Below are 132780 nucleotides of genomic sequence, written 5' to 3' on the forward strand. Positions count from 1 at the left end.
GGAAGAGAAGGCAGAGGAACTGCAGTTGCTCCTACTTGCTTATCAGTGACTTTCATGAAGGAAACGTTCCATGCAGCTCTCCAGATGGAGATCGCATCGGGCGCCCTTGCCTAGTTCAAAAGAGGAAGAAGTCTGGGCTTGCTTGAAATGGATGAAAAGCATACAGAAATGTCCAGGCAGTGAAACGGGAGGAGGACCAGCCTTCTCAGGCTTGCTGCAAACTCAGATTCTCCTGTGTGCTGCCCAGGAAACGCCTTGCAAGGATTTGAAGACATAACTCGCTCCTGGACAGACTTGACCACCTCAAGCTCTAATGAGGAAGATCCAGGCTGCCCGTCTAAGTAGAAGACAGAGGCCTTCACTGGAAATATGTTTATGTGTTTGTGTGTCTCTTTATTTCTTCTTTAGAGATAAAAAGTGTCAAGGGAATGGATCAGATACACACTTTAGGATGTTAATGTTAGAAGGGAAGCCAATAATTTTTTTGTCTAACTCTCTCATTGTAGATAAGAAGATAGAGGCTCAGAGAGGAAAAGGGGCTGGCCCAAGGTCAGAAAGCAAGTATATGGCAGATGCAGATTTGAACCCAGGTCTCCCAATTCCTGGTCCAGTGCTCTAGTGTGGCCTGGATGGAGATGGGTGGTGAAATGGATGGGGAGATTTCTCAGTTAGCCCCAGCACGTTTACTGCTCCTCCCGCCCCCCTGCCCAACACATTCAACTGGCACCTGCCACCAACCCCATCATTCAAAGTACAGACACTACTCATTTTACACACAGAGGTTCAGGATATTTTTGGATCTGACATAGTCCAAACCAGGGCAGAGGCTGTAGCGGGGGAGGAAGCTGAGAAAGGCTGCGGAGTCAGAGGGGAATAGAGGTGGACAGGATCTATGGGTACTGTTTTTCAGCTGCTCAGCCGTGCTGGGCCCTTGATGGCCCGTGGGAGTGGAGCCTTTCCTAAGCTCCATTGTAGGCAAGAGACCAACCCCAACCCCTCCCCCAACCCCTATCCCTTCCTTAGTCTCTGGAGCTGGAACAATCGGGCTTGGCCGTGGCAGCTGGTGCTGATGACCATTTCTTGGCAGAGATGTCCCTCAAAGCTGTGGCCCTAGTCCTCCCCACCACAGAGAGCCAGCAAGGCCTTCAGGAAGTCTCCGGAGGTGTCGCCCTGGCACAGGCAGAGAGCAGAGTGAGTGAAAACAATCCTTCCAGCCTCAATGCCCCCTCCTCCCAAATGCCCATCTGTCTGGACATCTCCCTTGGCTTCTCTCCATGGCCAGCACAGCTGCCACATGTAGGTCAGAAGGATCTACCCAACACATAAATGTGACCACACCCCTTCTGTTTATCCCCAGGAAGATGTGCAAGCTCTTGGCCTGGCTTCAAGGCCCTTTGGGATCTGACCTGTGCAGAGCTCTGCAGCTTCGCCTGTTCCTTTCCCCCAGGAGCACCTCAGTCCTCTCTCCACCTGCCACTCTGCTGTCCAGCATGCCCCTGTGCACCCCCAATCCTGTCTGCCAGCGGGGCCCTCTCCTCTGAGGCAGAGTAAACTCCTGCCTCCCTTGGTTCCCTGGCACTCTGCTGATACCCTCCTCCACAGCCCTTGGCATATTGTGTCAGGTGATTCCTTATTCGAACAAACAATATTGAGCACTGACTGCCAGGCCATTGCTGAAATGGGTGTGAACACCATCATGCTCACCACACATCACAGTGGTCTGGCACACGGTCAGACTGGGGAGGCCAGACTTCCTGACTCACAGGCTCTCCTTTCTGAGGGACTCCTATCATTGTTATGAGACACGGTTTCTGGGATTTTGTCTGTTCTTGTATTTTCTGATATATGATTTTAAAACATAATATAGTATCAAAATGTGCTAACAATTTACTTACATTCCTACTAAGTCTGCAAGAGACAGCCTGTGAGATGCCCATAGTCTTGTTAGCCAAGTAGGGCCAAGCATCAAACTTTAAGATTCTGCCTGATCTCAGAGACCAAAAATGTAAGCTCCATATGTCAAAAAAGTCAGACACAGCTGGGAGCAGTGGCTCACCTCTGTAGTCCTGGCACTTTGGGAGGCTAAGGCAGGTGGATAACTTGAAGTCAGGAGCTAGCAACCAGCCTGGTCAACACGGTGAAACCCTGTCTCTACTAAAAATACAAAAATAAGCTGGGTGAAGTGATGAGCTCCTCCTCCCGAGGAGCTAGAACTACAGACATAACATCACTACGCCCAGCTTAAAGCCAGGAGGAGACTTGCTTGGACCCAGGAGGTGGAGGTTGCATTGAGATGAGATGGCACCACTGCACTCCAGCCTGGGCAACAGAGCAAGACTCTGCCTTAAAAAAAAAAAAAGTCAGACACAAAAGGTCACATATTAGGTGATTCCATTTATATGAAATATTCAGACAAGGCAAATCTACAGAGACACAAAGTAGCTTGCTGGTTGCTTATGGCTGGGGATGGAACTAGATAAACAGATATGAGAGAGCTTAGTGGGATCACAGAAGTGTTTGTAAACTGGCTGCATTATGGGGATGGTGGCACACTCAGTAAATTTATTCAAAACTGTTGAATTGTACCCTTTAAACAGGTAGATTTTAGGATATGTAAGTTTTTTGTTTGTTTGTCACCCAGGCTGGAGTGCAGCGGCATGATCTCAGCTCACTGCAACCTCTGTGTCCCGGGTTCAAGTGATTCTCCTGCCTCAGCCTCCTGAGTAGCTGGGATTACAGGGCACCACACCTGGCTGATTTTTGTATTTTCAGTAGAGACAAGGTTTCACCATGTTGGCCACGCTGGACTCGAACTCCTGACCTCAGGTGATCTACTTGCTTTGGCCTCCCAACATGCTGTGATTACAGGTGTGAGCCACTGTGCCTGGCCATGATATGGAAATTATACTTCCATGACATTGCTTTGAAAAAAGTAAAAAATGGACTTTTTATTTGGAAATCTTTAATCATAAACCTTTAATTCTTCTGGAATTGATTTTGGTATAAACAAGGCAACAGACCGCCTTTCATTTCAATATCCTGGCTGTTCTAAGCAGTAGCCCACTGGGAAAAAGTCCATGGGAATAAAGACTTCTAATCTTACATTAGGGATTTGACACTCACCCCCTTCCCACTAACCTGTAGCCCCTCCCCTTACCTCAATGGCTTGGTGGAGAGACTTGTCGTATTTCTCAATGAATTCCCGCCGGATATTGAGCAGGTCGATCTCACTGCGGGAGACCATGATCCTGGTGAGAGTCTTCTCATCAGTGCCAGCACCCTGGTGGAGCCAGGCAGGAAGGAGACAAGGGCGGGAGGAGAGACAGAGCCCAATCAGGCAAGAAACAAGTGGCGTCCATCTGCCTCTCTCCCTTGTTCCCTCCAAAAAACAGAGCAGATGTTCTGCCTCTCTTCTGCAAATAGTCCTGACCAAAATTCCCCTGTGCCCAGGACTGGCCAGACTGACAGGCAAAAAAGGTGTATATGGGTTGAATAGTGTCCCTTCCAAAACTCATGTCCACCTGGAACCTCAGAACATGATGTAATTTGGAAATAAGGTCTTTGCACATGTAATCAGTTAAGATGAAGTCATACTGAATTAGATTGAAGCCTAAACAAATAACCAATATCTTTATAAGAAGGGAGGGTGTATGTCTTTATAAGACATACCCACAGCAAAGGAACCAGGTGAGGACAGAGACAGAGACTGGAGAGATGCATTCACAGCCAGAAACACCAATGACTTCTGGCAACCATCAGAAGCTAGGAGAGGCAGGGGAAATTTTCTTCCCCAGAGCCTCCAGAAGGAACCAACCCAGGCGAGACCTTGATTTTGGACTTTTGGCCTCCGGGACCATGAGAGAATAAATTTCTGCTGTCTCTCAATTCGTGGAATTTGTTACAGCACCCTAGGAAACTAATACAGTGCCCAAGGAGCAGGCACAGGGCATGGAATGTAATGGGCAGCCAGAGCTACCTCTGCCCCCAGGGAGCTATGAGCACCAGCCTAGGAATCAGAGCTAGGTTCGAGTCCCAGCTCTGTCTCTTAGGAGCTATGTAAATGTGGGCTATGCTTTACCTTGCCTAGGCCTCAGTTTCCTCCTCTATCAAATGAGGATGCTACCACAACGTCACAGGACTGTCACAAGGGTCAAATGTGGTCAGAGAGATGAAGCCCTTGGCACAGGCTTAACACACAGTGAGGACTTAAAGACCGGTTGTCACATTTGGAGACTGTAGGCTGAGGGTCTCAGGTTCCTTCCTACCCTCCTGCCTGTGCAGGCTGTCAGCAGTGAAGACTCCAGTGGCTGACAGGGTGGCCAGCGTGGCCTGGGCTCTTCCAGAAGGGAGGGGCATGCTTGTGACCTTTGACGACTATTTGTCATAGGAGATCCTGTGTCACCTGATAGATTATGAGCTCTGAGAGGGCAGAGACTGGGTCCTACCCAGCCTTGAGGCCCCTGAGTGCATTTCTCAGCCTTGGCTTTTCGGGCTGGATAATTCCTTGTTGCACAAGCTTGTCTTGTGCACTGAGGATGTTCAGCAGCATCCCTGCTCTCTCCCCACCAGATGCTGGTGGCAACACTCTCCAAGTTGTGATGACCAAAAATGTGTCCGGATATTGCCAGATATCCTCTGGTGGGCATGATGGTGGGGGAAATCACTCCCAACTGGGAAATACCATCCTAGAGCCAGACAAGGACGGGTGCAGATAAATGTCAAATGAGAGGAAACAGCGAACAGGAGTCCCGATCTGGGGGATGGTGTACATCTGTTGGTGTGTGTATGTCAGTGCTTGAAGGGAAAGAAACGAGAGCATGTTTTCTTACCTTCATGGATTTGTAAAGTTTGTCGGCAAAGAAGAGAGGCTTGTTCTTGACACTTTGAACTGATAGGAAGAGCAGAGAGATTCGGGGAACGTGGTGAGAGGCTGTGAGCTGAGGCATTGGACTGGCCCCCATCTCCCCACCTCATCTATCCCTGCATGGGTCTGCAGATCACTGTCAATCGCAGGGTCATGCTCAGGCCCCTTCACTCCTCCTCCCCTGCTTCCTCCTCTGGCTCATCCCTAGGTCTGGCTCTTACTTGGTTGCAACTTTCTTTCTTCTAAGGGGCTTACGGCTGACCAAGGTTAGGAGGGGATTCAAAGGTAAATTACTCCTCATGAACCCACGGCATGGGACCTCAAACTTTTAAGCATTCTGAAATCACCCCAAGAAGCTTCTTTAAAACTCAGGGTTTAGGCTCCACCCTAAAGATTCAGATTCTAGAAAGATTTTGAGCAGTGGTTCTCAAAGTGTGGTTTCTGGACCAACAACATTAGCGTCGCTTGAAAACTTGGAAGAAAAGCAGATTCTTGTGCCTCACCCCAGATATGCTGAATCTGAAACTGGAGGTGAAGTGACCAACTTGTCCTAGTTTGCCTGGGACATTCCAGGTTTTATTACATTGGTGCAAAAGTCATTGCAATTTTTGCCATCACTTTCAATGGCAAAACTGCAATGACTTTTGCACCAACCTAATAGCACTGAAAGTCCCGCACCACCTTTCTCTGGTGCAGCCTAGTGTTTGAGAGTTACTATTTAGAGAAATACTGCTCCAAAGAATGACCGTCCATTGGTAAAATGTAAGGAAATCCCTGGGGCTGAGTGTTGCCCCAGGGCCTGAACAATCTTGCAGCATTGGCAGCCCCTGTTCCCTACCCTGACCCCAGATAATGCCTGCCTGGTTTCACCAACCCCGCCCTATCTCAAGGCTTAGAGTTCTCTAGCCCTTCGCAGCTGCTTGACTGCAAGGCTCCAGAGCCCGTGTGAGGGTGGCTCACACCTATAATCCCAGCACTTTGGGGGGCCAAGGCAGGCAGGTCGAGTTTGAGACCATCCTGGCCAATATGGTGAAACTGTGTCTCTACTAAAAATACAAAAATTAGCTGGGCGTGGTGGCGCCACTAATGCCCATAGTCCCAGCTACTTGGGAGGCTGAGGCAGGAGAATTGCTTGAACCCAGGAGGCAGAATTTGCAGTGAGCCGAGATTGCACCATTGCACTCCAGCCTGTGGAGGAACCAGACACCAGTACTAGAGCTGGAATGCTGGAATGACTCTAGATACAATGAGAACAGATGGCAAGAGGCTGGAGTTGCATACCCCAGAGTCAAGCAAGGGACTCTTGTGCAACAGGCTCAGGAACCCTGTGGGAAAGATCACATCAGACATCTCCCACCTCCAGCTCCTTACCTATTTCCCTCCTACCTCCCAAACAAATCCCCAGCTGCTTGGCTGGAACACCAAAGCCCCTGGCCTCCTTTGCTACCACATGGCCCTTGCTCCCCCATTCCCAAAACAAACTGCAAATTCCTGTGTCCCTCTGTCCTTCCTGAAGATGTATTTCCTATCTGCCCTTCACTACATTATCTCTCTAAATCAAATCCCATCCTGCAAGTCTGTACTTGATGTCCACATCCCTAGTCATGACACCACTTCTGGGATGCCTCCCCTGACTTCAGACCCAGGGCTTCATCAATCTGGCTAAGAAGCACACTGGGCAGATATTGGGGGGAACCCTGTAAGAGCCAAGGCAAAGGACCGAAGCCTTAGCATGTTCTCATATAAACACAGAATTAGAAATAAATTAGAGATATAGTTACATAGTTATTCCTATATAAAATCATATATAATCACATAGCTATTCATATGTAATCACAAAAATATATATCTATATAATCATGTAATCTTTAATCTTACTAGTAAGTCTCAGGTCAAGAAGTATGGGACTGAAGTGGCATTGGAAAAGAGGTGACCCTAAGACGTACAAGATGCTCTAAGTAAGTCCTCTGTCACTCTTGCATAAGGGCTGCTGGGGGACGCCTCAGTTGTGTGACAGTGTCAGTGCTGTGAAAGTGCCCGCTGTTTAGCCAGCTAGGGAAGGAGACGTCCAAAATGGCTGAGCCGCCTCCTTCCTCGGGCGAGTTAGGAGAAAACTCTGCTTCTCCAAGCTTTTGCAGCAGGCCTGATGGCTGTTAGGGAAGCCCACCGACATCCGGGGGCTTAATTGTATCTGTGCTGCTGTGCTTCAGCGGGCACGTTCCATGGCTACTTTCATGTTCCACTTCTGCACTTGGTTCCTCTTTTTCTTAGAAGATAAGAATTAGTAATAGTAACATAAATCATAGTGATCTTGCTATTTTTGACAAGTATGAAAAAAGTGCTGATGCCTTAGGTTTTCTCCTTGCCTCACCTTCTTCAAAGTCTTGGGGCCCCTATCTCCAAGACATGTGATTTACCTGACCCTATCACTGACCACCACGACCTCATCCTACCTGCCCTTCCCCTTGTTTTGTACTCAATAAAAGTCAGTGTCCAGGCCCTCGGGGCCACTGCTGGTCTCCATGCTTTGGGTAGCAGTGGACCCCTGGGCACAAACTCTGTTTTCTCTATCTCTGTGTCGTGTATTTCTAATTTCTCGTTTCCACATCAGCGGGGAGGGACTCACTTGATCCTATAGGGCTGGACCCTATAGGCAGAAACTTCTCTCCTCTGTAACCAACCCAACAAGCCTTCCTAAAAACTGAGCCTGTCCATCTGCCACAGGGGACCCTGATGCCTGCCTTGGGGCGGAGGGGTGTGAAATGGTGTGTTGTGGTGTGTGTTTGCACGTGTATGCCTGTTCAAGGTGGGAGGAGAAAGGGAAGAGGGAAATATACGAGGATCGTAGGAATCTGAAAGTGTCTCCAAAGGCTAATCATTCTGGTGTTAAGAATATGAGCTTTGGGCGCAGGCAGCCTCTGGTTTGAGTCCTGGTTCTACTTCTACAAACCTCTCTGAACTCGGTGTCCTCTTTGTAAAGTAAGCTGGTCAGAGCACCTGGTGAGAATGCAACTAAACCTGTGTGCAGCTAACTCTGCACAAGGCTTGGTGGGAAACAGTAAAAGCCAACCCTTGCCCAGTGCGTATTACATGAGTTAATTATACATAAAGCACTTGGAATGGTGCCGGCACCATTCCAAGTGCTTTATGTATAATTAACTCATTTCAGTCTCACAAAATCCACCCTTTGGGCTGGGCACTATTGTTATCTCCATTTTACAAAGGAGGAAGTTGAGACACAGAGGTTTTATGACCTGCCCAAGAACATCCAGGGATTCAACCTGGATTCCATGCTTTTACCCTTTAGGCTATCCTGCTTTCTAGACATTGCTCCCGGGTGGTAAAGGCCCATCACACACTAAGTAACACCACTACCACCACCTCTGCTTCACCCAGTCTAAAACAACTTTCCCCCACATTTTAGTGTCTCTGAAATCAAGATGTGTTTTATAATTGATGGCAATTATGTGAAAATCTTGCACTGACACCTCTTAGTAAGATTTTTGTTTTGTTTTTTGAGACAGAGTCTCACTCTTGTTGCCCAGGCTGGAGTGCGATGGTGTGATCTTGGCTCATGACAACCCCCACCTCCCAGGTTCAAGTGATTCCCCTGCCTCAGCCTCCCAAGTAACTGCGATTACAGGCATGCACAGCTAATTTTTGTATTTTTAGTAGAGACGGGGTTTCTCCAAGTTGGTCAGGCTGGTCTTGAACTCCTGACCTCAGGCGATCTGCCCACTACAGCCTCCCAAAGTGCTGGGATTACAGGTGTGAGCCACTGTGCCTGGCCCAGTAAGATTTTTTGAAAGTGTATTGATGCAATGCGTTTTACAGTAAATGAAACAAGACACCACTAATAATGAATATTAACGAGAAGAACAACTTGAGCCCTAACCCATATCTACTCATCCACATTTATACACAGTGAAATTGATATCCAAAAGGGAAAAACTTTAAAGTCAAGAACTCAAATTATATAAGAATAACCAAAAAGTCAGGTACTAAGAGGAGGTTAGTGTGTGTGTGTCATGTGCATCAAGCAAGCATATGTCTTGTATGTGTGTGCATGTATGGTGTTTATATGTGGTGTGCATGGGTCATGTGTGCATAGTGTGTGAGTGGTGTGTGTGTGTAGGTGTAGTGTCTTGGGGGTGTCATGTATGCATATGCATAATGTGTGTGTGGTGTGCAGCGGTCATGTGCATATGTACCGTGTTTTCTGTATAAGTGTGTGTCACATGAACATGTGTGTACGTACAGTATGCATCTTGTGTATGTTAGAGGTGTGTGTACGGTGTGTGTGTGGTGTGTGGGTGTACACACCTGGTTGTGCAGCATGGTGTGCCCCCTCCCCTGCCTGCCCTAGCCTTCCTGGTCCCTCCCCAGCAACAGCTATTTTCTCACCCTGTCCTGCAGCCTGGAATAGACCTCATGACACTCCCCAACAATCACACATTTGGCAGCACCCCTGGAGGCGAACTGTGTCAGTGTTTACTTTCCAATATTAGCTTAGGAGGCTGCCAGGGTTGTATTCTTCCAGAGAATCTGGTCAAGTTACCAGTGCTCCCAGCCCTTCCCTTAGTCCCTGCCAGTTACCAATGGCCACGAATGTGTCCCTGACATCCCCAGACATCTCCTTCTTGATGGTGTGCTCCACATCATAGTTGGTCATCTTGATGAACTCCTGGAAGACTGGCCACAAGAGAAGCCCCAGAGGTGGGGGTGAGCTTCAGTGCAGGAGGGGGAGGATCACCCCTTCTTGGCCCCACCCAGCACCTCCCACAGGCTATGCCTGAGAAAGGGGAAGGGCAGCAGATATGGCCACAGCCCAGGCCTAAATGCATTGGGCAAGATTATCTTGATAGAGAAGCTGTGACATCAAGGATGCTGTGGGCTCAGAGCCAAATCTGTCCCAAGTCAGTCCCCATGCCTGGCAATGGCCTCAGAGTCTTGGCCAAGTTCTGGGAACCCAGGCTGGGGTAGTAAAAGGAGCAGGGGTCCTAGTCATGATTCTGCCCCAGCTCACTGAGGGACTTTGGGTGATCCCTCCCCTTTTTGGACCCCGTCTTTCTGGTGTCAGCTTGGGATGCAGACACGATGGTAACACTTAGGAAGCATATACACTGAGTCAGGCATTGTGCCAATGCTTAAGTGTGTTGTGTTTTTTGTATCTTCATAACAATCATGTGAGGTAGAACTAAAACCCCAATTCCTACATAAGGAAACTCAGGCGCAGAGATTTGGTAACTTGCCTGAGGTCACCTGGCTCTTGAGTGGGGGACTGAAATCGAGGCAGTCCAGTGCCCAAGTCCATTCTTTTAGCCACTATGCTAAAGCAGCTTAAATACTGAGAAGTGCCAGACAAATGCATGTTAAAATGTAAATGTCTCAGTGCACAGGGCACTTTGTGATCACCAAGCACCAGGGTCACTGCATAGGGGTGTGCCCTGCCATGAGGCAGCCTGTGCTTCAAAGATGTCATTGTGGGTCTTGGGTGGCTGCCACCTCTCGCTGCCTTGCTCCCGGCAGGCATCACCAGTGAATCATGACATGGGGCCCCAGAATCCTTCTCAATACAGCATTATAGGCAGTTACTACCAATCCATCAAAGTTGGAATTCGAGGTAAAATCTAGTTGCTATCCCTAATCCCAGGCATCACACCTGCTTCCGTAAGGAGGAGAAGGAAGGTGAGGTGTAAGAGGTAGAGCCAGGACTAGAACCCAGGGCTCCAGAGTCCCCATCACCCATGATATGCTACTGCTGGGTTAAGGAGGAGGTGGGTGGGCAACTGGCTCCTCTTGCCACAGAGGGCTGAGAGGTTCTCATCAGATTCTGGTATCTTCCTGCTGAGCTGGGAAGGAAGGAGGTCAGGCCTCACCTCTCCGGAGGTGGGGATAGCTCCGGGTGCACAGGATGGTCATGAAACGTGTCTCCAAGGAAGTTTTGTCTCCGCTGGGTGTGTCTGCTATTTCCTGTAGAGCCCCGAACATGAGAAAGCCTTAGTTATTATTCACGTTCATGTCTTTGCCTGGGCTGAGGGCAGTTGGAAGCTGGGCTCACCCAGCCATCGAAGGGGGCCAAGACTGGTCCCCCTTCCATCGGCAAGCACGATGGTTTCTGCATTCCCCTCTCCAGTTCCCAGGGACTCTGTGAACTGACACAGATGGGCTTAGCACTAGGTACTTCCATCCTAGCCTCGGGGCCATAGGACCGGGGCTCCTGGGAGGAGCCGCACAGGCACTGAGCGTCCTGACTGGGAGTTCCCCTTCCATCCCTCAAACTCTGCAAGCCTCTCTGGGAAGTGCCTATGCGGTCAGGTGCAGGGAAGATGGCCTGGCCAGTGTTTCCCCAAGCGGGGTCAAGGGCAAATATACCCAAACACACTGCATATTAGTGTTTCCACACTTGTTTTCTAGCCAGCTACTAGTTCTATTTATACTGATATTAAATTCCCCTTAACTCATTTTAGGTTTAGAAGTGAGTTAATTTAAAGGTAAGTATTAATAGCTGGTGGTTACATAGCACAAATCATGCCAGAGATGATTAGCTGAAGTTTGGGAAACACTTGCCTGGCCTATCTTTTACCCAGGAGGGTCCTGAAGGGGCCCTGAAGGGGAGAGAGAGAAGCCACACAGCAAGTTCCCAAATCACTACTCGATTCTGCCCCGCTTGGCCCAGTAAAGGCAGACTTTACTCAGAGGTCCTTAAAACCCAAATGAAGAACAGACACTCACCAAGATCTCAGCAGCCACCTGAGAGCAGGGAGGGGAGAGAGGAGGGAGAGAAGGGAGGCAAGAATCAGACAAGGCTGGGGAGGCTGGGGAGGCTGGTGCTGGGGCCCTGGGGTGCAGGGTAAGGGGCCTGGCTGGGAGTGGCAGAAGTCCCAAGAGAACTCGGGATGTGATGGGAAGGGGGGCAGGGATAAGAGAAAAATACCTTCCCATGACTTTTTGGGCTGGAGCTCAGAATGGCGCTAGGCCTGGCAATAACTAAAAACGTGTTTACCTGAGGGATAAGAGAAAGACACAGAAACAGGGAGTTCTGCCCTTTGCACCCCATAACCTAGAGCAGATTCCAGACCTCTGTTTCTGGTTCTGAAAGTGGAGAGAAATAATCCCTGCCTCTTCCTCATGCAAATGTGAGCAGTGCAGAGCTCTTCACACCATTCAGCATATTCAGAATTGCAAGGCTATATGTAAAGAGACAAGTCATTTTAGCCTTCAAGTTACAGATGGAAAGGCGGGGGCGGCCTGGAGGGGAGCTGACCTGCCTGGGGGCACACAGCAAACAGTGATGGGAAAGTCATTTTACAAGGGTTACTTTTAATTGCTGCACTATGCAGAGCGCAGAATTCTGTGGTTAGGACGCTATTTTGTTAGGCAAATAGCTGTGACTTGGAAAGCCTGGGAGCAAAATACCCAGGCTTGTGTACCTAGGCTGAGTATCACTTTTGCCTTTTCCCTAGAAACTGCTGACTTTATTCTATTGGATAGACTGAACTCTTAATAAACTTCACTATAGCCTAGGCTCGGGAAACCTTCCTCTTCTTTTCATTATATAATTGGCAATGTCCATTAAAAGTTAAAATGCACATGCCATTTGATCAAGCAATGATATTGCTAGGGATTGGACTTACAGATAGACTTCCATGATGTAACACAAGACTGTTCACTGCAGGATTCTTTTTTCTTTTTGGAGACAGGGTCTTGCTCTATCACCCAGGCTGGAGTACGGTGGCACAATCACCGTCCACTGCAACCTTGACCTCCTGGGCTCAAGCAATCCTCCTGCCTCAGTCTCCTGAGTAGCTGGGACTATAGGTGTGTGCCACCACACCCAGCTATTTTTTGTTGTTGTTGCTTTTTGAGATAGAATCTCACTCTGTCACCCAGACTAGGGGGTAATGGCGGTCTCTGCTCACTGCAACCTACTCCTCCTGGGTTCAAGTGATTCTCCTATCTCAGCCTCCTAAGTAGCTGGGATTACAGGTGCATGCTGCATACCTGGCTAATTTTTGTATTTTTAGTAGAGATGAGGTTTCACTATGATGACCAGGCTGATCTTGAATTCCTGACCTCATGATCCACCCGCCTTGACCTCCCAAAGTGTTGGGATTACAGGCGTGAGCTACTGCACCTGGCACAATTTTTAAAAATTTTTGTAGAGAAGGGGGTCTCACTTTGTTATCCAGTCTAGCCTCAAGCGATCCTCCTGCCTTGGCCTCCCAAAGTGGAGATTACAGGTGTGAGCCACCACATCCGGCCCACTACAGCATTTTTCTTTCTTTCTTTTTTTTTGAGACAGAGTCTAACTCTGCTGCCCAGGCTGGAGTGCAGTGGCATGATCTTGGCTCACTGCAACCTCTGCCTCCTGGGTTCAAGTGATTCTCCTGCCTCAGCCTCCTGAGTAGCTGAGATTACAGGCACATGCCACCATGCCCGGTTAATTTTTTTTTTTGTACTTTTAGTAGAGATGGGATTTCACTGTGTTGGCAAGGCTGGTCTTGAACTCCTGACCGTAGGTGATCTGCCACCTCGGCCTCCCAAAGTGTTGGAATTACAGGCTTGAGCCCCGGTGACAGTCAGCATTTTTCGAAATAGAAAAATACTGTAAACTGTCCTGAGGTAGACTTGTTAAACAGGCTTTGGCTTATCCAATCAATGGAGACAATCCAGGCCATTCTTACAAAGAATGAGATTGATCTACAATGCTGATAAGGAGAGTTTCCATTTAAATTAAGTGAAGAAGTAAAATATAGCATATTTTATGCGTAAATGTTTATTTTCTTGTGTAAATGTTTCTTGAATGTGTAAAGTGTTTCTTTTATCTAGATTAAAAAAAAAAAAACCACTCACTCACTTTCTCTTTTTTTTTTTTTTTTTTGGAGACGGAGTTTCGCTCTTGTTACCCAGGCTGGAGTGCAATGGCATGATCTCGGCTCACTGCAACCTCCGCCTCCTGGGTTCAGGCAATTCTCCTGCCTCAGCCTCCTGAGTAGCTGGGATTACAGGCAGGCACCACCATGCCCAGCTAATTTTCTGCATTTTTAGTAGAGACGGGGTTTCACCATGTTGAACAGGATGGTCTCGATCTCTTGACCTCGTGATCCACCCGCCTCGGCCTCCCAAAGTGCTGGGATTACAGGCATGAGCCACCGTGAGTACTTAAGAAACTGTCAGGCCATGGCTCAAGCCTGTAATCCCAGCACTTTGGGAGGCCGAGGCGGGTGGATCACGAGGTCAAGAGATCGAGACCATCCTGTTCAACATGGTGAAACCCCGTCTCTACTAAAAATGCAGAAAATTAGCTGGGCATGGTGGTGCCTGCCTGTAATCCCAGCTACTCAGGAGGCTGAGGCAGGAGAATTGCCTGAACCCAGGAGGCGGAGGTTGCAGTGAGCCGAGATCATGCCATTGCACTCCAGCCTGGGTAACAAGAGCGAAACTCCGTCTCCAAAAAAAAAAAAAAAAAAAAAAAAAAAGAAAAGAAACTGTCAAGACACTTTGAGGAGGGACTATGCAGGAAAGTTTTGTTTTTTTTTTAAATTTTTCCTGAAATTTTATTTCTTAAATATGCAAATATATTATTTCATTTTAAATTTAAATGTTGAATAAGAGTTATCAGGGCTACTAGGATTATGGGCTGCTTCTGGTTTTTAAAATATTTTTCTCTATTAAAAACAAGCTATGCCAGGCGCAGTAGCTCACATCTATAATCGCAGAACTTTGGGAGGCAAAGGTGGGAGGATCGCTTGAGCCAATGAGACCACCAGCCTGGACAACATGGAGAAACCCTGGCTCTATCAAAAAATTAGTTGAGCATGGTGGGCACATGCCTGTAATCCTGGCTGCTTGGGCGATTGAGGTGGGAAGATAGCTTGAGCCCAGAAGGCGGAGGTTACAGTAAGCCAGATGGCGCCACTGCACTCCAACCTGGGTGACAGAGTGAGACCCTGTCTCAAACAACACAAAAACCTAGTGGAACCCTGAGGACATCATACTAGGTAAAATAAGCCAGTCATAAAAGCGTAAATACTGTATAATTCCACTTACATGAAGTCCTGAGAGTAGTCACATTCACAGAGATAGAAAGAATGGTGGTTGCTAGGGCTGGGGAAAGGGAGAATGGAGAGTGACAATTGAATGGGTCCAGAGTTTCGGTTTTGCACAATGAAAACAGTTTTGGAGATGGCTGCTGGTGATGGCTGCCCAATAATGTGAATGTACTTAATGCCACTGAACTGTATACTTTAAAATGATTGGCCAGGTGCAGTGGTTCACACCTGTAATCCCAGCACTTTGGGAGGCTGAGGCGAGTGGATCACCAGAGGGCAGGAGTTTGAGACCAGCCTGGCCAATGTGATGAAACCCCGTCTCTACTAAAAATACAAAAAAATTAGCTGGGTGTGGTAGTGGGCACCTGTAATCCCGGCTACTCAGGAGGAGACAGGAGAATCGCTTGAACGCGGGAGGCAGAGGTTGCAGTGAGCCAAATTGGATAATTGCATAATTGCACGCCAGCCTGATGAATGAATAATAGAATGTTGTTTGGCAACGAAAAGGGAGTACCAACATGCTACAGCACGGATGACCCTTGAAAACACTGTTAAATGTTTAATGTAGTGTTTTAAGCTAGTGTTTCCTTAAGTGAAGAAGCCAGTCTGAAAGGCCACTCTATTATATCACTCCGTTTACGTGAGGTATTGTGAAGAGGCACATCTGGAGAGACAGACAGGAGATTACAGGGCTGGGGGGTTAGGAGGAAATGAAGAGTGATAGCTAATGTGTACGGAGTTTCTTTTGAGGGTGATGAAATGTTCTAAAACTGTTTGTGGTGATGGTTGCATCAAGTCTGTGAAAACCACTGAATTGTATACTTCAAATGGGTGAATGGTATTGTAGAAGAATTCTGTCTCAATAAAGCTTGTCAATAGTATGGTAGATGAATTCTGTTTCCAGAAAGCTATTATAGTTTTAGAAGTCTGAGTATAGATTATCTAAAAATGACCACGCTTCTTCATTTCATGGTGGGTCTATAATAATTAGTTATTTATAATGCATTGCTCAACTTGGAAGACAGAGTGAAAGGGGAAGCTATTAACAATTACTGTGGGGCCACAGGTGGAAACTGGACACATGTTCAACTGGTTAATAACACACCCAGACTTCTAAGAGCTTGAGGGTGTTCTGGACGCCCAGAGTGAGAGAGCGCAGGGAGGCAGTGTAAAACAGGCAAATACAAACTCGTGTGCCATTATCTAAGGGGAAACTTGACTCTGCCCTATCAAATGCCCTTAATTTTTATATACATTTTGCTCCCACATTTCCATTTCACCTCTGGAAATTCTTTCTAAGAAAGAAAATCATGAATGTGATAAAAGAGTTTGCTACTAGGAAGAAGGCTTGTTAAATAACATGATAGATTCAGATATGGAACAGTATATTGCCACTAAATGATATTGTTGACTTTTAAATGCAACAATATTTACGTAGTATTAATTTTTAACTGTCAGAAATGAAGAATACATTTTTATATATACATAGAGAAACAACTAGATTACTATTACGTTATGGACTCTTTTGGCTTCTCTTTATTTTCTAGTTTCTATAAATGAACGTACTGCTAGTTATAAGAAAATGAGCTTAGGTCTAGCATCCTAAACCTGGAGAAGCAGCCGAGTTGGGCAGGGATCTCGCTCAGGGTTCCTTGGCTATTTCCACCCCGGGGTTCTCTCTCTCCACTTCTCTCCTTTTGCAAAGCAGCTGTCAGCAAGGCCCACCACTGCCCCCTGTTAGAGGCAATTGGAAGCACAGCCTCATTGGCAAACCAGGCACCAAGCAAAAGCATTCCCTGGAAGATCAATTTCAGGGTGGAGAATGGATTTGGGGTGAGACTTGAGATTGTTTTTTTAAACTCTCAGCAGCACATGAGGCTGTTCACAGTAATACTTAATAAACATCTGTTGACTGAGTGAATGAAATGTGGCCTCAGCAAGTCACCCCAGTGTCTGGCTGGGTTCTCAGCCTAGCCCCCATCCATGTGCTAGGGAAGCTACCCACAGTGTAGCTGAAAGGCCATACATTTCATTGTAACCCTGCAGCTTTTGACAGCCATATTCCAAAGCAAGGTTTGGACAACTGGACAACAACAGCTACTTGATTTGGAAGCTGCAGGGGACCTTAACTGAAGTGGCCGGATGTGTCTGACCTCAGAGCGTCCTCCAGGGATTGTGATAGACTGTGACAGAGAAAGGGGGTGTGGGTAGTGCTGACCAAGAAGGATTTGGTTCTGGGGAGGGAGGTCTGGGAAATTCAGGCTTGAGCCAGGGCAATATTGGAGGATATTACTGTAAGTGGAATTAAGCATAGACTCTGGAGTCAGGCAAGCTTGAGTTCAAATCAAACCACCACCACTAAGAAACTATATGTTTGAATAGGTTGAGGAGCTTCATTTTCTTCTAGTAAAAAGGAGGAACATTAAAAAGTATAGAATAATCTTGGTATTGTGCTCAATATATAGTATGCATTCTAATAATTATAATTATAGTTCTGTAACTGTCAGGTTCCAGCTAAGGATTTTTCTAGCTCAGATGCTGTTGTAACATACCACACTTCTGTTATGGGACCTGGGAACAGAGAAGTTGGTTCACCGACTCTCAATCCATCCGTGCACTTTTCAACTCACCAACTATAAAATAAGGGGGCTGGATTCACAGTCTTTGGTGTCTGTGCCCCAAGTCCCCGGACACAGTTTTTGGGGGTGGGAGGATGAGGCAGGCAGAAAAGATGGAGATCTGGACCTGGGTCAGGTTTCTGGGTGTTGGGATCAAGGTGCAGGTCAGTGGGGGACAATGCACTGGCCTCAGTAGGGACTACCCAGACACAGGAACCCTCAGGGAAAGTGAATTTGGGGTTGTCCAACCTCTGAAAGAAGCCATTTCCAGACCTCAAGCTCACTAGGCCCAGGAATGGGGCAGAAGCAGAGCAGCCAAGAGAATCCTAGAGAACCCTATTCCCTGATATTCATTCAACAGATATTTATGGAGTATTGACCGTGTGTTACTTTGGATATACCAGCAAACAAAATGAAGATTCCAGCCCTTGAGGAACTTACTTTCTAGTCCCAGGACACTCCCTCGAATCTCTGTTCCATTTTACTGATAATAAACTGTTAGGCCTCCTTCTCAGCAAGTTCCCAGGCCAGCTCTCTATGGTCAATTCTACTGGGGCCACTGATTTGCTGTGTGACTTTTAGAAGCCATTTGCCCTTTCTGGGCCTCCATTTTCCCACTAACTTGAGGGGTTTGACCTGGGCAATCTGCAGGTCCCTGCCAGCTCTGAGGGTCTTGCTATCTACCTAGAAAATGCCAGTAATACCAGCACCACACTCCTAAACCTAAATTCTACAATCAAACCAACCACACCCCTGCCAGAAGCCTTCTACACTCGCAGACAGGGCCTGGCGTAGACATGCGCAAGCTGGAGCTACTTCTCAGGGATGCCTGGCAGAGTTCACTGGGGTGGCCTGGTGGGTCTTACCTGGGCATCTTCTCGTGCCTGGTCCAGGTTTTCTCCTCCCTCCTCACGATTCCCCTGCAGCAGGAGCAGCAAGAAAGGTCAGTCCCCAAACATTGACCCATCTCTGTCTCTGCACCACCACACACCCTGCTCAGTCATTTCACCTCTCTGAATGCTCTTCCTCATTGGTTATACCAGGACAAAAATCCTGCTTATAGGGTAAGCTGTCGTGGTTACTAACTGAGAATGTGTGCAAGGCACTTGGCACCAATGCCTGGCACACAGTAAGCTTTTGGTAGCCGTGCATGAGGGCCTGCCATTTGGGTTACAGGAATTTACAGAAGTTCCCAGGTAACATCACAGGAGAGGGTCACCCACATGGCTCTGTCCTGTGAGCTGAGGGCCCAAAAAGCCAGGCCAAAGGCCACCCGAGAGGACTGTCTGGAGAAGGTGGCACCAAGCCAGCTTTGACAAGTCAACAGCAGGGGTAGGTGGTGGGACTCTAAGGAGACAAGTGGGGAGACACCTCCTCTCCATTAGGAGTGCACTTCTAACTCCTCTGTACCCTCCACTCAGATGGGCAAGCAGACCTGGGCCCATGAATTCACTCACCGTGGCCAGAGAAATGAGGATCCTCTTGAAGTGGCCGGATGTGTCTGAGCTAATAGCATCCTCCAGGGACTTGTGATAGTCTGAGATAGAGAAAGGGGGTGTGGGTAGCTGCTGGCCAAGAAGAATTTGGTTGGAGGGAGAAAGGTCTGGGAAACGCAGGCTTGAGCCAGGGCAGTATTGGCAGGAGGAGGTGGGAAGGAAGGGGTTTGTAACTGGCCCTTGGGGGCATCCTGCCATCCTCCTGCTGATTTGGTAAGACAATGGGCATTCCCATCAACCCATCACCTCCTCTCCATCCCCTCCCCTCTGTCCTCATTGCACCTTGCCTTTAATATTTAATAGGCTCTTAAGTCACCTCCCTGTTGTCATTTTCTCCTGCACGGCAGTTGCTAGACCCAAAAGCAGAGCTCTGACTATCTTACTCTTGTACTCAAAATTCTACCGTTTTAAAGCTGCTTATAAGAGAAAAAGTTTAAGCTTTTTTTTTTTTTTTTTTTTAGACAGGGTCTCACTCTGTCAGCCAGGCTGCAGTGCATTTGGCATGATCAAGGTTCACTGCAGCCTTGACCTCCTTGGGCTCAGGTGATCCTCCCACCTCAGCCTCCTGAGTAGCTAGGACTATAGGCACATGCCACCACACTTTGCTAATTTTTTTTTTGAGACAGTCTTGTTCTGTCATCCAGGTTAGAGTGCAGTAGGATGCTCTTGGCTCACTGCAACCTCTGCTTCCCAGGTTCAAGCCATCCTCCTGCCTCACCCTCCTCAGTAGCTGGGGGTATAGGCGTATCCCACCACACCTGGCTAATTTTTGTATTTTTTTTTTTTTGAGACCGAGTTTCGCTCTTGTTACCCAGGCTGGAGTGCAATGGCGCAATCTCGGCTCACAGCAACCTCCGCCTCCTGGGTTCAGTCAATTCTCCTGCCTCAGCCTCCTGAGGAGCTGGGATTACAGGCACGCGCCACCATGCCCAGCTAAATTTTTTTTGTATTTTTAGTAGAGACGGGGTTTCACCATGTTGACCAGGATGGTCTTGATATCTTGACCTCGCGATCCACCCACCTTGGCCTCCCAAAGTGTTGGGATTACAGGCGTGAGCCACCGCGCCCGGCCTAATTTTTGTATTTTTAATAGAGATGGGGTCTCACCATGTTAGCCAAGTTGGTCTCAAACTCCTGACCTCAAGTGACCCCCCTGACTCAGCCTCCCAAACTGCCAGTATTACAGGGGTGAGCCACTGTGCCAGCCAATTTTTGTATTTTTTGTAGAGATGGTGTTTTGCCATGTTGCCCAGGCTGGTCTCAAACTCTTAGGCTCAAGCAATCCACCTGCCTCAGCCTCCCAAAGTGCTGGGATTACAGGTGTGCGCCACCACATCTAGCCAATTTAAACGTTTTTGACCAGTACTCAAAATTCTTCAGAATAAAAATATGGAGCTACTTGCTAAAAAATTAAGAATTTCTGGATAGCAATAGCATAGCATGCAACCAAGCTTGGGGCCTTTCTGGCTGTGGCGCCCCGTAGAACTGCATGAACTACACACCCTGAAAGTCACCCTCCCTCTCTTCAGCAGGCTGGAATGCTCTCTCTTCCCACTGCCAGCCAAGCCGTCTTCTACCTCCAGGCCTTTGCTCTTCTGGACACCTCTTTCCCCAGACACGGGATGGGCACACCCAAGGGGCTTATCAAATCCTCAGGGACTGAGGGAGAGGAAACAGGCCAGAGCTGTGGGCAGAGCTGTGGGCTGGAGCTGGAAGCTGGCAGGCCTGGCTCTTCTCCTCTCGGCATCTGGGCCCAGGCCTCCCAAACTTACCCTCCTTATAGGCCTCATTGATGGCCTGGATTTCGGCATTGGTCCGAGTGGCCAGGATTTCAATAAGAGCCTTTTCATCTGTGCCAGCTCCCTAGAATGTCAAGACAAAGACGATCTCAGCCATAGTTCTGACCTCCTGTGCACAGGACCATGGGGCTGGGATGGCTAAAGCTCAGGCCAAGCCTTCCTGAATTTTCTCCTCACCTCCAGTCATGGCCCCCGGGCCTGAGACCTTGGCAAAATCAAGGCTGACTGTGCTAGCCTTTCAGGATTCCCAGACCCTCCCATGGGAACTGCTTTGCCTTCCTTCCCCCGCAAAAGAAAAGATATATAGGCATGTGTGTATAACACCACATATACACATGAACATCTGAATAGAAATATTTACATGTAAGTATTTATCAAGAACAGAAGGCTGGGCATAGTGTTTCACCCCTGTAATCCCAGCACTTTGGGAGGCCAAGGTAGGCAGATCACAAGGTCAGGAGATGGAGACCAGCTTGACTAACATGGTGAAATCCCGTCTCTACTAAAAATACAAAAATTTTGCTGGATGTTGTGGTGTGTGCCTGTAGTCCTAGCTATTTGGGAGGCTGAGGCAGGAGAATCACTTGAACCTGGAAGGTGGAGGCTGCAGTGAGCCGAGATCGCGCCACTGCACTCCAGCCTGGGCGACAGAGTGAGACTCCATCTCAAAAAAAAAGAGAGAGAACAGAAGGACATGTGCATGCCTCCCAGTGTTAACTAGTGGTTGTGGTCTCTGGGTGAGTGAAGGATCACAGATAATTGCTATTTTCTTCTTTTTTGCTCTAGCTATATTTCCCCAAGTCTTCACAGTGAACATGTATTATTTTGTTAGGAGAAAAAAAGTTTTGTGCTTAAGATAAAATGCTACATTTTTTTTCCCTTTTGAGACAGAGTCTTGCTCTGTCACACAGGCTGGAGTGCAGTGGCATGATTACAGCTCACCATAGCCTCAACCTCCCAGAGTCAGGTGATCCTCCTACTTCAGCCTTCCAAGTAGCTGGGGCCACAGGAGCATGCCACTGTGCCTGGCTAAGTTTTGTAATTTTTGTAGAGACAGGGTTTCACCATATTGCTGAAGCTGGTCTAGGACTCCTGGACTCAAGCCCAAAGTTTTAGGAATATAGGCATGAACCACCATGTCTGGCTTACACTTGTTGATACTTGGATTTGAGGAGTGATTTGTAAACTGAGATATTACACGCCCTGGACTAAGGCAGGCTGGGGGCCTGTTATGCAAAGATCTGCACACAGGGAAGTGGGGAGACTATCAGGGAGGAGAGAAGGCAGGCAAGATTGATTGATTGATTGCATGAGTCAATGAATTTAGTTCACTCACTTAAATACTTGTTAGGACATCTATTACATACTAGCCACTGTGCAAGGGGCTGGGGCTATAACCACACACATACACAAAAGGCAAGAGGCAAGCCTGTTCTCTGTCCTCATGGAGGTTACCGCCTAGTGTTCCACCTTCTCAGATCCTAGGACATTCACCCTGATTGACATCTTCCATCGTTTCATTGTGAGAAGCATGTGTGTGGTGAGGAAATCAAGAAAGTTCCGAGACCTAGGGTCTATCCCTAGCCTCCCTCTAATTCACTGACTCTCTGAGACTCTCTGTTTCCCACCTGTAAACTTGAAAAATGGAAAGGATTGAGTTGGGTTAGCTCATTGATCTCTTCTATTTCTGAACCCCATGTCTTTAGATCATTTGCTTTTTTGCTTAGTATTTTTAAAAAACAATCATCTCAATCTTCTTAGCCTAGGCAATTGTTTTATAGGGTCCTCTAGCTCCTGATTGCTGCCTTCTTCTTAATGCTTAAGGGGCCAAAAGCACTAACTGGTTTATTGAGGTTGTCAAGACAGGCTCTAGACTCAGATAGACTGGACTGAACTTCGGCTTTGCTATTTCATAGCTCTATGACCTTGACCAAGCAACTTAACCCCCAAGTCTCAGTTTCCTCATCTGTAAAATGGGAACAAAATAAGAGCCTTGCCTTGTGGCTTGAGGAGGCAACTAATTGAACTAATGTATTTTGCTTGGGACAGTTACCATATGCTTTTCATAAATAGTAGCCACTAGTACAATTAGTACCTTGGGAAGCCAAGCAGTTCTAGCAACTTCTGGGCCAGGACATAATGCTTTCTTGTTAAATGTAGGGTCAGGTCTTCAGAGGTAACAATGCCCTTCATACCTGTGACCTTGATTGACCTGTCCTAGTTTGAAGGGCAGAGGTGACTGTTTCCATTTCCCAGAAGGAGGCACACAGGCTTGGGAAGTGTAAGAAATGGCCCAGTCACACAGTGAGTGAGTGGCAAGGCTGGGCTGGAGGACAGACTCCAACTGCTGCTGCTTTCCTTCGAGACCCACCCTACTTCCTCCAGTGGCCCCACAAGACCCTTCTGACAGCAGTGGGCATGTGACTCAAACGGAATCAACTTAGAGTAAATGCCAAGACTCTTGTTAGAACTCCTGGGAAGAAGGAACTCTCTCTGCTGGAGTTGCTAGCTGGTGGGATGGACATAAGCCACCCTTCTACCATGGGGAGAAAGGCGCCTGAAAGTGAAGTCACAAGAGAGGACAGCAGAGCCAAGACAGGGGTGAGCCAAGAGTCCACAGAACATCATCTGAGTCTCTGGACTCAGATCTAGTCCTGTAGTTTTCAGGTGTAGGAGCCAATATCTCCTTTTGTGTTTATGCCAGTTTGAACTGGGTATGGGAGGAGTTCTACCAAGAAGTTACGGCTAATCTACCTGGGCTTATGAGAATCACCTGTGTCCCTACCAGCACCCACAGACACTGGACCCCATCCCTCTAGTGCCACACTATACCTCCATGGCCTTCTTCAACTGCTTGGCATCATAATGGGCTGGTGGCATCATGAGCCCCAGAATCAGCCTTGCCAGGTCTCCAGAGATCTCAGATTTCAGGTCAGCCATTAAGTCCTGCAAAGGGCAAAGCCACGGCCATGCCAACATTAGCACCGGCCCACACATGACCCGGGACAGGGAGGAGACATGGAAAGAGAAAACAGGGGTTCTATATGAGGAATCATGGGAGTTTGTGTCTGTCTTTGCTTGTGTTGCACTTATTATTTAGATGAAGCCAAAGAGGGTAGGGAAAAGCCAACCAGGGGGAAGACCCACTCTCCCTGATGCAGGAGACAGGAAGGGGAAGGGAGCAGTGCTGAAGGACAGTTTCCACCCAGGGGGAAACGTGTCAGCCTAAGCCAGATGCCACCAATGTGCAATAATCACTGACACTCAGCTGGGGCCTGGAAGCCAGGTTTCTCTGTGCAGAGGAACTGAAAGATGCCCAAAGCACGCTGAAACAACCATAGTCCTGATCTTGGCCCCATGTTGAGCTTCTGAGTCCACTGAGCCATCTCACACACGTGTTGCCCATCATAAGGAACTGGGGGAATGGAAAGATATGTCTGCCCAAACCCAGTGCTGGAGACCCTCTGAGATCACAAGACCACAAAGGGTCCCACTGCCCAACTGTGCAGAACCGATAGTGACAGGCTGAGCTCAATCAGGCGAGGTGTATGCATGTGGCACCCAGAGCCCAGGAGGAGGTCCTTACCCGGCCAAAGTGGGACTTGAAGGTCTGCCGGATCTGCTGCCGCTGGGCGTTGCTGCGGTGTGTGATGATATCGATGATGGTGTCTTCGTCAGTCCCTGAGTCACCAAGGCCACATGCCTCAGAAGAAGTCCTGTGGCTCTCAGCTTTCCCCATATACCACCCACTGATGGCTGATCTTTGTCAGGGCAGAAGCCTGGCTAGGTGGCCATGTGCTCCTGAGTCCCTGCAGTCCCCTTGCTTATGGCTCAGGTCACTGATTTCCCCTGGACTCCCTCTCTTTCCTTTTGATACCCTGAGGAAAAGGGACAGCTGGGAGGTAGAGAGGACTGGGTTGGGAGTCAGCGCCTCTGGGTTCTAGTTCTGGCTCTGGCAATGGCTGTCCACCCTGGGCAAGTCCCCTTCCCTTGATGGGACTTGGTTTCCACATCTGTAGCATGAAGAGGCTGGAGTAGTTACCAAGGGATTCTTCCGACCCTGACAGTCCTATTAGCGACTCTATGGGACTCTAAAAGGACTTTCTCTTCAACTCTCTGGAAGCTGGATCCTGAGTCCCTCTAACCACAGCAGGTTGACTCTGTAAGGCATTAGGATACCACTTCCTGCTTCTCATATTAATGCCATTAACTGCAGACCCAGCATGGGGGTCTTTCATCTTCCACTGCATTTTTACCTCTATCATCCTACAGTGCCAGGAGAGCTTGGCAGGTATTATCATTCCCATGAGACACATGAAAAAGGAGGCCCAGGAGGTGATGGACTTAACCTAAAGCCTCCTGGGAGTTGACGTCAGATAGATGGTGCAAAAAAGGCAAAGAAAGCTAATCCCTAGATGGCCTGTCCCAGGCTCGACTTTCTGAGCAAAGGTCCAGCTGACCTGCACCTGTGGGTGCAGTGCTCTTCCCATTGTTGCTAAACACAGGTCTGAAAGACCTGCCCAGCAGGACACACTTCCACCACAGAATCGGGGCTCTTGGGTTCCAGGGTCCACAGCCCTGATTTTACACATGGGGAAATTCAGACCCAGAATGGCTGAGAGGCTCATCCAGAATTACAGAGTGAGTCAGCAGCAGAGCCAGGGCACCATGCCAATTTTATGACCTGGTACTTTCTTTCATGCCAGGATACTGCTCCCAGGGAACTGGGGGACACCTTGGTCTCTGGGAGGGGCTTCTTCCAAGTTCCTTATGAACCCTATGCTCAGGGAGCCAGGAGGGTGGAAACTTGAGATCAAGCCTTCCTCATCCGGCAGACTCTGGTTTGAAACCTCACTTTGTCCCCTGCCAGCCCACGGCCAAACCTGCCGCACCTGCTGCCCCAGAGACCAACCCCGTTCCCTTCCCATCCCGCGTACCGATTCCCTTCATGGCTTTCCGAAGCGCTTTGGCATCTGCATCGGGGTTGAAGTCATTGGCTGGGCGAACAGTTCCCTTCAGCTGTGAGAAGCAGAAAGAGACTCAGCAGGTGTCTGAAGGCCCCCTGGGAGCCAGGCTGAGAGACAGCATGCAAGGGTGGGAAGCTCTCCCCACGAGCCCAAACCAAGCAGTGTGGGGGAAAGAGGCAGAGGTGAAGCCACAGCAGACAGACCCTGCACTAGAGCTGAGAGAAAGAGAAAGAGAAAGACAGAGGGAGAGAGGGACTCAGGGCTGGAAGCAGGGCAAGTCCTGGTCAAGGGAAATTGGCCAGGCTCCTGCCTCCCACAGGGTCTGACTCAGTCCTAGTGCCCCTTGGCTGCTTATTCCACTGGGGCCTCCCCAGTTCTTCTGAATCCTAGCCTGCCCCCGAGACCCCCTCTGCCTCTTAAAGAGTCACTCCCTGGAAAAGGCAGCAGAAATGTTCTGAAATACTAGAACAGAGTTTCCCAAATTTCAGTCACTCCTGAAGGACTTTCACTTTTCCAAATTAGCATATACATCATTATGCCATCTCTTTTTTTTTTAGACGAAGTTTCGCTCTTGTTACCCAGGCTGGAGTGCAATGGCATGATCTCGGCTCACCGCAACCTCTGCCTCCTGGGTTCAGGCAATTTTCCTGCCTCAGCCTCCTGAGTAGCTGGGATTACAGGCACGCGCCACCATGCCCAGCTAATTCTTTGTATTTTTAGTAGATATGGGGTTTCACCATGTTGACCAGGATGGTCTCGATCTCTTGACCTCGTGATTCACTTGCCTCCACCTCCCAAAGTGCTGGGATTACAGTCGTAAGCCACCGCGCCAGCCTATGCCATCTCTTAATGGTTTTACTTAATTCAGCTTCTTTTCGGTCTTACTTAAATGTATCCATTTTTGAAGTGCATTTAAATTACTTCCGAAGGGTGAGGAATTGTATCTGTTTTATCCTGTTACATATCCCAGGTGCCTACAACAGTATCTGACACATAATAAGCACCCTCAAAAAATAATTGTTAAGTGAATTAATGAGGCTTGGCACAATGGGTCATGCCTGTAATCTCAGCACTTTGGGAGGCCAAGGCAGGAGGATCGCTTGAGCCCAGGAGTTCAAGATCAGCCTGGGCAACATGGTGAAACCCCATCTCTACAAAAATTAGCCAGGTGTGGTGGTGTTCACCTGAAGTCCCAGCTACATGGGAGGCTAAGGCTAAGCATCACCTGAGCCTGGGGAGGTCAAGGCTTCAGTGAACTGTGATTATGCCACTCACTCTACTCTGGCCTGGGTGACAGAGTGAGACCTGTCAAAAAAAAAAAAAAAAAAAGGATGAAAATAATTTATATTACTACCATGAATTAGGAGGTTGATACCATGTATCACAAACTGACAGTTTACCACAAAAATCAATGTAATGAAAACAAAAGAGGTGAAGTATCATGAAATTTAACACGATGCCACTGCTTATCAGAAGCTCTGAACTTAAATTGAGCTCTCTCCTCTCTTTGTGAAAAAGGAAAATCAGTGAGTGTTGCAGAGATGTTGGCACCAAACCAAGACTTTGTCTTTGACATAATCAGAAACGCTGATGAAACTGACAAGGAGAGCTTTTCTCATTCACTACATGGAGTTCCGCATTATTCGACCCCGCCAAACTCAATTCACTTCTCACATCACCTGTGATCATCTGCAAAGATCTCTTGCCTTATCATTTGGGGAACGCTGTCCGAGAACATCAGAGCTCAAGAGCCCTAAGAGATCACCGGGATTGCCATGTTAACCCCTCATTTTAAAGATGGAGACATAGAGGCCCAGAAGGACAGGGCACCTTCCAAAGGTCGCACAGTGAGTAAGTAACAGAGAGCTCCAAGGTCCCACACTTTTTTGTGTGGACCAGGTGTTGCAGTCTCTGAATGGTTTGCCCAAAGTACTTCAGTGAAATCTTTCATTCCTGTCCTTTGAGGACCCCCAGTCTGAGGATGCTCAGGAAGACAACCTGGAATCTTCCAGTGTGCCCAGGGATGCCCATCTGTTCTCAGCTTTCATGTCTCTGAAGCCAACTGTTTGGACCCCAGGTGGGACAGGCCCCTCCATGGAACCAGCCAGGTCTCCATTTCAGCAAGCCCTGTTAGTAGTTAGTGGGCCAGAACCCTTCCCAGCATGTCAGAGGCTAATGCAGAAACCAGGTGCTCCCCTCCACCGAGTCATTACTCCAAGGGAGAAAAAGAAGCTTCAGATGTGAAAATCAACATGTCGGGTTGGCCGCCAGAGGGCAGCTGGGTGCCAACCAGAGCAGCAGGAAGGTGCAAGCAGAGAAGCTGTGGTCAAGAGGTCAAGCAGGAGGAGAAGGTCTGACCTCTACTCGGGCCACTGCACTAAGTTCCCACATCCGATAGGCCACCTGCGCTGCCTCCGGGAAGAACTGGCCAGCAGCACTGGAATGGAGGGTTTTGGGGAGAGGACAGGAGGGAATGTCATCACAGGCAACACTCCACACACCAACACACACACACACACACACACACACACACACCCCAACACATCATATATGCACGTGCACACACCACACACGCATAAGCTTTCTTTCTCTTCAGCCTATGCCTCATCCATTCACCAGAGCCCTCCCTCCATTTCTGAAAACCTTCCATCTCTCTTGAGACCCCTTGTAATGCTGGCTTTTCAGGGCAGCCTTCCTGGCTGCAGGGTCCAAGCAGGATAGGATTTCTCCAATTCTTCAGCCTCCCCTTTCTTCCTTAGAATCTGAGTGGCTTCTATCCAAGTCTCCCCTCTCAAACAGGACGATAAGCAGGCTATGGCCATGTCAGCCCTATATCACTTCCTGCAAAGTGCCTGGACGTATCAGAGCTCAGTAATGTCTGCTGAATTGCATCAGCTCCTGTGGTCCTGAGCAAAGGTTTGCAGGAAATTCTTGCTTCCCTTTCATAACTGGATCTTTGTAGGCCCCAGAAAAAGGATATCAGAGCACCTCCTATTCCCTTTCTAGAACACAAATCTGGTCAAGTAATGGCCCAATGTAATATGCTGGGAAGAGGCCCCCAGGCCCTCCCACCTCTCTGCTTTATTTCTCTCTCTAGTCCTCCATAAATGCATGACCTTGGACATGTAAATGAACCAGGCTGCTCCTTCTCACTCCTAGGCTTTTCTATAGGTGATTTCCTCCACCCAAACGCTGCCCCCAGACCCTCTCTTCACCTGGCTCTTCCCCTTCCTCCTTGGGTCTCATCGTATATCTCCAAAGCGCCTCCCCTTGGTCTGGGCTAGAGTGCCTCTGGGTGCTTTTATATATGCTTTCTACATGATACAGCCAGTTCTTCCAAGCACAGGACTGTTGCCTCCTGGAAACTGGTCTATACACCCTTCTGGGATCTGGCCTTCATCAGGGGCTTCCTCACAGGGCCTGCACCCAGAAGGCACTTAACACAAATATCCTGCATAAATGAGTAGGCAGAGCAGGAATTTGTCTTTTTTCCATTTCACAGGCGATGAAACCAAGAAACGGGTATGAAATAGCAGGGCCTGGATGCTCATATTCTGGTTCCTGGTCCACAACCCCAGACTGACTTTCCACGTTCACAAGAGCAGATACCTCCATATACAGGAGACCATACTCATGCTCAGACTCACAGGCTCCCACTCACAGACCCCCAAGCACAGCAGGTACCAGCAAAGACTGCCTTTCACTTGCAGGACACTCCTGACTCAGAGGAATCCCCAGCTCATCCAATCCACCCATCAGGATTCGAGCCAGGAGAGTCCCCACCTGCTACCCCAAGGCCACGCCCTCCAGCCCTGGGCCAAAAGGTCACTTACTCATCATCTCCCCCACACAGCTTCAACAGAGTCTTCTTGTACTCGCCAGAGGTGTCATTCTGGAGAGAAAGAAAGAAAGGTTACCTCTCACCAAGCCCTGGGCTCCTCTCAGACAAGGAGGTGAAGGTTCTGCTCAGCCTAAAAGAGTGGAGGGCTGAATGAACACTTATTCATAGCTACCCTGGCCCTCCTGTGCTGGTTAATATTGAATAACTGGTTCTCAGCAGGCAGGTTGGGAGAAGCCCTAATTTATAGCATTTGCCAATTTCTGTGGTGTAAATACTTCTAGCAATGGACAATTTCAAGTTACTAATATGACTTCACTACCAATACGTGGAGTTGAGAGGAGATGCTCACTGCTCTTCCAAGACAGTGCCCCAGCCCAGCCCTTCCACGTGAAATATGTATGAAAATGGGGTTCCATGAGCAAAAACACAGGAAATGCCAAAAATCAAACAAATATGTATCACACAGGTGCACATATCAATATAGATGGCACATCCCATATCCCCCTTAGGGCTTCATAATGGACTTCAAAGTATGAAAGGCTGTGAGCATTTCTGAGGTTAAGAAACTGGCTTATTTATCTTTGCTTATTCTGGTTTGTTACAAACTTATTTTCCCACGGAACATTTTGTACATCATAACTTAAAAAATTACCCTTTGGAAACATAATTTGGAGAATACAACTTGGATCTCTTTCTCTGTCACCCCATAAAGCTTTATTTCAATCATACAAAAAAAAAAAAAAAAAAAACCAAAAACCCAAAGGCCAAAAAACAAAAAAACAACGGGAAAACCCCCTAACTTCACATATGTCTTCTGATAAAGCCTCATGGACTGGATGTCCCAGAGGCATCCCAATCACTGGGCCCAGGCCAAAGATCCCCCATTAACCCCCATTTGTGTTCTTCAGTGTCTCTCAGCCTTCTTCCCGGAGACTGTGAACTCTCACTGTGCTTGGGGCAGACCCCTCACCCTTAATTCAGCTTGTGTGTTCTTCTTAACCCAGCCCCTGTCTTCTTCAGTAGCCTTACCTCTCACAAACGCCCCTAACACTTGCTTTTCTATTGAATATCCCTAAATTCCTCAAATGAGCCACAAGGCAGGGGCTCCTGGAATGTCCAAGAGACTCCCACTTCCGAGGACATTTCCTTTTCCTTGGAGTAGTCCCCAGGCCCTCTGTCTTGGCAAAAAGCTCTCTGCTCCATTCTCTGCCCCATGAGCTCTGCTGACCTTGATCATGCTGTAGAGGGACTTCTCATACTTGGTCCGGAAGATCTCCCGAATGTCGAGCATGTCCAGCTCACTACGGGAGACCATGATGCGGATCAGGGTGTTGTCCCGAGTCCCCAGGCCCTGCGAGACAAGTGGGTTTGCAAAACATGGACTTGAGAGGAGGCTGGAGTGCTGATAGCCCCTAGATTAGTTGAAAATCCTATTTCATAATAAAATGTTAAAATTTAAAACAAAAGAAGCAGACACTTCCATTCCCATTGAAGCTCTCTCTGTGCTCCTCTTACTGGTTTTTTTTCTGACAGAATCTCCCTCTGTTGCCCAGGCTGGAGTACAGTGGTATCATCTCAGCTCACTGCAACTTCTGCCTTCCTGGCTCAAGCAATACTCCTCAGCCCCCCGAGCAGCTGGGACTACAGGTACCTGCCACTGTGCCCAACTAATTTTTGTATTTTTAGTAGAGATGGGGTTTTGCCACATTGGCTAGGCTGGTCTTGAACTCCTGGCCTCAAGGAATCTTTCTGACTTGGCCTCCCAAAGTGCTACGATTACAGACATGACCCACCATGCCTGGCCCTCTTACTGTTATAAACCTCTTCTCTCTTCATGTATAATTTTCACACTTGATTTTCCTTATAATTTTATCATAACTTTGTAACACTAAGCAATACACTTAGATTTATACATTTTGGAACTTTGCAAATATACCACCATGCATTTATTTTTTTCCCATGTTTTTCTTTCTTTCTTTCTTTTCCTTCTTTCTTTCTTTCTTTTTTTTTTTTGATGGAGTCTCACTCTGTCACCCAGGCTGGAGTGCAGTGGCATAATCTCGGCTCACTACAACCTCCGCCGCTCAGGTTCAAGCAATTCTCCTGCCTCAGCCTCCCGAGTAGCTGGGACTACAGTTGGGTACCACCACGCCCAGCTTATTTTTGTATTTTTAGTAGAGATGGGGTTTCACCATGTTGGCCAGGATGGTCTCAATCTCTTGACCTCATGGTCCACCTGCCTCAGCCTCCCAAAATACTGGGATTAAAAGCATGAGCCACCACATCTGGCCCTCTCATGCTATTCTTGATGGTCACTGGGTTGTTTCTAGTTTTTTCTAACATAGGCAATACTATTATAAGTATTCTTTTTTTTTTTTTTTTTTTTTAAAGAGACAGGGTCTCACTCTGTTGCCCAGGCTGGAGTATAGTGGTATGATCATATAGTGCACTGTGTTCACAGAAGCCTCAAACCCATGGGCCCTGGGCTCAAGAAATCCTTCTGTCTCAACCTCCCATGTAATTAGGACTACAGGTATGCACCACAGCTCCTGGCTAGTTCTGTCTTTTATTTTTGTAGAGACAAGGGTCTTTTTTTTTTTTTTTTTTTTTGCCAATCAGTTTGACCTTATGAGGTTGCTCAGGTTAGCCTTGAACTGATGACCTCGCCTTCGCAAGTGCCATGACCTCCGGCGGGAGCCACTTTGGACCCCAGAGACAAGGGTCTTACTATGTTGCCCAGGCTGGTCTTGAACTTTGGGTCTCAAGTGATCCTCCCACTTTGGCCTCCTGGAATGCTGGGATTACAGGTGTGAGCCAATGCATGCACTCAACCTTGTTAAGCCATTTGTACAAATGCATGCATACAGGCAAACCTCTCTCTAGGGCTGAACTGCCCAATCTCATTATGGCACATTGGTGGACAGAAAATGGCTGACAATCTACTTTGCCCTTTTGGAATGAACAACCAGGGCCAGGAAGGCCTGAGCTCCTGAGCCTTGAGCCTCTGGCCTCTAGCAGCAAATGGCGGCATTCATTTCCTCCAGTGCAGCACAAACATATCAGTTTCTCTGTGTGTCATATTGTAAAAGCCTGGGAAGCTTTCTCAGAAATACATCCAGAGTGGAACTGTCACAGAGTAAGCAACATGAGTCTCAGCAGGTAAGGCCAAAGTGGTCTTGCCATTGTATATAAACATCCAGTTAACACTTCTTCAAAGTCCAGGCCACCAACCCATCTGGCTGGATGGATCAGGTGCAGGCTGTCCCCCTAAGTCCATCTGTTTACTTGTGACGTCAGGCAGGTACGCAGGTGGAAGGACATGTGACCAGCAGCATTCCTGGCTCTAGAGCTCACTGGGACAGAGCACCTTCACCAGGGTCAGTCCCATGGCCATCTCTGAAGGGCTTTCTTTGGCCAGGGGATCCCAAGGACTTGCCAAAGAGTCCTAACAGTCCTCTCCCCAAACCTTGTTCACCTCAGCCCCGCCACGCACCTTCATAGCCTTGAAGAGCCTTTCAGCAAAATATTCTGGAGTGCTTCGGACACACTTCACTGTGAAGAGGGAGGAAGAAGTACAGTTATCCTGGCTGCCTCAGAAGGGGGATAGGATGGCCTGACTCCCTCTTTGTTTCTGTTCCCTGAGGACCACTTAACTCAATACAGGAAGAACCATGGTTCCTGATAGCTCACAGCCCCAGAGCACCCCGGACCCACCTACTTCTACCACAAACCCAGGGAATAAACAGGAAATAATCTTGTTGAAGTCCATCACAAAGACCCCCTTTATCTTTCTAGTGCTTTTGGTTTTCACAGGGAACTGAGTTGGGGTGGGGGTAGGGCCTGGGGAGAAGGAGGAAAAGGTGTTTGTTTAGAACTGCTGCACTAGAAAGGTATTAGCAGCTGAATTACTGTGAATCCCACTGAATCACAGTGAGTCCCACTGGCTGACTACTTCAAACAGGGATAGCAGGGGATGGCTCTGGGAGGGAAGATAAGGAAGTGCAGTTTCCCCCAAGAAATATAAACACACAACATATCCCTGACTTGGACACACTAACCGCTGGAATACTGGAATTACAAGGGCCTCTGGAGAGGCAATTAAATCAGTCCATCCTTCCTGTTCCTCCCCGCTGCCCACTTAACAGAGGAGGAAACAGGCCCAGCAAGGATAAGTGACTTGCTCCAAGCCAATCTGGGAGATGCCCTGGTTCGAATCTTGGCTCCACACTGACTAGCCAACTCCTCACATTCTCACGTTCTGAGTACCCCCGACTCATTACAAAACTACACCTCAGCAAATGATCGGCCTTGGTGAGACTATTTCCTTATCTGTGAAATAGAGATCATGGCCGTGGCCACTCCTGGGTCTTTTTTAAAGATTACACACTCAGCACGGTGCCTGGCACGCAGTAGACGCTCCACAAAAGTCGACTATTATGATCGTGATTATCCTCAACTCACATTCAGAGCTCCTTGTCCCCCTGCCACGGTGGAGACGGGAGCTGGAGGAAGCAGTATCTGAGGATCAAACCCCCTTCCCTTCCCTAGCCTCAGCCATGCTGCCCTGGAGAAACCTTTAGAATTCATGGCCCACCTGGTTTTTTCCTTCTAAATTCTACACCATGTAATTCCCCTTTCCATTCTCAGCCCCTTGTTCCTAGACCAGTGTTCCATAATCTCCTGAAGCCCCCAGGAACTCAATGTCAGGACATACCTACGGCCAGCATTAGCTTCTCAAAATCCCCAGAAAGCTCCCCTCGGATGCTGGCCTCGATCGGCTTCCCTGTGGTCTTCAGATACTCATCAAACACTGCATCAGACAGAGACAGGGATGTTTCAGAGTGCCCTGTACCCCTGAGAAGACATGGGGGCTTCAAGATGGGAGTGGGGTGCAGTGGCCAGAACCTGACTGTCTAACATGACACTATAGCTGGTGCTCTGATGGAGGGGACTGGGAGGTCACGCACATCACTGGCGCTGTGCAGATGAGCTTCATAGCTGGCAAGGGACTGTGCCTCATCCCCTAACTTGGAGATGGAACTGGCACTGAGACAGAAGACCAAGTATCCTCTTAATGACTTTGCTGAGGGACTACACAAACCAGTGTCTAATCTCAGCTTGGTGCAAAAGTAATTGTGGTTTTTGCCATTTTAAAAAAAGTAAGGGTAAAAACTCCAATTACTTTTGTACCAACCTAGTAAAATGAGGACTAGTATTTGGGTTGAAATGAAGTAGCTATCATATTCCATTAGTGGTAAAGAAAAGAAAAGAGATAAAGAGAGGAATTCTTGGCGTAAACTCAAGGGAGCAGCTTGAGGTCTTCCCTGGAGCTTACCCAACCGAAGATGCTGCTTGCTGCGATTTCCCAAGATGTAAATGAACTGGGCTTCGTCTGTTCCCCATTTCAGTTCCCCTGCCTCGTATAGGTCCTAGAGGGGAAGAGGTGGCACATACTGAAAGAGGAAACCTCAGGAGACAGCACACGCTGGCCAAGCCACACAGAACTGCTGCCTGACCCCTGAACACACCAGTCACTGGTGGCCTGAGGACCTCTGCATATAAAACAGGCATGTATCGCTTAATGATGGGGATACATTCTGAGAACTGCCACTGTTAGGCAACTTTGCCATTGTGTGAACATCACAGAGTGCACTTACACACCTAGATGGCATAGCCTGGTACACACCCAAACTACATGGTAGCCTATTGCTCCTAGGCTGCACACCTGCTCAGCATGTTACCTTAGTGAATACTACAGGCAACTGCAACACAAAGGCAAGAACTTGTGTATCTAGACATAGATAATCATAGAGAAGGCATAGCAAAAATACGGGGTTAAAATATTATGGGACATATTACATATGTGGTCCATCATTAACCAAAATGTCATTTATGCAGTACATAAATATACCTATATGCCTTTCTTCCTTTCTTTCTGGGGAAACTCCTACTCAACCTTCAAGGCCCAGATTAAATGTCCCAGTTTTTCTCAAAGTATTTCCTGATGCTCCCAGGCAGAGTTCTATTTCCCTCCTTTCGTCCCTCTCTGAGGCTCCCATAGCTTTCTTCTTTATCACTTGGATCTACTGTATATGATAATAATTTCTTCATGTGTCTATCGCTACACTATTGCATGGGCTCCTTAGCAACAGGAACTATGTCATAGCATTTCTCTGTATCTGCCTCTGTAGTGCTGCTGGGATGTCCCAAGTGCTCAAAATGCCTGCAACACACGGCATATTGAGAGAGAAGGTTGTTGTGTGATTAATATATACTTGGCTCTCCAAGTACCACTTAATTTTGTTCATTACTGATTTCCCAATGCTTGGCAGAGCGCCTAGAATGTACTAGATATTTTACTTTAATAATATCCAATAACTGAATCAATAAAGAAAGCTCCAAAATACATCTCACCAATATTACATATGTGATGTAGCTTTGAAAGACAACTTAGGTCTTCTCTTCAACAAAGCACTGTATACATGACAGCTGTGGCTGGGTTATTTCCGGTATTTGATGCAAATGACTTCACCTCCAGCCCGTCCCAGGGCACCAACCTCTCCCCTCAGTGACTTTCACTGATGCTTGTTTACCTGGACATCCTGTTGTACCAAGTCCTCACTCACTACGTCATCCTCCTCCCTGGTTCCCTGGGCAGAGACAAAGAATATGTGTTTCAAACACTGCAAAGCCAGGAGGGAGGCCTGGATGCCAGAGGTGGTGACAGGGAAGGCAGGAAAACCCTAGCGGCCCAGATGTGTCTAGAAGCAGTGACTGCTATTGCAGGACGACCACAGTATCTGTGAGGCAATCAAAGGGTCCCTCCCTCTGGCCTTTCCCTTCATCCTCAGGGCTGGGTCCACACAGGAGAGTCCCAAGAACAACCAAGGTTCTTCCAGGTGTCCCCAGCCCAGAGGTAGGCAGACCCCTGTCCTGAGGACATCTCTGAGGACAGGACCCCAGGTTTTCAAGGGTCTCTGCCACAGATCCTGGCATTGCCCATGACACTCCCACAGCAATGATTCCATAGGGGCAAAGGGTCTGAATATGTGCATTCCATTAGGAGCCCTTATACCTTAACTTAAACAATTCACCAATGAGGATTTGGGACTCAGGTCCCAAGATCGGAGCTCAAAAGCTGCAAAGTCACCAAATCCTATTGGTGCTTCTGCTGTTCTGCCCAAGCCCTTTGTCCCATCTGATCGAAGAGGCTTACAAATAGGAGGATGCACAAAGCAAAAGGGGCAGGCAGTACTGAACTCCTCACACAGGCAGAGGTCTGCAGGTGGCCATCCCCTCTTCCCCCTGGATTGTGGGTTCCAGGACCTCAAACCCCTGGGTTCTCTTTGCAATTGAGCAGAAGACAGGGCTGGTAAGCTTACAACATGTGCTGTGCTGCTGCTTACTGTCAGACCTTGAAGATAAAAACTCTTGACTCCCAAATACAGGGATAGGACACTCCTCTCCAGAACAAGCAGCTTTGAAAATGGGGCAAGTTTACACTGTCCCATTCCTTGGGTTTCTCCTGATCATTCCCCAGCTGGTTAATATGGGGTTGTTATGGCAATGAGAGGAAAATAGTTGGGAGGAGCTGGTATAAAATGGGAAATGAGGGGGAGAGAAAATATAGTGGTGGCTTAATTTCTATCAAGTTTCATAACCATCTGGTCCTTGGAGCTGAGCTTGAGACATCTCAGTGCCTGTTCCCGCTGTGCCTGTGCTTACGGGATACCCACAGGGCCAGGTAGATAACAGCCATGGTGAAGCGGGCAGGGGGCATATGCTCTCCAGCCCACTGCAGTCATGCAGAATGCAGGCCTGCTGCTACCACAACTTTCAATACATCAAAATAATCCAGAAATCTGTTTTTTGAACAAAATCTCACAATTATTTCTTTCCTTTTTTTTGAGACGGAGTCTCACTCTGTTGCCTAGGCTGGAGTGCAGTGGCGCAATCTCAGCTCACTGCAACCTCCAACTTCCAGGTTCAGGCAATTCTCCTGCTTCAGCTTCCTGAGTAGCTGAGATTACAGGCGCCCGGCACCACACCCAGCTAATTTTTGTATTTTTAGTAGAGATGGGGTTTCACTGTGTTGGCCAGGCTGGTCTCAAACTCAGGATCTCAAGTGATCGGGCACCTTGGCCTCCCAAAGTGCTGGGATTATAGCCATGAGCCACTGCACCCAGCCAAAATCTCACAATTTTTAAATGTTAGCAACTAACTCAAACTGGTTTTGCTTTTTTTTTTTTTTTTTTTGAGATGGAGTTTCACTCTTGTTACCCAGGCTGGAGTGCAATGGCTCGATCCCGGCTCACCGCAACCTCCACCTCCTGGGTTCAGGCAATTCTCCTGCCTCAGCCTCCTGAGTAGCTGGGATTACAGGCACGCGCCACCATGCCAGCTAATTTTCTGTATTTTTAGTAGAGATGGGGTTTCACCATGTTGACCAGGATGGTCTCGATCTCTTGACCTCGTGATCCACCCGCCTCGGCCTCCCGCTTTGTTTCTTAAAACACATTGTATGGGGAAAAAAAAATCCAACTTGGCAGGTTGAATTCAGCCACAGACGCCAGTTTGTAGCCTCCTAATAGTCTCTTTGTGATATACTCGGGCGGGCTATGAGGAGGCAATAAGGCTCAGATGTGGGAGACTCAGCACAGCAGCCCCAGGAATGCTGGGGTCCAGAAATGCTGCATGTGCAGCTATGGATGCGATGGCAGGAAGGAGGCCCAGAGAGAAACGGGAGGAGCAAGTGTGGAGACAGGAAGGAATTCACAGCAGAAGTCACTCCTGGGCATGGAGGACTGTGTGCCAAAGGGAAAGAGGGTCACCTGAATGCACCTGCCTGCGCAAACCAGGGAAAACTGACCAGACCCCTGGGCATTCAGAGCTACACCCAGGTGAGCCAGACAGAAGCCATCCCAAGCTCCAGAGGAAAAAAATAGGCTGTGAACCAACCTGGAGCAGGACTACAAGCATCTTCTGGAAGTGGCCAGAGGTGTCACCGATGATATCAGCCTCCAGGTCCCGCTCATAGGCTGTAGGCAGAAAAGAACACAAGCTTTAATCTCATCCCCAGACACCTCAGGGATCCAGGATAAAGGCCCCTGCTGCCTCCAAAATGATCAGATATTTTTTAAAAATTCCAAAACTCAGTCTACGTGACCATCATGGCAAGAACCAGGGTATATTTTCACAGCTCTTCATGCTGACCATGATATGATAAAATGGAATCTGTCCACTCTCTCTACCTTACCTGTACCTTGATGGCCCACCTGGACAGTGGTTACAGCTTTCCAGTGGTTCTCTTCTCCTCTATTCTCAATTCCTTTCCAATCCATGGCAACAAGGGTGGCTGTTTGAAAACCCACATCTGATCGTGGTACTCCCCAGATTCTCATTAGACTCAGAATAAAACACCATCTTCTCTTGGCCTGCAGGCCCTGTGTGATCCTGCCCTGTGCTCTACCTATCTAGTCTTGTACTGACTACCAGGCTCATTTCTGCTTTAGGGCCTTTGTACTGGCAGTGCCCTCTGTTGGAAGGATCTTCTCTCTATTCTTTATACAACGGGTTCCTTATTTCCTCTCAAGACCTCCCTGGTGAAAGTTTGTTACTTGTTACCCTGTTTGTTTCCCTCATAACACTTAGCTAAAATACATCATTGTGTTTAGCTGTTTACCTGTTTATTGTCTGTCTCCTTCATTATCTCACTGGTCTAAGAGAGAGAGACCCCTTTGGTTTTATCCACCACCATATCCTGAGGACCTAGAACATCACCCAGCACAGAGCAAGTACTTATTGGATAGATGAATGGGTGAACAAATGGATCAGAGGAAAGGAGGAGAGAAGGTAGACGGCTAGAATCTTAGTCCCCACTCTTGCAATCAAACTCATTCTGTATCTGAAGATCCTAAGTGGCCCCTCCTGCCCATCTCACCATCTTTGTATGCTGCCACCAGCTGGTGCATCTGCTCATTGGTCCGGGAAGCCAAGATCTCAATGAGGCACTTCTCATCGGTGCCAATGCCCTGGGAGAAGAAAAGGAGCGTATGAGTTAAGGGCAGGAATGGGAGGCCACTGGACCCAGGCTGGGATCTGGGAGTGGCCAGAGCTGTGACACCCCAGCACTGAGGAGGCTCCTACCCAGCTCTTTGGCATTGATTGGGAATTGCTGCCTTCAGACTCATAAGACATGGTCATAAGGTTTGGATGTGTGTCCCCACTAAATCTCATGTCCAACTGTAGACCTGAATGTTGGAAGTGGGGCCTGGTGGGAGGTGATTGGATTGTGGGGGCGGTTTCTCATGAATAGTTAGCACCATCCCCTTGGTATTGTCCTCACAATGGTAAGTTCTTGTGAGATCTGGTTGTTTAAAAGTATGCAGCCCCTCCCCACCTCCCCCCTTGCTCCTGCCCCCGAGATGTGAGATGCTTATACCCTCTTGGCCTTTTGGCAAGATTGGAAGCTTCCAGAGGCCTCCCCTGAAGCAGAGGCCACGGAGCTTCCTGTTCAGCCTGTAGAACCATGAGCCAATTAAGCCTCTTTTCTTTATAAATTACCCACTCTCAGGTGTTTCTTTATAGCAATGTGAGAACGGACTAATATGCATAGGTTTTAGTTCTGCCTCTCCCAGCTTTGTGAATCTGCTTTGTGAATTCTCTTCAGAAACTATCTTTTTGGGCCTCAGTTTTCTCATCTGTAAAATGAAGATGATATTAGTTGCTGTGCCAAATTCACAGGGAGATTAAGAAGATAATACCCTCTCACATTGCTAAGTGCGTCAGTTTGTAAAGTGAATTCATGCTTAATAGCTCATAGGAGACGGAGTGCTAGATACAGTTAAAGGGCTGTGTCTCTCCTCTTCCTAGAGGGCAATTCTCTACCTCTACCCCAACCAGGCTGAGCTACTCCTTATACTCTAAACACAGGTCCACAACTTCTCCTGCCATTTTTATCCCCATTTACAAAGAATGTCAAGGCATTCACAAGGAGTGTCGATGACCTTGTATCCACCAAATCCTCTCTGGGCTTTGGGTCTTAACTTGATCCTATTATCCTGAAAGACGCCTTCTCAAACAACTGTTGGCCCAGGGTCATGCTGATAACCTTTAGTGTGCCCTTGGCCTTAGGAGTGTTAGACACAATTTGTCTCCATGTCCCTAGAACCTGCTTCCTTGGACTGCAAACTCCTGGTAAAGGGGTCTGTGCCAAGGGCCCCTTTCATGGGGTCTGCATCATGCTGGCATCTGTCTGCCTCTGGCTGTCTGAAGATTGAGATGCTCCTCTGGGATAAATTTAGATGTGTCTTTGAAGCAGGGTGGGTATGGGGTTCACCAGTTGCTTTTGGAAGAGCCCAGATTCTTCCCATTAACCACGTCCCCACCCCAACACACACATACACCCTCACTTCTTACCGAGATGGCATCTTTAATTTCCTTGGCATCACAATAGGCAGGTGGCCTCATCAGGCCCACAATCAGCCGTTCAAACTTGCCGGTCAATTCATACTTCAAATTATCAATGAGGTCCTGGGGGGTGGGGAGAAAGAGGAGATAGAAGAGGAAAGGGGAAGAGTAGTTACAATGGTAAGGGTTACACTTAATGAGCACTTAACTCTGGCGGGTGCTGGGCTAAGTAATCTCATTAAATTACCACCCTTGGAGGTATATACTATCAGCAACCCTGCGAGACAGGCTCAGAGACAGCAGGTGTCTTACTGCGAGTCATGCTGCTAGCAAACAACTGTTCAGGGTCAAGTCCACAGCGCTGTGCCGCTTCCCCACCACTGTGTTTCCTCGTTTACTGTGTGTCCCTCTCACTATCTGGCATTCCACAGAGTTGACACCTCATATATCTTATTCACTAGTGCAGCCATAACACCTAGCATGAGCCTAGCACACAGCAGGTGCTGAAAGTGTATTAAAGGCTGAAAGACACCCAATGGATGAGAAGAAAAAGAGCAGGGTAAGGTGCCAGCCCAGAGGCTCACCTGGAGTGCGAGATCCAGGAAAGAACCTGAATGAGCACACACAGGTCAATAAAATCATTCTCCCACTCCCCCGCCCACCCCCACCCCATGGGCCCTCCAGTTGCCATGGTTACCTTGCCGTAGAGGGACTTGTAGCTCTGACAGACCTCCTGCCTCTGCCTGTTGCTCCGGGAGGTGATTATGTCCAGTATTGCCTCCTTGTCACTGCCTGGAATAGGAGAGGGCAATCATCATCCTACCTACCCTGCCTCCAGGAAGCCCACCAGGGCTGCTTCCTTCCCTGGACACAGGCCTCATAGCTCCCTGCAGGACTCAGCATGAGCCTTCTGCTCATCAGGTGCTGGTGTCAGGGCAGAGGGTCAGTGGGGACTTATTAAGTCACCACTGAAAGAGGACATAGCACATACAATATCTAAGCTCAGAAGGCCCCTAATCTAGCTTCTCACTGCACAAATCAGGGAAATAGGCCCAGAGAGGGCAAGAACTTGTCCAAGGTTTCACAATGAAACTGGCTAAGAAAACCCAGGTCTCCTAACACCCAGTACAGGGTTCTTTCCACCACGAGACCTTCAGACTGTGGCTGCCTCTGATCAAAGGCAGTGGCGTTATTAGGAGGGGGATCTACCAAGGAAACTTCCACTATACTAACGAAGCACTAGTTCTTCAGTTGGGTGGTAAATCCGTGGGTGAAATTTCTGTTACTCTTTATACCTTTTTGTCGGAAACATTTTATTATAACATCATGAAAATTAATAAAAAGTGGAGACCAAAAAATGAATAAGTGCACTTCACCATTTCACAGACCCTACCACTACCACCAGAAAGGTTCTGGGCTGGGTCTACATTTGGAGGATAACCCCCAAGCTCACGAGAAGCCTGGCACCCACCAAAGCCCTTCATGGCGGTGTACAGAGCCTCGGCATCCTGGTTGGGGTCAAAGCCTGGGAAGTCATGGATGGAGCCCCGGTACTTGGCACCCTGTGAAGAGAAAAGTAGACGGTGAGGCTGCCAGCTCTCCACTGAGACCCAGCTCCCAGCCTCAACCTTCGGTCAGATGCCTACCCTGGTCCAGACTGAGCTCTTTCCCCTGCAAAACCGAGTGCTAGCCACATACACCTTGGGTAGGAGTATGGATGACTCCCCCATACCACCTGCTGCAACCTGCCCAAAGGACAGTGCCACTTCCCCAAGGGATGGTGGCTTGGCCAAAGCTCACAGGCCTGTACCACTTTCCAAAGCATCCAGGAGAGGGTAAAGAAAGCCTGACTGAATGTAGGAGATGAAAATGATCCCTGCAAGAGTATCAAGAGTCATACACACACCCACACACACCCTTCTATATCTCTCTCTGTCTGTCTATCTATCTATCTATCTATCTATCTATCTATCTATCTATCTATCTATCATCCATCTATCTATCTTAAGAGATGGGTTCTCACTCTGTTGCCCTGGCTAATTTTGAATGCCTGGCCCTCAAACGATCCTCCCACCTTGGCCTCCCAAAGTGCTGGGATTACAGGCATGAGCAAGGGCACCCAGCCAGCCCCTGGTATTTTCACGGCATTTTAGAGTTTACACTTTCATCTCTGCGAATGTGATTAGTTTAGCCATTTGCAGAAGCTCTTAAGATTATTTCTATCACACAGACCAGGAAGCCAAGCCTGAAGAAGAGCCACTTATGGGAGGTTGCACAGAACCCAGACCTTCTCCCTGTCCCTCTCTGCTCTCCAGCTCCAGGAACCTCGCAGGGGCCAGCTACTGAAGGTGGGGTCCTGGGCTCAGGGGGCCCAGAGCCACTCTCAGTTCAATGCCAAGACCAGATGCTGCCCCTCTGGGTCTAGTAAATTGTGTTGTGAACTGGCATCTGAGGACAAGCTGGCTTGGTCTCTGAGGGGAAGGAGAGAAGTGGCAGAGAGTCAGAGTATCTTAGACATCGAACCTGGACCTGAATACACAATGGGACTGGTTCACAGAGAAGTCAGATATGGGTCAGCTACACGGCACTGAGAAGTGGGGGGTCTGGGAGAGCAGCTGATAGCTGGGAGAGTGGAGGATGCTAGAGCCTGTCACTGAACACACAGCACAGTGACAAGGCACTCAATCTGTGCTAGGCCCTACGCTAATGGCTGAGGAACTGGCGAGAAAGGGACCCAATTCTTGTCTTTCACGAGCTCCTGGCCCAGGGGCAGAGAGAGACAAGCACATCAATTACTATAAAGCTCGTAATAAATACACTAAGACAAAAATAAGGTAATGTGGGGAAACAGCAGAGGCTGATCCAGCTGCGGGAAATCAAAAAAGACTCCAAAGAAGAGGGAATTGAGGGTGGCCCACATAGAACTTGCCTTCAAGGAGTGAGAGGTGGAGCAGAGAGAGCCCTGGACTGTCTCCCGTCTCCACCTCCCAGTGTCTGCACTGCAGGACCCCGGCCAGGCCTCTGGAGGCTCTGGTCTCTGCCTGCAGAGGCTGGCTCCTCTGAGGTATGCATGCGTGGGTGTGCAGTTACTATTTAAAGTGCTGACCAGAAAGGAACACAGCCCTTTTCTGCCACCTGGGAATCCCCTGCAACCCGATCACACCCCTGGGGAGAGACGTAAAGAGTAACGCATGCTGAATACCCAGAGCACAGAACCTTGCAAGGAGCTCAGTGAGCACAGGATGGGGGCTTTACTGCCAGTGCTCCCCTTGGCCTTACTTCAGACCTCAGGGCCGGAGCCTGAGAAATTCCTGCTGCCTTCTCCACCCTGGCAGGCAGTTTGATCCAGAAACCTCTGAGAGCAGATATCAGATCCGTTCTGCCCACGGCACAGAAACTGACCAGAGGAGGCACTCAAGTATTTGTCACATGAATAAATGAACAAGAACAAGGAACAACTTCTAAACTGTCCTCCAAGAATTTCACTTCTAAATCCTTTCCTCTTTCTTTCTGGATACCTTTAGCTGAGCAATATCAAAAAAGTATGGATGACAATATTAGCTTCTGGGATGGATGAAGAAACAAGAGGTGGCCATGCGTAGCGGCTCAAGCCACTTTGGGAGGCTCTAGCACTTTGGGAGGCAGAGGCGGGAGGAGGATCACTTGGGGTCGGGAGTTCGAGACTAGCCTGGCCAACATATTTTTCTACTAAAAATACAAAAATTAGCCAGGCATGGTGGCAGGCACCTGTAATCCCAGCTACTCAGGAGGCTGAGGCAGGAGAATCGCTTGAACCTGGGAGGCAGAGGTTGTAGTGAGCCAAGATTGCACCAAAGCACTCCAGCCTGGGAGACACAAGACTGACTATGCCTCAAAAAAAAAAAAAAAAAGAGAAAGAGAAACAAGAAGGCCCAGAGGCTCAGAGGCTCAGAATAATTGCTTTGCAAGGATTCTCAAAGACCTTTTAGTTCAGCTTCTCACTCGGTTCTTGAGTCCATGGAGAACAGCAACTGTCATGAATAGGACAAATCATTCTGCTTAAGAAGAATCGTGGAGCCCCAGCTCTAGCACAGACTTGGCACAGAGGCTGGAAGTAACTGTGACTGGGCTGAATGAGGGAATAGAGACACCTGTGATGGCCCGAGCTCTGAGATGGAGGATGCGGAAGGGAAGCGGTGAAGGGAGACCTCCTGGCACTACATCCCTAGCAGTGTGTCTCCAGCGCCAGGGCCTCCTGGGACCAGAGTAGAAATATTAAGCTTTGAGAGGTGCCACCAGGGTCAGGTCCTCCAGGGTCTGTCCTGGCCCTCTGCAGCTATCCTGTTGCCATGAGTCATGGCTGTTTGTCCTTCCACCTGTCTGGACCAACCTGTCCTAATCCACAGTAACACCAGCCTCCAATCCACTTCAGTCATAGGATGTCCTTCCCACGGCTCACTTGGAATAAGAGAGGGAAATACTTTGAGAACCACAAGCTGAGACCTAAATGAGGATGGTTGGTCTTAATATTACCACCTGTGTCCCAGAAGACCCAGAACAGAGAGGGCAGGTGACATGTCAAGACCACAGGGCAAGTCAGAGGCCCAGCTTGGAAGGGAATCCCAGGCTCTCTCCCTTCCCCTCAGGTTCCATCTGAGGGGGGGCTGGAGATAAGAAGGGACAACCACCACACAGCCCAGTGCTTCCTCCCGGTCAACAAGGCCGTCTGGCCCTCCCTGAATATTCAAGCATTTGAGTTGAATTCAAACACTGCCCTGCACTGTTTGCCTCTATGCCATTTCAACCCTACGTTCAAGGCCCTACACAGGCAGCAATGCAGTCCAATCCATGGCATCCTAAGTGCTTCTCACACTCAGATACTCACTCTTCCAGGGTAGCTAGGGCCAGCCTACCTACCATTCATTCAATCAAACAAAACTTACTGAGAATCTACTAAGTAGATGCTTAGGACCAGGGACCACTAAGAACTCAGAATCTGTTAGAGAAATACATGACAACTCCAACAACAATGCAGTGTGGTGGATATGATGCTAAGGGCAGCAGGGAGCCAGGAGATATTTCCTCTAGAAGCTCTGGGAGGGCAGGGACCATGTCCGTCTTGCTCACTGATGCAATTCTAGCACCAAGCACAGGGCCTGGAGAAATCAAGCACTCACTGAATATTGTTTCATAAATGGATGGATGAGTGACTGTGAATTTATTCCAAGCAGACCAGAGAAGGCTTTCTGGAGGTGATGTCTAAGATAAGTCCTAAACGATGAGCAACAGCTGGCTCCAAGGACTTAGAGGAAAGAGGGGAAAGGTGAAGAGGAAGAAGGCATCACACAGAGGAGATACATGGCGAAGGTCTGGAGGGAAGCAAAGGGCATTCGGGAAAGCCCCGCCCCAGAGTCTCAGTGCTCAGGGCAGATGCTCGGTGTCACTAAAATCATCCACTAGAAGGGGGCTAGGCAAAGAGATGAGGCTAGAAAAGATGATAGGGAGAAACAATTTAGACTCTTGTAATGCTGGCAAGGGCAGCTCTAGCCCTGCTGGACTGGCCTGGGCACAACACCTCAGCCAGGACCTGAGTAAGGCACGGCTCTAGCACGCTGGCGTTGTTTTCTTTATCCATTAAACACAGCTGGCCACTCACAACCCCGTCCCTAGTATTTGGCATTCTTTACTAGGCTGCGCCACGTGACTTGCCTTGTAGATAGATTAAAAACAGTCAAATAGCAGCAGATTTCATATGGTTCCAAGTCTGGTTGATATTTGGGATCTAGAAGATATTTTAACTTGTCTGCTGGGGTGGGGGTGTGTTGGTGGGACAAGCACTAAGATATAGTCTAAGTCCAGATTCTTCAGAGCTCACAGTCAGATGCCCAAAGTCGGTAAGGGCATGGGATTGTAAGCTGCCAGGGAGGGTATGTGGAGAAGAGGGAAGCATGTCTCCAGGATGAAGGGCGGGGGATGAGGCAGCATGCAGCTCCCCTTTCTGACTGCCGCTCCTCCCCCTCCACACTGCTCCCCCTCATACAGTGTGGGTGGTCACAGCAGTGTCTGGGGAAGGCTGAAGTCCATACTGGGGGAAGGCTGCCTAACGACCTACACAAGGCTTGATCAAAACGCTCGCTTAGAGACAAGCTTCTCGAGCAGCAAGCTCAGACTCTGCACAGTTCTCTGCACAGGACTAATATGATCTTCCAAGTGATGGCCTACTAGAGTAGTTGTTCTGGGACCCCACAGGATCATAGCCACTAGAAGCAAAGGTGGGGGCTTAGCCCTGGTCATATTTGGAGACACAGAGACATCCAAGACACAGAGACATTCAAATCATCAAGGCCCAAGCTTCCCACTGTGAGCCATTCTCACACCAACTTTGTGAATTCTGCATCTCTTTTTTTTTTCTTCTTATTATTTATTTATTTATTTTTTTATAGAGACAGGTTGCACCATGTTGGCCAGACTGGTCTTGAACTTCTGACCTCAGGTGATCCACCCACCTCGGCCTCCCAAAGTGCTGGGATTATAGGCGTGAGCCACTGTGCCCAGCCAAATTCTGCATTTCTAAGTGCCACCTGTATAACCGCATGGGCTTTTCACCCACCCCACCCTGACTGCCTGTTGCACCTCTGGCAGACAGGTTCCTGGCTGCAGGAACCCATGATCAAGACAGGGGAGAGCAAAGAAGGGACTTTCCACCCTGAAATATTCAGTAGGTCGTGGGGCCAGCTGGTGAGCAGCCGGGCCCTGGGGCTCTGCGGGGCTGGGCCCCACCCAGGCTGCTGCTGCTGAGGCAGGAGTCCTGGTGGCCTCTCAGGAGCAGAGGCAATGTTCCCAGAGAGACAGGTACCTGTGCAGAACTCCAGCTGAGAGCTGCCTTGACCAGGTTCTGACCCAGAACTCACCTCCATAGCTCCCAGATGTCCCAGGCACAAGCACCTGCCTATCCTGCCCTGTCCTCAAGATGTTTTTATGTTCATTATTGCATTCAAACCCAGAACGTCCATGTGAAATGGAGGCCACAGCGCCATGCCTCCTGGGTCTTCCATGACACCACCCTATCTCTTCATGTCTTTGGGCCTCAAGTTCTCCTCTTCTGAAAGAAGAGATCGGGAGAACAGCACAATAACAATAACTACAGTGGAAGGAACTGGGGGATGACTGGGCCAGAGAAGAGGGAGCAGTTTGCTGTGTGTGTGCACATGTACATATGCATGCATACATTTGTGCGTGTGTTGGGGTACTGGGAGAAACCTGGATTCAAACTGATAATTGAAAGCCGAGCTAATAACTAGAAGCAACAACTTCAGCTCAACGGCAGGGAGGCTTTTCTCACATTTCTCTATTACTGTCTTCTGTAACCCTCATCTCTCCCCCAAACCACTGCACTCCAAGTATCAGATTACTGTTACTCCCTTGAGCACACGGCATTCACTCTCCCTCTAGCCTCTGTCCAGTTGTCCCTACCTAGACCACTCAGCCCCTTGTTCTTCCCCTGAGTAGCTCTCCCTAGGCAGCTTTCCCTCTCTCCTCAACCTAGATGGGGTGCACTCCTGTGTGCCCCCAGAGCTTCTTTACTGCTCCACCAGAACATTGTGCATGGGGGGGTGCCAACTCACCCCGTGGGAGGAGGGTTCCCTAAGGCCCTGCCACCCTGGGACTCGCTTGTAGGAGGTCTGCTGGCACCCGGTCCATGGCCACAAGAAAGCACAGATCCGTCAGGCAGAAGGCAAGGCCCAAGAACACTGGATGAAGGTCCAAAGATCTACACCCCAGGTCCTGGCCTCTCTCATCTCCCAGGGACTGGCCGGTCCGCTGAGATCATCTAGGATCCTGCAATTCAAATGCCTTTCAGGAAGCAGCTCTAGTATCACTACGCATAGCAAATGGGGAACAGCGAAAGTTCCTCCTTGGATTTTTGCCCATAACCAGTAACATTCTCTCCTCCTGGTCACACACAGTACAAGTGGCTCAGAGGGAGGCCACAGCTAGGACTTCTCTGAGGGTAGTGATCCTATATCCTATAACACACTGTGCTCTTTAGAAACCGTGAATATCCTTTAGGCCCAGGTTCACTGGGGGCAGTCATGATGTCAGCGATGGATGGAGTTTTGTTATTACTGAGTTTAACCATTGCATAAGGGGAACATGAGGCCCAAAGACCTCACAGACAGCTTCTGTCTGTGCATTCTGTGGCCAGTAATTCTGGGTTGGGGTAAGGGACAATGGGGCCAAATCCCCTTCTCTTCAAGATCCCCGAGTTTCCTCTCCCTGCAATCCCATCATCACACTGACTGCATTGCTTTCTCCAAGGCCAGCAAACAGACAGCACTCTCAGGCAAACTCCAACAGAGGAGAGTGGGTTTTTTTGTTTTTTGAGACTCAACCTGTAGCCCAGGCTAGAGTGCAGTGGCATGATCTCGGCCCACTGCAGCCTCAGTCTCCTGGGCTCAGGTGATTCTTGCTGCTTAGCCTCCTAAGCAGCTGGGACTACAAGTACATGCCACCATTGTATTTTTTTAGAGACGGATTTCCACCATATTGCCCAGGCTGGTCTCAGAATCCTGGGCTCAAGTGATCTGCCCACTTCAGCCTCCCAAAGTGCTGGGATTATAGGTGAGAGACACCATACCTGGCCTCAACAGAGCAGAGTCGAGGTCAGAGTCCCAGCTCTGACCATGGCCAGAACCCAGTCTCAGCCACATGGGAGTAAAAGTTCTCATGTGCTTTCATTCTATTGCCCAGCAGAGTAATCAGACAGCATGAAAGACCAAGGTTAGAGTCTCCTAAGCCAAGAAAATTCAATGCCATTTGAATGTGGCAGAGAACATTTCCATATCCTGAGCAGAGAAGCCCCTCTATTGCTTTTTTGCCTGTTGAGTATCCATTTCCCTTCCTCAGGCAAAACAGTTCAGGTGGGACCAACTCCACCACTTTGTTCCAAGAAAGAGCAGGTTACCCAGGCCCAGGCAATGAGAATCAAGCCTGAGACTTCCCCTGGAATCATGGGGCATGAGTTATGTTGTTTTCCCTCTAGGCTGCCAAGACAGCAGAATGGAAGCCTGGAGCTGCTGGTGGCTACCGTGCCAATGCAAGGAAGAACCTACTACCCAAGAATGAAGCCACCAGAAGAAGCCCAGCTCACAGAGGCAGAATCTTGACACTATCATTTCAACTCCTGGATGCAACCAGACCTGAAGCCCTGGGCCTCTCTGCCAGGTAAGCCAATACACATCCTTTTCTGCTTAGGATATTGTGAGTTATATTACATTATTGTGACCTGCATCTAAAGAGACATGACTTGTAACAGGAGCAAGCAAAGCCTAAGAACCTTTTCTCCTTTCAAGCTGAAGGTACCAGGGGTCTTTGCAGCAGGTCTAGTGACTCTAGGAGGATCCCAGGCCCAAAGAAGGCAGAGCGCGACCTTCAGGAAAGAGAGGCCCCTTACCTGTGCTGGTTTGGCCATGGTCTCCGGTTCTGCAGCAGAATCCACTGTAGGGAAGAAAGAGCATGTGAGATTCCCCACACCGTGAATCCTCCCCTTTCTTTACCCCGCATTTCCTCCCTCTGCTGTTTTCCAGCTGCCTCCAGCCCTTCAGGTTAAATCAGACCCAATGACCCAGCTCAGAGCCAATCAGGTTTTTTTCAGAAGACAATAGACAGACTAGATGGTGTCCAGACATTCACAGCCGTGTGGGAAAGGGATGTGGAACCCTGAGGGAGTGTGGGCATAGCACTAACCCACCTCTGACCCCTTGACTCCTCCAGACTAGGAAGGGGTACCTGTCTCAGCACTGACTCAGTTAATATAGAAAGCTTTCCACAAATCAGATTCTCCTTTTTTATAGAAGAAAAAGACTGAAGCTGGAACATCACAATATTTGAGCCAAGAGCGCACAGCTCAGAACTGAATTCAACCATTTCCAGATCCCAGAGTCCATACCATCTGCACCATGCATGCCCTCTTTTCAAGTCAACAAGGATGGCTTTAGAACCCAGAGCTTGACCGCCTGCAGATAAGACTCAAAGGGCTTCCAACCACCTGCTGCAATATCTGAAGGACTGTCATTCCTGGACAAGTCAATATGGACTCATTTAGCACCCACTTCAAGTCAAGCACTGCTCTGGGCACTGTGCGTACAGAATTATGAGAGATTGCTTTAACTGTGTTTCTCTGGAGCTTATGCTGTAATGGAAATGAATAACAAATGCATACATCAGGCTGAGATAAGAACTACAGAGAAAAGAGAAGGCTTGGTCAGGAGAGTGACAAAGGATGTAGTCCCAGGTGAAGGGGTCAGAGGGTCTCACAAATGCAACTGGGGCACACCAGGGGGCAGTGCAAGTGAGGAACCACCATGAGCTCAGTATGGCTGACGTGGTAGCAGGGAGCGGGGGTGGTGTGGTAGGATGTAGCGTCTGGGACCAGTGCCTGAGGCCATTGTAAAGACTGGAGTTTTCAGGCTGGTCATGGTAGCCTGGCACTTTGGGAGGCCAAGGTGGGAGGATAATTTGAACCCAGGAGTTCGAGATCAGCCTAGGCAACATATAGTGTTGCCCCCCCACCCAATCTCTATTAAAAAATACAGGCCGGGCACGGTGGCTCAAGCCTGTAATCCCAGCACTCTGGGAGGCCGAGGCGGGTGAATCACGAGGTCAGGAGATCGAGACCATCCTGGTCAACATGGTGAAACCCCGTCTCTACTAAAAATACAAAAACTTAGCAGGGCACGGTGGTGCGTGCCTGTAGTCCCAGCTACTCAGGAGGCTGAGGCAGGAGAATTGCCTGAACCCAGGGGGCAGAGGTTGCGGTGAGCCGAGATCGTGCCATTGCATTCCAGCCTGGGTAACAAGAGCGAAACTCCGTCTCAAAAAAACAAAACAAAACAAAAAAATTAGCTGGATATGGTGGCACACGCCTATAGTTTCAGCTACTCTGGAGGCAGAGGTGGGAGAATTGCTTGAACTCAGGAGGTCCAGGTTGTGGTGAACCAAGATTGCACCACTGCACTACAGCCTGTCTCAAAAAAAAGAAAAAAAGAGACTGGAACACACAGGAAACAGGACACATATCTCATTGAAAATGGTAAGGGCTGGGCATGGTGACTCATGCCTGTAATCCCAGCACTTTGAGAGGCTGGGGAGGGGGGATCACAAGGTCAGGAGATAGAGACCATCCTGGTCAACACGGTCAAACCCCATCTCTACTAAAAATACAAAAAATTAGCCAGGGGTGTTGGCATGCACCTGTAGTCCGAGCTACTCGGGAGGCTGAGGCAGGAGAATCGCTTGAACCCAGGAGGTTGCAGTGAGCTGAGATCTCGCCACTGCAGTCCAGCCTGGTGACAGAGTAAGACTCTGTGTCAAAAAAAAAAAAAAAAAAAACCAACAAAAGAATGGATAAGGAATGGGGCAGAGGGTATCAAGAGACAGGATCTACAGTGAAGGAACAAAGGTATGTTACCTAAAAATAAATGCAAAAAAGAGATGTAACTGACTTGGGAAGGGGAAGAAAGGTGGTGGAGACCTGGCTAATGAGCACTCAGGAGGGCAATAGATGAAAGTTTAACAATCTTCTTTCCTTTGGAGGCTTAGCTTCTAGGAAAACAACAACAACAATCTTCTTAAGACAAGGAGAGGAGAAACAAAGGACCACTACTTTCCACTCTAAGCAGGTCTGGGCAATTTGATCTCTCTTAACAATATCTATATATTGCTTTTTAAAAGTAAACATAACAGAGGCCAGGAGCAGTGGCTTATGCCTATAATCCCAGAACTTTGGGAGACCAAGCAAGGAGGATCACCTGGGCCCAGGAGTTCGAGACCAGCCTGGCCAACATGCTGTCTCTACTAAAAAATATAAAAACTAGCCAGGCGTGATGTTGTATGCCTGTAGTCCCTGCATGTAGGAGGCTGAGGCAGGAGAATCACTTGAGCTGGGGAGGCAGAGGTTGCAGTGAGCAGAGATGGCACCACTGCAACCCAGGCTGGGCAACAGAGCAAGACTCTGACTCAAAAAAGAGAGAAAAAAAGCATACACAACAAACTCAATCAGACTTACTCTACGATTTAGGGGAGATCTTGAAGAGACCGGTCCCTGACCTCAGGTCACAATCCTGCCCTCATTTTGGGATTACTGGTATGACAGTGGGGAAACCCAAAGACCTGGATTCTAACGCTTGTTTTATCACTGATTAGCCATGTGACCATGGGCTTATTGCTCATTATTGAGTTCAGGGTTATCTCAAACACAAAACTGAAGCTTTCCCTTTCCTGCTTTGTAGGGTCACTGGAGGGTAAGACCTAAGTTATGTCAAAGGCAGCACATAAGAGGCCAGGCATGAGACTTGTTCTTAGTAAATAGCAGCATTCATTGTGCTGCTGGGAAGTTGAGGATAGGGGCTCTGTCGTGTTTGTCTCTGTGTCCCCACTGGCTAATTATGAGTCCCCCAAGCTGCGGTCAGCAGAGGACAGTCATCAGATGGGGCTGGGAGTGGAAGGCAGAGGACAGAGCTGCCTGCAAATGCAGCTCAGCTCAGCTCAGCTCAGCTCGAGGAAACTTTGCTGTTTCCCTAGCAACCAGGGGCCCCTTGGTACAACTGTGCAGCTCTCACCAGGAAATGGAAACTGTACCCCCTTTCCAGTGTATGTTGGGGGAGGAGGGGCCCACATCTACCCCAGGATAGGGCTGGAGGCCAGCTCTGGGTTTCCTGGGGGATGGTAGGGGGAGAAAGTGAAGGAAGCCTAAGGCTAGCAGAGAACTAGAGCCTGAATGAGACCAAGGAAGTTAGAAGACGCAGGCAGAGGGAGGGCTGAAGCTGTTACCTCCAGCCTTGAAGCACTTCCTTTGGCCTTGTTGCTGGAATTTTCAGCTGCTAGCTGCAGCCCAGACCCATCTGGAGGAGTGCCCTTTGTCAAGGAGAGATGGCTCCAAGAGGGGCCTGCTACTCTTTGGAAAAATATTCTCAGCTCTGACAGCAGTTTCTGTGTGCCTTGTGTGAGTGCACGGTTCATACGTAAAAAGCAAGCTCCTTCCAGAACTAGATGCTCAGACTGCAGTTCTGAGGGCCAGTCTCCCTACTGATTCCACAGCTCCTCCTCTGAGGGCTCTGGGAAGCTCCTGAGCTAATCATAAATACACCACTTACTCTGGCTTTAAGATGGCTTCTGATCCCTCCCAGAGCAACCCAGACCATACTGCCCAAATTGGCTGGATATTTCACATCCAGTGTTTCAGAATCCCAGAAGGGCCCTTAATAATCCATGACTCCAAGTCCCTCGTTTTCTAGATGGGGTAAAGGCATTTCAGAAAGGGAAAGTGACTTGCCAGGGCCCAGGAAGCAGCCAGCATCTCTGCCTAGCAGCCCTCGATCATAACAAGCCTCCACACAACCGTGGGTCTTGGCTGCAATGAAACACCAGGAAGAGTCCAAAAGAAAAGACTCTGGTTCTGGCACCCAGTCTGCCCCTATGTAACATCAGACAAGACAGGTCCCTCCCTGGACCTTCATTTCTTCATTTCTAAAATGGGGACAATACATCACTCCCTCTTTGGTAGGATCTAGAGTGAGAGGCTTTTAGAGATTTCAACCCAGGATTTTCATAGCAGAGTATCAGTCCTAGGAGGGTTATCTCCCAGGCCACAGGATTCCTTCCCATCTCCTCCCGCCAGTATGCAACTTTCATCATCTTGGTTGAAACAGCTGTTTAAGGCTAGTAAATAGACCTGTGCCTCTTTCCTCCCAGAAACCCAGTTCTCTCAGCTCTAGATGAGATTCACTGTTACGCCTTATCAGGACTGATCACTCCTGAAACCCACTCAGGGGCAAAGTGACCTGGGTGGCTTTGTGCTGCTGTAGCCACCCTTTGGGAAGGCCGAGCAGGGAAGATCACCTGGAGCCAGGAGTTTGAGATCAGCCTGTGGCAGCAGGAAGTGGGGGTGGTGTGGAAGGATTAGGGTCTGGAACTCTTCTGCCTGCAATCCTTTCGCTTGCAATCAATCATGTTTCCTTCCTTCCCCTTTGAGAGCTCCAGGCTGACTCCAGAAGGAACAGCTCACCACTGCCCAACCACAGAGATGTGGATAGGGAAAGGGTTTTGTCCAAGTCATGTGAAGGCATGGGCTCTGAGGCACAGATGTTGCCCAGCAGTGTGTGATTTAAGTAAGTTACTTAAACTGAATCTCAATTCCCACGTCTGCAAAATACAGATAGAAATATCTATATGTACAGAGAAATAAATGAAATAACAGGTGAAAAACACTTAGCACAGTGCTTGGCACACAGTAAAGGCTCAAGAAATGGTGGCTTTTATTACAATAAGCCCAAACATTTGCAATGGAGGCAATGTGGCATTCGAATGAATGGAGGCTTTGTGGTCAGTGCCCAAGTTCAAATCCTGACAATGAAAATTCCTAGCTCAGTAACTTGGGCAAGTTATAGAATTTCTCTGGCTCAGTTTCTTCATCTCTGAAATGACAATCTCGTAAGGTGTTTGTGAAGATTCAATGAAGGCAGGTAAAATACTTAGCATGGCCAGGTGCAGATTAAATGTTTAGTAAGTGGTGACTTCTGTTGCCACAACTGTCATTATTAGAGCAGTGATCTCCAAAGTGGGGTACTGGGTATGACAATCCACTGGGGTACAGGACAATAATATCACCACTTGCCAAATGTTTTACTCTTGCCCTATTATGTCCCATTTTTTTTTTTTTTTTTTTTTTTAAGATGGGGTTTCACCATGATGGCCAGGCTGATCTTGAACTCCTGACCTCAGGTGATTCACTCACCTTGGCCTCCCAAAGTACTAGGATTACAGGCGTGAGCCACCGTGTCCACAATGTCCCATTTTTATGTTTGTTATATAAAGAAAATATGGCCAGGATAAGAACAAGCATTTCTGTCCTCAAAGGTAGCTTGGGCTGCGGAGGAACAGAGTGCACTTTTGCGGGAAAGGAGATGTTGAGTGTTAGCAGGTGAAACCAGGTGTGCTGGGAGGGCAATTTAAGAAAAAAGAAATAATATGAAAAATCGTGCAAAAAACCACCCACCCAGACCTCTGCCTCAGGGGAGTGCCTGAGGGCCTACAGCCTGAGCCACAGCACTCCTTTGCGCACAAGTCTCCAGTGTTGTCCCTTCAAACTGGGCCTCTAAGCTCAGCAGCCAACGCCCTTGGTTCTCCTTCCTGACTTCTCTGCCATCACCACCTTCCTCTTCACCCTCTCTCCCCTGCTAAACCAGGAATGCCTTCCACCAATTTTTTTATCCAGCTTTCTAGAATCTATATCAGCGCTTCTCAATTCTAGCTTAATTAATATAACCTGGGGAATTTTTCAAAATTACCGAAGATTTAAGGTCAACCCTTAGAGATGCTGAATCAACCGCTGGGGTGAGGCCTGGGCTTTGGTAATTTCTAAAAACTTTCCTAGGTGATTTTAATGTGCAGCCAAGGAGGCTGAGAACCACTGTTATCTGCTGGATTCAAATGCCACCTTTTCTTTTTTCTTTTTTTTTTTTGAGACTGAGTTTCGCTGTTGTTACCCAGACTGGAGTGCAATGGCATGATCTCGGCTCACCGCAACTTCCGCCTTCTGGGTTCAAGCAATTCTTCTGCCTCAGCCTCCCGAGTCGCTGGGACTACAGGCGGGCACCACCATGCCCAGCTAATTTTTTTATTTTTAGTAGAGACGGGGTTTCACCTTGTTGACCAGGATGGTCTTGATCTCTTGACCTTGTGATCCACCCGCCTCGGCCTCCCAAAGTGCTGGGATTATAGGCGTGAGCCCAATGCCACCTTTTCTACCAAGCCAGAAGGTATTTCTCCCTTGAGTGCTCCAAAACCACCTTGATCTGACTGGCTTCGGTCAACCACTGTGGATTTACCATTTCTCTGTTAGATAGGGGCTGCTAGCCTCCAAGGTATTATGGGAAAATACCTGTACTTCAAAGGAAACCCCTCTAGGTTGTCTGACTCTAGACTCTCATTGTCTTTGAGCTACTTTACAGCTCAGAAAGTTGCAGATAATTGATGGTAACACAAAGTAATTCTAACATATACTGCTTGCCCTATCTGGTAAAGGTCCAACTGATTTCCCACTGTCTCAGGTAGAAAAAGCAGTTTTGTCTCTAATTGCACATTTCTTTCAATACAAAGGTGTCTTTTGAGCTGGTTATAACATCTGACTGGTGCAGTCATTGATTACTAAGTAGATCAACACATGATCATTTTTGTATCTGTATGAGTCATAATTTTACCCTTTTTAGAAAATTACCATATTTGCCTCTTTGCTGCACCCCTCCCACAGGGCGTGGCTCTAACAGATGGTTGGGGTAAAATGGACTAAGTGGCTTTCATGCTTTATTTAGTGACCTCAGCACATGGAACCATCTACTAGTGGTTTTCAAACCGTGCTTTACTCCTCTTTCGGTAACCAGCAGAGAAGCTAGAAAGGTCAGGTCATTTACGCAGCATCATAAGAAAATCAGTCATGAAGTAGGGGCTTGTTTTTCAACAAACACTCATTTGAGCACCTCCTACAAACTAGGCCCACTGGTAGAAGTTGGGGTCAAACAGAAAATGAGACAGACAGGCTCCTGGCCCTACAAAACTGGTGATGTTGTGATGTCATGTGGCAGTATGCAGCGTATCTATCTATATATTTTGATCCTATACAGAACCAGTAACCCAAGAAAAATTGAGTATTTACCGTGATAAACAGAAATATACCTTTGAAATACGACATTAAAAGTACCTGTAATAAGGAGTCCAATAGTTTCTTCCTGTACTCCCAAAAGATTATCTTCAGTGCTTCCTGGGGTGTATCCATCCCACTTTGAAGGCCCCTGGCCTATAAAATCTAGGTCCTTCCCTAATTCCCCTTTCTTGATGGCTTCTCCCCTCACCTGCAGGAAGACACCTTGATTCCGATGAAGCCAGGGTAAATGCCATCCCTGGCCCTATGCGTGGGCACGCCTCCAGCTTGAGGCACTCGGGTTTCTTAGAGAGCAGTGTTTTTTCCTTTTCTGACCCAGAACCATTGATCCTAGAGCACGGCAAGGCCTCAGGAGACCATCTGTCTGCCTCAGGAGTGGACTAGTCTAGCCTAGGGTTGAATCCCAGCTCAGGTCATTTTTGTGAGAGGCAGCAAAGTCGTGTCTCACAGTATACAGGCTGGAGCCAGACTGCCTGAGACTGAAGCCTGAGGGTGATATTTAGTAGCTGTGTGGTGTTGTGCAAGTATTGAACCTCTCTGGGCCTGTTTCATATGTATAATTTTTTTTAATGGTGGGATAAAAATAGCAACTCCCTCATGGGAGTTATGATGAGGATGAAAAAATTTAAGACAAGTCTAGTGCTTAGAAGAGGACCTGGCACACAGGAAGCACTATATTAGATAAGTGTTTGTCATGATTATTTCTTCCTCAAACTTTTGAGGGCTGGAGTGTCCACATCTGCGAAATAACAGTATCTAACATGTCAAGGGTCCAGCCAAGGCCTGGCAAGTTGCAAGGGTTCAAGAAAGTGGATACCATTTTATTGTTATTATTTAAGGAGAACCAGGACATGTGTTTTTCAGAAGAGGAACCTGAAGCTCAGGTCGCCTGCCTTCTCAAGCACCACACCCCTTTGAGATAACAGCAGCACTTTCACATCTGCCATCTTATGGCCTCATGAAGGTATCAGTCTCATCCTCATTTTACAGATAGGTGGGACGTCCAAGGAACCTATGCACAGTCCCTCCTCCATAGCCAGGCTCTGTGGGGGCTTCTCAACTCCAGGAGGAAAGGGAATGAGGCTGGATTCCAAGGCAAGTTTACAGGCATAAAGACACCCCTCCGACTCCCGCTCCTCTATTGGCAGGAGAGAAGGGGTACTGCATGCTCAGGAATCGTGGTAGAGACCACATCCTGTGTTTTGGCACCACCCAGGAAGTATGTTGGAGAGGCTGGGTGGGGTGAGGCTGGTGACTCCACTGGGCCTCCCCAGAAAATCCTAGAATGGTAGAGCAAGTATCATTCAGACCCAACCCATTTTATTCATACCAGTAGGGTGTCCTGGGTACATGTCCTATCCCTGTAGAGAGGAAGGGGCTAAGCCTCAGAGGGGTAGTAGGTGTGCCCAGGGAACCTAGCTGGTTAGTGGCAGGGCAGGGGCTGGGTCTGAGGCTGGATCCTGGCGGCCCAGGGCTCCCTCTGGGTGCTGCAGTGCAGATGTGCCAGTCACTGGCAGCTACCCAGCACTGCAGTCTCTCCCACCTGGCCCCCTCAAGAGCCCAGGCTTTGGACTTTGCTGCCCCTCCTCTGCACGCTCACATCTACATTTTGCCCCAGCAACAGCTGTGGCGCTTATCCAGAAACTGCAAATATTTTCTGTATCTCAGCAAAGGCAGCCTTAGGAACAAAGGGTAGATAAGGCAAAGAAAGATGGATGAGTGATTGTCACAGCTGCAGAGGGGGATGAAAGCCTCTGCCTCCAGCCCTACCCGGCCCCACCCAACTCCCAGAATCCTAAATCTTAGAACAGTTGAATCCTAGAATGTCTGCCCTGGAAGTGGCAGCCAGCTCAGCAGACTCTGCTCCAGATGGGGCACAAAGACCTGGAGAAAAGGGCTTGTTCAGGAAGCCCCAGCACACCTGGACAGTAACCGGGCTTGCCACTGACCCCAGGCCAGTGCGCTCTGCATGGCTCAGGACCTGCCTGCTAGAAGGTCAGGGTCCACAGGGGCTGAAACTGGGGCGGTCATTCACTTCATCACAAAGGGCTAAGCAGGTCAGGATATCCCGGCTGGGTCAGTGGGAGCAATTCCAAGCATGTTTTGGACAAGGGGAAAAGAATAATGGAGGGAAAAGGGCGGACTCTTGGGGGGGAAACCAGAGTCCTTTCACAAACCCAGGAGCCATATGTCCAAATTTGGAATTGTCAGAGAAGACCCACTAGAATCTAGGGAAAGAAGAAAGGGGGAGGAAGCCACAGTCAGATTAGTTTTCCCAAAGGACCTCCTGTCCCTTCTCCCTGTAGGGCCTACAAGGGTTGTGCCAGGCTTCCTAAACCTATCAAGATTCCCAAACCTGCAGTTATTCTTGCAGCTGACAAATAAATCAATTTTCAAAGCCATTGTTTCCTTTGAAAGAGATGGGGTTTCTCAACTCTGGACTTGGAGGAGGAAATCCAGGATGAGAGAGGGAAAGCCACCGGCTCAAGGTCACACTGCAAGAGGTGCTGGGATTCTGGTTCAGGGGTATTTTGTCCCCATGCTTGTATATGGGGAATCATCTGAAGCCCCCAAACGTTAGGAAGGCCTAGACCGATTACGGGAAGCAGAAAGAAGGGTAGTGCCCCGGCCTCACCATCGGAGGCCTCGGAACCCCATTGGGAGACTCCATTCATAGACAAGCAATGGCCCAAAGGGGATGGAGTCCATGGGGCCCGGAAGTTTGGACGGCCATACGTCCTCCCAAGACACCACACACAGGTTTTTATAAGCAGCTGGAGGGTCCAGTGCTTCCTGCTCTCAGTCTTGGGTCTCAGCCACACCCTTCTCTGAGGGTCCTTCGAATGGCATCCAGCTGCCCCAAACCCCGGACCTTCAAAGTCTCTTGAGCCCCCCAAGTTAAGGCCAGCAGGACCAGCCACTGGCTCAGCTCCAGCGCCCCCTGCCCTCGACCAGACCCTCTGCAGCGCCAGGACTCCCCCCACCTTCCTGTCCCCTCCCCTCCCCCAGCCAGGGCCCCCTCCGCCCCGTCTCCAGATTTGCTCTGCTGCGCTCCCCAGACACACCCAGTTCGCGACACTCTCGGGTTACCGCGCCCTCCCATCCCCGCTCCTGGCGGGGGCACCGATCATCTGGTGACTGTGCATTTATTGCTTATGTCCCTGCAGCCCCCGGGAGGGGGGTTTCCTGAGCGACTCCCCTCTCCAACCTCAGCACACTCACCGCGCGGCGGAGGCCTCGGGTCGCGGACGGACGCACGGGCGCACTGACTCGAGGACGCGGCGCTCGCTGGATCGGAGCCCGTTAGCCCAGCATCAGCTGCAGCGCGGGGCGGGCAGGGAAGACAGCCGTGGGCTCCGGGCCGGACACGTGGCGCGCAGGAGCCAATCCGAGGCGCCCGCCTTCCTCCTCCACTCCACCCCTCCTGCTCCTTCGCGCATGGAATCTTAGAATGTCACCAGCCCGTGGGGCCCGCTGGGAGAACCTCGTCAGTTCCCAGTCCCCGGACCTGAGAAGGGGTAGGGGCTTTGGCCAAGGTCACGTGGCCCTTCCGGGCTAGAAGTCAGGGCTCCTGACTCACGGTTCTGGACACTTTCCCGCAAATTCTTACAACTCACCAAAGCTTTGTCAAGAAACAGAAAATTGAGGTTTTCCAGGGGCACTTTATATGCCTGATCAGATTCCGTGCCTCAACAGCCTCATCAGATCGGTGACATTATTTACCCACTTTCAGAAGGACAGCCCAGTCCAGTTCCTAAACCCAGGTCACATAGCTAGTGGATTGCGCAGGCATGCTCCTTCGTGCTCTGGGAAGCCGGGGAAGGCAGACAGGGAGACCAGCAGTCATAATCCCACTCTAGAACATGTAAAACTGATAAATTCTGAGAATACAGAGGAAATTGAGGATTATTGTCTCCAGGGGATTTGTAAGGAGGAGAGCAGAACTAGATAGATAGTTGTGGCAGGAGTGTTCCAGGCAGAGAAAACTGCTGGAGCAAATGCCCTACCAGGAGGCGAACCGGCGCCTCGGAGGATCAGCAAGGGGGCCAGTGTGGCTGGAGTGGAGTGAGTCCCCGGAGGGAGAGGAGAGATAAAAGGGACCCAGTCAGGTGAAACCTCTGGGGCCTTTGTAGGCACTCCATCTTTTACTCTGAGTCAACTGGGGAGCCATTGCAGGATATTGAGCAAAGGAAGGACATTACTATTTTTGGGTAGATGAAATCCACATAACATAAAATTAACCATTTTAAAGTGAACAATTCAGTGGCATTTTGTACAGTCACAATGTTGTGCATCCACCACCTCTATCTAGTTCCAAAACGTTCTCATTAGGGAAAAAGAAAATCCTATACCCATTAAGCAGTCACTCCTGACTTCCCCTTACCCCTAGTCTCTGGCAACCACCAATGTGCATTCTGCCTCTATGGACGTGCCTATTCTGGATATTTCATATAAATGGAATCATATGTGGCTTTTTGTGTCTGAGTTCTTTCATGTGATGTTTTTGAAGTTCATACACACTGTAGCATGTAACAGCACTTCATTTCTTTTTTTTTCTTTTTTCTTTTTTAGATGGAGTTTCACTTTTGTTGCTCAGGCTGGAGGGCAATGGTGAGATCTCGGCTCACTGCAAACTCTGCCTTCCACCTCCAGGATTCAAGCGATTCTCCTCCTCAGCCACCAGAGTAGCTGGGATTACAGGCATGCACCACCACGCCCGGCTAATTTTTTTTTTTTTTTTTAATTAGAGATGCTGTTTCACCATGTGAGTCAGGTCGGTCTTGAACTCCTGACCTCAGGTGATCCCCCTGCCTTGGCCTCCCAAAGTGCTAGAATTACAGGTGTATGCCACTGCACCCGGCCCAGAACTCCATTCCTTTTTGTGGCTGAATAATATTTCATTGTGTAAGTACACCATATTTTGTTTATTCATCCATCTGTTGATGGATAGCGCATTGTTTCCCCCTTTTGGCAATTGTGAATAGTGCTGCTGATGAATATTTGTGTACAAATACTTATTTGAGTACCTGTTTTCAATTGTCATTGTGTATTTATCTAGGAATGAAATTGCTGGATCATATAGCAATTCTACATTTAACTTTTTGAAGAACTGCCAAACTTTTTTCAGAGTGGCTGCAATATTTTATATTCCCACCAGCCATGTCATGTATGAGGCTTTTGATTTCTCCAGATCCTTGCCAACGCTTGTATTTTACTTTTTAAAAAGTTGTACCTGGCAAGGCACAGTGGCTCATGCCTGTAATACCAGTACTTTCGAAGGGCTGAGTGGATGGATCATTTCGGCCCAGGAGTTCAAGACCAGCCTGGACAACATGGCGAAATTCCATCTCTACAAAAAATTAGCTGGTGTAGTGGCACATGCTTGTAATCCCAGCTACTTAAGAGGCTGAGGTGGGAGGCTCCCTTGAGGCTGGGAGGTCGAGACTTCAGTGAGCCATAATCTCACCACTGCACTCCAGCCTGGACCACAGAGTGAGACCTTGTCTCAAAAAAAAAAACCCCAAAAAACAAAAAACTTGTGCTCTAGTCATTATGAAGTGGCATCTATAATTGTGGTTTTGATTTGCATTTCCCTTTGCTCATTTTTTTAATTGGGTTGTTTGTCTCCTTTGTTGTTAAGTTATATGAGTTCTTTATATTTTCTGGATAAGACTTTTTTTTTTTTTGAGATGGAGTCTTGCTCTGTTGCCCAGGCTGGAGTGCTGTGGTGCCATCTCAGCTCACTGCAGCCTCTGCTTCCCGGGTTCAAGCAATTCTCCCTGCCTCAGCCTCCTGAATAGCTAGGATTACAGACACCTGCCACCATGCCCAGCTAATTTTTGTATTTTTTAGTAGAGCTGGGTTTTCACCATGTTGGCCAGACTGGCTTTGAACTCCTGACCTCAGGTGATCTACTCACCTTGGCCTCCCAAAGTGCTGGGATTACAGGTGTGAGCCACTGCACCCGGCCAAGACATATTTTTTAAAATATCACTGAAGACTCCTGTGTTGAGAATGCTGAATACCATTGGGGGGAAGAGTAGAAGAAGGGGATCTGCTAGGAGATTTTGAAATAACCCAAGCAAGAGATGATGGTGGCTCAGCCAGGCTGGTATAAATGCAGGTGGGGGAAGTGGCTGGAGACGGGATGTATTTGAAGGTTGAACCTGATTTCTGGAGAATTCCAATCCAATGATGTGAGGTGAGAAAGAGAGTCAAGAATGACTTCAAGAATCCTGGCCTGAGCCACTGGAAGGATTGAGTTACTATCAACTGAAATGAGCAAGGCTGCAGGAAAAGCAATTTTTGGAGTTAGAAGTGGGGAAAAAGATCCGGAGTTCACTTTTTTTTTTTTAACCAGTTTGTTTAACATTCTATTAGACACCCAATAGATGTCAAATAGGCAGTTGACTAGTCAAGTCTGGAGTTCAAGAGATGAGACCTCAAGGGAGAAGAGAACTAAATATCTAGTCCTAATTCAGGAAAGGGGGTCAGGCCGGCAGGATCAAGGGAAAGCAAAAAGAGAAAGCAGATAAGCTATAAGTCTGCCTTTCTTCGTGGTCCAGGTATGCCTAGCCCTCCTGTGCAAATAACTCATGATCTTATCTGCACCCAGCTATCACTAGACCCTCGGCTGATAGAAAAATACATGCAAGCTCCCTGTACTCTTGGTGTTATTGGTACTGCACAAAGCCCTCTTTGGCACACAGCACAAGCATTATCCTCCACAATTCCCAGCAAGCCTTTGTTTTCTAGCAGTTAGCTTCTGTTTTGCTAACTTGCCTGTTGTACCCTTGCAACATATTTTCATATTCTTGCTAATAAATCTGCCTTTCTTTACCTGCAACTACCTTGATAATTCTTCTTTCTGCCTGTACCAGCCCCAAATAGTTGCTGATCATGCACGACACTAAAGATCAAGTCTGAGACACTCTTATGTTACGAGTTGGGGAGAGGCCGGGCCTGGCGGCTCATGCACTTTGGGAGGTCGAAGTGGGTGAATCATTTGAGGGCAGGAGTTCAAGACCAGCTTGACCAAAATAGCTAAACCCCATTTCTACTAAAACCACAAAAGATTAGCTGGGCGTGGTGGTGCATGCTGTAATCCCAGATACTTGGGAGGCGGAGGTAGGAGAATCACTTGAACCCAGGAGGTAGAGATTGCAGTGAGCTGAGATGGTGCCATTGCTCTCCAGCCTGGAAGACAGAGTGAGACTCTCAACAAAATAAAATAAAATAAATTTTAAAAAAGAGTTGGGGAGAAGGAAAGAATTCAGCAAAGGTGACTGGGAAGAAGATTGTAGTAAGAGGGGAGGAAACTACCCCAGGAGAATGTGAAAGCCAAGTGAAAAACAAGGGAGTGATCAGTTATGTCAAATGCTGCTTTTAGGTCAGGTAGGACAGGGTCTACGAATTTATCATTGGATTGAGCAATGTGAAAGCCAACATATCTCTTGCAGTGAATTGCAGAATGTGGGAGGTAAAAGCCTCATAGGAACTGGTGTAAGACAATAAGTGTAAACTACTTAATCCAGGAGTTTTGCTGCAAAGGCCAGCGAGGGAATGAGGCAGTGTCTGGCAAGGGAATTGGTGTCAAGAGAAGGGTATTTGTTTGATTTTTTTAATGATTGAAGACGTAACAGCATATTTGTATGCTGGTGGGAATTATCAGATAAAAAGTTAAAAATTGGCCAGGGTGTGGTGGCTCACACCTGTAATACCAGCAGTTTGGGAGGCTGAGGTGGTCAGATCACCTGAGGTCAGGAGTTTGAGACTAGCCTGGCCAACATAGTGAAACCCCATCTCTACTAAAAATACAAAATTTAGCTGAGTGTGGTTGCGGGCACCTTGAGAACTGCTTGAACCTGGAAGGTGGAGGTTGCAGTGAGCCATGATTGTACCACTGCACTCTAGCCTGGGCGACAAGATCAAGACTCCATCTAAAAAAAAAAAAAAAAGAAAGAAAGTAAAAAATTGATGGTGGGCCGGGCATGGTGGCTCACGCCTGTAATCCCAGCACTTTGGGAGGCCGAGGTGGGTGGATCATGAGGTCAAAAGATCGAGACCATCCTGGTCAACATGGTGAAACCCTGTCTCTACTAAAAATACAAGAAAATTAGCTGGGCATGGTGGCGCATGCCTGTAATCCCAGCTACTCAGGAGGCTGAGGCAGGAGAATTGCTTGAACCCAGGAGGTGGAGGTTGCGGTGAGCTGAGATCGCGCCATTGCACTCCAGCCTGGTTAACAAGAGCGAAACTCCGTCTCAAAAAAAAAAAAAAATTTGATGGAGGAGAGAGAAAGGAGAATTCCTGCAACAATGTTCGGAGAGAGGATGGGAAGGAGTATATAAGAGTTAGGGCTATTTGTATTCCTAATTTGCAATAAAAGTAAAATTTTAGTGATCTGAAATTTTTGATCTTTGCCCAAATTCAGCCCAGGTGACTGAGGCAGGATTGAAAGCCAGATTCCCTTGACTGCAGAGCCGAGGGCCTTAACTCCTGAGCTTCAGCAGCAAGTAGGAGTAAAGACTAATATGCTGCTCATTCTCTTTGAGCTAATCATCAGGTATAGGACTCAATCCTAAGAAAATAATTTAAAATACAGAGGAAGCTGCAGGCCCAACACTGTTTTGTTGTTGCTGTTGTTGGAGAAAGGGTCTGTCTCACTCTGTCACTCAGGCTGGAGTGAGGTGGTGTGATCATGGCTCAACTGCAGCCTTGACCTTCCCAGGCTCAGGTGATCCTCTCACCTCAGCCTCGCAAGTAACTGGGACTACAGGCATGTGCTTTTCTGGTAGAGATGTGTATTTTTTGTAGAGATGGCATGTCACCATCTTGCCTAGGCTGGTCTTCTCGGCTCAAGCCATCCTCCCGCCTCAGCCTCCCAAAATGCTGGGATTACACCAGCATTGGTATAATGTGAGCCACCATGCCAGCATTTTTTTTTTCTTTTTTTGACATGGAGTTTTGCTTTGGTTGCCCAGGCTGGAGTGGAATGGCACAACCAGCTCACTGCAACCTCTGCCTCTTGGGTTGGAGTTGGACCAAACTGGACCAAATGGCAGTTCTTTTTTTAGTTCTTTAAGGAATCTCCATACTGTTTTCCATAGCGGTTATACTAGTTTACCTTCCTCTACCTGCAGCAACACTGTATTTTTTAAGTGCAAAAGGAAGAAACCTACACCTCCAGAAGCTGTGAAATTGCAAGCAAGCCAGTGTCACACAGCCTTGCTTCTAGGTGAAAACAAACGCTGGAAGGAAGCAAACATCGGTTGGAAACACGTGAAGATGACATCATCTTTCTGGCACTTCCCAGGCCCCTTCCTCTGTGGAGTGGCCCATCTACAGGTGTCTGTAAGGGAGACAGCGTGGTGCTGTGATTTGGGCTGGAACAATGGACTGAGAGTCCAGATTTTCTCACTTCCCTTGTCAGGGATGTAGTTTCTCTGATTCTAGGAGAAGAAAGTTCAAGATCTCCCAATTGCCCTCTGGGGAAGCCGGAAATGGTCAGATATTGCCAACTGCTGGCAAGCTCCAGCTCAGCCTGGCTTCTGTCAGGAGAAGGTGTGCATTCCCAGAGATGGGTTTCACTTTAACCTCACTAGAGGAAGGGACCCTCTAGTGAGGGTCTGTTCAAATGACTACATGGAAGACCCCCTCCTCCACAAGAAAGTCCCCTTAAGACCTCTCTCAGTGTCTGGAACTCCTCCATAAGGATTGAGGATTGTTTATTTTTGTAAGAGAGAAAATAAGGAGATTCTACCTACTTGGCATGAAACAAATTCTTTTCTACTATGAGATCTCAGCAACAGGAGCCCAAGTTGTATGATGGCAGGGGCCACTGTGAAACAGCTGCAATTAGAAAAAGCAGGGTCGCACAGTGTTGTACGGAACAGCCTTTAAATTTAAAAGAAAATGAACGAAAAAGCCCTGGGTTTCTGGTTCCACCATATTCTAGTTCAGTGACTATGGACCATTTATTTATTTTTTGTCTGAGTTTCTGTCAGCTCAGTTATAATAATGGATATTATAAAAGTGTACACCTTGCAAGATTGTTATTGAAATGCACTGATATGACAACAAATCATTTAGCAGCAACTAGCACATAATAATGAGAATAAATATGAACATGACTATTAATTTGAGGGATGAAGTCTTGGCCCATTCATAAGAGATGAGAGCTAGTTCTAGCTGGGTTCTAGCACCTTGCTCTTGAGTTTTGTTTGTTTCTATATGTACAGAGAGGGGAATGGGAATGAATTATCTCTTACGATTCTTTTTGTGTTTATACATGATGATTTTGAGTCTCTAACAATCTAAGAGTCCATTTGCTGGTTGAAGAGTCTGTTTCAAGATTCTATGACTTTGAGGTCCTCTTTCTAGAATTCCAGAGTTCTATAACTCATTCAAAACTCTACTGAAAGGTTCTATTTGCACAAGTTATTCCCTCTGCATGGAATGAAAGTTCTTCTAAGACCAGAAGAGTTTGCCTCACTAGCTCTTAGTGCACATTTCACCTTAAATAGCACTTTTCAGAAATTCTTTCCTAATTCATCCTCCAATGTCTTTTATTTTTGTTTTATTGTTATTATTTTTTAAGCTTTTTTTTTATTGCATTTTAGGTTTTGGGGTACATGTTCAGGACATGCAAGATAGTTGCATAGGTACACACGTGGCAGTGTGATTTGCTGTCTTCCTCTCCTTCACCTATATCTAGCATTTCTCCCCATGCTATCTCTCCCCAACTCCCCACCCCCTGCTGTTCCTCCCCTATTTCCCCCCAACAGACCCCAGTGTGTAGTGCTCCCCTCCCTGTGACCATGTGTTCTCATTGTTCAACACCCTCCTATGAGTGAGAATATGCGGTATTTCATTTTCTGTTCTTGTGTCAGTTTGCTGAGAATGATGGTCTCCAGGTTCATCCATGTCCCTACAAATGACACGAACTCATCGTTTTTGATGGCTGCATAATATTCCATGGTGTATATGTGACACATTTTCCCTGTGCAGTCTATCATCGATGGGCATTTGGGTTGGTTCCTGGTCTTTGCTATTGTAAACAGTGTTGCAATGAACATTTGTGTGTATTTGTCCTTATAGTAGACTGATTTATAGTCCTTTGGATATATACCCAGTAATGGGATTGCTGGGTCAAATGGAATTTCTATTTATAGGTCCTTGAGGACTCGCCACACTGTCTTCCACAATGGTTGAACTAATTTACACTCCCACCAGCAGTGTAAAAGTGTTCCTATTTCTCCACATCCTCTCCAGCATCTGTTGTCTCCAGATTTTTTAATGATCGCCATTCTAACTGGCGTGAGATGGTATCTCAATGTAGTTTTGATTTGCATTTCTCTAATGACCAGTGATGATGAGCATTTTTTCATATGTTTGTTGGCCTCATGTATGTCTTCTTTTGTAAAGTGTCTGTTAATATCCTTTGCCCACTTTTGAATGGGCTTGTTTGTTTTTTTCTTGTAAATCTGTTTTAGTTCTTTGTAAATTCTGGATATCAGACACATACACCTCTGCAAGCCCTTGGGAGCCCTTTGTGATGTCACCTGATGCATCCCCAGAAGTGTTTTCTTCCAAACAGGAACTGAGTATTTTATGAATGCTTCATTTTTTTCCTCTTCGAACAGGAATCTTTGCCTACATGAACTACAGAGTTCCCCAGAGAAGGAAGGAGATCTGTGAAACCCTCATCAAGGGCCTGCAGCAGCTGGAGTACAGAGGCTACGACTCAGCAGGTGGGTCTGCAGCCACCCGCCTCATTTCTGGGGATGGGCTCCCCTGCTCTGCCCTCACCCATCTCCTCTGTAGGGAATTTACAACCCGGGCCTTTTTCTGCTACTTTTTTAATGTTTCTTTTCAATATAAAAATAACACTGTCCGGTAAAGAAATTTGAAACCGGTGGAAAAATAGAAAGAAGAAACAAGAATAAACAAAAAAAACAAACAGAAAACCCCCTTCCTCAAAAGTCCCCCCATCAGGAAGCAGAGAGGGTACAAGGCCGCAGCCATGCAGCTTGAGTAAGTCCTGGACAGCTGCTCTGCAGCGTGGTGCCTGACCTTAACAACACTGTATTGTGCACATAAATATTTGCCAAAATGGTAGATTTTTTAATTTGTAGTTTTTAGTTTTCTTGTCACTCAGGCTGGAGTGCAGTTCCAGGATACTGGCTCACTGCATCCTGAAACTCCTTGCCTCGTGCTATCCTCAGCCTCCTCAGCAGCTGGGGCTACAGGCACACACCACCTTGCCAAGCTGATTTTTTATTTTTTGTGGGGACGAGGTCTCACTATGCTGCCCAGCATGGCCTCAAGTGATCCTCATGCCTCTGCCTCCCAAAGCACTGAGATTGTAGGTAGCAGCCAGCAAGCCCAGCCAAGAGGGTAGAGCCTATGTTAAGTCCTCCTATCACACACAATACAGAAAGAGGGCAGGAGGAGGCTCTGAGAGGTGCTAGGTTTATGGCGTAGCCTGCGGTGATGGTTTCATGGGGGTGTTCTTGACTCCAAGCCCATCAAGTTGTAGACATTATGCACAGATTTGTGTATGTCAGCCCTACCTCAGTGAGGTGGCTTCATTAAAAAAGGACCCCTGTCAGTCTTTGAGTTTCTCTTCTGGTCACTGTTGTTTGTTGGGATGATCTGCGGTGGAAGAGGGTAGAGGTGTTATACATCGACATTTTTTGTTCTTACCTAATTATAGTTATGCAGTTTTGTAATTTTACCATTCTTCTTTTTTCACTTAGCATTTCTATGATCCTAAACTCTTTCTAAGTAGCTTTCTCAGTGGCTACACAATGCTCCACTGGGTGGCTGTCTCAGAGTTCAGGCCTCCATTCACTACAGAGGTGGATGTTTAATCTGTTAACGCTGTGTAAATTATGCTGCCTGAGGAGATTAGGGGGAACCAGATGATTTTAGATCCCTGTCAACTCTTAACATGAGGCAAGTCCGATGGGAGGAACACTAATGCAGTGGAGATACTGGCAACAATATCACAATGCAGAGAGCCCTTGGGATAAATCCCCTGCCTGGGCCATTGCCATCAGCCAGGCCTGGTAGCACCTGCAGTGGGGAAGCATCCCGAATGGCTCACCCTGGGCAGGAACTGGGCTGGAGGCAGCTGTGGCCCAGGAGGAGGCAGGAGCTTCCCTACTTGCTGTTAAGCATGGCCATGGTCACAGCCTCTTCTTTCAATGTAGATTTCCTGAAAACTGTACAGCTCTCCAATCTGCCATTAACAGACAGCCCAGGGCATGCAGCCCTGACCCTGCAGAGCACCTGTGCCAGGCGTGTGAGACAAAGCTTAAGTCCCAAAATAGCAAATAATGTCTACATCACAGGTGTGGCAATAGATGGGAATAATCACGAAGTCAAAGAAAGACACATTCAACTGGTCAAGAAAAGAGCAAAGTTAAACTCTGGATGAAGAACTTTACAGTAAGTGGAAGACCTCTGAGTAGGAGGAGTGACTGCAGCAGAAGCCACTTTGTAGGATTGTATTCCAAAAGTATGGGAGACTAAAAGTCTTCACTTGTCCCAGTTCAGATAAACAGAATGAGTGTTAAGCCAATGCTGCAAAAACGTGCTTCACAGGGTGTGGGATGGTTTATTTTAGGTGGTGGTGGCATATGGATAATTTTATTTTTTTGAGATAGAGTCTCACTCTGTCACCCAGGCTGGAGTGCAGTGGTGCAATCTTGGCTCACTGCAACCTCTGCCTCCCAGGTTCAAGCAATTCTTGTGCCTCAGCCACCCAAGTAGCTGGAATTACTTGGTGTGCACCACCATGCCCAGCTAAATTTTGTATTTTCAGTAGAGATGGGGTTTCACCATGTTGGCCAGGCTGGTCTCAAACTCCTGACCTCAGGTGATCCACCTGCCTTGGCCTCCCAAAGTGCTGGGATTACAGGCATGAGCCACTGTGCCTGGCCTTCAAGGTACTTTTCAACAACACAATCTCAGATCAGATTCTTGGGTGCTCTATGATGTAATGAGCAGGAATGGTCTACGGGCCAGTTTATTTTTTTTCTTTTCTTTTGAGATGGAGTCTTACTGTGTCACCTGGCTAGAATGCAGTGGTCTGATCTCAGCTTATTGCAACCTCCATCTCCTGGGTTCAAGCAATTCTCCTGCCTCAGCCTCCTGAGTAGCTGGGACTACAGGCATGTACCACCACGCCCAGCTAATTTTTGTATTTTTCGTAGAGACGAGGTTTCACCATGTTGGCCAGGATGGTCTCAATCTCTTGACCTCGTGATCCGCCTGCCTCGGCCTCCCAAAGTGCTGGGATTATAGGCATGAGCCATCGCGCCCAACCTGGGACCAGCTTTTTAGAGCAGTGCTGTCCAATGGAACTTGCTGTGTAGAGAAAAATGTTCTGTATTTGTGTTGCCCAATATGTAACCACGCAGCATATATGGCTCCTGGGCACTTGAAATACAGCTAGTGCAGCTGGGGAACTGAATCATTAACTTTCTTTAATTCTAGTTAACTTAAATAGCCACATCTGTTTAGTGGCTTCTGTATGGGATGAAGTGGCTCTAAAATTAGTCAAATGCTATGGTTTTTAACTTTGGCTGCACACTGGAACGACCTGAGGTGCTTTTAAAATGACCAATTCCTGACCCCGAGACCGAGTGAATTAGAACTTGCCTTGAAAAGGGGATTGGTGTCTGTGGTTTTAAAGTTCTGCAGGTGACCCTAATGTGCAGCCAGAGTTGGGAAGCCCTGGCTACGAGTTTCCACAGCTGTCTGAAGATTGCAATCACCTGTAGGGTTTGTTGACATGACAGGTGCCCAGACTCCTTACAGTTTTAATGGGAGTGAGGCCTAGGAATCTGTGTTTTCAATAGGCTCCCAGGTGATGCTTGGTAGTAGGGGTCATGAACCTCGAGAGAGAGCCAGGTATGGTGGCCATGCCTGTAAACCTAGCACTTTGGGAGGCCAAGGCAGAAGATAGCTTGAGTTCAGGAGTTTGAGACCAGCCTGGGCAACATAGTGAAACCCTGTCTCTAGAAAATATACAAAAATTAGCTAGGCATAGTGGTGCATACCTGTAGTCCCAGTTACTTGAGAGGCTGAGGTGAGAGAATCACCTGTGCCCAGAAGATCAAGGCTGCAGTGAGCTGTGATCATGCCACTGCATTCTAGCCTAGGTAACGCAGTAAGACCCAGTCTCAAAAAAAAAGAAAGAGAGAAAGAAAGAAAAAAAGCAACGACCTCTAGATTGAATAATTATTACTGTTTAAGTTCCATTTGAGTAAGAGACATTGCTAACTGTAGAAATGTCCTGTGTTTCCTCTGTTGGACAAAGCTGGACTCTGTGACTACTTGATTCTCCATGGAACTAGCCATAGAATCTCAGAATGTTCACAAAAGGTTTTGGAGGACTAGTGCTCTTCCCTCTTTTGCAGGTGAGACTAAAGAGAAAGCCTGAAGAAGGTTGTTTGTAGGATTTTCCTGGAAGCAGGTTCTTGGAGACATGACTCCAGGGCATTTGTAAAGGAGATGAAGGCCTTTCCCTGGTGCCTCACTCTCAGCGCATGCACCGACCTGGCAATGCGGAGCCCGATAGCTGTATTTACTGGTGTCGGCACCAGTCAGATGGCTGTACTAGCTGAAGTGCTTGATTCTGAAAGACAGATGGTGGGGTCAGGCCGGGCCAGCATGGGGATGGCCAGAGACTCCTACTGGGCAGCATTTGGCCTGTTGACAGTACTCCCTCCCATAACTGACTTTCCCCACCCAATCTTTCCCCCTTTCTCAATGGCTCTGAGAGGATTTGCATTGGCCCCACCCGCGGTTTCTGATTGGCTTGCGTAACCCGCTGGCCTCATGCACAACTTTTAATTGGTCCACCTACTCCTTTCCTTTGACTTTGCACTTCCCAAATGGAATGCCACAAGCGCCTTTGTGTTCCTTGGCGCCTTCCTTATGCCTCTTGGTGCAAAACAGCAAGTGGTTTCCATGCACCTCCATCCACCAAAGGAGGCAGAGTCCCAGGAGAGCCCATTAAGAGGCTAAAGTGAGAAAGAATAGGCGAAATCTTTTTTTTTTTTTTTTTGAGACAGAGTTTCGCTCTTGTTGACGAGGCTGGAGTGCAATGGTGCAATCTCGGCTCACCGCAACCTCTGCCTCCCGGGTTCAAGGGATTCTCCTGCCTCAGCCTCCCGTGTAGCTGGGATTACAGGCATGCTCCACCACGCCTGGCTAATTTTGTATTTTTTGTAGAGATGGTGTTTCTCCATGTTGGTCAGGCTGGTTTCGAACTCCCGACCTCAGATGATCTGCCCGCCTCGGCCTCCCAAAGTGCTAGGATGAAAGGCGTGAGCCACTGCGCCCGGCGATAGGCAAATCTTTTAAACCCAGTTTTCTATCCCAGCCTCTGCCTGATTTCCTTCTGGGTTGGCAGAGGGAAATGCTAGTGGGGTCAACTTTGCTTTCATTTTTGGCCTCCCTATTATGGTGTCTTGGCAGAAGATTGGTATCCAGCCTGCCGTCCAGCACAGATAGGTCAGACAGACAGACAGGCAGCCTCTTGCCTTTCCATTGCTACCTCTCTCCCTAGAGGCGCTATTGGTGGCCCGCCCCCACTCCCCGCCCCACCCCTATATAAGCAGCCCAGGATTGTGGGAAGGTTTGCTTGTCTCCTACTCTGTTTAATCACCATGCATCTAATGAGGCTCGGCCCATCTTACTGTTTCTTTTAGGTGCCTATGGTTGTACATAACAGGATACCCAGTGTGGGTCCTGAGCCATCTTAATCCCTGTAAACTGTTTTCACAGTGCTTGTGAACTGGTGCCCAACGTCCTCTGACACTCCTAGACCCACTAAAATTTGCCAGAGTTCTTCTACCCCGTACCTCAGGCATCTCTCGCCCTCCTCCTCCAGATACACAGGCACCTTTCAGCAAACCACCTTCCCCCTGCAGTGCACCTCCAGGGCCGTGCCAGCCAGCAGGCTCAAAGAGTGAAAAACCTTTTGGCACTGGCCCTTTCCTAACACCGGGGTCAGGATGGAGGGGCGTGGGGGGCTTGGGGTTGCAGGGGCTGTAGCCTCCATGGGGGTCTCCATCTGCATGGGCTTCTACCTGCCATTTACTTTGGGTTTTCTCTGGTGGGGGGCTCCTGAAAGCTTCACTCACTGGGGCCAGCTGCTTTGCAGCCCCTCATTTTCTGAGCCTTTGGCACTCTGCCGTGCTCCTGGATTTCAGTTGCAGAGAAGACAGGGTGGATCTGGGATCACCAGCCTTCACTCACCTCAGTGGAACCTCAGAGTTCTGTCATCTTTTATACTTATTACTATTACCAATAATTCCTACTCAGAGAAAAAAATTATACAGTCAAACCAAGACAAAGGATTAAATTTGCCCTGAAGTTTACCATCTAGAGATAACTGTGATATAGCTGGCCTAGAATTAGAACCAGTACAATGCCATTTTAAAATGGGAAAACTGTTTCCATTCTCCTCACAGTGACTGCTAGCCATGGCTTCTGTAAACTACTAAGATTACCTTGCAAAATGCAAAGAAGAGGAAAAGCTGCATACTTTCTCTTATCTGTAACTGTCAGAATTGCTGGCCTTTGTTTACCAAAGCAAGCACCCCCAGATAATTCCATCCTGGCGCCAACTAACCTAAAATTATGTGGACCCCACACCTGTCCAAATAATGTATAAACTAATGTTTATCTTGACCTCTGTAAACCACTTGAGCGGCAATCGGAATGACAAAAGTCCCCTGGCCCTTGGAATATCTGGAGCCCCCTCACCCTCGTCTCAGCCTAGGAGGTGATTGACAGCTTTCATTCCCATCTCCGCTCCTCACCCCCACTCCCAAGGTGGTTTTGTGGGTATAAAAAGGTCTTGTCACTCTTCTTTCTTGGCCACGGGTTGGAGAGACGTGAGTCCTCCGTGGTCGCCGGCAATAAACCCTGCAATTTGGCATACTTTTGTTCTGGTGTTGACTTTCTGTGCTAAGTTCAATGCAACATAACCACTGTTCATATTTTGAAGCATATTTTTCTAAGGCTTTTAAATGCAAATATTTTAAATATTTTGTTAAAAATAAAATGGGAAAAATGTAATACATATTAATAATCTGCATTTTCACTTAGGAATATGTTGTGTTTATCATTCTATGTCAGGAAACACATGTGCACCAACATTTTATTTTATTTTTGAGACAGACTCCCACTCTGTTGCCCCAGCTGGAGTGCAGTGGCATGATCTCGGCTCACTGCAACCTCCACCTCCTGTGTTCAAGTGATTCTCAAGTCTCAGCATCCCAAGTAGCTGGGATTACAGGCTCGGGACACCATGCCCAGCTAATTTTTATAATTTTTGTAGAGATGGCATTTCACCAGGCTGGTCTCAAACTCCTGACCTCAAGTGATCTGCCCACCTCAGCCTCCCAAAGTGCTGAGATTACGTGCCACTGTGCCTGGTCAGAATTTTATTTTAATTTTATTTATTTATTTGAGACAGAGTTTTGCACTGTCACCCAGGCTGTGCAGTGGCACAATCTTGGCTCATTGCAACACCTGCCTTCCAGGTTCAAACAATTCTCCTGCCTCAGCTTCCCGAAGAGCTAGGACTACAGATGTGCACCACCAAACCCAGCTAATTTTTGTATTTTCAGTAGAGATGGGGTTTCATCATGTTGGCCAGGCTGGTCTCAAACTCCTGACCTCAGGTGATCCGTTTGCCTCAGCTTCCCAAAGTGCTGGGATTACAGGCATGAGCCACCATGCCTGACCCAGCACTAAAATTTTAAATGACCTGCATGATATTTCATGGTAGGGATGTATCATGATTTATTTCTTCATTGTTGGATATTTAGGTTATTTCATATTCTTAACCAGAATAAACAATTCTGAAATAAACATCTTGTGCATGCACCTTTGAACAGATCACTCTTTGAATGAATTCCTTAGAAGGAGAACTGCCAGTGGGCTCTGGAAGGAATTTTATACATTGTTTTTTCCAAGCTTCCACCAACATTTCAAAACCTTCTAGAACATGCTACAAAAGAGGTCATTCAACCTGAGGTTAAATATATCTGATGATAGGGAACTCAGCACTTAACAATATCAATAGCTACCACTGGCAAAGCATACAGTATTTCTGGAAAAGCACTAGCCCCTTAAAATACATTTTCTTATTCCACCCTCTTAATGCCTGCAAAGAAGGTATTATTCTGATTTGACAGGTGAGGCACTTGAGGCTTACAGAGACTAACTTTTCCAGAGTGAGTACTATGCCAAGAAGGAGGCCCAGAACTCAAACCCAAGCCAGCCTTACCCCAGAGCCCATGGCAGTCCCACCTATGGCCTTAGTGCAGAATGGTTCTGCTAGAAAGCCCTTTTATTTTTTTTTTTAAGGGCTGGTCATTAGTACTATCCAGGAAGGGGTGAAAGCCCTTTTAGATATTGATCTACTGATCTCATTTTTCTTCCCTGTCAATGAGGAAGAAAAATTGCCTTGAACTTCCACTGATCTCATTTTTCTTCCTCATGGAGGAGGAAGCAATACTGTTTCAAGTACCTCTCTGCCACCTCAGCCCCAAATCATCTCTGCATACAGAGAGGCATCCTTTCTCTCCATCATTACTGCTAATATCATCTGTGCAAGCCCTGGTCAGATCCCATCTGGACTATTACATTAGCCACCTGTGTGTCACCTGGCCTCTAATCTGCCTTACACACAATATCACATACATCTTCTTCTCTTTTGTTTTCGTTTTATTTGAGACAGAATTTCACTTTTGTCGCCCAGGCAGAAGTGCAATGGCACGATCTCAGCTCAGTGCAACCTCAGGCCAACATGGTGAAACCCCATCTTTACTAAAACTACAAAAATTAGCCAGGCACGGTGGCAGGCACCTGTAATCCCAGCTACTCAGGAGGCCAAGGCAGAATGTTTTTATTTATATAAATAAAACATAAAAAATGTTTTATTTTTTTAAATATAAAAGAAAATAAATTTGGCTCACGACTGGGGCTCCCTATGACCCATAGGACCAAGAACAACTCCCTCTCTACATTCAAAGCTCTTCACAGTCTTCCCGAAACTCCTTCCACCTCTCCTCCCTATCTTTTATTATAGTTAGAGCCACTTGATTGATTCCTGTTCTCCAAGCAGGCCAGTCACCTTTTTTGTTCAGACTTCTCCCTCTTCCTGGAATGTTCTTTTTCCCTTCCTCTCTGGGCAACTTCCCCCCATCTTCCAAGACCCAATGCAGAGGACAGGTTCACTTGAGGGTCCTCCCAGTGCCTAGAATCCAGTCTGTCATTTTGGTGAATAATTAATAATAATTATTATTTAATAATTAATCAGATCAAGGCTATCTTCCCAGAGTATCCAACATAGACTCTCCCACCACCCCAGTCCGCCTGCTCCCTGCACACCTCCTCCACGCTATGTTGGAACTTCTTGAAGTGAGACTTCATTTCTTTCTTTTTTCTTTTCTTTCTTTCTTTCTTTTTTTTTCAGACAGACCCTCACTCTGTCGCCCAGGCTGGAGTGCAGTGGTGCGATCTCAGCTCACTGCAACCTCCGCCTCCCGGGTTCCAGCAATTCTCCTGCCTCAGCCTCCCGAGTAGCTGAGACTACAGGCACCTGCCACCACACCCGGCTAGTAGAGACGGGGTTTCTTCACCGTGTTAGGCTGGTCTTGAACTCCTGACTTCAGGTGATCTGCCCGCCTCAGCCTCCCAAAGTGCTGGGATTACAGGCGTGAGCCACCGCGCCTGGCTGCGTTTCTTTCTTTCTTTTTTTTTTTTAGAGGAGTCAGGCTGGAGTGTAGCGGCACGATAGCTCACTGCAGCCTCAAACTCCTGGGCTTAAGTGCTCCTCCCGCCTCGGCCTCCTGAGTAGCTAGGACTGGAGGCGTGCACCACCACACCGGGCTATTTTTTTTTTTTAGAGACGGGGTCTTGTTACATTGCCCAGGCTGGTCTCCAACTCCTAGCCTCAAGCGATCCTTCCACCTTGGCCTCCCAAAGTGCTGGGATTACAGCTGTGAGCCACTGCGCCTGGCACAGGCTTTATTTCTTATGCTGCTTCCTTTTTCCTCAATGCCTTTTTAACTCTGCACCTGGCCCGTAGAGATGCTCAGTACGTGTTTGTTGAATGAATGAACGAGCTAACGTGCCATTTCACCTTATACATCTTATGAACCCGCCAAATCCGGGCCGGATGTCATAGCCTCTACCCTTGGCCCGAGTCTCCAGTACCACCCGGACACCACCCTCCCCAACCCAAGTCCCGCCCCATTCCCCACTGGGGGTTCCTCCCGTTAACCCCTCCCTATGCCAGACCCTTTCCCCGCCCGCTTCCCCTCCTCCACCCAGCCCCAGGGCTGCTCAGCCTGCTGCTTCGCTGGACGCGTCCCCGCCCACAGCCAGGATTGGAAGACGGAAGCAACGCCTACCCCGCCAGGAGGCCTCCTGTTGGCGCCACCGCCCGCAGGGGCGGGGACAGAGCCGGGCGGCAGTTGAGGCCATCCCTACTAGAAAATCCCAGCCCTGTGGCTGGCGCGACCCTGGCCTCGCAGCCATGCAGAGGTGAGTACGCGGCGGCCGGCCGGGAGGGACTTGCGCTGAGGACGCCGAGAACCGTCGCACGCGCTCAGGTCCTCGTCCCCAAGGGCTGCGCTCAGCCAAGCGCAGTGCCGGGAGCTCTGAGCCAGCCCGACCTTGGGGACCCTGCTGGCCGAGGAGGTCGTCAGTCCCGTCTTGTCTTCCAGACCCGCAGGACGAGGCTTCCCGACGAAGAACCGCCCAACATGGCCTCGGGGACGCCGGTCCTCCCAGCCTCCAAATGAGAGGGTGGGGGCGCCAGACCTGCTTCGGGCTACCCCGCTGGGAATCGCCCTCCAGGAAGCCTGCATCCCCAGCCCTCCCGGGCGCATCTGCTGGAGCTCAGCAGTCACCTTTACCGGGACTCACCAGTGTCCCCAGGCAGCCCTTGTGGCAAACCCACCAACCCACACTACTAGGAGTAGAGTGGCTCTGCCCTTACCTCGCAGTGATGCCTGCCTGGCCAGGAAAAGTGCTCCCACGCCTGCAGCCCCCAACCTTTTCATGCCTTCTTTCCAAGTATCCTTCCGTTAGGCCCCACCCCGCACCACACCCCTTCTCGTGCTACAGCAATTGTGTCTGTTTATAGAATAAGTTTCAGCACCTAAAGTGTTCTTGTCCTTGAATGTGGTATGTGAAGGAGCCAGGCAAGGGGGGACCTCACCCTCTGGCTCTGGCAACCGGGTTGCCTGGTCCCTTCCTGTCTCACTGGACCCTGCTCTTTAGGGTCAGCGGCTCCTGGCTCTCTTCCTGACCAGATATTCCGGAGTCCCAGGCATAGGTTTCCTTCCTTGGTCCTCAGTTGATTTATCTGGCAATGGGGTCAATAATAGCTGTTGGCCTGCCTCTGTAAGGAACTGGATGGTGAGGCCATTGCATTGGACCCTTCAAGTGAAAGAGGCTGTTTGCCTGATGCTTGATGAGGGGAATCCTGGGAATCAGGAAGTCTGGGTTCCAGCCTTCTGGCCCTTATTAGCTAGCAATTCACTTCCTCTTTCTCCGAGCCCTGCAAGCTTCTGGGTCATGGGGAAGGGCATGGGGGAAGGGCCTGGACTTTGGAGCCAGACAGACTTGGTTTCTGTACCAGTCACTTGAGCCCTCTGAACCGCTTTCCTCATTTGCGAAATAGGTGTAATATTGCCCACCTCATAAAAGGGCATAATAACATGCTGAATCCCTAACACAGGGCTGAGCAACAGTAGATGCTCAATAAATTGTGGCTAACCACAACAGTACTGCTATTCCTACTTGGGGAGGCCAAGGCGGGAGCATTGCTGGAGCCCAGGAAATCCATACCAGCCTGGGCAACATAGTGAGACCCTGTCTCTACAAAAAAGTTTTGAAAATTACTGAGGTGTGGTGGCATACACCTGTAATCTCACGGGAAGCAGAGGTAGGAGGATCATTTGAGCCCACGAGTTTAAGGCTGCAGTGAAGATGATCTCTCCACTGCACTCCAGCTCAGGCAACTGAGTGAGATCCAGTCTCAAAAAAAAAAGAAAAGAAAAGAAAACCTGCCAGCCATGGTGGCTTACACCTGCAATCCCAGCACTTTGGGAGGCTGAGGAGGGCAGATCATCTGAGGTCAGGAGTTTGAAACTGGCCTTGCCAACATGGTGAAACCAGTCTCTACTAAAAATACAAAAATTAGCCAGGCATGGTGGCAGGTCCCTTCTACTTGTGAGGCAGAGGTAGGAGAATCACTTGAACCCAGGAGGCGGAGACAGCCGGGCTGAAAGAGTGAGAGTCCATCTCAAAAAAAAAAAACCACACACACACACAAACCCCCAAACTAAAACTGATTATTTCCCATGTACATTCAACCTTGACTGTTGATCATTCAATCCAGCCCAACTCAGTGCCCCATTCCCTGGCCCTGAAGCTACCATTCTGGCCCAGATGTGTCCTGGCTTGGAGTAACATCTTCTGCTACCACACTGGGCCTCCCCTCTCCTCAGTACCCAAGGGGAGCCACCTCACTCTGATCTCCCCGTGGGGTCCTATTCTGCCTGCCAATAAGGGTAGGAGCTTGGTTTTAGAGCAGAGTGGTTTGCCCGCCAACCAGCCCAGCACTCCAGGTGACCTCAGCTTGCCCCAGGCCTTCCTGTAGGATGGCACTATTTGGTTTGGCTGCAGCCCCGCTTATTAAGTAGTTGTTGTTATTACTAACAACCAGGCAGGGTGGCCCAGGAGCCTCCTGGGAGAGGCGGTGCCAGGCTCCCAGCTGAGGGGCAGGTTGGCTCCAATTCTGACTGGCTGGCCTCAGTGATCAGGACCAGGGACCCTTGTGGCACTTTGCTGGAGATCTAGGCTTGGTGGGGCAGCTGTGGGGTAACGGGCAGGACCAGCTCACAAGACTGGGTTGGGGCGGAGGCTGCCTCTGCAGGGCAGAGTCCTTTGGCAGCCAGGGCTGTTGGGCACGGAGGGGTCAACTCACAGCTCAGGAACAGAGCATTGTAGAGGTCTCTGAAATGCACTCAAGAACCAGGAGTGGAGCTGAAGCACATCCTGTCCCCTGCCAGCCCTCCCTTAGTAACAGCTGGCATTTCCCAAGTCCTACCTGAGCACCAGGCACCGTGTTGTGTATGCAATTTACAAATGTCTGATTGAACGCTCACAACAAGGCTATCATAGGTACTATTATTATCCTTACCTTATTTTATTTTATTTTTTTGAGATGAAAGCTCGCTTTTGTCCCCCAGGCTGGAGAGCAATGGCGTAATCTCGGTTCACTGCAGCCTCCACCTCCCAGATTCGAGCCGGTTCTCCTGCCTCAGCCTCCCAAGTAGCTGGGACTACAGGCGCCTGCCACCACACCTGGCTAATTTTTGTATTTTCAGTAGATACGGGGTTTCACCATGTTGGCCAGCCTTCTCTCAAACTCCTGACATCAGGTAATCTGCCTGTCTTAGCCTCCCAAAGTGCTGGGATTGCAGGTGTAAGCTGTACTCAGCCTTTTTTTTTCTTTTTCAGAAAGTGTCTTGCTCTGTTACACAGGCTGGAGTGCAATGGTGCCACCTCTGCTCACTGCAACCTCCACCTCCAGGGTTTAAGTGATTCTCCTGCTTCAGACTCCCAAGTAGCTGGAACTACAGCTGCCCGTCACCGTGCCTAGCTAATATTTGTATTTTTAGTAGAGACTGGGTTTTACCATGTTGGCCAGTCTGATCTCAAACTCTTTTTTTGAGACGGAGTTTCGCTCTTGTTACCCAGGCTGGAGTGCAATGGTGTGATCTCGGCTCACTACAAGCTCCACCTCCTGGGTTCAGGCAATTCTCCTGCCTCAGCCTCCTGAGTAGCTGGGATTACAGGCATGCGCCACTATGCTAAGCTAATTTTTTGTATTTTTAGTAGAGACGGGGTTTCACCATGTTGACCAGGATGGTCTCGATCTCTTGACCTCGTGGTCCACCCGCCTTGGCCTCCCAAAGTGCTGGGATTACAGGTATGAGCCACCTCGCCCAGCCTGGTCTCAAAACTCTTGACCTCAAGTGATCCACCTGCCTCAGCCTCCCAACCCTGAGGTTTAATAATAGGCCCCAGACCCAGTGGCAAACAGGGGTCTGGGGCATTGCAGGGGGACAGAGGAGGACATATGTCCCCATTGGCTACTGTAGACTACCTTCCACAAAAAGGATGCCAGTGCAATGACACGCCCACCTCCACTCCACCCTTTCCTCAGTCCTTGGCACTCCGGGCACTAGGACTGCTCCCCAGGTGCTCTGTAACCCCTCCCCAATCTATCCCATGCCCTGGCCTCTGCCCTCTTTCAAAACATAGATATGCTGGCGCCTTGGTTCATACCTGTAATCCCAGCACATTGGGAAACTGAGACTGGAGGATTGCTTGAGCCCAGGAGTTCAAGACAGCCTGGACAACACAGTGAGACCCTGTCTCTACAAAAAAATTTTTTTAAAAATTTAATCTTGGTGTGATGGCACATGCCTATAGTTCCAACTACTGGGGAGGCTGAGGTGGGAGGATTGGTTGAGCCCTGGAGTTTGAGGCTGCAGTGAGCTATGATGGTGCCACTGCCCTCCAGCCTGAGTGAGACCCTGTCTCTAAAAAAGAACTTAAAAAAAAAAGTTTAAAGAACAAAAAGGGTCGGGTGAGGTGGCTCATGCCTGTAATCCCAGCATTTTGGGAGGCTGAGGCAGGTGGATCACCTGAGGACAGGAGTTCGAGACCAGGCTGGCCAACATGGTAAAACCCCTTCCCTACTAAAAATACAAAAATCAGCCATGTGTGGTGGCATGCGCCTGTAATCCCAGCTATTTGGGAGGCTGAGACAGGAGGATTGACTTGAACCTGGGAGTCAGAGGTTTCAGTGAGTCAAGATTGTGCCACTGCACTCCTGCCTGGGCAACAGAGGGAGGCTCTGTCACAAAAAAGAACAAAACATAGATGCCTACATACCATCCTCTTCCCTTGGCTCCTGGGGAGCAAGGCATCACCCAGTGACCTCCTAGAAGGGCAGTAACAAGGGAGGGTGTCAGGAATTGGGATAGTCAAGGGAGTGGTAGGAATTGGGATTTTAGTTCAGCTCCAGGCTGTGAGAGAGAGAGTTGTAGGGCACTCAAGCTTAGTGGAGACCCTCAATGCCTCTTTGCTTGTTCCTGCAGCAAAAGGTCAGGACACCAGAGCCAAGCCCAGAGGCCCTGGTAGAACAGGGGTGAAGAGCATGAGTTCTGACTTCAGACTGCTGCGCTGCAGCCCTGGCTTTCCCACTCCAGGTGAGGGCAGGCTGGATGCCTCTCTGTGCCTCAGTTTTTCCCTCTCCATAGTGGAACTGTATTGGTGCCTACCCCAGATGGTTGTGTCAGCAATTAGGATGGCAACCGGCACCTTGGTCAGTGGCAGGAAAGGTTCCAGAAGCTCTGCTGTGGTCCCAGGGGAGTCTTGGGCCCTGCCACCATCTCCTTGGAGTGGTGCCATGTGGTGGGAAAGAACCCCAACTTCAAGGCCAGACACAGTGGCTCATGCCTGTAATCCCAGCACTTTCGCAGGCTGAGGTGGGAGGATCACCTGAGGTCAGGAGTTCAAGAGCAGGCTGGCCAACGTGGTAAAACCCTGTCTCTACTAATAATACAAAAATTAGCCAGGTGTGGTGGTGAGCGCCTGTAATCCCAGCAACTGGGGAGGCAGAGGCAGGAGAATCTCTTGAACCCAGGAGGTGGAGGTTGCAGTAAGCTGTGATTGTGCCACTGCACTCCAGCCTGGCCAATAGAGCAAGACTCTGTCTCAAAAAAAAAAAAAAAAGAACCCAAACTTTGGTGTCCAGTCATGTTCCCACACTCACTCCCAGGGTGACCCTGGGAAGTTCTCAGCCTCCTTGTCTGCTCAGTTAGAATGATCTGATGCCCCTGCTACCATCAACCTTGATAAGTTTCCTGAGAATTCTTTGCAAGAGGCCTTGTTCTTGGGGGTGGAGAAGAGACTAATTGTTCCTTCTCTCCTGGCCAGAGCAGGAAGCTGTGAGGTGGCCGTTCTGTGAGCACAGTGGACCCCCTCATGGAGAAGTTCAATGCGTCCATCGCCTATGACTGGCACCGGTGGGAGGTGGATATTCAAGGCAGCAAAGCCTACAGCAGGAGCCTGGAGAAGGCAGGGCTCCTCACCAAGGCCGATGGACCAGATAATCCATGGCCTAGACAAGGTACTCACCTCGGCCCAAACCCCACCCGAGGCCCCTCCCTGTGGCCCCAGGCTCCCACCAAATCCCTGAGCAAATAGTGCAGTGTTGTCTGTGGTTTCACATTGAACTAATTACATACTCAAGTGCTGTTTAACTGTGTGCCTTGATCACCGCCTCTCTCCATCCTTTAATGACTGCTGTGGCCCACATGGCTCATGGGTGACCGTGTGCTGGGCCTGAGATGCCCCCTCCCAGGGTGTGCTTCCAGGACTCACACAGGGACAGTCAGTCATCAGGGAGTGGGTGGGGCCAGGGCAGGGGCTCTCTTGGCTGCTGATACCTGCTCACCTGACCCAGGGCATTGCTGCCATCCACTATAGGTGGCTGAGGAGTGGGCCCGGGGCACCTTCAAACTCAACCCCAATCATGAGGACATCCACACAGCCAAGGAGCGCTGCCTGAAGGTATGACCCCTGCAGCCCCACGGCTCTCCTGGTCTCCCTTCTCCACCTGGCCCTGGGCCACTTTGAGCATTAGGACATCATTCTGTTAATTTCTTTTCTTTTTTTTTTTTTTTTTAAAGAAAAAGAGGGAAAAAGGAATATTACTTCATTCCTAAAGTGGGTTTCAATAATGGCCGATCAATATTTTGAGTATTTAAAGTGGTTAATGTATATTTTATGTGTTTAAAATGGAGATCTCTATTGTGTTTATTTGTTCTGGCTCTGAGTTCAAGTCCTGGATATTGTTATCAATTTGTTGTCTCGTTGAATCTAAATCTCAATATGTGTCTTATGTATCTGGGTGTTAAGATCTCTTATTGTTGCATTAATCCTTTTACCCTTGCATCCTTGTAGCTTTGAAATCTATTTTATTAAGTGTGAGAATTGCAACTCCTGCTTTTTATTTATTTATTTTTGCTCTCCATTTAGTTGGTGAGTTTTTTTCCATCCCCTTGTTTTGAGTCTTTGTATATCTTTAGATATATCGTTAGATTTTGTGGATAATGTATATTTTGTGTGTTTAAAATGGAGAGCTCTATTGAGTTTATTTGTTCTGGATCTTAGTTCCAGTCCCGGATATCGTTATCAATTTTCTGTCTCGTTGAATCTAAATCTCATTATGGGTCTTATGTATCTGGGTGTTAAGATCTCTTATTATTACATTAATCCTTTTATCCTTGTAGCTTTGAAATCTATTTTGTCAAATGTGAAAATTGCAACTCCTGCTTTTTATTTATTTATTTTTGCTCTCCATTTGGTTGGTACGTTTTTTTTTTCCAACCCTTTATTTTGAGTCTATGTATATCTTTGGATATACCATTAGATTTTGTCTGTATCTTTTGATTGGGAGATTTGGTCGATTTAAATTTAGGGTTGCTGCCGTTTGATATTAACTGGCTATTTTGTCCTTTTGTTGATAAAAATTCTTCTTTATGTTAATGCTCTTTACTTTTTGATGTATTTTTAGAAAGGGTCATACTGGTTGTTCCTTTCTGTGTATAGTGCTTCTTTTAGAAGTTCTTGTAAGGCAGGCCTGGTGGTAATAAAATCCCTGAGTACTTGCTTGTTCCTAAAAAATTTTATTTTTCCTTCAAATGTAAAGCTTAAATTGGCAGGATATGAAATTCTGGGCTGAAAGTTCTGTTGATTAAGTATATTGAATATTGGCCGCCACTCTCTTCTAGCTTGTAGGGTTTCCGTTGAGAGATCTGCTGTAAGCCTAATAGGCTTACCTTTATGGGTAACTTGATCTTTCTCTCTGGCTGCCCTTAATATTTTCTCCTTCGTTTTGATCTTGGTAAATCTAACGATTATGTGCCTTGGGGTTGGTCTTCTTGAGGAATATCTTTGTGGTGTTCTCTGTATTGCCTGGGGTTGAATAGTGTCCTGCTTTGCTAAATTAGGAAAATTTTCCTGGATAATGTCCTGGAGAGTATTTTCCAGCTTGAATTCATTCTCTCCGTCACATTCAGGTACACCAATCAAGCGTATATTAGGTCTTTTCACATAGTCCCATATTGCTTGGAGACTTTGCTCATTCCTTTTTATCCTTTTTTCTCTATTCTTGTCTTCTTGTTTTGTTTCATTAAGTTGATCTTCGACCTCTGATACCCTTTCTTCTGCTTGATCCATTCGGCTGTTTAAGCTTGTACATATTTCACTAAGTTCTCGTGTTGTATTTTTCAACTCCATAAGTTCATTTGTATTCCTCTCTATATTGTCTATTCTTTTCAACATTTCATCTAACCTTTTTTCCAAGTTCTTAGTTTCTTTACATTGGGTTAGAACGAGTTCCTTTAACTCCCAGAAGTTTCTTATCATCCACCTTTTAAAGCCTACTTCAGATAATGGAACACAGTCCTTTTCCATCAGGGCTTGTTCGGTTACTGATGAGTCCTTTTCCATCAGGGCTTGTTCAGTTGCTGATGAGTCCTTTTCCAACAGGGCTTGTTCCGTTGCTGATGGGTTCTGATTTTGAGTATACTCAGCCTTCTTAGGCTGTTATTTTCCCTTCATTGTAGATGAACCGCCTTTCTAATTAGTTTTCTGAGTCGACGTCCGACTTATTGATTCCCAGTGTTGGGATCCGAGCAACCCACTGTGGCAGCCTAAATAGCAGCGGTAAGACTGATGGTGTTCTTCTGCCTGGGAATCTCTGGTCTGGCTTCCCTCTTGAGTCTGCAACAAGTGGCTCTGACTTCCCGGAGCTCCAAACTCCGGTCAGTAGGGGAAGCAGTCCCGTTGGCTCTGCATGAAGAGCTGCTGCGCCCAGACGCCGGCAAAACCGCTGCGGCGGCCACAAGAGTCGCGCTGGCGACCTGTGGGACTCCTCCACTGGGAATCGGCTGATCGGTGAGTGACGAAAATTTGTCTAAAAGTGTGGCGTCGTCTCGTTCTCTGGGCTTTCACTGGGAGCTACAATCCTGAGCTGTTAGTGGTCGGCCATCTTGGATCGATCCTACTCTGCGTCATTCTGTTAATTTCACCATTGGCAGACAGCAGCCAAGACTGCAGGACATGGGTCAGGCGCAGTGGCTCATGCCAATAATCCTAGCCTCTGGGAGGCTGAGGTGGGAGGATTGCTTGAGGCCAGGAGTTCGAGACCAGCCTGGGCAACATAATGAGGTTCCATAACTACAAGAAATTACAAAAAAAAATAAAAAGAACAAAAGGCCTCAGCGGAAATGGCAAGAGATTTGGGCAGGTCCCAGGACCCTGGGATAGGGAGGGAGGTTGGCAGGGCTGATGAATCCTGCCCTTCTTGGGTTGACCCCTCTGGGCACATAGACCATGACCCTGGGCCTCCCTTCACCTCCAGGAGCTCCTTGGCGAAACTGCAGGGCAGCAGCACACGGGTCGTACAGCTGGAATGACCAGGTGCACGCCCCTCCGGCCCCTGCTCCATGCTGTCCCAACCTTGGGGAGCCCAGGGGGCAATTAGAGCTCAGCAGGGTCCTGGCTCCCCAGGGAAGCAGCACGTCTGTCTCGCTGAGCACCTCCTCCTCCTCGCACAGGTGGTCACGGACCTCAGGCTGTGGATTCGGCAGACCTGCTCCATGTTCTCGGGCCTCCTCTGGGAGTTCATCAGGACCTTGGTGGATGCGTGAGTTCCCCAGGGACACCCAGGGGGCGAGAGAGGTGTGGTAGCAGCCTGAACAGTGGACCTAGGTGGCAGGGGTGAACAGAGTGGGGTACCAGGTCCTGGGGGACAGGGGTATCCCAGAAATCTAGGATCGAGGCATAGCGGCAAAGAGTGGGGCATTTCCTGCAGGCTCCAATACTCCCATACCAGTCTAGCTCAGCAGGCAGAAGAGACTCACCCTTTGTGGGCCAGGTGTGGTGTCATGACTATAATCCCAGCACTCTGGGAGACCGAGGCAAGTGGATCACCTGAGGACATGAGTTTGAGACCAGCCTGGCCAACATGGTGAAACCCCATCTCTACTAAAAATACAAAAATTAGCCAGAGGTGGTGGTATGTGCCTGTAATTCCTGCTACTTGGGAGTTTGAGGCAGGAGAAATCAGCTGAAACCGGGAGGCAGAGGTTGCAGTGAGCCAAGATTGCCCCAATGCACTCCAGTCGGGGCATCAGAGTGAGACTCTGTCTCAAAAAAATTAAAGTGAAAGAAAACTCACCCTTTGCAGATTTGAGGGCAGGAAGCTAAGGCAGTAGCTTGGCTATGGCTGGAGCAGCCAGAGTCACTTTTTACGTTGCCTGTGCCTCATGTCTCCCATCCCATGTCTGGTGTCCCCACCCAGCCCATCTGGCAAAAGACAGATGCAAAGGCTGCCTCCTGCTGGCCTCATCCCAGGTTTTGGCTTCTGGGACCTGGTGTCTTTGGGTCTGGATTTGTTCCTTGCAGACCTGGAGGAAGAGCTGCTGAGGAGTCTCCATGTGTTGGAGAGACCCCTCCTCTTCTTCAGCTCCCTGTGACCCATGTTTCACAGACCTGGGAGGAAACAAGGGCACATGCATTGTCACCCTGGAGGTGGGGCGGGGCTGCTAGGAAGAACAGGGAGTGTCTGCTACTGAGTTCAGGGTTCCTTTTTTTTGTTTGAGACAGAGTATCACTCTGTCACCCAGTCCGCAGTGCAGTGGTATGATCTCAGCTCACTACAACCTCTGCCTTTCGGGTTCAAGCAATTCTTCTGCCTCAGCCTCCCTAGTATCTGAGACTACAGGCGTGCACCACCATGCCTGGCTAATATTTGTATTTTTACTACAGATGGGATTTCACCGTGTTGGCCAGGCTGGTCTTGAACTCCTGACCTCAAGTGATCCACCCGCCTTCGCCTCCCAAAGTGCTGTGATTACAGAAGTTAAGGGTTTAATTTTTTTTTTTTTAGTCAGGGTCTCACTTTGTCACCCAGTCTGGATTTCAGTGGCTTGATCTCGGTTAACTACAAACTCAACCTCCTGGGTTCCAACAATTCTCATGCCTCAGCCTCCCAAGCAGCTGAGATTATAGGTGTGTGCCTCCACATTGAGCTAATTTTTGTATTTTTTTTCAGTAGAGATGGGTTTTGCCATGTTGGCCAGGCTGGTCTCGAACTCCTGAGCTCAGGTGATCCGCCCACCTCGTAATCCTAGTGAAAGTGCTAGGATTACAGGCATAAGCCACTGCACCCAGCCTAATTTTTAACTTTTTAACTTTTTAAATTGTCTTTAGAGATGAGGTCTTGCTCTCTCACCTAGGCTGGAGTATAGTGGCTTGGTAATAGCTCACGGCAGCCTCAAACTCCTGGACTCAAATAATCCTCCCACCTCAGCTTTCTGAGGAGCTAGTACCACAGTAGCAAATTAAAATTTTTTTTTTTGTAGAAATAAGGTCTTGGTATGTGGCTTAGGCTGGTTTCAAACTCCCAGCCTCAAGTGATTCTTCCTTCTTGGCCTCTCAAAATGCTGGGATTACAGGCATGAGCCACCGTGCCCAGCCGAGTACAGAATTTCTTTATGGGGTGATGAAAGTCTTCTTAAATTGGTTGTGGTGATGGTTGTACACTAAAGAGTAAACTTTAAATGAGTAAATTGTATGTGAATGATGTCTCAGTAAATCTGGTTTGTTTAAAACAACAAGCCAGGTGCACAGTCTGACACCTGTCATCCTAGCACTTTGGAAGGCTGAGGCAGGTGGATCACCTGAGGTCAGGAGTCTGAGACCAGCCTGGTCAACATGGTGAAACCCTGTCTCCACTGAAAATACAAAAAATTAGCCAGGCATGGTGGCAGGCGCCTGTAATCTCAGCTTCTTGGGAGGCTGAGGCAAAAGAATCTCTTGAGTCTGGGAGGCGGAGGTTGCAGTGAGCCGAGATGGCGCCACTGCACTCCAGACTGGGCACCAAGAGAGAAACTCTGTCTCAAAAACAACAACAATGAAACAGGCAGGTGTGGTTGCTCACATTTGTAATTCCAGCCCCTGGGAGCCCAAGGCAGGAGGATTGCTTGAACCCAGGAGTTTAGACCACCCTGGGCAACATAATAAGACCCCATCTTTACCAAAAATCAAAAATGAGCCAGGCATGGTGGCTTGACCCTGTAGTCCCAGCTACTCAGGAGGCTGAGGCAGGAGGATCGCTTGAGCCCAGGAGATGGAGGCAACAGTGAGCTGTGATTGTGCTACTGCACTCCAGCCTGGGCAACAGGGTGAGACCCTGTCTCTAAACACAAAACAAGAAAACACGAGCATCACTCACAGCACATCACTCCACCTCTGCCCTGCCTACCTGAATGAGGAGCACGGTGTCTCACCTGCTTGGAGCAGCTCTTGAATGGCCCCAGCTATTTCTGGGGTACTCAAGTGAAACCTCCTGTGGTCAGGTCATACCCAACACGGGCCTCCTCCCCTCTTCTGGCCCCCGCTCAGAGATGCTGAGTGGCAGAGGCTCAGGCTTTGGGTGTTCCTGGCACAGCCTCATCCCAGGAGGCCCCACAGCTCAGGCCCAGTCCTTGGTTCACACGGCCCCACATCCGGCCTCTTTTTCCCTTAATTGCAATTTGTCCCTGGGAGATCCTGGATCCCTTGTTCAGGTGCAGTGCTGCAGGGCAACCCTTCTTTCCAAGCTGACCCAGGCCTGTAGGGTCCCACTGTCACTGGCAGGCTTTGCCCCAGCCTCCACCTGAGCCCCTGTGCCTCCTCTCCCACAGGGAACATGACATCCTCTTCTGGGGGCACACCCACCTGCTGAGGGCCCAGCCCACTGGAGACACTGGATTCTGAGGTGAGCCGGGTGAGGTGCAGGGGCCATGCTGGAGGGGAGGACCCCGGCTGCCCTCACCTTCCTGCCCCTGGCTTCCCACAGCCATGCCATGGTGCTGACCCGAGACTCTGAACGGCTGCTGGAGGTGCGGAAGCAGATCGATGTCCTGCCCTTGGGAGGTGGGTGAGGCTCCAGTACCCTGAGGGCCTGGTTGGGGTGGCTGCTGCATAGCCTTAGGGATTGACAGACAAGCTGGGAAGGGCAGAGTGGGACAGAAAGCCGAGTTATTCGCTCAGAGGGGGACCCTGCATGTAGCCCCTGCTCTCACTAAGATGGGGACGATTAAGCTGGTGAATGTGTCTGAGCAGGGCCAGAGCTCTCCAGAGAGGCTCCTGGCGAGCCCAGCCCACTGCCCTCAGCCTGATACATGGGGATGTGTGTTAGGAGACAAGTGTCCTGCACCCAAGGCGACTCAGTGCTTGAAGATAAGTGTTCTGGGGACACTTGGGGACAAGTGTTGTGCACCTGTGGCAACTGAGCCAGGGAAGGGGCTGAGTTTCAGGATGTTGCCCTGGAAATCAGGACTTGGTTCTGTGTATCTGTGTGTGTGTGTGTGTGTGTGTATGTATGTGTGTGTCAGGGATGCCTGCTAGGAGCCCTGGTCATCACGAATCCCTGTCCCTGCAGTGGTGCCATTGCGGGCAATCCCCTGGGTGTGGACCAAGAACTGCTCTCAGCAGATCAGATGCCCTGCCCTCATTTTCCAAGTAGAGTCACCCTCAGCACCCACCAGGACCCACAGACCCACCTGACACCAGAGGGCAGGGGCCTGTATCTCCTGGTGAAACCTCTTTCATTGCCTACAGGCACTGAGGTCATCCAGCCCAGTGGTCACCCACGGCAGGGGCGCCTGGTACTGAGAGACTCAGGGCTCCTGCTTCCCTCCTGGAACTGTGCAAAAGATCCCTCCCCCCAGCTCCTGCCCTGCCCCATTCTCTTTCCAGTGGGAGGGGCCTGGGCAACCTGGTTGGGGGAGAGGAGGCCACTCCCTGTTGCTCCAGCCCAGCCCCGCTTCCTCCCACCCCCAGAACTCAACTTTGGGGGTGAGTCTTGGGGAGCCACTCCCCTGCCCTGTGCCTCACTTTTGTCCCCTAGCCGAGCTTCTCTCCAGTCTCCTCCTACCCCTGTATGATCAGGCTGGTTGCGGTGATGGTTGCACACTGTATGTAAACTTTAAATGAGTCAATTGGGTGGGGCACGGTTGTGTAATCCCAGCACTGGCCAACATGGTGAAACCCCATCTCTACTAAGAATACAAAATTTAGCTGGGTGTCATGGCAGGTGCCTGTAATACCAGCTACTCAGGAAGCTGAGGCAGGGGAATCACTTGACCCCGGGAGGCCAAGTCTATAGTGAGCCAAGATTGAGCCACTGCACTCCAGCCTGGGCAACAAGAACAAAACTCCATCTCAAAAAAACTAACTAAATAAAAAATAAAATAAAATAAATGGGTAAATTGTATGTGAATGATATCTCACCAGAGATATCCGGGAGGTGGCAGCTGGAGGTTACCTGTAGGCATATGGTCTGAAACTCCTGGGCTCAGGCCATCTTCTGCCTTGTCCTTCCAAGTGCTGGGATTACAAATGTGAGCCACTGCACCTAGCCTGTTTTTTGTTGTTGTTGTTTTAAATAAATCAGCTTTTCTTACCTCAAGGTATGACATCCTCAGCTAACCTGCTGAGATGGGTCATGCACTGCAAAGCCCAGAACAGGAGCTTGGCTGGGAGGGAGAAAAGGTTTCAGACCTCCTCCCACCCCCTGTATGCTCAGGCTGGGTGGGATGGGAGAGGCCTGGTGACTGGGAACCTTTTCTCCCTCCCAGCCAAGCTCCTGTTCTGGGCTTTGCTGTGCATGACCCATCTCAGCAGGATGGCCAAGGACCTCATCCTCTATGGCACCAAGGAATTCAGCTTCTTGCAGCTCTAAGATGCCTACAGGTAAGCCCCCAGCTGCCACCTCTACCTGCCCCTCCTGGCCTCTGTATTCCCCACCCCCCATGGGCATGGCGTTTTTCCTCTCCACCCCACCCCTCTGCCAGACCTGGCCAGTGCACTGCTGGACCAGCCAAGGGTCCAGCCCCTTCATTGCCCGCACCTCTGTCCCCAGCACCGCAGCAGCCTGATGCCCCAGAAGAAAAACCCTGACGGCTTGGAGCATCCAGAGCAAGGTGTGACATGTGTTAGGGCGGGTGAGCAGGGCAGGGAGAGGGGCGGGCCCTCTGTTCAGATTCGGGGTGGTGGCCAGGCGGCAAGATCCCAGGTCCAACCCCTGTGCCTCTCTCTTCCCACAGTGTGCTGGGCTCCTGATGACCCTCAAGAAACTTCCAGCACCTATAACAAAGACTTACAGGCGCGAAACTGGGGTCGGTTGCCGGCGGAGGCCTGCTGCTTATATACCACGTGCCAGTTCTCGGGGCTCTGGCACACCCAGGCAGGGCCCCCTGGGACTCCCATACCTCCTCCCATCCTATGCACACAGCCCCATCCGTGGCTGCCCTTGGAGCTTTCAGCCCTTCCTTTATTGGGATACTGAGTGTTCTTTCCATGTAAGGCAGTGAGGATGCCTCATTGGGGGTGGGGCTGTGGCTGGGTGCCAGGGGGCTGCTAGGCCCTCACCTGCTGCCATGTGCCTCCCAGGACAAGGAAGCTGTGTTTGATGTGTCAGACACCATGAGTGCCGTGTTCCAGGGGGACACTGGCGTCATCTCTATGCTGCAGGTAAGACACCACCCACCTACCTCTCCTCCCCTACATCCCAGGCACTGGAGTGGGCATGCCAGGAGGGTGACCTTGGAAGGAGGCGAGGTGGGGCTGGAGCACCTGGGGCAGGGAAGGAGAGGTGTGCTGGCTCCTGCTCCTGGGGAACAGGAAAGGGACAGAAACTGCTGCCACACAATGGAAGTAGATAAGACTCAAGGGGCGTGGGGCTCATCAACAGACCTGACCAGAACCCTTTTAAAAAAAAGAAAATTTATATAAAAGTCCAGTGTGGTGGCTTATGCCTGGAATCCCACACTTTGGGAGGCCAAAGCAGGTGGAGCACTTGAGGTCAGGGGTTTGAGACCAGGCTGGCCAACATGGTATAACCATATCTCTGCTAAAAATATGAAAATTAGCCGAGCATGGTGGCCCACACTTGTAATCCCAGCTACTCAGGAGGCTGAGGCAAGAGAATTGCTTGAACCTGGGAGATGGAGGTTGTAGTGAGCCAAGATCATGCCACTGCACTCCAGCCTGGACGACAGTGAAACTCCCTCTTCAACTAGGTAAATAAATTAAATATCTAAAAAAATTACTTTTTAGAGACAAGGTCTCTCTCTGTCACTGGCTGGAGTGCAGTGGTGCAGTCATAGCTCACTGCAGCCTTGAACGCCTGGGCTCAAGTGATCCTCCCACTTCAGTCTCCAGAGTAGCTGGGCCTGCAGGTGTGCACCACCACACCTGGCTAATTGTTTTATTTTTGTAGAGACAAGGTCTCCCTATGTTTCCTAGGCTGGTCACAAACTCCTGGCCCCAAGCCATCCTTCCACCTTCATCTCCCAAAGTGCAGGGATTACAGGCATGAGCTACTTTGCCTGGCTGACTTCTTTTAAAATCAATTATTATGGGAAATTTCTGAATATAACAGCTAGAGAATGCATAATGAACCCTATGTACCCACACCCAGCTTCAACAATAATCAACGCAGACATTCTGGCTCCAGCTGTCTTTACCCACGGCTGGAACCAGGGGGCTCCTTCATCCCTTTATTATTTCAAAGCAAATTCCCATCATCACATCATTTCATTCCTAAATAATTCAAGATGTGTCTTGAAATCAGTGTTTTTTTTGGCTGGGCATGGAGGCTCACGCCTGTAATCCCATCACTTTGGGAGGCTAAGGTGGGCAGATCACTTGAGGTCAGGGGTTCAAAACCAGCCTGGCCAATGTGGCGAAACCCTGTCTCTACTAAAAATATAAAAATTAGCTGGGCATGGTGACATAAGCCTGTAGTCCCAGCTACTCAGGAGGCTGAGGTAGGTGAATCGCTTGAATCCAGGAGGCAGAGGCTGCAGTGAGCCAAGATCACACTACTGCACTCCAGCTTGGGAAACAGAGTGAGACTCCATCTCAAAACAAACAAATGAAAAGCCCAAAACAACAACAACAAATTAGCAGGGCATGGTAGCGTGCGGGCCTGTAGTCCCAGCTACTTGGAAGGCTGAAGCTGGAAGATCACTTGAACCTGGTAGGTCCAGGCTACAGTGAACTATGATGACCACTGCACTCCAGCATGGGCAACAGAGCAAGACCCTGTCTCCTAAAAAAGAAAACAAAGCCTCCTGGAACTTCCGATGCCTGCTAAAAATCAGGACTCTGAAAACATAAAGGCCAGTAAAACATACAGGCCAGTAAGCATTAATAGCACACCTAATACTATCAATAGTTATGAGAAGATGGTTCAAGCTGAGAGTGAGACAGCTAATCTGCCCAAGGCAGGGATATTCTGGCAGATGGGCAGGTCCTGGGCTCATAGTTGTAATCAGAGGAGGAGGAGGAGGAGGAGGAGGAACAGCCAGGTGGGATGGCTCACACCTGTAATCGGAAGAGGAGAAGGAAAAGAGGAGAAGGAGGAAGAATAGCCAGGCACGGTGGCAGTGCACACCTGTAGTCCAGGATACTCTGGAGGCTGAGGCAGGAGGATCACTTGAACCCAGGAGGTGGTTTCGGTGAGCCAAGATCGCACCATTGCACTCCAGTCTGGATTGAAAAAATAACTGAAACATTTATCTATTTTCCTAGCTGATCCCTCCCAAATTCAGAAACATCGTGCCTAAAATCTTTTTTTTTTTTTTTTTAAGACAGAGTCTCACTCTGTTGCCCATGCTGGCGTGCAGTGAGACACTCTCAGTTCACTGCCACCTCTGCCCCTCCCGGTGATTTTTGTGCCTGAGACTCCAGAGTAGCTGGGATTACAAGCATGAGCCACCATCCCTGGCTAATTTTTGTATTTTTAGTAGAGACGGGGTTTCACTATGTTGGTCAGGCTGGTCTCAAACTCCTGACCTCAGTTGATCCACCCATCTCGGTCTCCCAACATGAGCCACCGCACCCAGCCTCATAAAGTCTGACTTAAGGAACTAAGGTTGACTTTATGGAGCCACTACTTACAAAGCCTTCTGGGGAATATTGTGCTGGTACCTGGCTTGCAGGTTTCCTAGCCTTACATGTGAATGAGGAGGATCACTTCCTGGAAGTCCCAGGAACCTTGGGATATTTGGGGCACCTTGAGATGAGAGGAGTTTATCTGAATCTGTCACATCCTATCCTCAAGAGATTTTTAATAGTCAAACTCAAAATTTCTTATGATAAGTTCCAGTAAAGAGGCCAGGCATGGTGGCTCACGGTCTGTAATCACAGCATTTTGAGAAGCCCAGGTGAGTGGATCACTTGATCAGGAGTTGGAGACCAGCCTGGCCAACATGGTGAAACTCCTGAAGCAGGAGAATCACTTGAACCTGGTATGTGGAGATTGCAGCGAGCCAAGATGGCACCACTGCACTCCAGCCTGGGTAGACAGTTAAACTGTCTCAAAAAAAAAAAAAAAAAAAAAGAAATTACTTAAGCAGATAGTGATGGGTAAAGCAGTCCTTGGCAAGCCTCCCTTTTAACAAAACGCAGCCCAAATCATTTCTTTTTTTAACAAAGAGCAGCCTGAAAAACTGAGCTGTAGACATAAATAAGCAAACTGTTAGCTTCACGAACGGATGCCAGCAGCTGTGCCAATAGGAAAGGCAAACTGGAAGCCAGGTGTGTGCAACAGGGGGACTCCATCTTCCCTTTTCTTTTTCACCACGTGTACAGTGAAGAACCAGGCAACACTGGCCAGCCGAGGTGGCTCACACCTATAATCCCAGCACTTTGGGAGGCCAAGGCGGATCATTTGAGGTCAGGAGTGCAAGACAAGCCTGACCAACATGGTGAAACCCCGTCTCTACTAAAAATACAAAAATTAGCCAGTCATGATGGCAGACGCCTGTAATCTCAGCTACTCAGAGGCTGAGGCAGGAGAATTGCTTGAACCTGGCAGGCAGAGGTTGCAATGAGCCAAGATTGCACCACTGCACTCTAGCCTGGGCAACAGAGCAAGACTCCATCTCAAAACAAACAAACAAGACATCTGGCCAGGAGGGGCAGCTCACACCTTTAATCCCAGCACTTTGGGAGGCCAAGGTGGGTGGATCATGAGATCAGGAGTTCGAGACCAGCCTGACCAACATGGAGCAATCCTGTCTCCACTAAAAATACAAAAAAGAAAAGAAAAGAAGAAAAGAAAGGGAAGTACAATTGGAAGAGACCCAAGAGGGCACTGAGGTCAAGTGTGGTAGTTAACCTTGATCCTCGGACTTTACAGACTGGACTCGTTCCCACGATTCCTTCCTTAGGGTGGGCTGCTGCAGTGGGCAGGGGAGCACCTGCCATGTGTTTAGAAACTTGTGTGCATGCCCATCTGAGACTATCTTCCCTTTTCTGGTGGTGTACCCCCAGAAGGTCATACTCCCCTATTTCGTCTTTTTTTTTTTTTTTTTTTTTTAGATGAAGTCTTGCTCTGTCACCCAGGCTGGAGTGCAGTGGTGCGATCTCAGTTCACTGCAACCTCCACCTTCCGGGTTCAAGTGGTTCTCCTGCCTCAGCCTCCTGAGTAGTTGGGATTATAGGTGCCTGCCACCACGCCCAGCTAATTTTTGTATTTTTAGTAGAGAAGGGGTTTCACCATGTTGGCCAGGCTGGTCTTCAACTCCTGACCTCATGATTCACCCATCTTGGCCTCCCAAAATGTTGGGATTACAGGCATGAGCCACCACGCCTGGCCCATTTTGTCTCTTAATGCACATGGCTGGGCTTACTCGTGCAATACCTGACATTTTATTGGAAGCCCCTTTTTGCTTCTCCCTGGGGCCTGCATTCAATTCACACTTTAATGCAACAGGTGTGAACCATCAGGCAATGGTCTCTCCCTGGCACCAGCTGCCAATTTATCACTTTTTTTTTAAGACAAGGGTGGCTCTTTCACCCAGGCTTGAGCGCAGTGGCATGATATCACTGCAACCTCCACCTCCTGGATTCAGGCAATTCTCCTGCCTTGGCCTCCTGAGCAGCTGGGACTACAGGCATGCACCACCATGCCCAGCTAATATTTTTGTATTTGCAGCAGATTCAGCGTTTCATTATGTTGGCAGGTCTCCATCTCCTGACCTCAAGTGATCCACATGCCTCAGCCTCACAAGGTGCTGGGATTACAGGTATGAGCTACCTTGCCTGGCCAATTTATCCCTTTAGAGAGGCAATGAGATGATTGCCAAACCATCCCCTGATATTCCTAGGGAGCAGGGGAAGAGCCCTCCTGCCCTGCTCATGCCTATTCTATCTACTGTCCCAGCTTTGCCTGATGCAGCTCCCAGCTTGGCTTTCCCCTTTGGCTTAGTGATTTGTTGGCAGGGGTGGGGGATCCCAAGATTTTTGTTCCTTTCACAAAGGCAAAAAGCTACTCAGGAGGCAGAAGCAGAAAAATCACTTGAACCTGGGAGAGGGAGGTTGCAGTGAGCCGAGATCATGCTACTGCACTCCAGCCTGGGCAACAGAGCAAGACTCCATCTCAAAAACAAAAAAGCATGAATCTAGAGGCCAGGCGTGGAGGTCTGTAATCTCAGCATTTTGTGAGGCCAAGGTGGGAGGATCATGTGAGCCCAAAAGTTCGAGAGCAGCCTGGGCAACATGGGTAAACCCTACCTCTACCAAAAACAAAACAAAACAAAACTTAGCCAGGCATGGGGTGGCATGCACCTGTGGCCCCAGCTACTCAGGAGGCTTAGACAGGAGGATCTCTTGAGTCTGGGAGGCAGAGGTTGCAGTGACCCTTGATCGAGTCACTGCACTCTTGCCTGAGTTACAGCATCAGAAAAAAATAAAAATAACCTTTTAAAAAAAGGCGTGACTCTCAAGCTTCTTTCTTTTTTCTTTTCTTTTTTTCTTTTTCTTTTTTTTTTTTAGTTGTTTTTATATTAGGGAAAAAGGAACAAGAAGAGGGCTGAGGTTGGGAGGGGACTGGTGACCACAGACATCTGGGTGTCGGCGTGAGTCCAAGGAGGTTGCCAATTGCTGCCCAAGGCTGGAGTGCAATGGTGAAACTTCTGCTTCCAGGGTTCAAGCGATTCTCCTGAATAGCTGGGATTTCAGTCTCCTGCCACCATGTCTGGCTAATTTTTCTATTCTTAGCAGAGACAAGGTTTCACCATATTGACCAGGCCGGTCTTGAACTCCTGACCTCAGGTGATCCGCCCACCACGGCCTCCCAAAGTGCTGGGATTACGGGCCTGTGGCGCCTGGCCAGAGGTTGCCAAACTTCTTTGTCCTTGGTCAGGTCACAGTTGTCCTCTACATCTTTAACACAACCTTGTAATTAATACTCGTGTACCCCCTCCTTCTCTCCTTGGATGCTAGTTTGATGAAGGGACTATTGTCATCCTTCCTTCCAAGTTAAACTATAAATTTCTCCCATAGATAGCTTGACCCATGAGCAAGGATGAGCAAAGGCAGTGGCTTGTGAGGTCAGAAGCAAGATGGAGTCACCTATGTTAGATTTCACTCTCTGTTACAATAAGCCCTTCTCCAGGACCCAGAATGGGGACCTGGATGGGATCAGGCACCTGGGAACCAAGATGAGGTGATAGATCAAGGTGAGGCAAGGGAAAGAAAACTGATCCCTGGGCTGGGCGAGATGGCTCATGCCTGTAATCCCAGCACTTTGGGAGGCCAAGGCAGCTAGATCACCCGAGGTCAGGAGTTTGAGACCAGCCTGACCAACATGGTGAAACCCTTGTTTCCACTAAATACAAAAAATTAGCTGGGCCTGGTGGCGGGAACCTGTAATCCCAGCTACTTGGGAGACTTAGGCAAAACAATCACTAGAACCCAGGAGGTGAAGGTTACAGTGAGCTGAGATTGTGCCATTGCACTCAAGCCTGGGCTACAGAGTGAACTGAAAGAAGGAAAGAAAGAAAGAGAGAAAGAGAGAGGGAAGGAAGGAAGGAAAGAAAGGAAAAACAAAAGATAGAGAGAGAGAGGGGGGGAGAGAGAGAGAGAGAGAGAGAGAGAGAGAACTGGAACATACCTGAAGAGAAAGAGAAAGAGGGAGAATATTGGACCCTGGAATCAACATTCCCTGATGTGTTCTTGCCAAAGGCTTCTGCTGGGAGGGCATACAGAGACCACTGGAAAAGGATTTTACAGAGCAGGTGGAGGTGTGGCCCCATCAGGAGACCCAGGCTTCCACTCCAGCTGACAGTTCTTGCTGTGCGACTAGGACAACTTTCTGAGTGTCAGTTTCCTTATCTAACTACAGGGGAATGAAGAATGAAATTAAGCCCCCCTGTTTTCATTTAGCACCTCCTCTAGCAAGTCATTGCTGTGGCTGGCATGGGAGAAAGGTTTATGAGGAACAACTCCACTATCACAGAGCAAGCAAAAAGGGTGAGTTTGGAGCTAAGAGGCAATACATTTATAAATGTATATATCAGCACAACATTCCTTCTTAAAACGTGGTAATCTTCCATTACACATATGTCCCACATTTGCTTTATCCATTCACTTGTTGATGGATGGTTTTCTCTACCTTTTGGTCGCTATGAATAATGTGCTTTGAGTATGTGTATACAAGTATTTGAGGACCTGTTTTTATCTCCTTTGGTGTGTATGCCCAGAACTGGAATTGCTGAATCATATAGCAATTCTGGGTTTAACTTTTTGAGGAATCAGCAAACTGTTTTCTTTCATTTTTTTTTCTTCTTCTTGTTGTTTGAGATGGAGTCTTGCTCTGTCACCAGCCTGGAGTACGGTGGTACAATCTCTGCTCACGGCAACCTCCACTTCCCAGGTCCAAGTGATTCTCCTGCCTCATTCTCCCAAATAGCTGTGACTACAAGGCACACACCATCACACCCAGCTAATTTTTGTATTTTTGGTAGACAGTTTCACCATATTGGCCAGGATGGTCTAAATCTCTTGACCTCGTGATCCGCCTGCCTCAGCCTCCCAAAGTGCTGGGATTACAGGCATGAACCACTGTGCCCAGCCACTAAACTGTTTTCTAGTGCTCTGTACCTTGTTTTTTTTTTGAGATGGAGTCTCTCTCTGTTGCCCAGGCTGGAGTGCAGTGATGCAATCTTGGCTTACTGCAACCTCTGCCTCCCAGGATTAAGCAATGCTCATGGCTCAGCCTCCCAAGTAACTGGGATTACAGGCATGCACTGCCATGCCCTATTATTTTTGTACTTTTAGTAGAGATGGGTTTTCACCACATTGCCTAGTCTGGTCTCGAACTCCAGGCCTCAGTGATTTGTCTGCCTCGGCCTCCCAAAGTGCTGGGATTACAGGTGTGAGCCACCACACTCGGCCCCTAGTGACCTCATTTTAACTTGATCAGCTCTGTAAAAACTCTGGCTCCAATAAGGTTACCTGTGAGGTCCTGGGGCTCAGGGCTTCAATACATGAACTTGGGGTTGGGGCATGTCATGCAGCCCATAATACTAGTAGACCCGGTTATGTGAAATTTGCTACAGCCACTGTCCTGCTGCCTTGAACATGTTACCATGGGAACGGCCCGTAAAGATCATCTTATCTGGCCAGGCTCAGTGGCTCATGCCTGTAATCCCAGAACTCTGGGAGGCTGAGGCAGGAAGATCATGAGGTCAAGAGATTGAGACCATCCTGGCTTGAGACCAGGAGTTTGAGACCAGCCTGGGCAACACAGCAAGACCCTCTATCTACTACAGGCATGCACCTGTAGTCTCAGCTACTTGGGAGGCTGAGAGGAGAGGATTGCTTGAACCCAGGAGGTGACAGAGAGCTGATTGTACAATGCATCCCAGCCAGGGCAACAGAGACCTTGTCTCTAAAAAACAAAAACAGGCCGGGTGTGGTGGCTCACGCCTGTAATCCCAGCACTTTGGGAGGCCGAGGAGGGTGGACCGCCTGAGGTCAGGAGTTCAAGATCAGTCTGGCCAACATGGTAAAACCCCATCTCTTTAAAAAAAAGGAAAAAAAAAAAAAAAAAAGAGGCCGGGTGAGGTGGCTCAATCCTGTAAGTAATCCCAGCACTTTGTGAGGCAAAGACAGGTGGATCATTAGAAGTCAGGTCTTCAAGACCAGGATGGACAACATAACGAAACTCCACCTCTACTATAAAAATACAAACATTTTATCCTGGCCAACATGCTGAAACCCTGTCTCTACTAAAAATACAAAAATTAGCTGGGCATGTGGCACATGCCTGTAATCCCAGCTACTCGGGAGGCTGAGTCAGGAGAATCGCTTGAACCCTGGAGGTGGAGGTTGCAGTGAGCCGAGATTACGCCACTGTACTCCATCCTGGGCAACAAGAGTGAAACTCCATCTCAAAAAATGAATGAATAAATAAATAAATAACAAAAACAAAGAGCCTGTTCTCCATCTCTCCATCACAGAGTTTTCTTCTGTAATTTCATTCCTTTTTTCCTAAGGGTTCACTGGCTGTCTGGGTCCCAGAAGGGGAAGTTTTCTTCAAGGTACAGAAGCCATGACTCTGCAGAGAACTGCAGCTGCCGGCCAGGTGTGGGAGGCTGCTGGGCTGAGCTTCCCCGGCGGGTTGACTTATTTTCATCAGCACCAAGGCCGCTGGAGGGAGGATCATCCACCAGCAAAGGAAGCGGGGGCGTGGCTTGGAGGCTGTTTCAGAAGTCCCACTGAGCCAAGGACTCAAGGCCTGGCCACAGCCCTCCCCCATGAGGCCCAGATCATATTTCACCACTCTCAGAAAACCTTCTCTGCTCATTTTGGTCCACGGTGATTTTGCTTTCTGTAGGATCTCCCTTGCACTCTCCATCCCACAGAGTTCTAAATCTTAATGGATTCCAACGATGAAGTTAAATCAGGCCCCACCGCAATTTTTTGAATTAGAATCAGTGGGGCTGGATCTCAGCATCTGTATCTTAGTGTTTCTCCATGTGATCCTTACGCTGAAAGGCTGGTATTTGCAAATCCCTTTTTTCCGGGGGCGAAGGGTTTTTTTAGAGACAGGCCTCACTCTGATGCCCCATCTGGAATGTGGTGGTGGGATCACAGCTCACTAGAGCCTCGAACTTCTGACCTCAAGAAATCCTCCCACCTCGGCCAACCAAAGTGTCAAGATTACAGGCATGAGCCACTGCGTCCGGCCAGGAAAGCCCTTCTGTTTCACCTGAGTGATATTTCTGCAGCGTACCTATAGCCATTGTTGCATTAAACTGCATCATTGCGGGAAAAGAAAAGGCGAGAGGTGAGTGTTTTGCTTTTTTCTGAACATATCAGACCAAACCTGGGCTGTTTAACATTTTTTTGTTTATTTCTTTTTTGAGACGGAGTCTCGCTCTGTCACCCAGGCTGTAGTGCAGTGCAGTCACGTGATCTCGGCTCACTGCAACCTCCACCTGCCAGATTCAAGCAATTCTTCTGCCTCAGCCTCCCGAGTAGCTAGGATTATACATGTCAACCCCATAAACCCATGCCCAGCTTTTTTTTTTTTTTTTTTTTTTAAGTAGAGATGGGTTTCACCATGTTGGCCAGGCTGGTCTTGAACACCTGACCTCTGGTGTGCATCTGCCTCGGCTTTCCAAAGTATTGGGATTACAGGCATGAGCAATGGTGCCCACCCTGTTTAACCCATTTTTTGACAATGTATCAACATCATTTAAAATAGGCATGGCCAGCTGGGTATGGTGGCTCACACCTGTAATCCCAGCACTTTGGGAGGCTGAGGCGCGTGGATCACAAGATCAGGAGTTCGAAACCAGCCTGACCCACATACTGAAATCCCATCTCTACTAAAAATATAAAATTTAGCCAGGTGTGGTGGCATGTGCCCGTAATCCCAGCTACTCAAGAGGCTGAGACAGGAGAATTACTTGAACCCAGGAGGCAGAGGTTGCAGTGAGCCAGGATCATGCCACTGTGCTCCAGCCTCAGCAACAGAACAAGACTCTGTCTCAAAAAAAAAAAAAAAAAAAAAAAAGATGGGCGCTGCCCAGTGTAGTGTGTCTAAACAAGGTGGCTAGAAGAGAGAGGAATACGCAAACCAGGCTTAAAGGCGGGTTAAATCAGAGGTTTTCATTCCACAAAAGAGAAATTTTAATGGGGTCAGAACACTGATCTAATATTTGAAAGCCTGCTAACTAGGAGAGAGAGAGTTGGGTCCTTGTTGTAGAAGGACCCAACCAGCTCTGACAGTTGAAAGCAACATAAATGCAAATTTTAACTCCAGAAAAGCAGAGATTCCTAAAATAGGACTTCCACAGCAATGGGATCTGCTTCCTCATTCAGTTTGTGTAGTTCCCATGAGCGAGAGACTCCTTGAAGAGTCAGCCTGTTAGGAAGTTGTGCGGGAGCTCAACACAAGTTCTTTGTTTTTGTTTTTGTTTTGAGACACAGTTTTGCTCTTGTTGCCCAGGCTGGAGTGCAATGGTGTGACCTTGGCTCACTGCAACCTTAGCCTCCCAAGTTCAAGTGATTCTCCTGCCTCAGCCTCCTGAGTAGCTGGGATTACAGGCACCCAGCACCATGCCTGGCTAATTTTTTATATTTTTAGGAGAGAAAATATAAAACATGGTTTCACCATGTTGACCGGGCTGGTCTCGAACTCCTGACCTCAGGTGATCCACCTGCTTTGGCCTCCCAAAGTGCTGGGATTACAGGCATCAGCCACTGTGCCCAGCTGGAACTCACAGGCTCTTTGGATGGCCTCTGAATGTCATGCAACTGTTTTATTTTTTATCAAAAAAATTTTTTTGACACAAAGTCTCACTGTGTTGCACAAGCTGGAGTGCAGTGGCACAATCATAGCTCACTGCAGCCTCTAACTCCTGGGCTCAAGCGATCCTTCTGCCTCAGTCTCCCAAGTAGTTGGAACACAGGTGCAAGCCACCACACCTGGCTACTTTGGATTGGTTTGGGTTAGAGATGGGATCTTGCTATGTTGCCCACACTGGTCTTGAACTCCTGGCCTCAAGCAGTCTTCCTCCCTTGGCCACCCAAAGTGCTGGGATTACAAACATGAGCCACTGTGCACAACTGAGATTTTTTAACTTAGTCTTTTTGTACATTTGATATTTTATTCAAAGAATACATAAATGGTAGGGAAATTTCTGATTAAGAGCAATACATATGATACGAAACTTGATATGTGGACTAGAGTTTCTTAGCTGAACTGGAGGGGCTGGCTTTAGGTGATCCATGGACTCCCTGAAACTGGGGACACCGTTGGAAATATGTGTGAGCTCATGGACAGTTTCCTATGATTTTCAGTTCTCAAAATGTCTCTTGGACATGAAGATGCCTTAGGGCAGAGGACGTGTGTACCCCAGTATAGAATCTCGGACAGTGTATGTCAGTAAACATTCAGCAGAAAAGCTTTGCCAAATTGAGTGCTTTGAGGTAACTTTTTCATCAAGTCAATGTACCTGGGATCTCTTGTACATCCTAATCTCACTCTTGTAAGGTTTCATCATTTCTGCGTACCCTACTTTTCTTTGCCACCCTGCTCCCTCTCCCACCAGACTGGACTCTGAAATGGGCATGTACAGAGGAGACCCCAACACACTTTCAGCTTTGAGTGGAGACGATGCAGCCTCTGCTGGGACAGGGAAGAGAGGGATGCAGAGACCCTGAAGATGCTTTTGGACAATGGTCTGAGGTTGGGACAGTGGCAGGAGACACCGTTCACCCCAGATCTCCAGGACAGGAGACCAGTCTGTCAGTTACACGTGTTTTTCTTCAAACTAGTTGCCAGGTTGGCACAACCAATGACATCAGAGATTCCAACCTCCCTGATTGGAAGGATGGGATTCCATGGTTACTCAGGAGCTCAGGTGGATAACAGCAACTTCTCAGAGCTGTTCTCCACTCCTGACTTCTCCCCAGACTTGAGAGAACGCACTCTTCTGGGTCCTATAGAGTCTGGAAGAAGGCTTTGGACAGAACAGGGACTAGGTTCTGTGGGAGGGAACAGAGTTTGGCAGAGATCATGGCCAGCCCTCAACCACATCCCCAGGATGAGTACCAGAGCCCCCAGCCTAGCACCTCGGGATACTCCCTCCCAGAGATTTTGGATGATGAAGTGCCAGAACCATCAGGTGAGGGGACTAGAGGAAGAAGAGTTGGGAGAGGACTGACTAAGAAGAAGGAAGGGGGCTGGGCACAGTGGCTCACGCCTCTAATCCCTCAACTTTAGGAGGCCGAGGTGGGCAAATCACCCAAGGTCAGGAGTTTGAGATCACCCTGCCCAATATGGTGAAACCCTATCTCTACGAAAAATACAAAATTAGCTGGGCAGTAGTGGTACGTGCCTATAATCTCAACTACTTGGGAGGCTGAGGCAGGAGAATCACTTGAGCCTGGGAGGTGAAGGTTGCAGTGAGCCAAGATCGTGCCACTGCACTCCAGTCTGGGTGAGAAAGTGAGACCCTGTCTCAAAAAAAAAAAAAAAAAAAAGGGAGCACTCGAGGAGAATGTGTGGAAAGAAAGGAGGGACTCAGGCCAGGTGCGGTGGCTCACACCTATAATCTCAGCACTTTGGGAGGCTGAGGCAGGCAGATCACTTGAGACCAGGAGTTTGAGACCAGCCTGGCCAACATGGTGAAACGCCCGTCTCTACCAAAAATACAAAAATTAGCTGGGCATTATGGCAGGCACCTATAATCCCAGCTACTTGGGAGGCTGAGGCAGGAGAATCACTGGAACCTGGGAGACGGAGGTTGCAGTGAGCAAGATCATATCATTACACTCCAGCCTGGGCAACAAAGCAAGATACTGTTAAAAAAGAAAAGGCTGGGGGAAGTGGGGGACACACAGAGCCAGGGACCAGGGAAGGAAATGAGGAAATGAGGACACCTTCTGAGGACAGAGCGATGGAAGAATGGGGAGGAGAAGGAGAGGCACGTTGGGTTCCGCAAAGGAGAAAGACGTGCAGAAGCAGACAGTCTGCGAGGCCGGGGAGGGTGGAGAGCGGTTTGGGGTTTTGAGTTGGGGTCTAAGGTGATCAATTGTAGAAGCGTTACATGATGGCTTGCTTTCTTTACTCAGTCCCTTGGGTAGATATCAGCCCCCCACGTAGGTCCCTTTGTTGGAAAAGGAAGAGGGAGTGGTCAGACGAATCTGAGGAGGAGCCGGAGGAGGAGCCAGAGAAGTCGCACGACCCTGAGCCTGAGGAGACCTGGGTGGTGGAGTCTCTCCACGGCCTCAAAATGAAGCTGAAGCGGCGGCGAGTGTCACCCGTGCTCCCTGAACACCACGAGGCCTTCAACAGGCTGCTCGGTAGGACACCCCAGAGAGCACCTCCAATCCCATTCTTTTAAAAAGAAGAAACTTCCCGTAACCATACTTTTTCCATGGGAGAAATATGTCTCCCCCACCCAACCCCAGTGGGTGAGCTCTGCATTCGGGAGGACTCAGAAGTGATCACTCAGGAGGGACGTTTAGGAGGCAATCGAGGATTTGGCTGGACTTGATAAAGGTCTGTGACTGGGATAAGAAAGCTGGGTTTCAGGCCAGTTGCAGTGGCTCATGCCTGAGATCCCAGCACATTAGGATGCTGAGGCAAGAGGATCGTTTGAACTCAGGATTTTGTGGCTGTAGTGAGTTATGACCACTGCAGTCCAGCTCGAGTGACAGAGCAAAACCCTGTCTCAGAAGAAAAACAAAGGCCGGGCACAGTAGCTCATGCTTGTAATCCCAGCACTTTGGGAGGCTGAGGCAGGTGGATCACCTGAAGTCAGGTGAGACCAGCCTGACCAATATAGCAAAACCCTGTCTCTACTAAACATATAAAAATTAGCCAGATGTGGTGACACACGTCTATAATCCCAGCTACTCCAGAGGCTGAGACAGGAGAATCGCTTGAACCTGGGAGGCGGAGGTTGCAAGTGAACTGAGATTGTGCCACTGCTTTTCAGCCTCGGTGACAGAACAAGACTCTGTCTCCAATAAATAAATAGAAATAAGATAAAGAAAAACAAAATCAGAAAACAAAGCAGTTTCAGCTGTGCCTTCTGAAACTTAATGTCTCTTCCTGACTTTTTTTTTCTTTCGAGACAGAGTCTTGCTCTGTCACCCAGGCTGGGGTGCCTGGCACAATGTGGACTCACTGCAACCTCTGCCTCCCGGGTTCAATAATTCTCCTGCCTCAGCCTTCTGAGTAGCTGGGATTACAGGCACATGACACCACTCTTGGCTAATTTTTTGTATCCTTAGTAGAGAAGGGGGTTCACCATGTTGGCCAGGCTGGTCTTGAACTCCTGACCTTGTGATCTGCCCACCTCAGCCTCCCAAAGTGCTGAGATTATAGATGTGAGTCATCACGCCCGGCCTTGTGCTGACTTTTCTAACCCTAACTGTCTCCATCTGTAGAGGGGGATAACAAGGCCATGGTCACACCCTGATGTGACTGTCTCACGATAAAATGATGGGAATGACTTTGTGACTCTGCAGTGGTCCCTGCATGTCTGCGGGGAGGGCATCCAGGCTTCTTCCCAGCTCTACATCCTATAGATTCACACACCCAGGGCCTCCTTCAACCTCTTCTCAGGGCAGTCTCAGAGTGGGAGCCTCTCTCCCTTAACCAGTGAAAGTCATTCTCTCCTATCCATCCACCTTACCTGTGGCCACAATCCTGAGACTGTCCCCAGGGAGGCACAGTTCTCCTTGCTGCCCTGTTGCTCCCACGGAAACTCTGTTCCACTTCTCATGCTAGCGTCTGCTCTCTAATCACAGAGGATCCTGTTGTTAAAAAATTCCTGGCCTGGGACAAAGATCTGAGGTTATCGGACAAGGTAAGGTTGTTCTCCAGGGAACTGTGTTCCTGCTCCAACACACAGCCTGGGGGAGGGTGCAGCTTCCACATGCACAGTTCCACTCCTCTCTCCCTCCACCACCTCCCACCTGATGCTCCCAGTCTTTAGGGTTTTTGTTCTTTTTTTGTTTGTTTGTTTGTTTTCTGAGACAGGGTCTCACTCTGTTGCCCAGGCTGAGGGCAGTATCATGATCTTCGTTCACTGCAGCCTCAACCTCCCAGGTTCAAGCAATTCTCCTGCCTCAGCCTCCCAAGTAGCTGGGATTACAGGTGTGCACCACCATGCCTGGCTAATTTTTGTGTTTTTAATAGAGACAGGATTTTGCCATGTTGGCCAGGCTGGTCTTCAATCCCTGACCTCAGGTGATCTGCCATCCTTGGCTTCCCAAAGTGCTGGGATTATAGACAAGCCACTGTGCCAGGCCAGCTCCCATGGTCTTGAGTCTTAGTGCCCGCCTTTTTTGTTTTTTTTTTTTTTTTTTTTTTGAGGAACAGTCTAGCTCTGCTCCCCAGAATAGGGTGCAGTGGCATGATCATAACTTGCTGCAACCTCTAATTCCTGAGCTCAAGCAATCCTCCTGCCAAAGTCTCCTGAGTAGCTAGGACTACAGGCACATGCCACCATGCTCGACTAATTTTTGTAGAAACAGGATCTCACTGTGTTGCCCAGGTTGTTCTTGAACTGTTGGGCTCACATGATCCTCCTGTCTCGGCCTCTCAAAGTACTGGGGTCACAGGCTTGAGCCATTACTCCTGGCTATTCTCAGTCTTTTTATGATTTGTCAGCATCTCCCTGGGGACTCTGCTGGTCTCTTGCAGAGTGAATGAGTGGCCCTTGCCTCTCCTACAGGTCCTTTGGGATCTGAGCCTTGGGCCACAGTCTAGCTGCAGCCCTGAAGCTCCTGACCCCTCTACTCTCAGCTCTTTGGGACAGTTCTCTGCCTGGCACACAAAGACCCTCCTGACACCAGGCAACCTGGACATCTCCCTTCAAAGATCCCATCAGAGCTCACCATCCTGGGAGCACCACCAACATCCCTTCCTCTAGCTTCTTGGATTTGCAATAGCCCTCAACCCCGCAGTTTCCAAATAAGCACAGTCACCCCAACACTGAGGTCCCTTCTCTGATGGGCAACCCCTCCCCAGTCTCCCATTCCCTCATCTCCACGATCTTCCTCTTCCAAGATGTGACCCCTCCCTCTCTTTGTTCCTTTCTCTCCATCAGTACCTCCTGGCAATGGTCATAGCGTATTTTAGCCGCGCCGGCCTCTTCTCCTGGCAATACCGACGCATTCATTTCTTCCTGGCTCTGTGAGTGGTTTGCTTCCTCCTATCCATCAATATCCAACACCCTGGGTCAGCAGGGGAAGTGGGATTTGAAACTTTCATTTATTCTTTCACCTGTTTGTCCTCTTTACTCTGTGTATAAAAAAGGCAGGATTATACTATGCGTTATAGTTATTATACTATTATACTAAAGGTGTTCTTAGACTGTTCCACCTAAAAACAAACTCAGGCTGGGTGAGGTGGCTCACGCCTGTAATCCCAGCACTTTGGGAGGCCAAGGTGGGAAAATCACCTGAGGTCAGGAGATCAAGACCAGCCTGGCCAACATGGTGAAACTCTGTCTCTACTTAAAAAATACAAAAATTAGCCAGGCATGGTGGTGTGCACCTGTAATCCCCGCTACTAGGGAGGCTGAGGCAAGAGAACGGCTTCAACCCGGGAGGCGGAGGTTTCAGTAAGCTAAGATTGAGCCACTGCACTACAGCCTAGGTGACAGACTGAGACTTTTTCTCAGAAACAAACAAACAAACAAAAAAACTGAAAAGCCAGTTTAAAATAAAAGAATAAAACAAAAGGAAGCATAATCCCCTCCTAACGGAAGAGGAAAAAGAGTGGACATGAGGCTCCCCCAGCACCAGCCATTTCTGGTTCTTCTGTTTTTCTCCTTTACACTTCAACCCCAAATGCAATTGTTCATCGTCCTCCTCTGCGTTCCCATGACAGAGGCCACAGTTCAGGTCCCCTCACATCACTCAAATCCACTGTCAGGTGCTCCCTGCTGGGGCCTCCTGGAGCCTCTCCCCAAGCCAGGGGGCTTCCTAGTGCAGCCTGAACATCTCTTAAAAGCACAGGTCCGATGCCCCCACTGCCCACCTGAACAGCTTCCTTGGCTGATGTCTTTCTAAATCGAGGCCAGGTCCACAGTGCCAATTCCACCCTCTCTGCAATCTCTCTGCAGCCAAACCGGCTCATGCTCTCGGTGTTTCCTGGCTCAGTTTCACTACTCCTTCCAAATGTCCGCCGCTCAACTTTGCATTTGTGTTTTCCATCTTGGGTCCTGCACACATGTGGTTTTGAAGAGAATGACCCATTCCTTGAAGTCAGTTCACCCCACAGCCTCTGTGGTGCCTGCTCTCATCTTCTCACCTCTGCACGCCCACAGTGCTCCAGTTACATCCTATTATAATATGATATTGGGATTAGGTGATCTGTCCTGATTTCTCTCAGTCCCATTAGACTAGATGCTTGTAGAAGGCAGGGTTTGGCAAAATGTCAATGTATCCTATTTTATTATTATTATTATTTTTTGAGACAGAGACTTGCTGTGTCTCCCAAGCCGGGGTGCAGTGGTGAGATCATAGCTCACTGCAGCCTCCATATCCTGGGCTCAAGCCATCCTCCCACCTCAGCCTCCTGATTAGCTCAGACTACAGGGCTGTGCCACCAAACCTGGACAGTTATTTATTTATTCATTTGTTTAATTTATTAAAAAAATATTTTTGAAATGAAGTCTAGCTCTGTTGCCCAGGCTGGAGGGGAATGGCATGATCTCGGTTCATTGCAACCTCTGTCTCCCCAGTTCAAGCAATTCTCCTGCCCAGCCTCCAGAGTAGCTGGGACTACAGGCACACGCTGCCATACCCGGCTAATTTTTTGTATTTTTAGTAGAGATGGAGTTTCACCATGTTAAACAGAATGGTCTCAATCGCCTGACCTTGTGATCTGCCTGCCTTGGCTCTCCAAAGTGTGGGGATTACAGGCGTGAGCCACTGCACATGGCCTATTGATTTATTTATTGAGACAGAGTCTTGCTCTGTCTCCCAGGCTAGAATGCAGTGGCCTGATCTCGGCTCACTGCAATCTCTGCCTCCTGGGTTCAGGCCATTCTTGTGCCTCAACCTCTTGAGTAGCTAGAACTAAGCCTTGTGCCACTGCACCAGGCTGATTTTGATTTTTACTAGAGATGGGGTTTCACCATATTAACCAGGCTGGTCTCAAACCCTGGCCTCAAGCCATCCACCCGCTTCAGCCTCCCAAAGTGCTGGGATTCCAGGCATGAGCCCCCATGCCCGGCCAGTTTTTTAACATTTTTAATAGAGACAAGGGTCTTGCTATGTTGTCCAGGCTTGTCTCAAACTCCTGGCCTCAAGCAATCCTCCTGTCTCGGCCTCCCAAAGTGCTGGGATTCCAGGCTTGAGCCACCACTCTCGGCTACCAGTTGGGTTTTTGTCTCCACCCTGAAGGTGATCTCTGTCCAGAAAGACCCTCCTGAGTAAGGAATGGCTGTCTGCAGGGTGAGTGCCAGTCCTGAGCTGAGGACGGTGCCCTGCCCTCCTCTCTGGAAAGCTGACCTCAGAGGTCTCTCCTGGTGGTGCCCCTGAGCAGCAACCTGATTTCTGCCCCCAGCTACCTGGCCAATGACATGGAGGAGGATAACCAGGCCCCCAAACAAGACATGTTCTACTTCCTGTACGGGAAGAACCACTCCCAGCGACCCTTGTTCCACAAGCTTCGACTCCAGTTCATTTGTTCCATGCGCTGGAGAACTTGGGTTTCCCGGGAGGAGTTGGAGGAGGTGAGTGGAGCATAAAGAGGTGGAGGAGGTGGGAAGGAATCAGGTGGGTTGGAGGCTGGATGAGGGGAGGGAGGGGTATCCTGGGGAGTCCCCATCTTCTCAAGGGGTATTTGTTTTTTCAGATCCAGGCTTATGACCCAGAGCACTGGGTGTGGACTCGAGATCGCACCCTCCTTCCTAGTGCTCCAGGGACCGTGGAGGCCTGAGGTCATCGGCCTGAGGGAAGGTACATCTGCATCCTCCAGGATAAAGGCAGAATATTGTGGTCTATTTAGGAAATCCGAGGAACCCAATTGCTTGATCCAGCTTCAAGCCTGGGCTACATGGCAAGATCCCCTCTCCACAAAAATACAAAAATTACAGGCGGTGGCTCATGCCTGTAATCCCAGCACTTTGGGAGGCCGAGGCGGGCAGATCACAAGGTCAAGAGATCGAGATCATCCTGGCCAACAGTAGAGAGAAACCCCGTCTCTACTAAAAGCACAAAAAACTAGCCAGGCGTGGTGGTGCTTGCCTGTTGTCCCAGCTACTCAGGAGGCTGAGGCAGGAGAATTGCTGTAAACCGGAAAACGGAAGTTGCAGTGAGCCAAGATCACACCACTGCACTCCAGCCTGGCGATAGAGTGAGACTCTGTCTCAAAAAAAAAAAAAAAATCATCTGGGCAATGTGGGAGGCATCTCTAGGAGGCTAAAGAGGGAGGATCTCTGGAGCCTGGGAGTTTGGAGCTTCAGGGAACGCTGATCTTGCCACTGCACTCTATCCTGGTCAACAGTGTGAGACCATGTCTCAAAAATCATCATAAATACTGAGTTCCGGAGGTTCATTGTGATTGAAGCACTTGAGTTACCGATGCAGGTGGAGGACTTAGTGAAGATTTGATTTACATCTTGTGCAGCTAATCACACTGAGGACTCAGCATGAGCCTTAACCATTAGGAAGTGAGATTATGGATTAGGCTCTGGACTGGTGGTTTGTGATGTTGTCACATTAGAAACATAGCTAGCATGGTTACAGTCATCTTAAGGGACACAAAAGGTCCCAGGTGTGATAAAGTCCAAAGCCACATTCTCTGAGGGTGCTCTACTCCTCAGGCAGACCCACCCAAAGTCCTTGCTCTGAAGCAGATCACTGGGGCTGACCGTGGGTGTATTCAGTGAGTTCTGGAGTCAGGGTCACCGAAGTGTCAATATCACAATTGAACACGATGGTTCAGAAGCAGGGTAGAGAATGAAGGGCAGGAGATAAAATTGGATTGATCAATTGCTCTGAACTCTAGTTAGAACTGACGTGGGATGTGAATAACCTCCTGTCTAGAGAACAGCCTCCTTGAAATATGACATTCTCTCTCTCTCACTTCCAGAACACCAGGCCCAGCCAGGGAAGATGTGGGTTTTCAGCAGCAAGTTTACTCCAATGCTAGTGGCAGACACCATTAAGGACGAGAGCAGCCATTTGTGCAGATCAACTAGAAGAACCTGGATTGTTCTAGAAGGAGATGAATAGAGTGATCCTGCTGTCCTTCTAGGATCAGGGGTGGGTGGGGGTACTTCTAAGCCTCTGTGGAGGACAGTGAGAAACCAGGGGTGTTTCTGGTTCCACCTTTTCCTGCAGCTCCACTTCCCTTTTTTTATATTGCTGAATTCCAGCCTCCCTGGGGTGGAACCTGGAGGTTCTGTTTCCTATGGACTTGGTTGCCACAGTCCAGGAGCATTTCAAGGCACAGTACAGGTGCTCAGATTGGCACGGAATTATTTGTAAAATATGAGTGCCATAGGATTGTAACAGATAGCTTAACAAGTACTATGCATTTTATTGTTTTGTTTGGAAAATGTTGGCCATGGAATTATTAATATGCTTATTTCAAATAGTTTGGAAATTGTTGTACTTTTGAAAACATGCCATCCCTTTAGAGTTTTTTGATGAGAGTTATAGCTGTTATATATACATAAATATAATATTCATTTTTAAGAAAGAATTTTTATCCTAAATCTATTGTCTTTAAATTGTTTTATCTATTATTATATGTGCTTCTGAAGCAAGCACTCTTTTTATCCAAGATACTTACATGGTAATCTACTATATTTATAGCTGTGTGGTAGTTCCCTTAAATTCTTGTAATAGAAAATTTTATTTGCTATTTAGTGTTCCTTACTGAATGGTGAGAATTCAGCTGTGATTTTTAACATGTCTTAGATATATACTAATTTGTCTAATATATACTATACATTTTATAGGTTTATGTGAAAAAGATGAGCAACGAATGATTACTGCATTTATTTTAAATAGTGGAAATCCTGGTATTTTGAATAGATGTTGTTCCTATAAAGTTCATAAACAGCTATAGCTGTTATGTACACAAAAATGTAATTTTGTTTTCCTTTTTAGGAGAGGATTCTTTTAATCCTAAATCTTTTATCTTTAAACCTTTGTATGTGTCATTACCTGTGGTGCCAAAGGAAGCACTGTTTTTATCTACGATACTTACTTAACATATTACCTTTATAGCTACATGGCAGTTCCCCTAAATTCTTGAAAATACATTTTTATTTGATGTTAAGTGTATGTTTTTGAAATGTGAGAATTCAGATGTAATTTTTTGCCTTGTATTGATATGTTTGTACGTTATTTTAAGGAGGATGTGTGTTTTACAGGAGGACATGAGCTGTGTGTTCTCAAGAGAACAGTGCAGTGCGTCTCTCAGGGAAATGTAATAAAGACAGTTTTCTCACCTTCAGAGAGAGTGTGATCATGTTGGTCTTAGGTTGCTTATTTGCTGTGAAGTAACATTTTTTCTTAATGGGGTTGTGGTTCTTTGAACATATTTATTAGCTCTGGAAGACAATCCTGTATTATTTTTTATGTAAAAAAAGTTAAAGTTAGGTGCAGTGCCCATAGGTGTAATCCCAGCACTTTTGGAGGTCATGGTGGGAGGATCACTGCAGCCCAGGAGTTTGAGGCCGGCCTGGGCAACATAGCATCTACATTTATAAAAAAAAAAAATAGAAGAGAAGGCTGATCTCAAGCTAAAGTTTTTTGTTTGTTTGTTTTTGTTTTTGTTTTGAGACACAATCTCACTCTGTCACCCATGCTGGAGTGCAGTGACATGATCTCAGCTCACTGCAACCTCAGTCTCCTGTGTTCTAGCTATTCTTCTGCCTCAGCCTCTTGAGTAGCTGGGACTACAGGTGCATGCCACCATGCTGGGGTAATGTTTGTATTTTTAGTGGAGACAGGGTTGCACCATATTAGCCAGGCTGGTCTCGAACTCCTGACCTCAAGTGATCTACCCACCTCAGACTCCCAAAATGCTGGGATTCTAACATGAGCTACCACACTCAGCCCCCAAGCTAGAGTTTTAAAGCAGGAAATGAAGGAAAGATATTGAGAGAGGAAAACCAGGTGGTAAGAAAACTCTAAAGGTGTCTGAGCATGGTGGCTCATGCCTGTGATCCCAAGAGGAGTTCGAGACCAGCCTGGCCAACATGGTGAAACCCTGTCTCTACTAAAAATACAAAAATTAGCTCAGGATGGTAGTGCATGCCTGCAATTCCAGCTATTTAGGAGGCTGAGGCAGAAGAATCACTTGAACCCAGGAGGTGGAGGTTACAGTGAACAGAGATGGCACCACTGCACTCCAGCCTGGGTGACAGAGCAAGACTCTGTCTCCCCCATCCCAAAAAAAGAGAAAGTTCTTGCAACATTTGAAGCCATTAAATACAGGCAACCTGCCATGCAATTCTTTTTTAGCTTTCTTTTTTATTTGTGGAGTTGGGGCCTTGCTCTGTCACCCAGACTGAAGTGCAGTGGTGCAGCCGTAGCTCACTGTAGCCTCAGAGGCAAGCTTAAACGATCCTCTTATCGTGCCTCCCAAAGTGCTGGCATTACAGGCAAGAGCTACAACACCTGGCCTGTGTGACACAATTCTGATGTCAACTCCTTGATGTTACATCAGATGCCACAGGTTAAGTCCACAAGCTCTCACTAGGCTGCCCTCACTTTAGATGCAAGCTGCAAGTTTGGGTAATCTCAGACCACATGTACTTCTCACAACTGGTTACAAATTTGGAGGTTCCCACAATGCTCTCAAGTTTGATAATTCTCTATAACAACTCAAAGAACTCAGAAAAGCGTGATACTTTCTTTTTCTTTTTCTTTCTTTCTTTCTTTTTTTTTTTCTGAGATGAAGTCTCACTCTGTCGCCCAGACAGAAGTGTGGTGGCACAATCTCAGCTCACTGCAACCTCTGCCTCCCAAGTAGCTGGGATAACAGGCATGTGCCATCACACCCGGCTACTTTTTGTATTTTTCATAGAGTCAGGGTTTCACCATGTTGGCCAGGCTGGTCTCAAACTCCTGACTTCAGATGATGGTCTGGCCTTGACCTCCCAAAGTGCTGGGATCACAGGCAATAAGTCACTGTTCCTGGCTGAGCATGAGCCTTTCATTATTGTTTTATATGAGAAAAACACCGACAAAAGTTAAGACCAGCCAAGAGCCGAGACACATAGTGTAAACTCTGAGAGGGTCCCAAAGATGACCTTTCTGTGTCCTCTGGATGCATCATCCTCTCAGCACACTGATGTGTATCACCAACCAGGGAAGTTCACCTGGGCCTCCATGGCCAGGCGTTTTATTACATTGGCCTGGTTGATTCAACCATTGGCCAGGGAGTTGAGTCCATCCCTAGCCCCCCAGTTCTGTTCTGGAGGTCAGATTGACACCATGTGGCTCAGAGTTGCAACCTTCAAATCACATGGTTGGTCTTTCTGGTGTGGTTGGTCCCCTGGCCAAGCCATCTGGTTGGCATGAACTCAGGTGTGACCCTGGGGGGGCCCACCACGAGTAACAGACAGGTCTCTCACCCAAGAATTTCTAAGGATTAGAGGCTGTCTCCAGGAATCAGAGATAAAGGCCAGAAACATCACGGAAAAGAAGAGCAGGGAAGTGTCAGAACAGCAAAGAAATAAATTCCTTTTTATATGTGTATGTGTATATATATATGTGTATACATATATATAATGTATATGAAATCTATATTTAATGTATTAACATATTAAATATATAGATTGCTTTATAAATACAAATATATGTCATATTTTTATATAATATATATATAAACACTATAAATATAGGGAGAAATATGTCTCCCTTTATTTATTCATGAGTTGAGTTGGAATCTAGCTCTGTTGCTCAGGCTAGAGTTCAGTGGCATGATCTCGGCTCACTGCAACCTCTGCCTCCTGAGATCAAGCGATTTTCCTGCCTCAGCCTCCCGAGTAGCTGGGATTACAGGCACATGCCACCACGCATGGCTAATTTTTGTATTTTTACTATGTTGACCCGACTGGTCTCTAACTCCTTACCTCATGTGACCCACCTGCCTTGGCCTCCCAAAGTGCTGGGATTATAAGCGTGAGCCACCATGCCTGGCCAAATTTCTCTCTATATTAATATACATACGTAAGAAAACATGTGTGTAATGGGAGAGGAGGGGGCTTGGGCTATTAAAACAAAATGCCATAACTGGGTGGCTTAAATAGCAGAAATTCCCTCAGCACCTTGGAGGTTCCTTCAGGCCTGCTCGCCGTGTCTCCCTCCTGGCACCCATGAGCTCTGGGTGGCAGCCCCCGTGCTTCTCTAGAGGCCGCACTCTGGTCCACCCTCCTGGATGGGCCCAGGGCCCTGCTGCACTTTAGCCTGCGGTGCTAGACCTGGCCTGCCCAGTGGAGTCCTGTCTCCTGGAGCTACCTGGGAAGACGCCCTCTATTTTGGGTCCATTGAGCCTTTCTGGATCCTAGTCCTGCCTCAACCTCAGGGGGTGAGGGGAGTTGAAAGCAGGGTCCCTTCTCAGAGGCTCAGACAGGCTGGTCTCGGCTGTACTTGCCCCAGCCCTGGGAGGCCCCACACCTGCCCAGGGAGCCGGCTGTCACAGCATTGTCAACCTAGAGCTCACTCTCTGCTTTGGAATTCAACATCCCCATCTCATTAAAAGCTTTTCCTCTAAGAGTGATGGATAATCTAAGCCATGGATCTCTAAAGCCTCCCAGCAAGCACGCAGCCCTGACCTGCCCTCCTCCAGGCCTTCCTCCAGGACGCACCTTCCTCTTGGTGTGCTCTTATTTTCTATAGGCATAAATTATGTTAATTTAAAATTGCATGTCAAAAACTTCTCAAAAAGCCTCACTTTGTGCACAATTTTTGAAGATAATATGATTTCAAATTAAAAAAAATTACTTGGAGGAGTGATCTTAAAGATGACAGGTCTTGGGCATGTGGACACATGGCACAATATGGCCACATGGTGGCGCCATGCAAGCAGTCAGCAAACTGTTGTCGCAGTTGCATCCTCAGCATCTTGAATCCTGGCAGCCCTGTCCCAGCGGCTCACTTCTGCAAGTGCTGTCCGTGAGCACGCTGTTTCTCAGCGCTTGTCACAGTGAGAAATGGGCGTGCTTTCAGTCACAGCGCTGCTGCCAGAGCTGAGAAACTCCAACAACACTCAATGTCTGAGAATCTGTGAGGTAGAAGACAAGGTCGTGGAGAAGATGAAAGAAGCTCTTAAAGTGGAAAGATACGACACACACACACGCACACACACACGCAGACACACACACACACGCAGACACACACACACGCAGACACACACACACACGCACGCACACACACACGCCTAAGTGAAAGATTCGTCTTGATAAATGTGTATATTGAACTGTGTAGGATCTTCAGAAACACGTTGCTTCAGGTAAAATGGAACCACCTTGAACCTTTGGTGCATGGTTCGGGAATCTGTCCCAGAGCTCAAAGAGGGAATCAAACCTTGTTTCCCACAGAGCCTTTTAGATGTTTGGGGATGGGCCGATAGCACCAGGTGGGCTGATTTCAGGAGGAAGGAAGTCAGTGACAGGCGTGCCCTGATCTGTGGGGGTGGAATGAGGTTGGGCCGTGGGGTGCTGTGGGTGCTGGAGACTGCCTGAGTCTTCCTCTTCCTTCATGCAGATGGGTGCCCTGAGCCTGGGCCGGCAGCTGCCCTGAACACAGGCAGATGGCTCAGCTGGCAGGCCCCAGATTCATTGCTCCTAGCCTGCCCCTCCCTTCCTCCCTTCCTTTCTTCTTTCTCCTCTTTCTCACTTGAGGGGGATTGCTCTGTCCCTCTAGTTCTGTCACTTGCCTTTTCACCCAGTGAGCGCTCGTGGCCATCTCTCCACCTCAGCACGCAAAGACCGACCCCTCCGCTCCATGGCGTCTGGGAGTCCACTCTGCGAAATCTGTTATGTGACCAAATCCCCTGTTGGGGCTTTCGTCTGTCACATAAATGTGGAGGTTCTGGCATTTACACACTACAACTCAGAGGCACAGAAGTTTTGTCCATCGTTGAATAAAATTGCCGTCGGCACCATCCTCCATTTCCACAGATAGTGTCAACAAACAAACTTGTGCCTACAGTTTGTTCAGCTGTTTCTAGATTAGATCTGAGAGGCTCCAAGGCTAGCAGGGCTCCGTGGGTCAATGCCTGGTCTGTCCAGGTTCTCCCCACCCTCATCGTCTCCCTGCCTCGCTGAGTGATCTACGTCTGGACATTGCACAGGCTCTTCAAAGTTCACCGTCCGGCACCAGGTAGGGTTGAGGTCTCTGTCTTTGACCATGGCAGTGTGGCCACCTGATGCTCCAGCAGGCCGCCACTGCAGGGTGTGTGCTGAGGGGACTGGCGCAGGGACCCCTCTCCAGCCTGCCTGGCCTGCACTGAGCAGGGCTTTCTCTGGGGGGCATCCTTGGGCCTATCACTGCGGTCATGTCCCTTGGCCCTCGGATGCCTGCTTTCCCTGGCCAGGTGCTTCTGCACTTTGCGGGACGTGGGGTTCTTGTGCAGGTCTCATGTGATAAGCCCCAAGCACATGGAGCACTGCATCCACACCCTGAGATGTCCTCCACCCACTGTTGCACACATGCCTTGTGTCTTCCTGGGCCAAGGCCCAAGTACTGGGCACACAGAGTCCTTTAGAGGCCCCAGGCCTCACCTGTCTGCTCCTAGGGTCCTGTCTCATTCTCCTCTTCCTGTCTACCTGTGGCATGCACAAATTTCCCAGGGGAAATGGCTTATAGGCCATAGTTGCTTCCTTTCCTACTTTGTGGCTTCACCTGATAAGCTCTGTGATCTGACTGCTCTAAGTTTGACTTTTTCAGAATTCAAAGCAAAACTATTTCTTTATCTATCACCTGACACTTGCAAATCAAGAGTCTTTCAGTTTTCAGGATGTTTGCTCTGCTCTGCACTTTGGAACATGTAATCTGAAATTCATTGAGTCATTGATCTTTGTGATCCTCCTCTGCTTCCCATCCTCCAGCCAGCTAACCTTGGTATGTACATATGGCAATGGTAGTGTTATAAGACTGTAAAGGGACAAAGCCTTCACATTGTCACTTTTGCTGAATTAAGTTAACTTGGCTAAAGTAAGAGGCTGTTTCATTTTTCAAAGGGAGTAGAAGTTGACTTCAATTTTTTTTTTTTGAGACAGAGTCTCTCTGTCACCCAGGCTGGAGTGCAGTGGCATGGTATCAGCTCACGGCAACCTCCACATCCTGGTTTAAGCAATTCTCCTGTCTCAATCTCCCAGGTAGCTGGAATTACAGGTGCCTGCCCACCACCAAACCCAGCTAATTTTTTTGGTATTAGGTTGATGCAAAAGTTTCTGTGTTTTTTGCCATTAGAAGTAATGCCATTAAAATCGCATTACTTCTGCAACAATATTTAGTCCATTTTGTATAAAGCACTCCTATAACTCAATAATAAAAAGAAAACATACACAATAAAATGTTCAATTCCTGAGCAGAAATTTCAAAAGTGAATATACACAAATGGCCGAGAACATGATGACACAGTACTTCACTCTCAATAGAAGGTATAAAATTGGGCAAGGGACTGAAAATATTGAAGGTTGGTGATAATGTGGAATAGCTAGAACTTTCATACAGTGCTGGGGGAGTGAAACACACCCTTATTCAATGACCAAACATTTTTACCCCTAGAAAACAAAAATATTTTCCAAGAGAAATGAAAATGTTTTTCCGCAAACAAATGTTCTAACTTTATCTCCAAAAGCCTCAAACTGAAAATTACCCCAACAATCCATCAATAAGAAAATAAATGATCAAATATTTATTCAATGGAATACCATACACTTTTTTAGCAAATGAACTACCAACAAACACAACATTGAAAAATCTCAAAACATAGGCATGAAAGAGTAGATACTGTGTACATCAATTTTTTTTCCTTTTTTTTTGGGAGGAAGGGAGGAAGGCAGGAAGGGAGGGAAGGAGGAAGAGAGGGAGGAAGGAAGGGATGAAGGAAGGAAGAAAGAGAGGAAGGTGGGAAGGGAGGGAGGGAGGGAGGGAGGGAAGGGAAGGAAGGAAATCAAGCAATGAGAGAGACATTGCCACCTGGATCTAGAGGTTTACAAGTTGATTTCTTTTTTTTTTTTGAGAGAAGGAAAGAAAAAAAATGAGTAATGGAGAGGAATAAAGAGGAAGAGAAAGAGGGAGGGTGAATGGAAATATTGCTTTATTCTGAAAAAAAAAATGGGTATTAATAATGGCCAATCAATGTTTCATTTAAACCTATGAGTAGTATTGACAAGAATGTATATTTTTTGTATTTGAAGTGGAGAGCTCTATAAATATTTATTAAGTTTACTTGTTCCGGATCTGAGTTCAAGTCCTTGATATCCTTATTAATTTTCTGTCTCATTGAGTCTAAGTCTCTATGTATCTGGGTGTTAGGATCGTTAGCTCTTGTTGTTGCATTGAACATTTTACCACTATATCTTTGTTGCTTTAAAATCTATTTTATCTGATACAAGAATTGCAACTCCTGCTTTTTATTTATTTATTTATTTTTGCTCTCCATTTGGTTGGTGAATCTTTCTCCATCCCTTTGTTTTGAGTCTTTGTGTATCCTTGCATGTGAATCAGGTTGGGATGCAACATGCCGTTGGGTTTTGGCTGTGTCTTTTGATTGGGGGATGTAGTCGATTTAAATTTAGGGTTACTGCCATTTGATGTTAACTGGCTGTTTTATCCATTCATTGATGTAAATTCTTCTTTATGTTGGTCCTCTTTACTTTTTGGTATATTTTTAGAAAGGCTAATACTGGTTGTTTCTTTCTGTGTGTAATGCGTCTTTCAGAAGCTCTTGTAAAGCAGGCCTGGTGGTAATAAAATCTCTGAGTACTTGCTTGTTCATAAAAGATTTTATTTTTCCTTCAGTTGTGAAGCTTAGTTTGGCTGGATATGAAATTCTGGGCTGAAGGTTCTGTTCTTTGAGGACGTTGAATATTGGCCCCCACTCTCTTCTGGCTTGTAGAGTTTCTGCTGAGAGATCTGCTGTAAGTCTGATAGGCTTGCCTTTGTGGGTAACCTGACCTTTCTCTCTGGCTGCCCTTAGTATTTTCTTCTTCGTTTCAACCCTGGTGAATCTAACGATTATGTGCCTTGCGGTGGCTCTTCTTGAGGAATATCTTTGTGGTGTTCTCTGTATTACCTGGGGTTGAATATTGACCTGCTTTGCTAGTTTAGGAAAATTTTCCTGAATAATATCCTGAAGGGTATTTTCCACCTTGGATTCATTCTCTCCGTCACATTCAGGTACACCTATCAAAAGTAAATTTGGTCTTTTCACATAGTCCCATATTTCTTGGAGATTTTGCTCATTCCTTTTTATCCTTTTTTCTCTAATCTTGTCTTCTTGTTTTCTTTCATTAAGTTGGACTTTGATCTCTGTTATCTCCTTTCTTCTGCTTGAACAATTCGAGTGTTTAAACCTGTGCATACTTCTCAGAGTTCCTGTATTGTATTCTTCAGTTCCATTAATTCACTTATATTCCTCTCTAAGTTGTCTATTCTCAATAGGATTTCATCAAACCTTTTTTCAAAGTTCTTAGTTTCTTTACGTTGGGCTACAACATGTTCTTTTAACTCACAGAAGTTTCTTATTATCCATTCCCTGAAGAGTGATTCTGTCATTGGGATGCGCTCGTTCTCCATCAAGCCTTGTTCCATTGTTGATGTGGAACTGTGATCATCTTTAGAGGGAGAGCCGTTCTGATTTTGAGTATTCTCAGCCTTTTTATGCTGGTTTCTTCCCATCATTGTAAATTTATCCTCCTGTCATCTTTGAAATTACCAACTTTCAGATTAGGTCTCTTGATTGGACGTCCAAGTTGTTAGTTCCCAGGGCCAGACGGCGGCGTTAAGACTGATGCTGCTTTTCTGCCCAGGATTCTCCAGTCTGGCTTCCTTCTTGTGTCCGTAATGGGCGACTTTGCCTTCCCAGGGCTCCAAACCTCGGTCAGAAGGGGAGCCAGCCCTGTTTACTCTGCTCCGAGAGCTGCCGCGCCAAGGTGCCGGTGAAACTGCTGCGCCGGCCACAAGAGTCACTCTGGTGACCTGTGTGATTCCTCCACTGGGGATCTTCTGCTTCATGAGCAACCAGAATTTGTTTGAAAGTGTGGCATCCTCTAGTTTTCTGCACTTTCCCTGAGAGCTGCAATCCCGAGATGTTAGCGATCAGGCATCTTGGATCATTCCCTGTACATCAATTTTTATGGCCGAAGAAAAAGTAAAGCTACGGTGAGATAAATAATAGAGAATAATTGTCTATGATAGATAGAGATTTACTATGGAGAGGGAAAAGGGACATTCTGGGATGACAGAAATATTCTGTGCTCTGGTAAAAGTGTTAGTTATTGCTTACAGATTTTGCCAAAATTATCACACTGAACACTTAAGATCAGTACATTTTACTGACTGTAAGTTACTATACAAAAGAAAAAAATGATTCTGGCTAAAGTCTAGAGTGGACAATGAGAAAGGATAGCCAAAGTCATGATCATACCTTTGTGAACCCTTTATGCTCATAGCTCATTCCTCTCTAAGTCTTTCTGCCTCATTTGCCTTCATCAGTGAGATATCTTGGATTATTAATGTGATATTCAAGATTTTTTGAAGTCTATCTCTCAAATATAAAGATTATTAATTAATAGAGGTAATGTAACTAAGGGGAAGTTTTCTCCAAGTTTAAGACTCAGGTATATATAAATAAGATGTAAATTCTCTGGAAGATGAACCCTGTAAATTTTTGGAAAGGAATGGAGATAATGGTTTCCTTCTTTCTTTCTTTCTTTCTTTCATTTTATTTTATTTTTTTTTTTTTTTTGAGACAGAGTCTCACTCTGTCGCAAGGCTGGAATGCAGTGGTGCAATCTGAGCTCACTGCAACCTCTGCCTCCCAGGTGCAAGCAATTCCCCTGCCACAGCCTCACAAAAGTAGCTGGGACTACAGGTGCGTGACACCATGTTGGGCTAATTTTTTTTTTTTTTTGGTATTTTAGTAGAGATAGGATTTCACCATGTTGGCCAGGATGGTCTTGATCTCATGATCTGGTGATCCACCTGCCTCAACCTCCCAAAGTGTTGGGATTACAGGTGTGAGCAACTGCACCAGGCAATAATAGTTGCTTTTTGAGTGAGAAATTTTAAAATTAAAGAGCAGGGAGAAGATCCAAGATGGCCGTTTAGGAGCAGCTCAGGATTGCAGCTCCCAGTGAAAGTGCAGAGGGTGAGTGGACACCGCATTTCCAGACAGACCTTTATTGCCCACAGACCAGGAGATTCCCAGGTGGAGGAGCCCCATAGGTCACCAGTGTTGCTGTTTCAGCTGGCGCAGTGGTTGTCCTTACAAAATACACTGGTCTGGTTGCCCTTTTAAGCTGGTGATTGGAGCTCTGGGAAGGCAGAGTCACCCATTCATCTGATTAAACAGGGGACTGAAACAGGGAGCCAGGCCAGGAGATTCCCAGGCAAAAAAGTGCCATGAATCTCAGTGCCCTTGATTCAACCAGCACAGTGGGTCACCAAATGGGAAATCACACAGATCCCGGCACCTTTTCAGCAGGTGACTGGAACGCCTGGGAGAGAGTCAATCGTTCAACTTAAAAAAGAAGGTTCTGAGGCAGGGAGCCAGGTGATCAGGCTCGGCTGGTCCCACCCCACCCCCCACCCCCCACCAAAAACAAAAACAAAAACAGCAATTGGAAATGCTCTGGGTTGAGAGTTTCACGGCAAGCACAGCGGAACCCAGGATGGTCCAGCTTTGTGGGGCAGGGGCATCCGCCATTACCAAGGCACTCCACCCCTGAAGAGGTAGTCCACCATTGCTGAGGCAGCCCACAGTTGCTGAGGCAACCTGCCATTGCTGAGGCAACCCGCCATTACAGAGAGAGTCTGCCATTACAAAGGTGGGCCACCATTGCCAAGGCAGTTCTAACCACACCCATATAAACAGGACTGCAGGGAATTTCACACGGCAGCAGGGTGGAGCCCACAGCAGCTCAGCAAAGCCTCTGCAGGCAGACAATGACTAGGCTGCCTCCTTGCTGGGCAGGGCAGCCCTGAAAAAAAAAAAAGGCAGCAGCACAATGGAAACTCATAAATAAAGCCCTAACTCCCTCGGACAGAGCACCTCGGGAAAAAAAGGGGGGGTTTATGAGTTCTGCTGCAACAGACTTAAATGTACCTGCTCAGCAGCTCTGAATGAACAATGGAGCTCACAGTTCAGCACTTGAGCTCCTATAAAGGACAGACTGTCTCCTCAAGCAGCTCCCTGACCCCCGTATATCCAAAGAGTCACCTCATAAAGGACTGATCAGACTGACATTTGGCGGGCATCATTCTGGGACAAAGATAGCAGAAGAAGAAACTGGTAGCAACCCTTACTGTTCTGCAGCTGCTGCAGGTGATCCCCAAGCAAACAGGGCCTGGAGTGGACCTCAGCAGTCCTATAGCAGAGGGGCCAGACTGTTAGAAGGAAAACTAAGAAACAGAAATAACTTCATCATCAACAAACTGGACGTCCACTCAGAGACCCAATCTGAAAATCAGCAACTACAAAGATGACAGGAGGATAAATCCACAAAGATAGAAAGAAACCAGCACAAAAAGGAGGAAAACACCTGAAACCAGAACACCTCTCTCTCCTCCAAGGGATCACAACTCCTAACCAGCAAGGAAACAAGGCTGGATGGAGAATGAATGTGATGAATTGACAGAATCAGGCTTCAGAAGGTGGGTAATAAGAAACTTCTCTGAGCTACAAGAACATGTTCTAACCCAATGCAAAGAAATTAAGAACCTTGACAAAAGATTTGATGAAATGCTAACAAGAATGAACAACTTAGAGAGGAATATGAGTGAATTGATGGAGCTGAAAAACACAACACGGGAACTTTGTGAAGCATGCACAAGTTTCAACAGCCGAACTGACCAAGCAGAAGAAAGGATATCAGAGGTTAAGGATCAACTCAATGAAATAAAACAAGAAGGCAAGATTAGAGAAAAAAGCATAAAAAGGAATGAACAAAGTCTCTAAGAAATATGGGACTATGTGAAAAGACCTAACCTACATTTGATAAGTGTACCTGAATGTGACAGAGAGAATGAATCCAAGCTGGAAAATACTCTTCCGGATGTTATCCAGGAAAACTTCCCCAACCTAGCAAGGCAGGCCAATATTCAAGTCCAGGAAACACAGAGAACACCACAAAGATATTCCTCAAGAAGAGCAACCCCAAGGCACATAATCATCAAATTCACCAGGGTTGGCATGAAGGAAAAAATGCTAAGGGCAGCCAGGGAGAAAGGTCAGGTTACTCACAAAGGGAAGCCCATCAGACTCACAGCAGACCTCTCAGCAGAAACCCTACAAGCCAGAAGAGAGTGGGGGCTAATATTCAATGACGCTTGCATCAGCAGAGACTAGTTTGAAAGGTGGTTTTCTGTTTAACTCTCAAAAAGCTGCTTTTTTGGAAAGCACTTGTCAAGGGAGATGTAGACGGTGATCTGGGCCTCATTTGATGGCTAGAACACCCGGAGGCTGGTTGGACCATGTGAGGAGCCCTGCAGCGAAGCATCTCCCCAGGGACAAGGGCACTGACACCTGGGGTCAGGGCACCTTGAACCAGGCTGGTAAGGCCAGGATGGAGACCCAGAAAGTAACTGGCCTTTCTGGGACCATGGAGAGCAACAGTGGAGCTTAGGTCTGAGCAGGGGGTGGCTCATGAGTGTGTCATGAGGCACACTAGGGCTTCACCGGGGATATTAGACATTGTTCTGTTCCTATTGTTGGGGCAGGCTGTAATTGTGTAATTCAAATCTTTTGACTAAAGCATTTTGAAGCAGAATAAAGGAGGTATGCCCCGGGATGAGGCAGAACTTTCTAAAAGTCCTCTTCTGCCCTCCATTTCCTCACTTCCACTCTCCAAGCCTGACCTGGCTCTTGAGGAAGCTCTCCCTTCCCCAACAACTCCAGGCACTTTCCACTGGAAATCAAAAGGGCCTTTCCTAACTCACTTGATTCATGTAGTGGTGTCCATTACCATGTTCAATGCAACAAAATCCAGGTCCAGAAGTCACCCCAGCCCTGAAGGTATCTCCTAGGAAGATGCTGAGAGAAGCCCAGTTTGGGCTCAGTTGTGCTGCAGCACCCAGCAGTGCAGGGGCCGGAGAGGAGGGTACCCCATCCCCACAAGGGAGGAGCCCCCTGACAGCTGACAGGGCTGCTGTCAGCTCTGTCCAGGATCGCAGAGCCTCCTCCCCTCTGGGAAGATAGCCGATGATTTTACATTAGGGCAAATGTTTCACACTGCCTTAGAGTTTCCTGGGAGGTCCAACTCCACAGCCAGACAGTGAAGGCCTGCTGGACCCTACTTCTCATGCCCTCTGAAGCCCACAGCATCCAGGCCATGCCTCCAAGTGAGAGGGTGTTCCAGGAGACTGAGGTGATGTTGGGGAAGCGGAGGGCGGGGTCAGTCTGCTTCCCAGGGATGACCTGACCCTGGGCAGAGTGGCTGAGGTGAGAACTGGCATGTGGTCAAAGATGTTTCCTGGTTCCTCCCAGCTTCCTCTCCTGCAAGCCTACCACCCACTCTCCACACAGTAGCCAATGACCGTCCACGAATGAAATGGATCCTGTCCCTCCAGCAGCTTCCCATCGTGCTCAGAATAAAACTCACGTTCCTCCCCTGGCTCACAGGGCCCATGAAGGGCTCCCTCCTGCCTGCCTCCTGAGGCCTCCCCTTTGCTCCTCACACTCCTGTCTGCTCCTGCAGTCTCTGCCCCAGAGGTACTTTGCCGGGCATCACTCACTGGAGCCTCTGCTCACCAATCACTCCCTCCCCAGACCCCTGCACACAGGTGAGCGAGGACACTATTCTGCTTTATTCTCTTCATGGCACTCACCTCCATCTGAGCTGGCCAGCAGGCTTAGTGGCTTATGCTTTGTCTTTGCCTTAAGCTCCTAAAACAGGAACTCCCTAGGTGAGGAACAGCCTCCCCACACCCTGGAGCTGCCTGGCTCCCACACAAAGGGGGCAGGGAGAAGAGCCTGCCAGGGGCACGGTAGGGGCTCCCAGGCTGGCCCACCTCACCTTTTTCAGTCCTTCCACTGTTGTAGCTCTGTTCTGAGTGGAGAGGAAGTGTCTTTTTCAAGCTGTAATTCATGCTAAAGAGCTTGTCTTTGCTCTTTTTCTGATTTCAATTCTTTCTCTAGGCTTGAGCTGTTTTCCCAAAATGAACTTGAGTTAGTCCCAGTGGGAGATTTTCCTGGAAGATCCACAACCCGATTCACTACCTAGGAAACGGAGAAGTCTCTGAATTGCCACTTGAGCATCTAAACCCTTAGGCAAAGCTTCCCCCTCCCCCAGGTCACCTACCCTTCCACAAAAAAAAGCAGAAACCAGGGAGAGAAAAGTCTGCAGAGACACACCAGACACTTATGCAGGAGAGAAGAAAGAGAGCTCTAGAATACTTAGGACCACATAAGCAGGACACTTCCCTGATACAGAGATCTGAAGAAAGGAAGTTCAAAATTCGTTCTTTCTTTGAGACAGGGTCTAGCTCTGTCACCCCAGCTGGAGAGCAGTGGTGCAACCTCAACTCACTGTAGCCTCAACCTCCTGGGCTCAAGTGATCCTCCTGCTCTGGCTACCCAAGGTACGGGGATTACAGGTATGGGCCACTGTACTGGCCAATTCATTCTGCTTTCTTTTCTTTTCTTTTTTTTTGAGATGTGCTTTGTTGCCCAGGCTGGAGTATGGAGTGCAGTGGCGTGATCTCAGCTCACTGCAACCTCCGCCTCCTGGGTTCAAGCAATTCTCCTGCTTCAGCCTCCTGAGTAGCCGGGATTACAGGCACCTGCCACCACACCTGGCTAATTTTTTATATTTTTAGTAGAGACAGGTTTCACCATGTTGGCCAGGCTTGTGTCAAACTCCTGACCTCATGATTTGCCTGCCTCGTGATCTACCCACCTCGGCCTTCCAAAGTGTTGGAATTACAGGTGTGAGCCACTGCACCCAGCCTCATTCTGCTTTCTATATCCTGTGGCCAGGTTGACAATGGAGGATCCTGGAGGGAGGCCAGGAGTGAGCCTCAGTCTGAACCTGACTCCTCCCTTGTACCAGTTGAGTGGCCCTGGGGGCACTGCTGGAACCCCTGGAGTCTTCCCTCTCTTTGTGGGAATAAAGATGACTCTATCTCTTCTCTTGACATCAGGCTTTTAGCTTGGCATATATACTATCTCAAAAAATCTATAGGCCAGGCAGTGGCTAATGTGTGTAATCCCAGCAGTTTTGGAGGCCAAGATGGGTGGATCACTTGAGGCCAGAAGATTGTGACCAGCCTGGCCAACATGGCAAAAGCCTGTCGATACTGAAAACACAAAAATTAGCTGGGTGTGTTGGTTTGCACCTGTAGGCCTAGCTACTCATGAGGCTGAGGCACAATAATTGTTTGAGCCTGGGAGGCAGAGGTTGCAGGTGCAGAGATTGCACCACTGCACTCCAGCCTGGATGACAGAGACTGTTAAAAAATCTATAGATGAACTGTGCATAAAATTATATGAAGGTGACATCAGCAAAGGCTAGGTGAAAGGTGGCTTTCTGCTCGACACTGACAAAGTTATTTTTTTGGATAGGACTGGTCAAGGATGATAAAGGCTACAACCTGGGACCATGGTCTGAGAGTGGCCAGACCTCCTGGAGGTTAGCTGAACCACGCGAGGAGCCCTGTGAGGAGGGAGCTCCCTAGGAATAACATACTAAACCTGCAGGGGTGAATGCTGAAGCAGGATACTACCTGCCCCCAATTCTTCCCAGTCCATCCTAAGCCACGCCCCAGCCTAGGCTTGCTGCAAGACCCCTACCATTGCTCATGCAGCTGGGAGAGCTGCAGCTGCAGGGCGCCGATCCTCCTGCGGAGCTCCTGCTGTCCTCCTGCCGAGCTCCTGCTGCAGCTTGTGGCTCTGCTCCTCGGCCCCCTGCCTTGCCTGCTCCAAGTGCTGCAACCTGGATGCAACACCAGCAAGAGCACAAATGAAGGAAATCTTGTAAGGAAAGGATGACTTTTGCATACTTTTGCTGGCTGAACTTCTTTTTAAGATTAACACACAGTAAAATTAACTCTTGTGAGTTTTAACATGTGGAGTTTCAGCTCCAACACAATTAGGATACAGAACAGTTCCACCACTCCCAAAACTCCCAAGTGCTACCCCTCTGAAGTCACACAGTCTCTCACCTCAGCCCCGGCAACCACTCATCTGTTCTGCAACAATATGGCTTTGGCTTTTTGAGAATGTAATAATAAATGTAATTATACTTTATATAACCTTGAGACTGGCTTTTTCTCAGAATAATGTCTTTGAGATCAATCCAAGTTTCTGTGTATATTAATGGTTCTTTCCTTTTGTTTTCTCCCTTTCATTCCTTTTTACAGCTGAGCTGCATTTCACTGCACAGCTGTGCCAGTTTGTTTATCCACTCACCTAGTGCAGAACATTGCGACTGCTTCTAGTATCTGGCAGTAGTGAACAGAGCTGCTATAAACATGTGTACTGGTTTTTGTGTAGACATAAGTTTCATTTCTATTTGGTTCATATGGTAAGAGGATGTTCAGCTTTTTGAGAAACTGTTTTCCTAAGTGGTTGCACTATTTTGCATTCCCACCAATAATGTATGAGAGATCCATTTGTTCTCTGTCCTCATCAACATTTGGAATTGCCATTAAAGAAACCATAGCTGTTCTAACAGATGTGTGGTGAGATTGTGTCACTCTTTTCTCTTTTTCTTTTTCTTTTTTTTAGAGACAGAGTCTCGCTCTGTTGCCCAGTCTGTAGTGCAGTGGCATGATCTCGGCTCACTGCAACCTCTGCCTCCTGGGTTCAAATGATTCTTCTG

At 48.3% G+C, this 132780-nt stretch overlaps 2 protein-coding genes and 1 pseudogene across 4 annotated transcripts; 2 read left to right on the forward strand and 1 right to left on the reverse strand.

Moving 5' to 3' along the window:
- Positions 1 to 767: 767 nt before the first annotated feature.
- ANXA6 (annexin A6) lies at positions 768 to 61090 on the reverse strand. Of its 2 annotated transcripts, XM_035288783.3 has the most exons (26): positions 60968 to 61090; positions 50483 to 50526; positions 42521 to 42611; positions 41747 to 41841; positions 41059 to 41172; positions 39581 to 39671; positions 38599 to 38678; positions 36234 to 36290; positions 34976 to 35069; positions 34355 to 34450; positions 33134 to 33192; positions 30869 to 30991; positions 29633 to 29691; positions 28158 to 28236; positions 25770 to 25851; positions 24419 to 24513; positions 23665 to 23778; positions 20806 to 20896; positions 18995 to 19074; positions 18404 to 18457; positions 11600 to 11617; positions 10744 to 10837; positions 9461 to 9556; positions 4830 to 4888; positions 3158 to 3280; positions 768 to 1170 (listed from the first exon to the last, which is right to left on the reverse strand). In XM_035288783.3, the coding sequence occupies exons 2-26, from the start codon at positions 50498 to 50500 to the stop codon at positions 1111 to 1113; spliced, it is 2022 nt and encodes a 673-aa protein (XP_035144674.1). In that variant the 5' UTR covers positions 50501 to 50526; positions 60968 to 61090; the 3' UTR covers positions 768 to 1110. The 2 variants fall into 2 exon arrangements, with proteins under 2 accessions (XP_035144674.1, XP_035144679.1); XM_035288788.3 differs by lacking the exon at positions 11600 to 11617.
- Positions 61091 to 79236: 18146 nt separating this feature from the next.
- Positions 79237 to 94711, forward strand: LOC118151617 (argininosuccinate lyase-like; annotated as a pseudogene). Its single transcript, XR_013531622.1, has 10 exons — positions 79237 to 84075; positions 84806 to 84998; positions 85358 to 85441; positions 87502 to 88583; positions 91627 to 91700; positions 91782 to 91858; positions 93565 to 93679; positions 93849 to 93909; positions 94033 to 94287; positions 94379 to 94711. The product of XR_013531622.1 is annotated as an argininosuccinate lyase-like (transcript).
- An 11965-nt stretch (positions 94712 to 106676) lies between these two features.
- Positions 106677 to 116231, forward strand: LOC118150565 (speedy protein E4-like). Its single transcript, XM_035288795.3, has 7 exons — positions 106677 to 106920; positions 107870 to 108100; positions 109556 to 109614; positions 110860 to 110945; positions 113328 to 113496; positions 113619 to 113722; positions 114858 to 116231. The coding sequence occupies exons 1-6, from the start codon at positions 106812 to 106814 to the stop codon at positions 113700 to 113702; spliced, it is 738 nt and encodes a 245-aa protein (XP_035144686.1). The 5' UTR covers positions 106677 to 106811; the 3' UTR covers positions 113703 to 113722; positions 114858 to 116231.
- The last annotated feature ends 16549 nt before the right edge of the window (positions 116232 to 132780 follow it).

Source organism: Callithrix jacchus, chromosome 2 (assembly GCF_049354715.1).
Source record: "Callithrix jacchus isolate 240 chromosome 2, calJac240_pri, whole genome shotgun sequence".
Classification (NCBI taxonomy): Eukaryota; Metazoa; Chordata; class Mammalia; order Primates; family Cebidae; genus Callithrix; species Callithrix jacchus.

Excerpts from the sequence above, each read along its gene's own strand:
- ANXA6 (XM_035288783.3), bottom strand. Across the intron at positions 35,070-36,233 it reads TGGTACAACAGGATGTCCAG|GACCTATACGAGGCAGGGGA; the intron begins GTAAACAAGCAT and ends CTTCCCCTCTAG. Across the intron at positions 28,237-29,632 it reads CTGTGTGGGGGAGATGATGA|TGCTGCTGGCCAGTTCTTCC; the intron begins GTAAGTGACCTT and ends CCTCCATTCCAG.
- LOC118150565 (XM_035288795.3), top strand. The coding sequence starts at position 106,812 with ATGGCCAGCCCTCAACCACATCCCCAGGATGAGTACCAGAGCCCCCAG. Across the intron at positions 108,101-109,555 it reads GGCCTTCAACAGGCTGCTCG|AGGATCCTGTTGTTAAAAAA; the intron begins GTAGGACACCCC and ends CTCTAATCACAG. Across the intron at positions 110,946-113,327 it reads ATTCATTTCTTCCTGGCTCT|CTACCTGGCCAATGACATGG; the intron begins GTGAGTGGTTTG and ends TTCTGCCCCCAG.